We start from the raw sequence: 144,179 nt of genomic DNA on the forward strand, positions 1-144,179 counted from the left end.
CAGTCACTTATCTCAGCTGCTTTACTTCTAATAAGTCCCAGTGTGTGTGTCTGTCTGTGTGTCAGTGTGTCTGTGTGTCTGTCAGAAGGCTGCCTTCCCCTCTCAGAAGTATCTTGCTATCTCATCTACAGCCTGCTGACGAATGCCAGGCACAGCTCTCAGGAGAAGGAATTGTGAAGAAAATTATTTCTGAGCAATTTGTGAGAAAAGGCAGTTAGTGAGGATGATCTAAGGAGCAGAGGGAAGCTGTTTCAGGATGGTGGGCCTCCTCAAGCACCTTTGCATTTGTGGACAAGAGGCACCTTAAAAACAAGTCAGTCACAGGATGAGCTCAGGACAGAGTTTATGGCCACAAGATCATCCCTGTACGGAAGGAGGCGTCACAAGCTCCGGTGCTAACGCACAGAAGTGGCTACTTTAGCTACCCTAGCTTGCCCTTCTGAGCCCTTATACCACTTTATAATCCCTGCATTATCCCTCTGGTTCTCCACCTCTTGTCTGCTGGAAGGATGAGAGTAGGTTTGATACTCTAGCACTTAGAGATCCTCAAAGAACAATGTGTACATGAAAGGATTTAATGCCACGTTTGTCGTGCAGAGTTCAAGCCTTCAGAGAGACCGTGGTAGCTCTTGTCTTCTGCCACGATGCCCTCACACAAGAATAAAGGTGACTTCCCAGCACCAAGTACCCCCAGATCCCACAAGGAATTCAGAGTCACCGGTTTTTCTAGCCTTGTGACAGACAGACTGCCACGTCACTGCATGTCATCTTCTTTTTCCGGCGCACACTCAATTCGCTCTGTACTTTCCAGTTTTGCCGGGGCTGTCAGGTTCCTGTGCACACTGTCAGCTGACACTGAGTCAGTCCAGGAGGCTGGGACAAACTTTCTGAGAACGCCCACCAAAGCCTTGGCTGGCGGCGAGTCCGTGCTCATCCCGAGAAGCCATGCACCTTTCCTTCCCCAAGCTGCAAACTTTCACTGAGGACAAACACAGTGACAGGAGCTGCCTGCCCCTCTGAAGCACAGGGAAAAAAAACAAGTTCCCCTCCCCTCACCCTCCCCCAATAAAAAACCAAACCAAAACAGAAACTGACTTAACCATTTCCAAGAAAAACAGAGAAGCATTTTTCTTTTAATTCATCATTTTCATGAATGAGTTATTCATGCACTTGTAGTAATTCTTGCATTCTTAAAAACAAAACAAAACAAAACAAAACAACAAAAAAAACAACAACCAAACAAAAAAACAATACGGTGAAATCCATTGGCTCCCAACGGCACTGGGATCTGCAGGGAGGGGGCAGGGCAGCCAAGAGCTTCTGAGTAGTAAGGAAGAAGCATGATAGAACTGCACTATTCAGCACAGCAACTGCCCAAAAGACAACATAAGCATTTTACTCTCAGAGCTAAAATTATAATAATTTGCACACAATCTCAGACTGGAAACTGAAATTATTTTAACACTGTGATATAATACTCACTTGATATTTGGAGGATGCAAATTCTGGTCAGCCCTACTTTTTGCTTTGTCTCCACATACATCAGAAGTGCACTTACCAGGGGTGTCCCACTGGACATGTCCTGCTTGGCACAATTGGGTTCCTGCTTCTCTCGCTGCACCTGCCATGATCAGGCTTTCCTGCTTGGTTGACTCCTGTTTTCATTTAACAGCAACAGCTCTTCAGGAAGGAGCTGCAGCATCCACAGAAATGATCCAAGGAACAGAACACCTCACCTATGAGGACAGGCTGAGAGAGCTAGGGCTGTTCAGCCTGGAGAAGAGAAGGTTTCAGGCAAACCTGAGAGTGGCCTTTCAGTGTCTCAAGGGGAGCTATTTGAAAGAAGTAACAGACTCTTTAGCAGGGTCTGTTGTGATAGGACAAAGGGGAAATGTTTTCAAACTAAAAGAGGAGAGATTTAGATTGGAGAGCAAGAAAAAGTTTTTTACCTTAACATTGGTAAGGTACAAGAACAGGTTGCCCAGGGAGGTGGTAGATGCCCTGTCCTTGAAGACATCCAAGGTCAGGCTGAACAGAGCTGTGAGCAACCTGATCTAGCTATAGGTGTCCCTGTTCATTGCAGGGCAGTTGGACCAGATGACCTTTTAGGGTTTCTTCCAACTCAAACAATTCTATGATCTTCTTTGCCCAGTGCTCCTTCCCTCCATCTGGTGCCTTATGGATAATCATTTTTGACTTAAGGTGTTTTACAGTGCCTTTTTTGGCTTCAGATGCTTCTTCTACATGGCAGTCGTCTCCCTTCCCACCAGTACTACACACAGATATCCTTCTCCATATATGTAAAAAACCTCCAAATTCCTATGTTCCCCAGGTCTTCCAAATATACATTTGTCACTCAGAAACTTGCAGTCATCACAGTCACTCCCGCTTGGTTTGCATCCCCGCCCAGAAAGGATCCAGCAAAACTCACCAGTAGTATGAAGATGTTTCTTAACAGACCAAACAGTAACACAGCACATAAAATACACGATTCACAGTCAAAGTCCTCCTCCCATTGTCACAAAAAGCATTCTCAAGTAAAAAGGAGACAGTTTAAGATACTAAGTGTCAAGATAATGCTTGTGCGAGCCCACTCATGATCACAAGAAGAGAAATCAGAGGAATAACACTGGTGCTGGACTGGAATTAAATCAGTCAGTCAAAGGTGGAAAGAGGGATCTTTTTATCTTTCTAACTTGTTACCCACTTCCAAGATTTTTCATGACATTCAGAGGATGGGATGCCAGTGGTTAAGTGAGGTGAAGAGTCACGTGATGGAGCACAGCTGCCTCCTCCAGCTGCTCTAGGCCTGCCAGACCACTGGGGCAGAGCCCAGCACCCAGAGACCAAGGAGAACATTGCTGCTACTTTTCATTTTGCACATGCTTGATTGTCCTCATGGTGAACTGTCTCCTTATATCCAGTTTGAACCTCTTGCTTCCATTTCTGCCCCATTTCTTCCCCCAATATACCTCTGTAAAGATCCTGGCACCATTTTCTTGCTGAATTCCCTGTAAATGCTAGGGCTGCTGTTAGGTCCCCCAGAGACGTCTCTGCTACAAGCTGAATCAGACCCTGTCCTCAGTTTGGTGTCCCTCCATGGAACGCACTCAAACTTATCAATATGTTTCATGAATTTAGGAGGGAGAAGAGTGTACAAAACTGGACACAATATTCTAGATGTGGTCTGATGACCACTGAGTGTATCTCTCCTCTCCATTTACTGTTTTTTCTTTTAACACAATGCAGGATGCTATAGGCCTCCTTTGCTGTGAGCACATGTTGCTGGCTCAAGTATTCAGTAAGAAAGAAGTTTTTGCAGAAGAATAAAATATATGCCCCATCCCTGGAGGCATTCAAGGCCAGGTTGAATGAGGCTCTGGCCAACCTGATCCAGTGGATGGCAACCCTGCCCATGGAAGAGGGCTAAAACTGGATGATCTTTAATGCCTCCTCTTCCATGCTAAGCCATTCTATGATTCTATATATTTTTCTCTTGCTCCCAGTGACAAAACACAGCACTGTTTCTTAATTATAGACAGCAGTGTCTGTAATTTTGCAAGCAGTGCAGTCCTCAGCTTAACCGAAAATACTATGATTTATTTGTGTTAGGAAATTCTACATGAGTTTGTTATTAAAGCCGGGGGTAGAGAAGGACAGACATGGAACACTGTCTGCCCTGGTTTCCTCTGCATAGGCCACCTTCCTAAGTAATATTTCAGAAATAAAAATGTGGCAAGTAAGTCCCTTGTTTCTGCTCTCAGCCATTCTCAGATTCCTGGCTAGCCCATGCTTTTTATTCTTGTCTTGCATGGGAAAACAGCTCATGTGGGCATGACCTTTACTTGGTGTGGCCGTCCAACACATACAGTAGACCACCAGCTCCAACAACACAGTGACATGTTCTAAGCCTTTCAGTTTGGACATAGGAACAGTTGATTACATTCTCTCCATTTACCAGAAAGAGGGATGATCTGATTTAGCCATGCTGCTGCCCCCTCACTGGTAAACTATCCACCTCAGAAGGCTGTGTTTATTTTTATAATGTGCTCAGGACCTGACAGGATTCAACCCACTTGAAACCTAAAAGTTTAACGGTGAATATGTGGGTGGAAACAACACCCGCTAAAGTATTTCACGGTAGCAAACAGTACCTGAAATTTACTCCCTCTCCTCCTTCACACAGTGACTTCACCCACTCTCCTGTAACAAAATAGCTGCAGGGGGACATTCCCTTCACACAGATGCTTCACACTGTGATCATGACCAAACCATACACACATGCACAGAGGACTGGGGGGAACAAAGCCAGGGGTTGGGAGTCAGACAAGTCGCTGATTACTTCTAGAGTAGAAGACTCTGTGTGCAGCCTCACCGAACAGGAAGCCAAAGAACGTCAGTAGAGTTCTACTGCTGTAAAAACAATGTAAATGAGATCAGCCCCTGGCATCAGCTGCAGCAAGTGAAACGAGCCTTCTGGTGTGGCTTGCAATCACTTAAATCACACATACGTTTGTCAGTTTAAAATGTGATAATAAAAAAGAAAAGAGAGAAAAATCTCTTTCCTGATTAGAGCTGACATCTATATAAGCAGAAGTACATTTCCTCAAATGACATGATTTTATGATACGGCTAGAAGCAGAGCTATATAGAAAATTCTTGCAATTCAGCAATTGTGGAACATTTTGTCAAAACTGCAGAAAGGACAGAAAATCAGTGTGAAGTAAAAATAAGCAAGCCAACAATGATTCATGAAAATTAGCTACTATTTGTCCAATCAGTTGCCATCAGTTGCAATCAGTAGCCACTTTTGCAACAAAGCTGATGACTTTTCTTAGTGGAAATGACCCACTTTGATCTGCCCAGTGTTGCTGGTCTTATGGTAAAGTCACCAGGATTCTCTGGTAGAAAATATCTTCATTTCAGATATTACAAAATCATAGTTTTGAACTCTTTGTTGTTGGGAAATGAAAAGCGGCAGTGGCTTTCCCTGGTCATACAACTAAAAATCACTTTCAGTAAAGTGTCAGTTGATTCTTGTGAAATTGCCACATTCTTGATACACGAGATCTAGATGTACTATGGTGTATTGGTAGTAATGTAATATGAACAAGTCAAGTGGTTTTGTTCTTTTTCCTCCCATTATGTAATTTCAAAAAAATATGTAGACTAATGCAAAATTCTTGACAGTTTACAGAGAGATACAGGAATGAATGAATATGAAGTGGTTATGCAATACATGTATATCTATTTCAAGTTGGCACTTGAGGACAACATTTTGCAGGGTAGGGAGAAGGTAAGGTTGCCACTTTGGAAAGAAAAAATAAAGGAGTTGCAATGTGGGCAGTGGCTGCAGAATACCAGCCACAGCAGCAAAAGGCACTGGCATATCCACGCTGTCAAAACAAACCAGTCTGCTGGAATCTTTATCAGAACAGGACAGGGTGAGAAAGTGAGAATCTCCATCAATAACTTATAACCAGGCAGATAATAAACTCATTTTCCAGTTAGGTTCAGAACCCATGTACCGGTACTAAAATAACATAGCTGTGCTATTCACTTCACTTGATTTATTGAGGATCAGACTCTTTGCTTAAATGTGGTTGATATATGAAATAAAATATAAATGTATGGACTAGAAGGTGAATGGGACTAGATCTTTCCAAAGAAACACTAACCTCACTTGTGCTTGTTTTTGTAGCAAACTAAGTTCTAACACATTTTGCTGGCATCACTGTGGCAGGAATGTGACTTCCCTTGCACAACTCCCAGCCTCACTATCCTGCCTTCCTTGGCTGTGCCCCAAATCCGCCTGGCGTCACAATCATGGAGCCTACATGCCATGAGGCATGCTTGGACATCACCAAGCAGCTTGAGTGAAACTGACTGACACCCAGTAGGAATTATTGTTTCAGCAGTTTGGCACACGGACCAAGTAAGGAATATGCCAGATGTATACAGTTGTACAGTTCTCATCACACAGGGCATGACGGCAGGAGTGTTCGGGGATGGGCAGATGAAGGGGACTGCTGCTCTGCCACCACCCTCACAGTGACTCAGCCATCCACGTACACTCTAAACTGTGCCCATCACGATGGCCTCAAGCTTCCCTGCAGGCCTACGAACCGTAACAGTGAGGTATGCCTGGGCTTGCAGCTCTGCTGACAGCCATGGCTTGGGCCAGCAACAATGGCAGCAGGAATCAGTGCAGGGAGTATATGGCTTGGTGCTGCCACTGGTCCTAAGTGCACAGCAGGTGCACAGGGACACTTGTGACATCCTGCCCTCCCTGGTATTTGTTCTAGGTTGGTTTTCCACTATAAAGACAGAAAGCAAAGTGTGAAACTGGGTATTTGCATAGCAAATACCTGATTTCTCCACATTTCTTTAACTGGAAAGAGAATTCTTCACTTTCTTCCTAAAAAGTAGAAATACAAAGTGATGCTGATACTACTTGGCTCCAAGTGCAGAGGTTGGAGCTGCAGGTAAACATGAGGAAACATCTCCAGCTAATAAAACTAAGGAGACGCTGAAACAGCTAAGCAGGAGATAGTGAGAAGTGTTTTACAGGTAATATGGGTATATGGTAATGTGAGGAACAACGGAAGTGTCACGCATCCTGCCTCTGGGCTGGGGTCAGACATCTAGCCTCTGAGAGGCTATCTAGCCTCTGAGTACTGGGCTTCTTACCTTGTTTCTTATGACTCAATAAAAATTCCTGGTAACCTGCTACTGCAGAGTGTGCTGTAGCCTCCACTGATGCTGAAAAGTGTCAAAACCTCAGTTTTAAATATCACATGAAAGACAGTAATTATGCAGCAACACAGTTTCTCCAACATCAGGCAGAGGTAAAGGATGGGCAGTGACTCAGATAAAATAACACTGCTTCCCAAACCATTGCTTCCATTGCTGCCATGTTGCAACCTGCAGCTCCTTGAAATTTCTTTATCTCCCACCCCTCAGCAACCCCAAGGCCTTCTGCTGTGCGGTAGTACGAAGATCTAAGGCTCTGGACATCAAGAGACAGTAGATTTGGCAGGGGTCATTTCCAGCTACAAGTACTGTGTTTAATTGCAAAGGAATGCAATTCTCTGGCATGCCAACAAGCATTTTCACTTCTCTAGGCATTGGTCATTTCTCTCGACATCAACCACGTGGATAAAAGCTGTGGTTTCCTCAAGAAGGCAAGCAAAGCAAGGGTTGCTAAGGTAACTCAGATTATGTCTCTCCTTATCTAAGAAGAATTACAACTGTCACTACATGTGTGTTGTTGATCCCACCCCTGGTGCATAGTAACACAACACTACATTACACATCAGCATACTGAAGATTATGGCATGCTATGTTGTGTTCTGCCCTCAAATTGCCTGCCATTTCCTCTTCCTTGTGCACTGCTGTCATCCTCGTTGCTCAGAACTCTTGATGAGGAGAGCAGCATCAGTATTTTCATTCAACAGATGAAGAAATTGAGTCAGAGAGATGCGAAAGCAGATCCAAGAGCACAACACAGGTCTCAGGCACCAAGAGCTGGCTAGCAGGCAGAGTCCTCATGAAGATATATTGCCATATCACCATGATATAACACTGTCCCACTTTGGTGAAGGGGTTGAGCTGGGGAAATATAGCCTAGGGCTTAAGAGATGAACTACTCCTGTTGAAGCAGCAACAATCTCCTGGGGTTCTGTGCCCATCTGCTCTAGGCAGGCAGATATGCTCAGCCCTGGGTAGCTCACCCAAATGCAAAAGGCATCTTCTGGCAGAATAAGCTGCTGCCTGCTTTCCTGGTAGTAAGAGGGTAGGATGTGGAAGGAGGGCACATTCCTGGGCAGCTCTCTGCTTACTAATTCTCAGCTGTGGCACGCCCTCCTTAGGACCACTAGATGTTGTCCTATATATAAGCACAGCCTCAGGGTGGTCTCGCTAGGCCAGGCACAGACAACATTCAGCTTGGACTATAAAAGACAGCCTCACACATACACACCAAGACACTTTTCCCTCTGCAAACTGTCCCTCAAAGTCCAATGGACACCATTACAACCATTTTCTGTGCCTCCTATTGAGAGAGAGGCAGTGGTTTAGGCAAGACAGCTTGGTATCAACACTCATTTGTTTCTAGGAAAGCCATTACAGTAGTTGTAGAGCCTCATAATTCAGTTGAACTGCTTCACATCTGTTAAGATTCCTTTTTTACCATGAGGACTAGAGTACACAGCGTGTAAACAGTGGCCCACCCCTCAGTTATCACTTTTTCTGCTTTACCCTCTGATTTTATCTTCTTTCTGATTAAGGTGTAGACCAATTCGTACGTGCTTATCTTTACATGATGTGATTAACACAACTAAAAGCATGAAGAAAGTAGACATAGGGATCCTAAGTCCAAGACAGAATAGTCTGAAGACAGAACAGGTCTTCCTAAGGTATGTGAGAAGAGCAAGCAGTTAGAAAGTATCCTTGATCCAGGATTCTTGGATTAAGGATTGGATTTAAATTATATTTATTTATGCAGAAGCTTCAAGTAGTCAATCAAATATTAATTTTCTGGCTACAACTGTAATAAATGCCTTAATCTGAGAAACCATCACATTCCTGCAATGGATCTGCATTACTTTGCCTTTCAGCATTCTGTCTTTGCTTCAAAGATCTTCCAACACTTTTCTCACAAAGATGTTATCCTCAGCTGAAATCAGACCAGACAGAAAAGGTGGAATAACACCTTGAATTCTTGGGAGATTGGAACACCTTCCTCCTCCCTTTAGATTTTTGTGGGGTGCTGCACAGTTTTATCTACTATGCATTCATAATTACTGAGAGACCACAACCATCTTTTGGAAGTAACTGAGAGGCTCTATTGCCAATTGAACAGGTTTTCCCAGGGACATTCTCCCCAAAATTTTACTTGTGTGTAACTGAAATTTGCATAAGAAAGTTTGAACTCTTTTAAAGGCTTTCCCTCCCCACTTGCTAAGCAGAGAGCTAGTGGCTTCCTGTTAAGGAAACATTTAGTCTGCTCTTGTCTTTGTTAGTCAAGTCTGGCATTCCCCTTTAAAAAAAAAAAAAAAAAAAAAAAAAAAAGAGAGAAAAAAATGCTTAAAAGAAACCAAGCACTCAAGCAATGCTAAATTATCCTATACCTATGCAGAAGTTACCCAGTGTGGGTTCATCATTCCACCCACGTCTGGTGGTATAAGAAGTGGGCTGAGATAGCTGACCACTAACACCATTTCCAGATGCCATTTCTAAGAACATATTGGCTTTTACAGTTGCAGGGGCTTTTCATTTCAACACGCATCTGTCTTCAGCACAATTTTAGTCCAGAGCAGCCCAGTAAGAATGGGCCAATGGGCCTTTCCCCTGAATGCATAGCAGAAGACAAGAAGCATAACATACCAGTGACTTCAATCTTCAACTGGCTACACCAGCAAGTGAATCAAACACGTCTCTTTTGGGGTGATACTGATCATGTAACCAGAGTGAAGAAAATAGGTTGGATATCAACAGCTGTTCCTAAGCAACAACTGGTCTGTTGTGGCAACTAACAGGTATGAAAAGGATAGACGAGTTAAAGAGAAGTAACATCTGCAGCTGCAGAATTGTTGTTTGTGGAGAAAGTCAGTCACCAATGTTTTATCATGCCAGTGTGCTGTGGAAACAAAGGGGGACAACAGGAAAGGATGAAAGTGGTTTGACTTTCTTTCTTAGATCAGCATCTCTTACTTAACTATTTTAATTCTGTAAGAGCACACCTGCCAGAAGAGCACTGTTTCTTGAAGCCACATGGTAAGGAACTTTGCAGCCAAGCCCATGTCACCATGATGCAGCATCCCCAACTTGAGCTACTGTTCAACTTGAGATACTTCAGCAGCATGCAACAATAACAGATTCTCCTCACTAAGGAAATAACAGCAGGATAAATATATATATTCTTCTTCCAACTGTGGGCCAGAGGCAACCCTCACAAAGTGTCTTAACTGCTAGACAGACAAATGCCGAAGGTAGTAGCATTAGACTAAACCTGCGTTTGTTGTCCATGGAGATCAAGTGCCTCAGAGACACAGAAGTAATGCTTGCCAAGGCACACTCTTGTCTTCATGGGGCAAAATATCCAAGACGACATTTGCTTTCATTTGGCAGTGTGCATTTGAGAGATATACTCAAAACAGATTCTTCTATGGTCCTGCTTGAGTTCTTTTCAAGCCTCATCCTTCAGTTTCTTTGGGACAGCTAACGTATGGTACACATAAAATAAGACTCCCCAAAATAACCAGTAATCTCTGAAGATCTCAGTGGCAAAGGCATCTGTTTAAAAATAATTATTAATTACAGTATATTAAAAAAGAATGCTTCTATATACCTCCCTAAAATTGCTACCTTTGTGCATGCAAAATTCAGTTAAAACATAGCTTTTCAAAAATGTTTGTTACATGATTTGGTCATTCTGAGTGTTACTGAAAGTGTGTGCAGTTTTCTTATGATCCACAACTGTGGATAAGGAAGCTTACTTCCTTCTCTTTGGAGTGGGTTAACATTGTGCTGCTTTGCCCTACAGGTGTTTAAGAAACTGCGTATGTCTGTAAAGAAACTTTATATCCAGTATACACTCACACAAGTCTACTCTATCTCAGTTTACTGGATTTCAGGATGCATTTGAAATTTCCACATTCCAACAGCCCTCCACCTGACTGGAGTCAGTCAGCTTAAAAAAGTAAGCAAAGGTGAAGAGTGTCACTTTGATCACCAGACAACCACAGATTTTTGGCCAGTAACTATAAATGACTATTTATTTTTTTTTTTTACCCGAACTAGTACAATTCTTGCTTCAGATACAGCTTGTCATGAAAAAGCTAGCTCTTCTCAATGGATTTTTCATCCTTTCATGTGCTACAGAAGCACACAGCACCTTCAACCCCTTGTCAATTTATCTGCTGTAGAAGTAGATGACTCCCTGCCCTTAGCTGTACTATTATATATATATGAAGAGGGAGCTGTTTGGAAATAGCAGTATGATTTTAAAGCTTACACCACATTTTTTAAATAAATACTGAAGACCTCCATTTCCATTTCCTTTTCTACCTGTACAATCATGCTGATGAAAGGTGATTTTCTGACAACGCAGTTGTGCTGCTGAGAGTTCTGGTAATTATGATAAATACTTTTCATTAATTACCAGCTATTGAATGTAAGCAAGTTACACCGGTACTAAAAATATATTTTGTATGTATTTATTTATGAATAGATTTGTGTGTGTTTATGTGTAATGGTACTATGTATTAATACCATCACACAACCCAGTAAATTGTGTTTTGGTAACAGATCTTCTTGAACTGTATTACCGTTTCTATGTTCTCTTCAAGAACTGAACATACCAAGGCTCCCCACTTTCCTGTCCAGCTCAGGAGCTACTCACACTCATCACCTCCTCCATGCCACAGGTCCCTGTCCTGATGAACAGAGCTTGTTGCAAGCAAATCCTAATGCATCACCACAGCAAATACAGGAGAGAACCAGTCATCCAAATGAGATGCATGTGTTTGTGGGGAAAAAAATCACATGCCAAAGCCCACAACATTTTTCTACTCACAGCTGATATTAGACATTTTCACATAGTTGATCTCAGCCCCACAATTTCAGCTTTTGTTAGAATTGCATCAGAAGAGAAGGTAAGAGAAGCTCATATCTGAGTCCAAGAGAAGTCCCCATTGAACAGAGTCATGAGGCAAATAATGTATACTGAGTTTTAAATGTTACTGATGAATGTTCCACATGATGTCAAATTCATTCTGAATCTATAGACTAATAACATTTAGAACAAGTTTTACTCCAATCTTATTTTCATGCTAGAGAGGGAAACACAATTCATTCAAAGCTGTGGGAACTTTTTCAGTCAGAAATTACGTTTCTGTACCCCAAAGACTGACTGGATTACAGACCTATACTTGGTTTGGGGCTTTTATTTTTTCTCCACTGACTTTTTGATAATTAGCGACCCACACTCATGCAGAGTTTCATTTACTCCCTCTGCTGCCAACTGGCCTCACGGATTCCCGTGACTCACAGAAATTTTTAAAAAACAAACCATCAGATGTGTGCTTTTAGAAGTATCAGTTATGGTTTCATTATCAGTTATTAGAGGGGATTCCACACACCCTCAGTGCGACGGAAAGGAGCACCCCTTTGCTCTAAAGCACAAGTAAACGTCAGTGCTAGGAAATTTTCTTTCATTCCAAAGCTAGACCCCCAATCCTTGTCTCAGACTTGAAGCCGTTGTATTGACACCATAAATTCTTTCGATTACATCAGATCAGACCCATGCAAACTCCACAGGTTTTTGAAAAAAAATCATTAAGATTTCCTTCAGCTCAGGCCTGGGTTTCTCCTCTAACATGCTAAGTGTTCACAAACATCTATTCATCACAGAGCTTTCCCTAATTGTGTCAAATAGCAAGACAATGACTGGACTCCAGTAAACTGAAGAGTTGTGTTTATTTATGCAGTGTTCCTAATCCAGTGTGACTGGAAACAAATGCACATCTGGTTTGATCTTTCAGGGAAAGAGCAATATGCAGGGATCTCTGGTGTATCTCAATTCTTCAGTGCTTATTTCAAATCTGGATAGTTCTGTAAAATGTGATACCTGCCCACTTTTCCCAAATCCTGCTGTGAAACAGCTTATTAAAGCCAAGATATTAATTAAAATTACTGCAATAACAACACTATTATTCACCAACATACTATACTATATAATGAAGCAAGCCTCACTTGTCTTGTATTATAGTCAGAGAGAAACATCCACCTCACACTTGCTCGCACAAGTTTATGTTGTACACAAAAACGTTCATCTGACATTTACAAACCTAACACTCAAAGTAGGAAATCCCAGAATCTGCCACCTTTGCAAGTCAGTTTGAGTTGCTTTGTGCCTTAGAACAAAATTGTTTTACAATTTTATAATAACTTTTTCCACCCTGTGTCATCCCTGCTGCAGAGGTTGCAGCCAGTCATTTGATGAGCTGCTATTCGGTCTTTTGCCTAGCCTCACGTTTTACCCGCTATTCAAAATTGGCTTGGAGTTGCTTGGTCTGGCCTCCTTACTACAGCATCTGAGTATTTCTGCATATTAGCTAATCTTTATAAGTCCTGCAGTGTGAGGGGGTGGGACAATCAACGTTTTACGCATAGGGAACTGAAGCATAAAGTGATTAAGGTCAGAAGTTTCCATTACTTCTGTGTATTCCCTGGGACCTGAATTCTCAGTTTACTTGATACTATACTTTCTGCCTTAAAAGCACAGTATATGTTACCTCAGCTACAGCTGTGAGAACTCCACACTCCTTCACGTCAGAGCTGAAATCTCCACCCACACATGTGTAAGATGAGGAACACCCAGTCAGTCACCACCTCTAACAAGGTAGGTTTCAAAAATGTGCCTGGTACTGCACAGAAATTTTGTGGCAAGGAAGAAAAGTGTGATTTCCAGGGCAGCATACACTCACCTTCACCATAAGGCTGTGGTTAACTTCCCTGCACCTTAGGTGATGCAGCAAGAAAGAGAGAGGTCCTGAGCACACAGGGGACAATGACGTGTTCACTCTACCTCACAACCCTGAGTTCCCCAGGACAGATGTTTTAAGCACAGTGAAGGAGACAAGCATTCTCATGGATTACACCTTGTGATTTTAGTTTCTTTAACCTTTAACTCTCCACCAGCACTGAGAAGTGTGGGACAAGAAAAAAAAGAATTCCATCAGTGAACTTATATCAATCCCGCCCTCTGCTCCAGATGGCTCAGATGACTGCAGCCACCAGCCCACTGTGCAGATCTCTGTCCCTCAGGCTATTGGCCAGACTATCTGCCTTCATTAGACATGTCATCATGTCATCACCCAGCTGGCATCATGGATGATCTCTGTTGTAGGAATGGCAGAGCTCAGGGAGCTTGAACACCAGACCAGGTTCAACCACATACTGCACAGGGGTGGACATTTTTCTTCCAACTCCCTCCTTTTTCTCTTTTTTATTCCTCATTCTTCCCTATATTTCTTTCTTTTCCCTCTAATTATCTTCTCTTAAAGTTTCAGTCTCCATTCCTCAGAGTTCTGCACTGAGCTATGATCACCTTGCTTTATCAAATTCCAGCTTTTTTTTCTAGCCTTTCTGGCTTTTCATTTATGCATAATATCTATCATTTTGCCAAAGCCTACACCTTCCCTCTTCTGTTTTCTGACTCCTCACCTTAGTTTCTTCCCTGGGCTCCTCTAACCACTTCCCCACTCAGTTCCTTGCTTTACTTGATCTTTTTTTAGTCCAGTCACCTTGGGAATTTATCCCATATTTTAGCTCCTAGGAAGAGTTTATTCTTTTTCCATCACTGATTTCCCAGAACTCATTCTGTTCTAGTATCACTGATTAGTGAGTTGGTTGACTGCATCTCTTCCCTTATGCAGCTTCTCAGTTCCTGATACCCCATCTGCCACAGAAACCATTCAGTGCCCCAATTCACTTTCCTAACTCTGAAATTCAGTCTTCAACTTTGGATACTGTCAGTCACCACCAAATCTCAGCTAAGGCTCCAATAACACCAGACTCATCTCAAATCACAGACAGGTATTCCTCTCTTCTTTCAGGCTGGCTAGCAAGATGAAAGTCACTAAAAGCACAAGAGAGCTCCCTTGTCTCATCTACATTTTCTCCCAACTTGATGTGGACTAGTTGGAGCAGTCATCACAGTAGGCTCAGCCTTGCTGTACTGCTCTGAGCTGCAGCAAACCCTCTGGATTGCCCTGCACGTTGGCACCTTGTGGGTGACATGGGACCCATGAGGAGATGGCATAGTTCTGTCACACTGTGGGGAGCATACTGTTGCAGAATGGCAACTTGCTCAAGTGGTGGTTAAAGCTGGTTTGGTGGAAGATCAACGGAGAAAAAAGAAAAAGGTTTGATCCAGAGTAAAATGCAGATATTCCTGTTTCTTTTATTAACCTGAATATTTACATTTACCTGAAATCCTGGCAAAGGTTTGCCTCTGCCCTCATCTAGCTTTCTATGGCAGAGTGCCAAGCACATTCTACACACGTCATGTCCCCTTGGGGAAATCACCACTTCCACTCACGTTCACCCTGAAAGATTTTTCAGGTGCAAGTATTTGATTTGGCTTCTGATGGTTTCATTTTGACTAGACAACATTTCTTGGATAGCGGGCAAGCATGCTGTTCCCAGAAAGCAATATGGACGAGTCAAAACATGTGGTGAGCTCTACAGCACGTGGTCCAGAAACAACTCCAACCAGGAGGGAGGGAGGCTCTGTGGACTGATTCAGGCCCTGCATAACACAGAGAGCAGTTAAGGGAAAGGCAAGGCCACCTGCAACTTGTGTCACTGGAGCTAAGGGGAATTTATATGCGGTCCTTCATTACATAACCACCTGAAGCTCGATCTTAAAAAGTCTTTACGACAAGTGCAAATTGCAGTTGTCTAGCAATAGGTTCGGATGGACATTTCCTTGAGGTGCGAATAGCACATCCCTGACACATAAATCCCTATAGAATCATAAAATCACTAAGGTTGTAAAAGACTTCCAAGTTCATCCAGCCCAACTGTTCAGCTGCCACCAACATTTCCCAATAAACCATGTCCCTCAGTACAACATCTAAATGTTCTTGAACACCTCCAGGGATGGTGACACAACCACTTCCCTGGGCAGCCCATTCCAGTGTCTGACGACTCCTTTGGAGAATTTTTCCTAATACCCAATGTGAACCTCCTCTGGCATAACTTGAAGCCATTCCCTCCAGTCTTATCACTAGCTACATGGGAGAAGAGGCCAACACTCATCTTGACACAACCTCCTTTCAGGTAGTTTTAGAGAGCTATAAGGTCTCCCCTGAGCCTAAGTCTTTCTATTGCCATGTGTTTCTGCTCCAAAGAATGAGTCATGAGAGCAACTTAAGGAAGAAGTTGCTGGTTTTTCTTTTTAAAGAGGCTAAATGACATTTTTTTTCTCCCAAACTTCGCCCTACAAAAGAATGAACTACTCTTGAAGCTTTCCCTCTCTCAATTCCCTTCTCAAATTCCGTACAGAGACCAAATCAGACCCTTCATTAAAAAAAAAAAAAAAAAAAGAAGTGTTTTAGCAAACATGGAAAAAACAGGAAAATGAGTTTAAACACCAATGATATATAGAACTTTGGAAAACTATCTTGCTGAAACATATGCTTTAATTTCAGTAGATAGATGCTGCATCAGTTTTAAGTAATTATCATAACGGCTTAACCCCAAGGAGATATGCTGAGTACAGAACTCAGACAAGAAATGGGTAAATGTGTGTAGATGCCTCTACTCTGCAAAAATGTTCATGAGATGCTGAGCGTTCAATTAGGAGATTTGCCTTTGATGACAATTCACACGTTAAATTAGCTATGGGCTACAACAGCAGTGTGGGTTTTCTTACACACAGGTCAGTGGAACTAGGTAAACTGCTGCAGAGCTTTGTTAGAATCATAGGACTTCATCAGGAGGAGTCACCTTCTCTGCTTGAGATTGCTTGCATTCCAGAAAGTTTCTCCAGAATGTGAAAGCTCCCATTTTGAACTTCGAAGTAACAGTGTTGCTTTCCTTTGGCCTGCTGTAAATCCTTCCCCTTCTAGTGCCACGCGTTCTCTGAAAAAGAGAAGGTCAAAGGCAATCGTATCGTCATTAATTCCCAATTATGATATACATGTCAAGCAACCAGTGAAGGAGAACAGATCTTCCTTCTACAGTCACTAAAAGAATCCAACACAAAAGCAGAGAATGTAGAGATTACTTCCTCCCTGCATTCCTAGGGATTAAATTTAGAGAGAGAAAAGAGAGAGATCAGATAGATACTGCTCCTACAGTAGGTCACGTGCCTACACCCAGAAGAGTAAACAGTCATAGGATTACAGGGACTCTAAGCAAACATCATTCCAAGAGCCCAGCCCTGCTCTATGGGTAAGCATTACTCATGACTGCTCTTCCAGATGGAGGAATTTACAACACAGAACTGTTCAGTGCACTCTGGCTCACACAGACCAGATGCTGTGACCACGCCACAGCGTACTGAGCCAGCCAGCCAGACACTAAGATGTTATCCCTAGAAGTGATGATCTTGAAGCATTATAAGAACAGACTGAGGCTTAAAGCTCCATTTCACTTTCCATCACACTGGAGTGAAAAAAATTGCTCCCCTCCCAGGATGTGGATTCTGAATCACAGTTGTAAGCTGATCTCCGTGTTGCTAGATCTGCATGACACGCTGGAAGAGATGCTTTCCTGTTTAGTAGGAGGAGGACTGGTTAAGGGCAGCGTAGACCCTGCTCATGCTCACAGTCAGGAGCTCAAGGGGTGTGCGGTGGATTAACCTGGCAGCAGGTCAGCACCAGGCAGCCACTTGTTCACCCCTGGTGAGATGTAGTTTACTTTCCCTCCATCAGGCCTTTCTAAACACCTTGACACTTCACTGTACGTGTCGTTCACTGTTTCTCAGCAGATGGTGTGACACAAGGCAATGTCTTTGATACTCATTCTCTTTTTCTTCACTCTATAATGCAGCCATTTCTTCATAAGAATATCACAGCTGCTCCACAGCGCGCACCTAGCTTTATTAGTCAAGGAAATGACAGGATGCCATAAACACATTGAAACTGCAAGGAGAAATATATGTAGGCAGATATAATTGGCCTTATCAAAACATGTCAAGCCAGCATAGCTAGTGACCTTCACCGTGGTAACAAATTCCACAGAATATTTAATGACTACAAGTTCCTTGTGTTTCTGCCTCATGTTTTCATGAAGCTTCATGAGAATTAGCCAAGTAATTAGTGTTTCCCTTTAATCTATTTTTAAAATGAATGTGTTCAAACAATATATACAACCATAAAAAGGGAAAATTGCAGAACCCTATAATGAAGAGGCCAAGGATATCTGGATCAGCTGTGCACTAGTCTTTTTGGATTGATTGACTGCTGCTTCACATGTCAGACATGACCCAGCTAGGATAAATCTGTATTTAAATTTCAGATTGAACTTTCAGTCTTCATCTTGTCTACTGGAGGATATTCAATCTTCTGTGAAAGTACCTTGCTAGTTTTCTTACATACAACATCTGTTCTTCAATACAGAAAAGACTTGAAAGGTAAAACTTATTTTGATCACCAAGAATAGGAGTTGTTCAGCATTTCAGCAGCATTGCCATTTGAAAAGAAAAAAAAAAGGTGGAAAAGACAACATTCTGTAAATCTGGTCCACCAAATAAACACCTCCTCTAAAGAGTACGCAGTTCAAAGCACATTTACAAAGCGCATTTACAAAGCACAACATACTTTTGGACAATGAACAATTACAAGGACATGCCAGAAATAAAAAATCTACAACCCCTATGAAGCTCACTTTCCTGCATATTCTGGAGTATGTGACTCCATCTTGGAAAGGATATGAAGCAGGCCAATACACAGAGAGGTGCATTTACTTGGTGCAGGTGATTCAAGTCAGGCAGTCCCCCGCTTCAATGTTCCATGATCACAAGAATTGAAATAAAATTGCTCAGATTAGAAATGAAAAGACTGCTCTAGCATCTCCTAGATGTGATATGCTACTTCTGTCTCTACTATTCCCTACCTAGGACTACTCTTACTCAGAATCATAGAATCCTTCGAGTTGGAAGGGACATTTAAAGGTCATCTAGTCCAACTCCCCTGCAATGAACAGGGAGAGCACAGCTAGATCAGACTGCTCAAAGACTAGTCCAGCCTGGCCTTGAATGAATCCATGGAAGGGGCATCCACCAAATCTCTAGGCAATCTGTTCCAGTGTCTCACCACCTTCACTGTGAAAGATTATTTCCTTATATCCAACCTAAATCTACCCTCTTTCGGTTTGAAATCATTTCCCCATTACCCTGTCCTGTCACCACAGACCCTGCTAAAGAGTCTGTCCCCTTCTTTTCCATAGCTCTCCTTTAGATACTAAAGGCCACTATCAGGTCACCTCGCAGCCTTCAGTTCTCCAGGCTGAACAGCCCCAGCTCTTTCAGCCTGTCCTTGTAGGAGAGGTGTTCTATTCCATAGATCAGGACTCCAGCTCTGAGCACAGTACTCCAGGTGAAGCCTCACCAGCATAGAGGGGCAGGATCACCTCCCTTGACCTGCTGGCTACACATCCTTTGATGCAGCCTGTGGGATACAGTTGGCTTTCTGGGCTGCACTTTACTGGCTCACATCCAGCTTGTTATCCACCAGTAACCCCAAGTTGTTTTTCGGCTGGGTTCCTCTCCACTCAAATCAGCAGTCAACAGTAATGTATAGTAAATAGTTTTGGGACTGTTTTCTGCAGCTACAAAAATAACAGAAGCAGGGGCATGTGACATGAAAACACATTCCCTGATGCACATGCTGGAAATCTTACAAAGCTCTCTCTCCCTATACATATATAGGAATAAATGATTACATTAGTGTTACCAATAAGTGCTGTCATTGCAAAAATGGGGAGTCCCTTCTCTGTGAAATCACTATGAGTCAAAAGAAATTCCATGGAAAACAAGATAGTTCTTGAACTAAAACTTATGGTCAGAGTCACTTCACAGATATGGACTAATAACCATGTTTACAGAGTAAATTACCATTTTCCTGGTGGGAGCCAATTGCTTCCTAAAAACTAATATTCTACTGACTATTTAATTTAGTGAATGCCAGTAAATTATCATATTGGCATAACCAAACACCCTTCTTTGAAAGAGCTTTTCTTGGGGCAACTCAGGCACTGTTAGTACAGGGACAAACTGACTTTTTTTCCACTTGGAAAGCTACTTTGAATTTCTGGCCACTCATATATATAAAGCTCTTACATTATTTCCCATGTACAGAACTTGCACTGCACAGAGGAAATGCCTTTCCTATGCTTTTGAAAGTCCAGGAATTAATTCGTTTCATTGTCGCTGAAAATGGCTGTGAGCTTTAAATGTATCCAAAACTGTTAATCTCTTAAAATACAAAATACTGAAAAATATTCAATGCTTAATAGTTTTGAGGTAAAACCCCATTGAAACTATTTTGCTGGTGTTATTACAAACGGGATTAAATTTGACATCTACACTAATTATTCTAAAACAAGATTTACAATAAGATTTACAAGATCCCTCATACAATTCTTGTCTCTTTGATGAAAATAAAAGTCTTCCTGAAAGAGATGCTATACTTCTAGAAGAAATTACAAAGCTGATACAGAAAAAACACACAAAGTTCAATGGCCTCTGTTATTGAGGTCAGACTAGATAATTATGAACAAGAGATGCCCATCAGAAACAATGACTGTGTACTGTAGAAATGGATATTCCTTGTACATTTCTCTTCTTTCCTTCATGTTCCGAAGACTGGGTCAAATAAAACAATTACACAGAGAAATGACTAAGAAGTTTCATGCTCTATGATTCATGACCAAAGACTACCTTCACACAATCACTTTTTATTCACTTAGCAGTCCCTACATAATCCCACTGTTGAGAGTTGTTGAGTATAGAAAACAGTGTCTACAGTTCTCCCATGTTAGTAAGGAATGAAACAGAATCATTCACTCACATATTCAAAAAGCACACTGAAGTTAACCACAGTTTAAAAGAGCTTTATTTATTTTAAAGAATGTAAGGTTGGCTTAATAAGTGGAAACATCCAGTAAGAAAATATGTTACTGGAAATATCTAGAATAAATGAGAAAATGTTGCACTGACTTTTATTATGTAGATTTTACTTTCTGGGAGAAAACAAAAACTTCCCTAGTGACTAGATTTCACTGAGAAAAGGAGCTAACATACAGTGGCATTTTAAGGACCTCTAATATGGACAAGTCTGCTGAACTGTAGGCTGACTTATGACTGCAACTATGCGTTGAAACTGCTCAGGGAACAAAGAATGGAGGAGTAAGGGCTTTAAACTGGTGAGCAAGCATTAGCTAGCTCCATCCCCCCAGCCCTCCTCATTTACTCCCAGAGGACACAGCTCTGTTAAATGCTTACTTCACACTTAAAGTTAGAACAGATGTTTATGTGACCACAACAGAAGGGAATCTACAAGAAAGGAAAACAACAGTAGTTCCCATCAAAATACACACGAGGCATTGACTATTTATTTGTTAACCAATTGCTGACTTATAGATGCTGAACTGTCAACTGAAACAATTCAGAAATTCAGGCTTTGCTTCAGATCCCTCTGCTGTGGTGCACAAGGTAATGGCTAAAATAAGTGAGCTTGCACTACCTAAAGACAGTCACATGCTTTAAGGCATGCTGACTACTATGTTTTAGAGAGAGAAGACCATTTCTGTGCAGGACTCATTCCTTCAAAGCATTATCTATGCAATGCTTTATGCTTACAACCCTCAACCTATATCAAAGGCCATTATGATGTTAATAGTTCACATCCAAGAGACTTCGTCAGTAACTTTCTTGAAGCAGGGAACATGCTTTCTAAATATGTGTGGCATCCATGCGTCTCATTGTTAAGAGATGACAAACACAATACAACAGAAGACTCTCCTGAAGAGTTTGTAGCCAAAACAATAGTATACATAAAGCTGAGAAATAAAAACCAACATTCTTAAACTTACTGTACAAACAAGAAAACGAGGCACTAGAATAAAAAGCGACAGACCAAATTCCCAGAGAAAAACTGTGGCAAAGTGCAGGTTGGAAAATTATTAGGAACAACCCATGCAATTTCTTCACTCTTTCCTAGGCATCTTCTTAACCACTGTGAGAAACAACACTAAGCTACATGGGCCTTTGATTTGGCCTACTACAGCTGTTCTAATTTTCTTCAGTTCAGCCACAAGCCCTGTCTCAGCCTGTTTCAATATCCACTGAAAGCACTTTGCTCTCCTAGGCAAAAATATTTTTGGTCTCTGTTTATTTCTTGTTGTGGGCTTAATAGAATTCTCTGTATCATACACTGCAGAGGGTCAGTCACACTGAGTTTTGCTGCTGTCTTATACATGTACACAGCTTATTGCCTCTGCAGTTTTCACAGGCCCTGAGGCTTGATCCAGTATATATCCAGATAGATATCAGAGGAACGTAAAAAGAAAAAGAATCAAGCTGGAAAGATATTACTATCACCGCTGCAAACTTTTCCACACATCACAGAATGTCACATCACAATGCTGGAAAAACACTTCAAGATTCTACTTTGCCCAACTACATTCATGCCACGAGGCAGATGCTTCTAGCTAATAGAATGTCAAATGTTTGCCTCCACAGGTAATATACTGGAATGTGTCACCAGCCTTAATGGTACAATATTATTCTTGGTCTTTAACCTACAACTCAACAGAAGTCGCTAAAGCAAGATTTGAATGTTCAGCTTCTTTGGAATCCATTGCAGCACTGCAATACCAGCACTGCTATTTCTGATATTTTTAGCATGGAGATTAACAAGAACACACACACTCACAAAGCAGAAGAAAAGCAAAGGAAAGCTTGGTCCAGTGGCATAACTAAGAGCTGTCCCTTGCCACAAAATATACTAGAGGTCTCCCTGGGAATCTGGAGTTTTTCTTACTGTATTTAGATGAGTGTAATGGAAAATTAATAAAACCTGTTCAGCTCTTTCTAAATGGCAGAGATGAGTTTAAGTAATTTTTTTTTCTTTTCTTTAACCATCACTACTTAATTCAGTAGTTAGCACTAGTTTTCTGCCTGCTACAGGTTTAAGGGATTTTCCTCTCTGTTTCTCCTCTATACTGGCAAGACCTTCTCATCACCCCTCCACCAGGAAAAGAAGTAATGAAAGAGCTTCTGGAAGCCAGAAGTGCTGAACTCCAGCATGACCTCAAGCACTGCTATTGCAATAGTAGGGATTTCCCTTTTATGATCCTTTTATGAATCACACATCTCATAGAATTACCTGATAGTAAAAGACCTGGCTGGTTATCGAACTATTAAAGCCTGAATGGCACTATCCATAAATATTATCATAGTCATCATCCTGTGATAGAATATTATACAACTCCCATTATGACAATCTTTCCTAATGCAATTTCTAAAACATTTGGTGATGATGTTCTGAACACACTGAAGGCTTGGTATAATTTAGTAAGCATGAGTTCCTCCCTCTTGAACAATAAGAAGTAGAATAATAAAATAATATAAAGAAACAGAGCTGAATGAGACCTCTTGAGAGATTAATTCCTCTTCCCAGGTACAATACTAATAGTTGACTGATGTGCAAACAAATTACTTTAATATTCTCCTACGATGGATGTTCTGCAGCTTGTATGGATAGCCTGTTCTGGAGTTATGCTAACTTTGCCACATGTAAGCATTTCTTTTTCCCTTATATGTTACCAGAATATAGGTAGCTGCAACTTAAGCTCACTGTTTCTCACCTATCTTCGATGACAAGGGGAAGTTACCCATTCCCTATGATAGACATGTCTACATATATAGATGCATAAAAATATGTATTAAATACATGTATGTGTGTACATGAACACACTTCAAAGAAGAAAATGTCCTTCTCTCATACATATATATGTTTATATTTTGATATAATGTTTATATTCAGCGAAACGGTGGGATTAACTATGGAGTATAATTATAATACAGCTCAGAGGAGTAAATCTGAAAAATAGAATATATATTCATGCATTATTCAATAATTATCGATGAAGTTGATGTTTTTATGTGTATTGCTATATTGCCTAGGAGATCTGGTTGATAGGACTGAGCTTCGTTTTGTGCTGTGCAAACTCATCAAATGAATTCCTGCCATCCTGCTCAGACCTGCATGATAAACATTAGCCTTAGCCACATGCAATCAGCGTTTAGTTTATCAAGGTGTAGATAGTAATTGAATATTCATATATGCTCAGAGCTTAGGATAACAAAAATAAGCTGTTGTCTTTTCAGTTTTTCCTTGGATTATGTATTTCCCTCATAGGCTCACAGCTATTACCTGCAGAACTTTTTACTCACACTCATTTTCCTTTTAATATGTTGTAACAACAACCCCCCTTTCCACCCCCCAAAAAAAACAACAGAAGAGTCTAGAACCACTTACTAATCTGTTTGCTGCAGTTTTACACAAAGTAGCACATACATCAGTCCATTTTACATTTCTTACCCTAGCTCCTCATTCCCACTCCATGGTGAAACCCACCATTGCTTTAAATGCTCTCTCTAAAACTGAATGAGTGACCTGTCATCAAATCACCAGGGGAAAATGGTTTGGTTATTTATATATATATGTGTGTGTGTGTGTGTATTTATATATACGTAAATACATACATATAGCTGGTTTCTAATCAGATCACTTCAGTAATCCAGTACCTCAGCACAAATGAAGGTTACAAAGAAAAACACCCAGGAACAGGGAATGGCAAGTTCTTTTTTAAACTGACTTCACTGCTGCAGGAAACATCCACTTAGTAAACCACACCCCAGATGCAGCCCCAGTTATGTAAGTTATCATTCAGACCCAGTTCCTCAGGCACCCAGCCTTCCTGGATCTGTCAGCCCCTCAGACTATCAGTAAGTGCAGAGACTTCCTACCTCTTCTTAGGCAGGGAAAGGGTAACAGCAAACCACAGAGCCAAATGCATGGCTTTCAGAAGCGAGAAGGAGCACACTGTCACAGAGTTGCACAGATGCCACTGAGCTGATGCTAATGGAGACAAGGAAGCTCAGATGTGAGCTCTCCCCAGATCCACCTGTTCTGTGACAGGCCAGATTTCAAGGTATGGGGCAACCCCACCTTCTCATCTAGTCAGTGGGACCTATGGTACTGGCAGGCGTTCAGCATCTGTAGAAAGCCTTTTAGGACTGAAAAAAAAATATTGTTGTACTTTGTTTCTGTCTGCCTGCAGGTTACAAGCCTTGTAAGCAAGGAGCTGCCCATTTGCACTTGAGATCACATCTGTAGGTTTTAGTTAGAGGCCCTAAGTTAAGTGTTTTATTCAGACTTTTTCCATTGTACAGGCTTTAGGATGCTATTTAAAGGTGCGAATTATGTGTTTGCAGTCATTAAAGGTGGTCAGCAGTTCAAGCAGGAAGACCTCCATAGCTTCAGTCTGCAGTTCTGACCCTTGCCCTGAGCAGGACTGGATGAGAGCCTGTTAACACAGAGCTATGCGATTATGTACCGAGAGCGAAACCTTTAATTAAAGGAGAGAGAAGAAACAACTGCAGGGCAACACTGAGCCTCTCTCACTGCCGTTACAGTGCGGTGCGGTTGTAAGGGCACTGCCGCGGGCCCAGCATGGCGCCTGCCTCCCTTGCACTAGCCTCATGCCCGAGGGCCTTGCAGGCCACTCTGCTGGACCAGCAGCCTGGCCTCGCTGCCGCGTCCACAAGACAAGCTGCCCCGCTTCCAGCGGCACCCGGAGCCCGGTTGTGCGCGAAGAGAGCGCTGCGGCGCCCCCTGCCGGCCGCACGAGGATCCGGCGGTGCCGGCGCTGCTGTTGTCACATGTCGGAAAGTCCCAAGCGCTGACGGTGGAAATCCCCGCTGGGGTTTTTTTTGTTGTTGTCTTTTTTTTTTTTTTTTTTTTTTTTTTTTTCCTGTCCAGGCGCTGAAACAGAAAGGGGAAAGAAAACAAGAGGCTGAGCTCAGCCCTTCATTCCGCGGCAGAGGTAGCGGCGGCAGCAGCTCCGCATCGGAGAGGGGGGCGGCGGACGGGAACGCGGCCAGGTCAACCCGGGCCTGCTGCCGGCCGCTCGTTGATGGCGACCGAGCCCGGCTGCGTGCCCTCGCCGCGGCCCGGCTGCTGAACGGCATTCACTGGCGGATCGATCCCGTGCCCGGAGGAGCTCGGCGGTCGAGAGGTGAGCGCTGCTAGGGCGGGGAGAGGCTGCCCGACGGATTTCTGGAGGTTTTGTTATCGGTCCCGCGGCGGGCGGTGGAATTGTGCCCTCTGTTGACTGGCGGCGGGCCGGGGTTGCAGGAAGATCTTGGGGCGTCGGGCTGCGCTCAGCAGCGGCGCGTCCAGCCGGCTGGGAGGCCCGGCTGGGGCTGCTGGAGCCCGCGCCTCCGAGTGACGGAGATTGGAGGCTGCAAGACGCTTTTAGCCTCGTTGCAGGTCCGGCCGGCAGGAGTTTACCTTTGGCTTCTTCGTTTAGGGGACAGAGCTGGAGCGTGACCCTGCCACGTTTCAGAACAGAACGCAGATTTCCCCCAGTCCAGCATCTTCCATATTATATGCTGCAGAACTATATGCTGCACTTTTCCCAGCTTTTTTTTTTCCTCTTTTTTTTTCTTTTTTCTGCAAACTCAATAATTACATGCTAAAAGGTGATAGTAGCGTGGCCATGCAGAGAAGTACAGTGCAGTGAAAGCCAATACAGCTTCTAAAGTCTTAATGTGCTTTGAGTTGTTAGCTTCTGTGGCTGCTGAGCTGCTTCACTGCTCTGTTTCTCACAGTCAGGGTTGTTCTTTTTTTGCCTTGATTGATGTTCGATGTAAATGGCACAAACAGTAGTTTCCACTTCTGAAGGGGAAAATGTCCGTAGAATATTACAGAACATTGAATTCACAGTTCCAGTGAACGCTTCTGTAAACTCAGTACTTTTTGTTACCTAAAGCTGGAAATAACCACTTCAAGGGTCTGTGCCAGTAGTGATTAATCATCTGATAAGTCTTTATTTGGGTAAAAAAAACCTCATTGACTCAATCACTCTACTTACGTAACTTAGGAATTCAGTACTCTGGCCATCTCTGTGCAAAGCAGAGCTGTGGTTATTAGACAGGTTAATATGTTTATATGTCATTCCTCAATCCTATGTTTAAATGTATGGATGATTTATGTGAGCGGTGTGTATGAAAATATATTGGTTAGGGGAAGATGAGAAGCAGCTGTTAGGAAGCTTTCTCTTGTTTCTGGTCACCCTATACTTGGCGTGGCATGTATTGAGGTCTTGATATATACCTGTGATTTAGTATTTGTCCCTAAATTCATAATCCTCGCTCCTGGTGTAACCAACTGAATTCTAAATGTTAGGTATGCAAACCTTTATTTTGCTTGATAGACATTTGGCTTTGTGAGCAGAGCAGTAGTCTATGTGGACAGCATGTACTCTCTCCATATAAAAACAAAAGCTCATGGTGTTACTGCAGTGCACAGGTGGGATGTGAGAGTGTGGTCCCTGCATCTGCCTGCAGCTAGCCACAGAGTTAGCATGCCCAGAATGAGTATTTCAGACTACAGATACTTTGAGGTTATGGGATTTTTTTTTTTTGTTCTTCCTGCTGTAGCCCATCAAGCCAGAGGTACTGAAGAAAGGGATACGGGGCAGTAAACACTGCTTGTCCCACTATGGAAAAATATTGGGGTTTTTGAGCCAAGTGGAAATGCTTTTTCAGCGATGTTGACTTACCGCTGAGTAATAGTGGCACCACAGCTTGCACCCCCACACACTGCACGAGCACCTCTGCAGTGCTATTCTGCTCACAAAACAGAAGGAGCCTCGAGAAGGGTAACACAGGTCTGTCCCTGGGTGCTTGGTCTGCCAATAATACCTCCTTTACCATCTTCAGCCAATGTAAGTATAGAACAGAATCTAGCACGGCATGTGATATCCAGGCTCTTTTTATGCTATACCCAGAATCCTCATCAAGAATGCATGGGCTGCAGAAATCTGAAATGGACATTATCTGTTTTTTTGGCATGTCATCAAAACACGAGTTTGGAACATGCTGAAAGTTCAGCAAGTTCATATGGTATTACACTGTGCAATTATCAATTAGTTAAGTTTCCAAGATAGTTTTTCCTTCCCTTGATCTTGCCTTTTTCTACCCTTGCTTTCATTTGACTGCCTTTTTTTGTACAATGACGTAATCTCCTTAGTGATGAATGAACTCCCTTCAGTAGTTCAATAAATGATCACAATAAATGGGTGGGATAAGCTCTTCAGTTGTTATCTTTGAGTAATGCAGAGAGGCTGACAGAGGTGAAGTTTAAAAATAATGGTCTGTATAAGTCTCAGTGGATGGCATCCACTCTATGTACTTTACAGTCAAAACAGCAACTAGAATTCCACATATAGAAGTGTGTTCTTAATCTCTGCAAAACTGATAGCGCTGCAGAGCAAGGGCAATTAACAAGTCAGTAAGAGAATACTTTTCGTTTCAGATTTTGTCTAGGAACATGGCTGGCCAACACATCCTTCCTCGGGCTTTGTATCAGAGCAACATGCTGAAGGCTGTGAAGATTAGAGAGAGGACACCTGAAGATCTGGTCAGACCTCCCAGTGGAATAATTCACCACTTCAGGACTATGCACAGATACACTATAGAAATGTTCAGAATGTGCCAGTTTTGCCCTCAATTCCGGGAAATGCTTCAGAAGGCCCTGACTGACCAAGCCACTCAGACTTCACTGGAGCGCCAGAGGAAGCTGAACTGGTGCATGGAGGTCAGGAGACTTGTGCCTTTGAAAACAAATGGTAAGCTGTGAACAGGTCTTTGCACTCACTTTAAAATAGGTAATACGGATCTGTTTTATCTTAGTTGTGTAAGCTTAAATTCTGTCCGGGTGGCATGCTGTCTGGAGTCTATAGCAATCACCCGCCCATCTCGTGGCATGATGAGTGGCCTGAAAAATTCTCAGGTATTTTCATAACATCAGTAACTTGTGGCATGTCACAGGAAAAATAGCATGTGAGAGCACTGTTCCGTCATTGTTTCATGGACCTGACTCTTGATATGTCAGCTCTTCTATTAGAAGCAGTGATCAGCCCTTAACGCTGGGCAGGTGGAGGTTTGGGATGCTTTGAGCAGCAGGGATTTGTTCCTTGTATACAGGCCAGATGGTAGCACCCTTGTGGAGCTCTGCCAAGCTGACCTCGCTTGCAGCAGGCTGAGCTCTACACACAGCCAGCTCCCTGGTGCTCAGCTACTTAGCAGGGTCTGCGAGATTCTGCCTTTCCTTAGGGCTTGACAGGCATTCTTCCACGTGCCTCGGGCAGCAAAAATTAATGGCCTTTTCTCTCAAAGGTTGGTGCTGGCTATATGACTTCTCTTTAGGGTTACTTTATGCTTATTGTATCAGATGCTATAAATGAAATAGAGGTAGTACAAATATTTCTTTGTAGGGTACAAGAAGCCATATAATCACGCAGGAAAATTTAGCACATGACTGTGAGAATTGCTAGGATTTCACGTTCAATGCAGGAAAGATTTGGTAACAGTTATGAGTTATGATCATGCAGCTGCAAACTCAGACTCAGGATTCTCTGCTGTATAGAGAGCCCCAAACTGGGAACGTAGACTGGGAGAGTGATGAATCCAAGAACATGGGAAATAGAGATTTTTTGTTCAGGGAGCAGGTGACACTGGTTGTAAAAACACTGGATGTGGTGGGCCTTCAGCCTAGTTCAAGTCCCAGCATCGTGCTCTTTGAGTGTTTATTTTCTGATCTGTTTATGTACACATAGTCCTTGTCTTTCTAAACCTTTTCTTCTAAGTCTTTTCTTCCCTGTCTGATTGTACACAGCCGTGCTTCACAAAAGCCATAAAGACAGAACCACCATGTAGATGCAACTGCTCTGACCTTGAAGAGCCCAGTCCAGAGGTACACATCTGTCACTGTAACAGAAGCACTGAACTTTTGGTGGACTTTATGGGCTGCATCTGCATTTGGCTGCAGTTGAGCGCCCTTAAAGGCTGCATAATCTTGAAGTTCCAGGAGGACTGGGAATTCAGCTAGGACAGCCAGTGCTTGGCAACTCCCAGGAGGGTGGCATTGCTCCATATGTAGAGCCTTCAAAGTTTTGCTCCTCTTGGATATGCTCTAACAGATCTTCCATGAAAATGGTCAATGTACATAGGTTTTGTCCGCAGCGAAGTGCATAGGTTTTGGAATCCCACATCAGATAGTAGTAGGAGTTCTGCAGGGTTCAATAACTGACTGGGCAGGCAGCTGCTGCTGCTTACAGGTTATTCCATGAATGGGGTCCCTTGTGTCAGGTCCTTGTGTCAGGAATGTACACCGGTGTTACAAACTTGTGGACTGGCATTCCATCTAGTGAGTAGGTGTTCCAGTATATAGGATGCTGAAATATTGGGGCTGGCTTAGGAATGGCAAAGTCAAGAGGTTGATTTGTATTCCCTCCCATACCTCACGCAGCCAGTGCTGTGCACATGGTGTGGGTTCGGTGCTGTAAGGTCGCTGAGGGCATGGAAAGGAGGGAGGAGTGGCTCTGAGAGCCTGCGGTTTATGCAAAGTAGTCACAGCTTTGCACGAGGGGGAAGGTAAACTGGGCTGAAAGAGTGATCCCTGAAAAACAGGACGGAAGCCTGGAGAATCCCTGTGCTAGCCTGTAAAATAATGTTATTCAAGTGAGTGGGGAAAAAAATGTGAGCTTTTTTTTTTTTTTCTCCACGTGGCGTGAAGAATATTTTAAAAGCATGCAACTGCACAACGTGGAGATGTGGGAGGAATGCATTACTGCCTTCAGTCACCGATGGGTTTTTCTAAGAAAAATCTGTGTTCTTTCTTTCTGACAGTTTTGATTGTTCAAAACAAAGAAAGCGATTCTCCTGTAGAATCTTTTAACGTCTATTTTTACCTCACACGTACGTGAGCTTATGGCATAAGAAAAACCCCAACTTTCGAATCGCTACACGTTTATTTGCGGACGTGTGCAGGGAGAATAGGAGGAAAGGCGGTAGGTGGCACAAAAATGGAAACTGCTTTTTTAAAAACAACACACACCAAAAATTCCATCATCTATTGGCTGCGGCGATTTCACTTGTATAATGAATAGGCATTCATTCCAATTCACGCAGCCACACCCCCGGGAAAGTCCGAAGGAGGCTTTGCTGTTCAGCTGTGCGGGCAGCAGAACAAAAAGTACGGCTGTTGCTCAACTGCTAGTCAAATAGCGCTGGGGAATTCCAAGTGCTGTGTAAGGAATTTGGTGTGGTGCTTCTCAATAAAGAACTGAAAGTCAGCTCTGAAAGAAAAGAAAAAAAAAAAAAAAAAAATCTTATCTTTGCTCTAGATTTTGCAAAGGGAAAATTTTGCTGGGATTAATATCTCATCTCTCTTGTTCAGAAGGAAACCCAGACAGTTTTTCTATATTATATGTTGCTCCCTGAATTCTTCAGCTCAAACAGGCAGGCTGCAGACTTTAGGTAAGCTATGCAAGATGTCATTCAGAAACAAGAAGCCAGTGTAAGGAACCTGGTGTGCAAGGAATCCATAACAGTTTATAAAATGTGAAGTACCTCTCAAGTGATTGCTTTGGTGTTTGTTGTAGATTTTTCTCTGACATATCAGAAAAAATAGCAGAAGTGTTCATCCAGTGGCTTACTTGAGCTAGTTATGCATAATGCATGGTTTCAAGTGTGTGTGAGTGGTAGTAGTCTTTTTTTTAACTCCAATATGAGAAAAAAATCTTGCAGTTCTATGGTAGCTAATGTACTCTATTCCAAGGAAATCACTGTGGTTTCTTAACTTTTGATCAAACTGCTTCCCCCTGTATTAAACACCAGACCTAATTTTGCATCTGGGGCCATGACATGACCAGGCTGGATGTGGCTCTGGGCAACCTGGTCTGGTGGTTGGTGACCCTGCACGTAGCAGGGGGGTGGAAACCAGATGATCACTGTGGTCCTTTTCAACCCAGGCCATTCTATGACCATAATGATTCTTGGTATTTCCCTTTCAAAAGGCTATTGAAGAGGATGGGTAGGAGCAGAATTTGAACTCCAGCCATAGGCATGGTTTGTCACACCTTTCAATTTAGTTAATTAACCAATCTGATTCTCAGTTCCTCCCCTCTGAAACTGCAGAACACTGCTTTTCTTCCTACGTGTAGGAAGGACTCTTTCAGTTGAAGGGATTGTCTGAATGGAAAACAAATCACTGTTTTTCATTTAGCTAATGTTAATTTTGTGTTTTAGGAAAGCAAAGCTTAAACATTCAGCAGTGCAGTATACAGCTGTCAGTACTGAGAGGAAGGCAAGAGGTGTTCCTACAGTTACTTCATATAAATCTCATACTGTCTCTCAGTCTTTGTAATTCCTCCACCAAGCAAGGCCTATCACTGCAGCCCTTGTCAGAGGAAGTGAAGCTTGCTGTTACTATAGGATATTCTTAGTGTTTTCCATTACCTCAACCCTACACCATTGAGTGAATACATTAGTGTGAGCGTTGGTGAAGGAGATTTACACATTCTGTTGTACTTTTAAAGTGACTCAATTATGTTTTAAAGCTATTTCAACTATGTTTGACCTTTGCAGTCAACCCAAAATTCAGTTTGTGGTATCAGTCCAAGTTAAATAAATAGCAAGTTTCCCGCCACTGCTGAGTGGCAGCTTACTGAGCAGTGAAGGGACAACCAGAGGAAAGGAAACAACTTGCTTTATTCTCCTGAGCAGAGCATTCTTAGCTGTGATCTGCTTGAGAAAAGCCTTCTGACAGAGCCTTAGAGAGAAGTGCACATGGAATATGTGTATTTGCTGCGTATTGCCACATCTCACGTGTTGGTGAGGTTGTATTTAAATAGCCGTTTAAAAACAATGTTGGTTTTTTTTGTGCAGGTGATGGAAATTGCCTCATGCACGCTGCATCGCAGTACATGTGGGGTATTGAAGATGTTGACCTCGTCTTAAGGAAAACGTTGTTTAGTGCACTCAGGGAGACTGACACACAGAACTTCAAGCTGCGCTGGCAGCGGGAGGCTATTAAATCCCAGGAGTTTGTGCAAACAGGACTCCACTTCGACACCCGGGTAAGGAGGCCTGGGAGATCATGCTGGTTCCTGAATGCTTGTTTGTGTTGCCTTGTTGATTTTCTTTCATTTTTGGCCTCACGTATTCCGCTGTTAGTTGAAGAACAGAAATATTGTTCTTTTGGAGAAAATGGGAAAACGTAAATTTTTTGAGTGCTGCAGTTGGTTCCTGACCCCTGTGTCTTTGGACTGGTTTTGAACTGATGGATGTTTTTTTTCTCAGAACTGGGAGGAGGAGTGGGAGTACCTCATTGAAATGACCTCCCCGGAAACATCTGGGGCTCGAAACAGACTTCCTTATAATGCACTGGAAGAAATCCACATCTTTGTTCTTGCTAATATCCTCAGAAGACCAATCGTTGTCCTTGCAGGTGAGTTGTCCAGCATGTCATCCCTCATTAAGGATTGCATTAGTCTGTGCTTTATTAGTAATCTGAGCTTGCTAATTGCCGTTTTCAGGTAGGCATCTTTCAGAACTGGCTGTATTTCTGATGTACCCCAGATGTTTTCTTCTCTTTGCCAATTGCATCAACTTAACAGATTTTCTCCTTTATGTAGATAAAGTTGTGAGAAGTTTAGAATCAGGCTCCAGTTTTGCTCCTCTGAACGTTGGTGGTGTTTACCTGCCACTCCTTTGGCCAGCTGAAGAATGCTACAGATATCCAATTGTGCTCGGCTATGACAATATGCATTTTACACCACTTGTGACCCTGAAGGACAGTGGGCCAGGTATTTTTTAAGTACATTATCTAATATTTGCATAGGGCCTTCAATTTTGTTACGCTGCTAAAGAATTTAAAATACAACCTGGTTTATATTTGCTTTTTGAAAGTTAAAATTGATGTAGAAGATTCCTTTGGAATACATCGTTAAAATTTAAACAGAAACAGCTGTCTGTAAATCTGAATAGAAACTAAAGATTGTCTTCAAAATGCCAGCTGAAAAGGGAGCACAGCTCACCTGCATCAAGGCTTGGACAAGACAAATGGTGGCCTCTGCTTTGCAGTGCTCTGGCCTCCTTTTTATGCCCCTCCATGAAAAGCTTTGAAGGACATTGTCTCACACTGCTGCCTAGCAGGTGTGATGAGATGTTTTGAAGATGGCAAAGTATGTATTTCTTCTGAATGGGTAACAGTTCTCTAGGTTCAGGTTAGGGCGTCATTCCATGAAAATATGCAGTGAAGTAAGATCTATGATACTTCCAACAGTGAGAAGACAATTATGCTATGGGGACATTAGAATTGCAGTGGGATGAGGTTTGATCTGTAGTCTGGAGGCTTGTCTGCCTCCTCTCTCATTTGTACTCTTTAGAAACCAATTGGTCTTGCCAGCCATTCTCTTGTCTCCCCGAAGTTCAGTAGCAGTGTTGTATCTCATACTCTCATCTGATAAAATATCTATGCTAAACCTTTATGTTTCCATACAGAAATCCGGGCTGTCCCTCTGGTCACCAGTGAACGAGGCAGATTTGAGGATTTGAATGTGCACTTTCTGACAGATGCAGAGGAGAGGGAGAAGGAGCAGCTGCTGAAAGACTACTTGATAGTCATAGAAATTCCAGTGCAAGGCTGGGATCATGGCACAACTCATTTAATTAATGCTGCAAAGTGAGTGTCATTTCTGTTTCTACAGTTGTTTAAGGTAGTGGTAGGATCCGGCCTTGTGTGCTTTTCATCTTTCCTACTTTGGCAGTATATTCCTATATATTTGGCAGTATATATCCTCTGTAATAAAAAATACTGGCATTTCTGTTGATACAGTTCTAAGTAGTATTGAGCTCTAACCACATTCAAAGGCAAAAATGTTTTCAGACTTAGCAGCTTGAGTCTAATATTTTAGAAAAGTAAAACCAATGGATTACTTTCTTACTTTCTATTGACTTTTAGATTGCTTAGGAAAGTGGCTGGAAAGCAGTTAAAACCAGGAACTGGTTACACAGAACTCTTGCACTTTATGGAAGGGAAAACTGCCTGAAGTGTACGTGGTGTAGTTCTGTCTATGCTGGGGAAAATATTTGGCAATCTTTTCGAAGCATAGATGCCTTGAAAGGCTGTGTTCCTGCGGTAGTGCAGCAGGCAGGAAGCTGTGGCCAGTGAAGGAGCTGGCATCTGCCCTCGTGCCCCTGGCAGTCAGTAACATGTTGAGCAACTGACTGCAACCGCCAGCTTCTTGCATGTGGGGATCTCTGGCAGTGGTGTCTGCCTGCCCCTTTATGACTGTCATTACTTCCATTGCAGCCTGCAGAGATATCTCTGTGCTGTCGAGTTGTTCTGCTTTGGTCGCCTAATACCCAAAGGATAAATGCAGTAGTAACCAAGCTTCTCCTGCTGCCCCAATAGGTTCTTGAGTAATGCTAGCAACACTAGCTCCTCATCCTCCAAACTACTGCATAGTAAAGCTGCAATGTGGGATTTTCCTTGCTGTCAGGGTTTGGGTAGGGATTCTGCTAGGAGTACTAGCGGTGCACATACTGAACTGACACCTAGTTTGTTTGAAGAATTTGACTAGTAGCTACAGACCCCAGAGGGCAAAAACAGGAGCAGGTTTCATAATGAAGTTTATCATGAAGTACTGTGTCTAGAGTATGGAAGATCTATTCTTAGCATGGGCTGAAGAAGAGGACACTCTAGTTTCAATTCTACTAAGCACTGGTCTTCAGACAAATTTAGAATTTGGGGGATTTTCTTTTTATTTCTGAAAGATTATCCGATTATTCTTCCCGCAAACAGCTTTCAGAGACAGAAAAGCCTCACCTTGAAAATCCTTTCAAGAATACTTCCGTTTAGCACTGTGTGAGACCATTTCTTTAGATGTGAAAGTCTCTATTTGACATCACTGAACACCTGCTTTTCAAATTATTTCCATTTACAGAAACAGTTTAACATCCTGGATCTTCTAGCTGAGTAATATGGATGTATATTAAATCTCAATTTCCTCCCCATGTGGCTTATATTTGCCTCCACCCCTACTATCTGGCCTTTTCAATCATATTTTTTTTTTTGTGTATGTGTATATTATTTATTTGTTTGTTTGTTTTGTCTGTCAGGTTGGATGAAGGCAACCTGCCCAAAGAAATAAATCTTGTGGAAGATTACTTTCAACTGGTGCAGCATGAGTACAAGAAATGGCAGGAGCATGGTGAACCTGCCAGAAAAGAGGCCTGCTCCAGGAACAGACAGGAACTGTCTTTTTCCCAGCTCTCCCTCTTACAGGTGAAATGTGAAACTCCAAACTGCCCTTTCTATATGTCTGTGAACACCCAGCCCTACTGCCACGAGTGCTATGAGCGGAAGTCACAAGGAAGCAAAGGAAGAAAGCAGGTCTCTGAAGCAGCACCTGAGAAACTGAAGGCAGCTGGGTCGGGCTGTGGTAAAGCTTGTGAACCTGGGGGGTGGATGTCTGAGGAGGCTGTAACAGGGCCTCGCTCTGCACCCCCAACTGCTCCCAGCCTTTTCCTCTATAGTGAAACCACTGCCATGAAATGCCGGACTCCAGACTGCCCCTTCACCTTAAACGTGCAACACAACGGACTTTGTGAACGCTGCTACAATGCCAGACAGCTTGCTCCTTGTAATAATTTAGATGACCAGAGATGTTTGGACTATGCCACGTGTAAAGTCTGCCTTCAGAAGGCCAATAGGACATTTAATGGCATATGCAGCACTTGTTTCAAAAGGACTACAGAGCGCTCCTCGAATGGCAGCCCTGGTTTTGTACCCACGTGCCATCAGAGATCTACATCTGACCCATCCCAGATCCCACAGAGCCTCCTTCAGCATTCCTGCCAGCAAGCTCCCAACAACAATTGTGATGAGCTGCCGTTGGCTGCACTGCCTCATGCCCCACACACTTTGGAAGAGAAGAAGGGAAGTAAGCTCTGCAGGAAGCCTGGCTGCAAGTTTTTTGGAACAGCTCAGAATGAGGGCTTTTGCACGCTGTGCTTCTTTGAATACAGGGAAAACCATGGTAAGTGAAGATGTGAGATTTGTCAGATGTGGTGCAGGTGGTGAAACTGAAGTTTTGCACATGCTGTGCTCTAGAAGATCAAGAGGTGACAAACACTGTGTAGCAAAAGCAGCAGTGTGAGGAAAATGTGCTTTATTGGCTATTACTATCCCAAAAGAGAGGCGTGAAATAACAGTGTGGGATATGTGAAATCTTGTAAAACTTTCCATTGGCTTCCATGAAAGAAAAGCTTGGTCAATCAAGAACCATTTTTGATGCCTTGCAACCATACATGTTTTGATATAAATCTTCTCGGATTAAATATCATCATAACTAGACCAGTTGTAGGAACTGGTGAGGGAAGTGATGTTGTATTGAAAACCAATTGTATTTGGAAGGCTTTTGAAAAACTTGGCATGAATTTGAAGATCTATATCCATTCTGGATTTAACAGATATAAACTGGAGTAATGACTGAAATCTCCTCGATAAACAGAGCAAGCAGAATTTGTCTGTAGTTAATGTGCAAATATAATGTGTAGATAATCCAAACTAAGTATTTTATAGTAACATAGGAGTATATTGTTATAATGGACCTTGAAATGTTTCTTGATAGTCCACATATATGCTTAAAATTAAGCCCTAAAATAGTCTGTAAATAAATCATGTTGTGAAATCTTCAACTTCTATGCTGCTGCTGTTACACAGGCAGGTGCCGTTGGGTACAGAAGGTGGAAGGCACATGAGATAAGTAGTATTTTCCTCTCACAAAACAGTTTTGTTGCTGACAGGCATGTCAGCGCTACACTTTCCATGTACTTTTGCATTAAGGACCTATTATGCTAGCTTGCAAAAGCTTATTTTTGAATGTTCACAAGGAAAACTTATGACTGTGGAATATATGATTGCCTCATTAGATTAAGAAGTATAGGGTGCATTAACCTATTAAGCTCTGTGTTACTGTACTTCCACTACCCCACGTGACTGAAATGAAGGAGGACAGAGGGGAAGAGTTGAGATCTATCACAGATGACATTCTAAAACCAATGGTGATTTTCCTTGTCTTTAGTGAGATCCAGTTTCCATGCTGTGAGCAGGTTCTTCTTGAATCAGCTGTTTGATGTAAAGATCAATCTATAGTAGCCCTTTGTTTATGTAAACTGAAGGAATGTGCTTTGACTGAGAGGTATCAGGGTTGTCCAAATTCAGTGTTTGGGGCAAGCCAATTTTTTGCTTTTTTTCTTTGCAAATTGAGGAGCTTCTTGTAGTCGCTTTGGGCCGTAGAATCTGTTGGGCTCATTGACATTTCCCCTGTCCTTTCTTTGCATTACAGACAGTGCTTCACTACGCCATCAGAGGAGATCTCAGAGGAATTCCTCAGCAGCTGGTCAACAGGGGAGCTCAGCTGCCGCTTTCCACAATATGTCTTGCCAGCAGCAGAACTGTGGCACCCTGGGTAGCACCATGCTGGAGGGCTACTGCCAGAACTGTTTCATTAAAGCCCAGAGCCAGCGATTTCAGGAAGCCAGAAGGACAGAAGAACAGCTAGTGAGACAGCCTGAAGTAAGTATGAACTTTGAAAACGTTCCTTTTGTTTAGCATGTTTTTCCCTTGTGAGGGTGACTCAGAGCGTGTAATAGGATGCAGCAACATGAGAATTTTCTAAGTGTCATGGGAAGACTAGTGTAAGGTATCTCATGATTTCCGCTTGCTACAACTGAGCAGTACTTCTGATGGTCATTCGCAATTTAGGATTATTGTGGCTGTCAGTTCTTAGTTTTACCCACCTGGAATTTGACCAGCAATTTCAGTGGAAGCAGCTGTACCCACAGTTTGCTTTGTTTGCTGTTTGTACAAGGATTTTCATTCAGCCCTTGAGAGCTATGTAATTGCATCAAGAGGTTTAGTCTGCTTCATGTTCTTTTTTTCATTGAGCACACTACAGATTTTCTTTTCTAGGCTTTTTTACTTGGTTTGTTTTGGTTTTAGAATTGAGAATTACCAAAGATACAAAACTGTTTTTCTAGGAGGTGACAAAACTTATGCTATTCTTTGGTAAGGCCTGAATTGTCTCTTGGTATTTTACTCCTCAGAAGAAGTATGTGTCGTCTTAGGATCTGGAAAGCCCAATAGCTTCAGTTTGAATTTTCTACTTTGCAAAGCAGTCTCCCAAAGCCCTTGCAATTTTTGCAGTGGTGTTTGTTGTTTGTGATTGCTAACAACCCCCCAGTGGTCCCGTATACAATACATTAGCACAGGTGAAAGTAAATGAAATGCCACTTGTGCTACCAGCATGACAACTGACAGCATTTTTAATGTGTTTCAAGAGAACAGGACAGCACAGAGATCTACAGCGAGCAGCACTGACTAGCCAGAAGAGACAGTGTGCTGTGGCTTCGTGTCGAAACAACCTGGCCTGCAGAAGCAGTGAGCTGTGCCAGCAGTGCCAGCGCGTTGGCCAGCTTGTGCAGCTGGGGGGTCCCAGGGAGCCAGCCACAGATGAGCCTCCGAAGCAACGCTGTCGAGCCCCTGCTTGCGACCACTATGGTAATAACAAGTGCAATGGTTATTGCAATGAATGCTACCAGTTCAAACAGATCTACGGCTAGCAGAGAGGAAGAGTTGGTAAAGAAGAAGAAAGCGATACCAGCTCCTTCCTAAACTGAAATGGTGCTATGTCCAAAACACTTACCAGTCCTGGGAGCAGGGGCTAGGGGGGAAATGTAACCTGTCTGCCCATGTTCCTGTTTATTCCCAAGAATGGGAATAAGTATGTACTTCCTCTAAACACTGCATACAAGAACTGCTAAGGAGGGCCAGTTGCTTTCTGCACAAAGCTGTCTTTCATGAATAAGCTCCTGTCATGCTGTATTTAATTCTTGGACTTTTCAATTGGAAGTTTGAAGCATTTCATTCCAAAGAGCTTCCTGATTCTGCCTCTTTCTCAGTACCTCCCCAGCACCCATACAAGGAGGACTCACAGCTCATCTCGTCGGTGTGGGAAATCTGTATTGATGTATGCTGGTCAGAGGCGAGTCTTTGCTGAGAGAGATCCCCCAGGACAGACTGGTGTAACTTGCAGTCAAAACAGAGTGAGGTTGTCTGAAGAAACTTGCTTTGGTTTGCTCACTTCTTGCTTCTGTTTTTGTGGAACTCAGCAAGGCTGGAGCTTGTGCGGGCGTTTGGTATGGTATCAGTGAGTGGTTCTGGGATTGCAGAGCCCTTGGCAAACTGCAATCTTAAACAAGACAAGTAGTGGTCAGCATTTAGATCCTTTCCCAAAATCAAAGACAGCTGGAAAGATAAAGTGATGACAGAAATAACTTTTACACATTTGTGATGGAAAGTCAGAATCCTGCAGTTCCCCTCACATGTGGAAGGAATTGTCTCCAGTAGAAGAAAAAACAGACACAAAAGCTGTTCATCTTAGGCATCTTCAAATTTTGAAGCCAAAGCAACTTTCTTCTCTGTCACTGTCAGAAATACACATGCTGCTGTTCACACCCCCACTCCCTATTTCTCTCTCACTTTTTTCTGTTATCCTTAATGTGATTCTGACATTGTGCCTAACAGCTTGGAGCAATGGGGTGCCTTAGGATCGAGACTTTACTTCTGGAGTTCACACATTTACTTCTCAATCTGCAGTAATTCAGCAAATTTACCTTTACTGTTGTGCCTGATACCCTCTTATCTCCTTTCATACCTTTTAAGTTTTCAGTATCTATTTTGCTGCTGCTGTTTTGGGGGTGATACCTTTTCTAATTTCCTTATCAAGCTTAGAATCTTTTTTTCTAGATATTAAAAAAAAAAGAAGCAAAAAATTAAAATAACTCAACTTGTTTCTGTTAAATTTTATATATTTTTAATGTTAATGTGAACATATGTTTATTAAAATATTTATATTATTTCAAACAATGCAACTTGAAATTTGCACATCTAGGATTTTTTTTACGTATATTTACTCTTGTGTTGAAATTTGCAAACTTAAATGTATGATTGAAAAACATTCTCAGATATAAAGAAATAAATTATTGAAGGATTGAATTTGGTATTTTATATTGATGGAAGGGAGCACAGTTGAGCACGTCACCTACTGCAAAAGGATTTCTATCTAGGATGACCAATGAGCATGTCACTGATGTCCTCTGTTTCAGGTTGTGTAGCCAAGTATTTTCAGAAGGCAGTAGCTTGTGAATCTCTGCAGTCTCTCGGTACCTCGTTGTCCTCTTAGGAAGAGCTCTTGGTACTTTGTGGGACACCATGCAGTCTGTGTGTATCAGGACTTAGCTTGTGTGTGTACTCAGTCTTCTGTTTCTAGAGCTGAGTGCAGCCGAGCAAGGATGGGGCAGGACCAGGCTGCAGGGGAAGCTAAGCCAGGCAGACTTAACTTTTCTTTCTTCATTCATCCTCCAGTTACCCCAAGGATTCCCAGCTGGCTTGAGTGCCACTCTGGGAGGTGGTGATGGTCATGAGAGCTCCCCATATGTGCAGGAGCAAAGGCTCAGGCTGGCCCTGCTATCTCCTCTCTCTGGGAGAAGCAGGGAAGGCCTTCAGTTTTTTGGTCTTGGCATCTGACTTGCTCAGAAGCTCCTGATAAGCAAGTTGCTAATTGTTTAGATGAAAAATACCTGAAAGGGTTATTTTCTTGTCATTGCAAGTTCATCCAAACCCAGCCAGGCTTCCAGGGGCTTTCTGAGCTGTAACACTCCCTCAGCAGAGCCTGAGGATGCTTGCAATATTGGTGCTCCAATATTTCAGGCCTCTGCCTAAACAGGCAGTACTGCATCCCACCCTGAATTCTAGATGCTGCCCACAGTCTGAAGGGAAAAGTAGAAGAGGCTGCAAGCCTCCCTGTGTGCTCTGACAGAGGAATCTCTCCTAAGAGGTGATCCTGCCCACCCTGTCTCCTAGTGGGCTGCTCTCTGCCCTCATCGACCTTTCATTCTTCATTCAGGAGCATGCTTTAGCACATGCTTCAGTACCTTCCTACTTGAAACCACACAGGGGCTATATTCTCAGGTACGTTTGTGATAGCTCAGCTAGTGTTTGTAATTCTCATAGCTCTCTCACATTCCTGAGTTCCTGCCAATCTTCCTCATACATAGTTTAGCTCACCTCCCTTTGGATGGTGTGCCACATCCTTTCAAAGCAGACAGCCTGAAGTCTGTCTGCTCCCTCAAGGCAGAGCCTCTCAGGCCGACCAACCCAATCCCTACAGTGTGTTCCTATTCTTCAGATTCTGACAGGGGAGCTGGAAAGGGGGAGGTTGTTTAGCTCTGCTTGCCACTGACTGCAGCCTCTGCACAGAAGGGTTTCACCTGAAATCACAGAATCCCCTTGATTTTCTGCTGCTTTCCAGGCCTGTTTGTCATAACTTTGAAGTCACGTGTGGCTCATCTCGTTCTGAAGCTCATATGTAAATGAGTGCCCAGCCTGTCTCTTGTGACTGACTCGTGTGGGAACTTTAAAGATATTAGTGCCTTTTTTTTTTTTTTTTTTTTTTAATACTTCGGTATTTCCCTAATGCCCTGAGGGGATTTTGACCCTCTCGTGCTTTCTGTTGTCTGCACAGCTCCTCAAGTATTTTTTTCCTTCCTGTTCTGTAAGAGGGAACTTTCATTTGGATTCTCCCTTTTTGAGACCACTTAGAGAAAGAAGCCCCTTTGCTGAGACACCAGTGTTTCCTAGATTCTTTTTTGGGTGGAAATTCCTTATGACATGGTACAGGAATGGAATGTTTTTGCAGGCTGTGCTTACATGTTCATTAATAAAATGAATCCCTAAATAAAGGAGTACTTGTAGATAGTAATTCTTCCTGACTGAGAAGATAGATGATCTAAATGTTATCTGTTAGGCAAAACATGGGCCTTTGGAGCAGGAGTAATGCACAGTGACACAGCCAGTGGCCTGTGATCTGAAGAGTGACAGGCCAGCTGAAGCCATGTTCTGGCCACAGATCTACATTAACATGTTCCAAACTTCCCATGGGGAATGGCCCTGGGCTAGGCACCCGGGCAGTTCACAAGGACACAAACCAGTGAGCTGAAGTGGTCTTAGGACTCAGCACCTATAGCTTGGGTCAGCACCCCTAAGATACCTCAATGCTGTGGTTGTAAATTAGAAGTGCATGCTTAAAGCAAATTCTTGGGAATTGCTGTCATTTCTTCTGGGAGAAAGAAACCGCAGCTGCTCAACAGAATTGATATCCATCTCTTTTTTTCCTATAGCAGTAGTTCCCAAGGTTTTTGGATTATGGATCAGCGTGTCACTGGTACGTTTTCAGTGTCTAAAATAAAGCATTGGTAACAATTTCTTTGGCTCACACATTGCTCAGTGTTGCAAATGCAGCTACACAGCTCTTCAGCTAAGTCTCAGTAACGTCATCTGGAGCTGTAGTTTGGCAACTTTTTGCGCCAAAAACCAGTTTTAACATCCGTATCTGGGATGGCCCATACACTGACAATGGTAGGAATAGGAGAAAAGGCAGTTCAGCAATTTGGATACACACATTAAAAAGATCCCAGTGAGACTCAAGCTCTCTGGATACATTTAGGAATCTTTCTCACCCAGGATTGGGTGAGAAAGCTCTAACCTTCTCTTCCATACAGGTGCAACAGGGACTTTCAAGTGGCTATGTGAAGGAGGTCTACTTTACTGAAAGAAGTAAAAATGCTTGCTTGTTTAATCCTTGTAAAATAAGTGGCTTAGCATAGTGATATGGTGCAAGTTTTGCATGGGGGGAAGAGCAGTTATGTAATTTTATCCAGCATACTTGAATAGGACACAATAGTATAATATGCAAAACACCGAAAAAGAAAACCACAATGCTGAGCAGTTAAGATTTCAGCTTAAAATAAATGTGAAATAAGAAAGAACACTTTTCAGTTGCATGTATTTAATGAGCAGTACAGCAAACTTGTTCCTGGTGGGAGCAAATTCAGTGTGCTCACATGAGCTTGGTCAGTAATCTCTGTGCTGCTGCTGTCTCCCATATTGGTGATAAACACTGGTAATACCAACGCTCGCCTTGTTCAGAAGAGTTGGAAGCACAGGAAGAAAGAGAAAATGCTCAGAAGAGACTTAACTGAGCTGCCACTGTGTTAATTCCCCTTGCCTTGGTCAGCTGTGGTTATTTTGGAGAAGCCCACCATAGTCTTCCCAAGGAGTAGTGAAGCTGAGCTGGTCAGTCCCCTGCAGTCCCCTTATGCCCTCTGCCACTTCCCTCTGCCAGTGAGCTGCTGCTATAGGCAACCTGATGAGCACAGTGCAGCAGCATCTCGAGTTACCAAGACAGTCATTAAAAAAATTAAAAAATCCTTCATGTACATATATTAGAACGTCTTTAATGTTGGTCAAACAGAAACCTGAAATAAGAGCAGGTAATTTTGCTTGGGAGTTTTATGATGACATCTTTTTGTACTGATGCTAATTTTCAAAAAACTCCCTGTGTCTAATAATGAAAGACAGCCTACGGCGTGCTATGCAGACTGCCCCCTCCTCCGGCCTCACTAAACTGAGCACTGTGTACGTAATCTCTCCCCCTCCCACTACCCTTGATCTCTGACAGCAATGATTCTTTCTGTTATTTATTCGTGTTTTTCCTCCCCACACTTTTTTTTTTTTTGTCAGTGCCTGGTACAAATACGTGATGTTGGGCAGGAAGTAAGATTTCCCCTGGTGAATTACCATGGGGGAAACTTAGGTTTTATCCTCTGCTTATGGCTTTGTTTCAAGGGATTCTTATGATCTAATACAACTGCATATGGTGAGTTCATCCAATTCCCACCCCATTCTTTTTTTCAGAGCCGCTGCTCAGTGGCACGTCACAGGAAGGGGTCAAAATTCCCTTCTCATTTACAATGTAAAGCCCAGCTGGTGAGCTGGGGCTCTGCTCCGAGCATGGCAGCCCTGTTCCTCGCTTTGAAACAAGCACCTCTGCCACTGGCTGCTCTCAGGTACTGTGGGACAAGGCCAGGCCGTAGCATGAAGCACTGTACAGCCTGAGAACACATGGCCAGAATTCCCACTTACTAAAATGAATGACTGAAGCAATCATCTCATTTCCTCTTGTCTGATATTCGTGACACAAGAGGGTGCGCCAAAGTGATGGCTGGTAAACATTTTGCTGTGAGATCTGTTAACATTTATACTGTATATGTCAACCCTTGATAATTTGATGGACTTCAGCAACTTTACTCTAGATTTTCTGTAGGATAATTAGGATGGGAATTTGGCCAAGTATCTTACACAAACAGTCTCTTACTTCCGTTTATGTGTTCTGGAGTGAAAAAAGAGGCATTCAGTTGCTGCTGTTGGAACCCACATGCCACAAAGACATCCCGAAGTAAGCAGACCTGGCTGTTAAGTCCTCTTGTAAATAATGACACACCTTGCACTAGCTGCTCGTTACAATGTAATGGTAATTAGGCATCTCATCTTTTTCTGTGGTCCTTAGTGCACAGTCACTTAAAAAGCAAGAAAAGTAGCCTGACTGAGGTTCCAATAGGATAGCTTGTAGCTTACTTACCCTCTAATTTATAGCCTGCAATGAAGATAAAACATTTTTACTTGAGGGAACAGATCACATCATTTTTCAATTACATATTATTGATACACAGCCAGCAAAAAAGATGATGTTGCATGCTGTTTCACAATCACGTGCATGTCTAGACCAGCCTACATCTACTGCCTAAAAGAAAAAAAAATCATCATTTCCAGAGACTTTTTTTTTCTTTTTTTTTTTTTTAAAAAAGGGGAAGTTTGGGGATGGTAATAAAGCCATGAATGCTGACCCTCAGCAGAGCAGATCTGTTTGAAGGCTGGTGCTGGGGCAGGTGCTTGGATCCTCCAGTACTTGCCATTGCTCCTGTGCATGAGTCATATCAGTCGTGTGCACCACTAAAGTTCACAATGCATTACTCAGAGCAGGCACATAGCTTGGGCTCTGCCAAACTCGAGGCTACATGAATGTCAAATTTAACATGTTCATCACCAGAATTTTCTTTCTCTCGCTCTTTCTTTTGGGTGCTCAGCAGGGAAGACTTACTAAAGCAGAGTTTCATATTGTTGGGATTTCATTATGTAACTCACTGACTTTCAGTTTGCTTTGCTGTTACTTCAGACATGTGAGCTTTGCTTTTCTCTCCTGCACTGGGCCTAAGTCAGACATCCACTCTGGGCTACATGAGTTCAGTCCTCCTCGAGGCTTTTGTTTTCCTTGTGTCCTCACGTTGTAAGGTCACTACAGTGTTAAGTTACCTCACGTGTACTTTGATCCAGGCTGGTTTTCCTCTACCAGAATAGCAATCCACCAGCAGCTGTGACCAAGGACAAGTTGATCTGCGTTGTACAGAGCTTCATGATACTTTCCACCACAGCTACACATGCACTTACAGAAGCGCCTACACATGCTGTAGGTTTCCAGCTTCAGCTCCCCAGAGTGCATGTGGTGGTCTCCCTTTGTTTCCTGGTGAATTCTGTCTTGCTGTCTCTCACTGCCACACCAGTCAGGGTGCTCCTGGGGTCAGTTTTTGGGGAGGATGTATTCCTCCAATCTGTCACTTTGGAGAAGGTGAGAGAGTGTGAAGTGCAGCTTGCTGGAAACATCCAGCCCCAAACACTCCTACTTGGGTTTGCCTTCTTCATCTTGTAGACGGCTTCTTCTGTAAAAATGCAGAACTTTGGCTGAGCTCTGCTTTGGGTTGACCTTCCATATTTCAGTTTATACCTCTTTGAGCTGACAATGCTTCCTATTTGGAAATAACTTTGAATTAAACTCATCAAATTCAGCTGCAAATAGAGATAGGCTTTATCTCTCTTTTTTTTTCTTCCCCACAATGAAGTTTCAGCTTCTACTAATAACATCTATCGTACAGCTGCCAAAACAATGTTTGCTCTTCAACTCTTTTTATTAGCATGCATTTTTTGTTATGTTTCAGGGTGTAACTAAACATTATCACTGCTAGGGAAAGCGTATCTAAACCATATTGATTATGACTTATTTTTGCTCAGTTAAAAAGGAACGAGATACTTGAAAGTACATGCTAATTTGTAAAAATTGTACAAACCTGTTTAAATACTGCAATAGGGGAAATATCATCAATATATAGTATGAATCCAGCAAAGCCTGTAATAAGTGGAAAATAATTGCAGGACATCAGAGAGGACAGCAAAAACAGGAGATGATAACTTCACAGGCATGTGGAACCAGTAAGTGTTTAATCTATAAACTTTCTTGTTTTCAGCTGAGTGAAGCAGAGACAAGTAGACACAAGAAAAAGTACAAACAAGTTCTTTATTCTGCAACTCCGTTTGAGCACTCTAAAGATAGCATCAAGGACTGCATGGAAATCCCCTGGATACACTTTGTAATTTTTTCCGGTGAATCTCGGGATAGCAAATATGAAAGGCAAGGGTAAGTGGATGACCACGGCTGGTGTAGGCTGCACTTTGGTGTTCTGCTTTTGCAGTGCAGACACCCAGGGTGGAATTAATCTCAGCTGTCTTTCCTTCACTTGACTATAAGGGGCACACAGATGACTAGCTCAGATGTAGATGTTTACTCTGCAAAGGTGACACTGGAGTAGATGAATCCCACACACCATTTCTAAGTTGATGTTTCTTCTTGAAGAAAGCTATAAAATTAGGGCAATATGCAGATTATCTTTTACTTTGTAACTCACTAACTGATCAGATTTTGATGCTGAACAAGCCATGAAAATGCTTATAACTTATAGCAACTAGTGCCTCCCAAAATCAATGAAATTCCTTGTGTCTCTGAGGCACTTAACCATCCATGAATATATATTTGTTTTGCAAGAAATTAAAGGAGTAACACATAACTCCTCTCAATAGTTATGACATTTAACTGATTAATGATTACAATATGCAATGGCACCACAGAATCAAGGATCATACAATCACAGAATGGCCAGGGTTGAAAGGGACCTCAAGGCTCATGAATCTCCAACCCCACCCAATCCTGGGGTGAAATGTCTGGTACTTAAATAATTATACTTACTGTTTCTATCTGTATTGATGATGTGCTTGCTTCCCTCCAACAGTGTAATTTTGGGACCAATTGAGGCTCAACTTTAGAAAATTTTTCATTTTTCTGAAGTTAAGTTGTTGTGTTTTCTTCCAGGTATTCTTTGGACTTACAAGAACCAGGATGAAACTTGCCCAGATGGAGCATGTGGAGCAAGATACATGTCCCTGCATTAAACAGTTACCTACCATTTCCACAGTTTCTTTGAGTGTTGAAGAAATGTATTTGAATTCCCAAAAAATTCCCAGCTCAGGCCCTGTGTGTTTCCAATGTAGAAAACCAGTGTAAGTGCAGTAATATGAAGGCAGGACTGTTTGGACGGAGTGTTAACTGCAAGACACTTGGTACTGTTACCAAGGACAATGTCTGCTCCACTTGCATTAATAGTACATTCAAAGAAACAGGCTTTTCCTTTGCTGTATTTGCATCATAGAACCACCTGTCTCTATCATCAGTTCTCCTCCTAACAGAGCAAAATGGTGTCAAACTACAAGCTGGAGCACTGGGCATAGTTCTACACATTACTTCTGGTTGGTTCAACTTCTCTGAATCATAGAGATGTATGCAAGAGTTTGTATCCAGCTTATGCAATGATAAGGGTTATGAATGGGGGGATATAATTGACCATTTATTTACTCTGAGGTTTTCAAAGTTATCAAGGGAGATGAAAATAAACCACTGTGGTGTGAACAAGGAAGCAAAGTGAGAAGTTCATCTCCTCTCTAGTTGGCTGTTACCTATTACTGTGATGATTTATTGCCACAATCAAAGAAGAAACACCCTCCTTGCAGTGGAAAAATGTTCCTAATAAAGATAAAATTGTAATCTCAGTGAGAATTGGGAAGTACCAGTAAAAGCTTAGAATTACTACCATGGAAAAAAGATCTCAGCAATGAGAAATACAGGGGAAAAACCACTTCTCCTAGCTTGTTTATACATCCACAAACTGCATAATTCTTTTTTACCTCTGCAACAAACAAACTCATGCTAAGCTATTTGCCCGTTGTGCCCTCCTACCCTCTTTGTTGTTTTCAGGTTATAATTCTCCTGTATTAAAATGTGTTTGTTCCAGCGGGTCTAGACTGCTAATCCATCTACTTTATACTGTTTTACAGACTCTTCTGTCTCCTTAACTTTTACCATTCTATTAGTCTTTCCCACAGAAGAAGAAGTTGAATTAGATCAAATCTGGCACAGATCTCTGCAGAAAATAAGTAGAGAAGCCATGTGCTGAAGATTACTTACTGCCAACCTACTTATAAGTTTTCCATTTCAAAGTGCACACTGTTTTTTGCAGCGAGAGTTTCTGTATTTTTCTGACACAACATTGTATGTTATTGAAGCAAGTACCTCACAGAAGTCTACATTATTCCTTTTACAAATCATACTAGAAACTGATGTCAGAAAAGCATGGTTTTTATTAATTAACGTGGAATCACAGGAGCAATTGTCCTTTAAGTAACTTTTGCAAGATTTGCGGGTGTAAGTTGGATTCAGGAAAAGTGATGTTATTTACTTATATCATGTAAGAACAGCACTTCCCATTACACTTATAGGTAAAACAAATTAAAAAAAAAAACAAAAAAAAAAAACCAGGAAGTTTACAGAACACTTTTTACCTTTGCATTATTTAGAATTGTTTACCTCCCGAGGAGATGCTTACTACTTCTGAGTTGAATTTGATGATAAAAATTCTTTATTGCCTTTAGTTTTGCTAACCTTTGATTTTCCCTCAACATGATTGCAGGTTGAACAAGCGAAGAAGTCCAAAATATTGCTAAGTTCCTCCTATAAATGTCCATGTGCTGTTTTTATAAAATGAAATTATATTGAAAAGATCAATCATTTTACACAGGTCAAAACTGACCTATAGTGGTATCACACAGTGTAAAAGTTCACCAATAACATTAACCTTTATTAGTCCCTGTATACCCATCTAAACCCCATGAAACATAAACGAAGTGAAGCCCTTAGAAAAGTTTCATACCAGGCAAATTTTTTTACCTATCCTCTGTCCCAAACGTGCAAACTACCACATCTTCTGCCATCCTGCACTAGACTTCGGGGAGTTTCAATCCCTGTATGTGGGTGAGAAGTGGTCACACTATAAGAAACAACTCAGATGTCAAATGAACTAATGGATGACACATAGTGTGTACTAGCTTACAGTTCAACCTTCAGGTTTTGGCAATATGTGGTAATGCAGAAAGTTCTCTCCTCCTACATGTCTGCACAATTCATCCAGCTCCACTGCCATATTCCTGCTGCTGAGTTGTTCCCACACAGCAGAGAAAAGGTTCCTTTTCTTTCAGCCTGGAAAATGTGATGGCTTTTATTTGTAGTTCCACTCAATTGTTGTGTTGTACCAAGGCTAAACAAACTACAAACATGATTAAAAGCAATTTATATATTATTCTTTTCCTGTGTTAAATAGGAGAAAATGATGTGTTATGGATTTCCTCCACCAGGACACTGAAAACTTTCAGCAGGAAAGCATTAATTTAAGAAATAGTAATTCATGTATTTGCACTGAGGTTTACCTAGGAGCATAAGCAAAAGAGCGAGGCCTTTCTGCCTCCACTCCCATGTGGATAAAGCACAGGATAGTGCATCCCTAAAGTAGAAACAAAAACTCCTATGTTTACACACATTCTCTCTATTAACTTTTTGTGTAGTGGATATTTCTTTGGTCCTGCTCAGTGCTGGGGTTGCGTCAGATCTGTGGTTGGAAACAACCCAAGGGAAGCCTTTTTTCAAGAGCAATGTCCATTTATCTAATTTCCACGTCCCTCTCATCTCCAATGACTCTGTGTTGGGGCTCTCAGGACTGAGGACACCTCAGGGCCATTTGTCACCAGAATATTTTTATCTAGTAGGTCTGAACAGTAACTTTTGTCTCTTCATTCTTCTATTGGTCTCACGTGGCAAGGTTTTGTTAGCAGGGGGGCTGCAGGGGTGGTCTCTGTGAAGAGAGCTCAGCAGATGCCCATAGCAGACAAGAGCCTGTTCAAGCTGGCTCCAAAGAGGCCCACTGCTGGTTTGGGCATTTGCAAAAAAAGAGGTTTGTATTTGTGACTACATGAGATTAACGTGTCGTCTCTTTAAACAAAATTAATTGCCAAGAAGAACCACACAAGCTGACAAAAACAGTGATCAAAATGAAGAGAGAAAGCAGAGGGGTTTTGCTGACTTTTTATTAAAGGGACGCAGCTTCTGCCCATTTGTAAAGTTACCAAAACAACATATGATTTTTTCAATATCATTGTATGTTATGTCAAAATCTTAACATAGAATTGTTGCCTGGCACAATACAATGTTACTGAAAGCATAGGTAAAAACAACGGGCAGCATATACTTACATTCTACCTTGCTTTCCTCTACAAAAAACAGGTTGCTTAAACAAAGCAAGTAGTGAGAGGAAAATGAGATCTTGCTTGCAGCTATGTTTATTTTGTCACCAGAATTAAGTTTATCAGGTTAAGTTAATCACTGAAACTAAAAGGCATCATCTCATTGAAAATGGTGAGAAACAGGAAAAGTCATACCACACCCAGAAACCATGCTGGCATTGTCACAGAATAACCTGACTTTCCTCAACAAGTGACAGGTGATTTTTTCCAATCTACAGATGGTTATTTTTGTCCTCCCACTTCTGGTTTGATCAAAACCCACGCATCTAAATAAAAGATCTTAATAATAAATCCACATTTAAATACTCACCCAGGCTGAATGAGTCTGGTCGCTGTGCCAACAGGCAGTACAGGGGCTCTTTCTCTGTTTGTCTTCCTTCACTCTCCCAGGGATGCTGTGGTGTACCACTGAGCCACCTAGCAGCACCTCCACTTCTTCTTCTTGGACCATGCCCATACTCTGCTATCCAGGGGAATGTGACCACAAAAACAGATTTGATGTCATTTGTTCAATACCCGTGTGAAAGAAATCAAGGATGATTTTGACAAATGTCTCCTAGTTGTCCTTGGCCTCGTAATTATACAGACTCCTCCTCCCCAGTGACATGAGGGAAACAAACCACTTGTGCTGACTTATCTGCACAGATTTAATGTGGCTTATCATTGCAAGACTGACTTAAACAGATCATACAGATGTTTTGCTAAACAAAGTGGTTTATTCAGACTTAGATAACTTTTTTTTTATACTTCTTTTCTTTTGTTTGTCCTAGGTACAGCATTTCCACAGACATGTTTCAAGAATAAATTCTACTAACTTGTAGATTGTATCTCTCCTCTCTAAACCATCACTACTGTAAAATCTAAGTTGGAAGCATGGTGTGATTCATGCAACCTCTTCCTTTCCCACGTGAAAATATTTCTTGCTCCTCCGACACTTTAGGAGTCTCTCACACGTTCATATACACGAGGATCAAACGTTTATACATAAATCTCAATTGTTCTTTATTTCAGTTCAGCTTGAGTTGACTCAGATGTAGCTTACATTTCCAACCACATCTCTCCAAGCGATGTGAAAATATTCTCATATTTCTCCAAAGTGTCACAGGGTACTTCCATCCATTTCTTAAGCAAAAACATCAGACAGGAAGCAAGCCTGTGGCTGGAGTCAGCATACCATGCACATCCGTCTGATATCCTCAAAAGGCACCTTCTGTTCCCACCACTCTACCATCTTCCACGGGGTGACAGATCTCCACAGTTTCCCTGTACGCATGGTCTCCTATCTGTTTTGGTGTCCTGATATCTTCATCTCTGTGCTTTCCAGTGTCAGAGGCTCATTGCTGCCTGTCCATGCCGGGAAGGTGTTGTGAGTACTGTGGACCTCGAGTTATTAGTTTGTGGTTGCACAGCCGCCGTCTCACAGTGAGAGTGCTGTGACACTGCCAGCTGTGAAAAGTTTCCCTGTGGGCAGATTCCCCTTCCCAGTTCCTCTTTTAGCCACTTTTTGCCTCCTCCTCTCTCACCGCAGCCTCCTGGCTGCTTGGCCAGCAGCCTGCTGCCTGCTGTCATCTCTGGTGCAAACAATCACCACAATTGATTTGAGAAACTTGCAGGACTTCACAGCTCCCAAGGAATGAGCCTAAATGTTCGAAAATATCTAACAGGGACAGACTTTTTTTGTGCCATGTCTTTTTTTTTTTTTCAATTTTAGTAATTTGCTAAGGTGCTCAGTGTAAGTATATTTAAACACAGTTTACAGCAACAGCAGCATTTTGTCTTCAACTGACCACCATTCTGTAGTCAAAGACCAGGTGAAAGACCAAGGATGAAATGTTGCAGATGCCCATGTTTCTGTTTATGTGCTGATGGGGACAAGTCACTGTTAGTTGGAAAAGAGGTGACACGGTTGTGGCTGCTTGCCTGTGTTCTCTTGTATTGTTTCTCTGCCTCTAAGAAAGAGTGACACCAAGAGGGAAGAAGTTCTTGATTTTTTCTAGGAGGTTTTTCAGGGCCACCTGTTGCAGAATTAAGAAATGTTTCCACCAAGAGATTAGCAGCCTACACAGCTGCAAGTAGCTTTAATCCACTTTGTGCTCGGGAGCACACACAGGCACTGGTCTTTGTGCTGAGCTATTTTCACTTATTGCTGCATCTGTTTTCAGTGGAAAGTGCTGAAGACCTGCTTGTCCTCTGGGAAGAGCCAAGGGAGGCTGCAGAAACAGCTGTTCTGCATAAGCTGCACCCATCCCCTGCCTCACACAGTCAGACCCTCAGCTGGGCAAGGCAGGTCTGGCATATGAGCTGTCTACGTTTTGGAGAATGTGATGTGGGCGTACAGCCATATCTTATCTCCTGCCAGTCAGAACAAGCTGCCCTGCTGCCACCCTGGCACAAGATTAAGTTTGCTTTGTAACTCACTAAAGAACACTACCAAATGGCCAATGAAAAAAGGTACTCAGGTTTTCCAGAGAAACTACCCAGTCATCTGTAGTCCTCCACAGACTTCTTTGATACCTGACTTTGCTGAGGAGGCACCTCCACAGAGGTATGCATGTGCCCTTTCTCTCCCTCTACCTTGAACAGATGGCAGTTTGCCCCTACACTGTCCCACAGAGTTGTCAGCCCGTGAGGATTCTTCAAGACTTGCAGTGTTTTGCTTAGGTGAGCAAGGTTTAAAATGGCACAAGAGCCTGGGAAAATTGTTCCCTCAAGAACCACTTCCTGCCGTTACACTACACTGTTTTTGTTTTCAGCCTGAGGTGTCACATAGGTACCATGTGTATATGTTGCCTCCCTCTTCAGTAATTTTCTCTGTTTTATAAAAGGAGATCCAGGTGAATCCAGTGTCTGTTGAAGGTGGAGAAAAGGCACAAGCTTCAGTAGCTGACTCTGCATTATACAAATACTCCAAGAAGGACTAAAGCATAGAGTACTCTTTGGACCTTTGGGAGAGATTTGACCTATGTTTCTTTCTACAAGTGAAAAAGAGAGATAATGTAACTAGAATGAACCAGATAAACAACTCGTACTTTCCTGAGTGCTGACTGCCTCCAGTTCTGCCTTGGCAGCGCACAGTTCTAAACCCATTGCTGTGAAGGCTGAGTTACTAGCACAGCAGAGAAGAGTCTGTGTACTTAAGTGTACTCATGAATTGATTAAAATAGCAAAATGAGAAGATCAGAGAAGAACCCCTTCTCAAGCTTCATGCAAATTAGAGTGTTGTTACTGAAACTGACGTGAGCAGCCATTAAAATTCTTACCACTTTTGGGAGTATCACGAGTCAGGCAGGATGCTGCTCATCAATATCCTGCAGTTCTCCCTTAAAGGAAGGCCCCAGAAAATTCCACTGCTATCTGCTGTATTTCTGCCACTTCCCTGAGGGAGGTGTCACCTCTACCTGCTTGTGGAACACCATATAGATTTACATGGGTTTGCATGTCTGCCAGAGGAGCACAGGGGTGCCCTGTGCCAGCAGCTTGAAATCTCTTGTTACCACCCCTGCAGATTTGAGTGTGGGAGGTATGTCAGCATATGGGTTAACACCAGAAGCCTTCCAAGAGAGCTTCCTGGCAGCTCTTCACTTCGAAACTTTACTGATGCTGGGATTGCTGGTGAAAAAAAAAACAAAAAACAACACACAAACCAGTACCAAAGATAGAAAACTCTTGAAGCTAAAAATACAGAGTAACCATGGGTATTGTGTGCGGTTGAATGAGGGGAAGTACTTGACCTTGTGCCCTGGGTTCCAGATGAGCAGTCCTGAGCCTGTTGAATCATTGTCTGACAGCTGGCTTTTTCATCTGTTTTAATCAGTGACGTTATGTGCCACATCTTTAAAAAAAAAAAACATACATAATTTCATACAAGAATTTGCCTATGGCAATTTGTGCCAGTTGCTAAAGGTACACACAACAGTCTGTATCCATGAGCAGCAAGGTACATTTTGTGTAGCACATTGAATGTGTACGACTTATATCCATGTAGACAGGAAGGAGGTGAACAAAATATGCACTATGTGAAGAGAGGACTCAAGGACATTGGAGTTCAATTGCAACAACTTACTATTCATAGAATCATAGAATCACAGAATGTGTTGGAAGGGACTGCAAAGATCATCTAGTTCCAACCTCCCTGCCATGGGCAGAGTTGCCAACAACTAGACTGGACTGCCAAGGAACGCATCCAGCCTGGCCATCCCTCCAGGGATGGGGTATCTACAACCCCTCTGGGCAGCCTGAGCCAGTGCCTCATCAACCTCTGAGTGAAGAATTTCTCCCTTACATCTAACCTAAACCTCTCTCTTTCAGATTAAGTCTGTTCCCCCTGGTCCTACCACTATCTACTTGCATAAAAAGTCGAACCCTTTCCTGCTTGTAAGCTTTTTTCAAGTATTGAAATATTGCAATTAGGTTTCCCTGGAGCCTTCTCTTCTCCAAGATGAACAATCCCAACTCCCTCAACCTTTCATTATAGGAGGAGTGCTCCAGCCCTCTGATCATCTTTATGGTCATCCTTTAGACCTGCCCCAACACCTCCACATACTCAGATTGTCTATGAATCTTTTCTGGAGTCTTGTATCTGAATAAGAGAATTTTGTGGGTTATGTGGGAATTCCAGACAGATTAATTCTGTTCTTGAGCCTCCCACAAATTTCCCACATATCTTATACAAAACATCTGACCTATCAACGCCTCGGTTTGTTGGAGTTTTTTTGTTTGTTGTTTTTATTTTCTTTTGTTTTTAAATAGTGTTCATATTGACACTGCTTTGTATAAGACTTTTGTGTACTAGACCAGGTGTCTGAGACGTCACATAGAAGCACATTTATCTAATGATGTCGCTGGTGCGATGAGCAAAAGACACCCTTATCCTTTGAAGGTAAGATGTTTCTGTAAGAGAAAATGGTGGTCAGAGCTAGGGAGGTGATCAGCAAGCTCTAAAGAGAGGTTCATAATCACAGCTCTCTTTCTATTTGTCATCAGAACAAGCAGTTTCATCGAGTACTGACTAAAGAGGGATGCAAGATTACCTTGGACTCTTAAGAAATCCCTCATTTCCCTATTTGAGAAAGCTGCAATCACGTGTTTTCTCTGAATTTGTATGAGTCCTGGTCATGTTATTAGAAAATACATACAGAATTGAGACTTACTGGCAATCGATGTAAGTGCTCAAAAAGTTAGTAAATAAATCACTGTACGGCATAAGAAAAGTCTCTGGAGTACGCTTGCGTAATTCTTTCTTTCATGGGAAATTTATACCGATTTCTATCACTATGACATTAAGCCGAACAACAACAAAAAAGAGTTTTGCACAAGTATTTATGAAGCCTTATAAATAAATGTACAGTCACCAGTTTCACGTGACTTACCGTGGAAGAACAGCCATACATTTACTGAAAGACTAAGACAAAGGTATAAATTTGATTAAATTACTTCAGCCTCAGCTAAAAAACTCAGGTTTCCTCATCTGACTCCAATAGTTTCGTTTTGAATGTATTATACAACATACAATAATATAAAATATACAATAATCAACATTCATATCTCACTGCTGGAGTAGCGAAAAGCTGTAGATAAATGCTTAGACACTGTGTGAGAATTTGCTACAAGATTTTGAAGACAGATGTCATGGTCGACAAGGTGCACCAATTCTCCCACTGAGGGCCAGTTATTTTGGTGGCTAGTGTGCAGCCTGGCTGCCACTCTCCGTCACTGCTTTTTTCTTAATCCATGGCAGCACATAACAGATTTTCTACAGGTAATCAGAAACCCAATCTGATTGGGCAGAGAGGTTTTTTGGTACCACAGTACTGTTTCAGAATGCACCAGTGCTTAACCTGTCACTCTAACTAGTATTTACATTTAATTGCATTAGGTAAAGAAGAACCTGTGTAAAAGTTTGTATCAGATATGGACACAGAAGTAAGAATTTTATATTGTTGGGTTCTGATAATAATGCTTAGTAACTGGGGTGCAGTAATACTTCAGAACTGCCTTGTACTTCTCCTCTTTTCAAATTCAGCCACAATTTTCACATTCTAAATGCGCAATGAACTTTAAAATACTTTATATTTACAATAATAACAATAACAACAAAATCATCTAGTCTATTTAGAAACAAGCTGCTCTACAGAAAAACAATAACAAAACAAAAAAATCACATCAATGAAAAAAAAAAAAAGGCCTTAAAACAAGTGATTTAATGGCCTATCCAAGAATTAGATATCTCCAAGAAAAAAACAGGTGGAAAAAACTTGCTCAAGAAAATAACAGATTTTCCTTTACCTGTTTGTAGAGGCAAGTTTCCCATTTCTAGAGTCGTGACGAAAATGCATTAAAAAAGGTAGTCACATCCAGACTGATTAAAAAAACAAACATTTAACAGAACATTCTGAACTAAAAAAGCAGTGCTGTCAAAGCAGTATTTCACAATATCACATCAGTTTTGCCAAAATAGGATTTTAGATAAAAAGGAGAGGAGAAATTCCTGACATTATCAGATGATCTGTTGCAAGTCCAAGTTAGGCCAATTGCAGGTCTGATTTCTTTTGCCAAATTCCTATTGTTTGCCTAGTGTTCTTTGGTGACAATTCAAACATTCAGGTTTCAACAATTTCAGTATTCTTTATGAAAGCAGTTCTTAGCCCCTTTAAATGATTTTCAGTCTCCTTTCTTGAAGTTTTTTTTAAAAAGTTTTGATTTCTAAGTGGTAAAAGAAACAAAACAGTATTTACAATGTTTTTTAATAGATAAATATTTTATGTAGGTCACTCCAAAAGTAACACTTCCTTTTTATTTCCATGGGAATCACAACAGTTTTCAGAAAATGCTAGATGGCAACACCTTGCACAGCCAAGTAGCATGCATGAGATTTTATTTTCATCCTGTTGCTCTGGGACATGGTGTCACTATTGTGCTTGGACTGCAGTACAGATGAGTGAGACCATCATAACTTATGGCCCTATTCTTAACAGTGTGATCCTTACCCAACAGTCACCTCCTTTACTCTGGGATGCATGTGCTTCACATTTGCTCAAAGTGGTATGGACACATTGCCAAGTCATGGGAAACCATTTAAGTAACTCACCTACAGGTAACTTGCATGTGTTGTAGGCATAAGATTTCATTTTTATTGTGGGTTTTTTTTTTTTTTTACTTCCTATTTGCACAGTTCACTGGATTCAGTGCATCATTTCAAGTTTCACTGTAGACATTTTAGGTTACTAAGGTCCTGGTTCAGAAAGTACCTAGAATTGATGGGCTGACAGGATAAGTAACATTCAAAAGCATTTCATAGGCTTGCTAAGTACAGACAATGTAAATGAACTGAAGTCAGACTTTCTAGGTTGTAGTGACCACAAATATTCTGTTTCTGACTTTTACTGTAGTCTCAGCTGACCACAGTGATACCTTTTTTGTTGGCAGAAAATATTTCTCCTTTTATTTGAGAACAAGAGTTTGCTGTGATTTTCTAGGCATGAGTTACTGGATTTTCTACACAGAAGAAGAGATATTACTTCACTGTAATATGCAGAAGCACCAAAAAACTATCACTGCCTTGATTTGATAGTAAGACAAGGCCACAACCAGGCTTGGGAAATAAGTGTTCCAAGATACAGCAACACTAAGGTGCAAAGGGAAATGTTATCCCATTTCCAAATTCCCTTCTGTCATCTTTGAAAAGACTATTCTATCATGCTAACCACACAGTATAACTACTGCCCACATCATCAGAGATACACCATGTCTCAGAAAGCCCACCAGCTGCCTTTTCTGTTGTGGTGGTGTACAAAACTCAGGAACATGGAGCAGAGAAACAGCTCAACATAGAGACCTTACTGTACAGATAGAAACACCTATTAGCAAATAGAGATGCAACCTTGCCATTTTATCACTTGGACTATGAATCCATAGCTGGATATAGCAAGAGATATAAATCAGACACACCTTGAAATGTGGCTAACAAAGATCAACATGGGATTACTAAGTGAAATAAAATAATTTTTTGTTTGCCCATGTCCACAGAAGTACAATAAACAAATATACAGACAACCAGCCTTCCTTCAGGAAACAAGCCTGCTTTTTGCATTCTTAAGCCATGCAAAATTTTTCTTGGTCACTATTTGCTGAAACACACACACAGAGGGAATCTCATTTCCTCTGTGGCACTTCACTGTTACTGACTGTACAGTAGGCCCTCACTAAGAGATGTCCAGCAGCTCTCTTCCCTGTTAGACATGCTGGATGAGCTCCTCATCAGCTCAGGACTACCATCAGCAAGTGTGATTGGCACAGCAGTTGTGGCAAACCACCCCAATGGCCCAGACTGTACCTCCCACAAGGAGCGCCACAGCTAGCTCCTGCTGGCATGATGCTTGGAGCTCCTGATCTGTGTACCATGGCCTTGCCAAATTTCACACAAACCTAGTTCTTCCAGTCTACAGCTTCCAGATATTCTTTTAGAGATGCTGAAGAGAGGTCAAAAGTGTCCAGGATGCTCCCAGGGCTGCAGAAACTCTGGGCATTGAGAGAACATTCGGGTGCTTTTTCCCAGCACAGCCAAAAACAGGCCCTTCCCAAATATTCATTGAAAGAAAACTCAAAGTTAGGTATATAGAGTAAATATTTCATTTCTGTGATTTCTAGAGACTGAGAAAGAGGGAGAAAAGAGTGGGAAGCATCAGAGAAAACATCAAATTCAGAGAAAGGAAGAGAAGGTGCTCATCAGTATATCAGATCTACACTGGAGCAGAGAGATATTCCTGAAATATTGCACCCCATGGAGAGCCCACGTCAGAACAGATTTTCCTGATAGAAACAGCAGCCTGTGGGTAAACTCACGCTAGAGCAGAGGAAAAGTGTGAGGAGGAAGAAAGAGCAGAGAGTACTCCCTGCATTGACCATGCTCCCCACCTGCCCTGTACCACTTGGAGGGAGTAGAAGGGTCTGGAGTGAAGGAATAGAGCTGAACCTGGGAAAGGAGGGAGGAAATGCATTCTTTTAATGTTTGCCATTTTGTTTCTTACTGCTCAAATCTATTTTAACTGGCAATACATTAAATTGATTTTCCCTAAGTTGAGTCAGTTTTGCCTGCCATAGTAACTGGTAAGCAACCTCCCTGTCTTTACCTTGGCCCACAAGCTTTCTTATCCTATTGTGTTTATTTGTCATCCCAGGGAAATGAGAAGGTAGAAAAGAGGGAGGAGGAGGTGGTGAAGGTCTCTGAGTGGACATGTAGCAGTTAGCCAAAGTTAACTCAGAACTGTCCTCTTTTGGTATCCATGGATTTCTCTTTTGGTGGAAGGGGTAGAGAGATGCTACTTTTGCTCCAAGCCAAACAGCATGTCTGGACACAGCCACAGGCTGACCAGTATGTATGCTGCAACTGGGAATCACAGCATCATCTCAAATAAGCCAAGAATGCCTCACTGTAGTCCAGCAGGGAACGCCTCGTTGAACACCCCAGCCTTCATTATAAGTAAGGGTTTGGTACAAGAGGTCAGATGAAGATTTACTAGCTCAGGTTCAGTGCTGACCCAGCCATCCTGTTCAGCACAGTTTTGTGAAGAGCAGTTGCATAGAACTCTGCCCTTTGCTGCACCCCACAGCCCTCATCATCCGCAGTACCCCAAATACTAATACACAGAATAATCAAGATTGCTGATATAGACAATAATCCTGTCTCAATAGGTTTTCCTGACTTATTATCCTGTCCACATGAATTTCTTCATGAAACAATCGATAGATAGGTCAAAATAACAATGTATTTTTATGGATTTCAGCAGCCTAAGAGTGCATCAGCGGCCTTTTGTTACTAAATACAGCCATCTAGTGGTTCCTTCTTGTTTCTTGCTTACAATTTTTGAAAACGTACAGTGCTGTTCTTTACTGTTGGTGAGTAAAAGAGAGAGAGGATGCACAAACAAGAAAATTCCTTTCCTCTTCGTCCAGTGCATGAATATTAGTCTTATGTTTGACATGAAGAGGCCACTTGGCCATCTCAGCTTTTGGTTGTGGCTAAAGAGCAAGCATAGTGAGGCATGGATGCTGAACTCCCAACAACACCAAATACCTAATTCCTGTTAGAAATGGCAGCAGTTACCTTGCTCCTCATATTAATCCAGTGTTCATGCGCTTATGTGCCTACAGGAATTCCATACCCAAACCACCTCCTGGTGTATTTTTGGCAACTTTTTCTTCAGAAATCTATTTACATATGGGATTATTTCCCAAATAATATGTTTTTCTTCTTACTTTCTAAAAAACCTATTTTAGCATTTTTTTCTCTGGGTCAGAGAAAAGCTGATTCAAGTTGAAACAAAAATGAAGAGCACACATATTTAAGGTTTTATTTAAAAATTGATTCATGTATCTGAAGGTTAGCGTTTCTCAGAAAAAGAATCATCCAGCTTGGGAGAAAAGCTCACTCTCCCAATGGCTGGAAGCTGAGAGGCACCCAGCAACATAGCAGTGCATCTACCCTGCATCTACCTTCATTATGAGGCGGCACTGCTGGCACATGCCTGCCTGGCACTGCCTGCACACCTCTGACTGCCACCAGAGAGCAGGTGTGGGATGGCCTGATGTACCCCACAGCTTAGGAGCTGCCTCAACAAAGGCTGAAAGCAGCACTTAACTCCAGCCTGGGGCGCACAAGGCTGAGCTCACCACCTCAGTGCCTTTCTGTGCCAGGTTGGTTGGCTGGCTGTATGCCCTCCGACCTGGGAGCTCCAAGGCATTACCTTTCCAGTAAACATGGCCATCAGAACTAAGGGTGGCTGAGAAACTCTCCTAAAGCAAGTGAGTCCTTGCATGGAACAAAGTAATTCAGTTGGCTTTGAGGAACAACCAATTTTACCCTGTTAGGGAATTGGCTGGAGTACCATGGGTTTAGTCAAGATAACTTTCATGTAGTGTAAGCCCTCATGATCTCCGTCATATGTTTCTTAAGGTAAAAGAACTAATCTAGTTTTTGTTGTTGTTGTTTTGTGGGTTTTTTTGTTGTTGTTTTTTTGCCAAAATCCAGTTTGATGTCTAACTAGAAGTTACTCTGCAGGATCAAGCTGCTGCTAATGCAATAAATGCTTTCCAAGCAGCTATGCACAGCTGAGTGTGATGGAAATCAGCTCCTTTTTTAGGAACAAGGGAGTGAAATTATGGTACAAAGAGGCGATATGGGGTTTCTTTGACAAAAAGCTATTCAAATGACAAAGCTATTTGTCATCATTTGACAAAAAAAATGGCACCCTTCTTTAAGTCCCTTTCCAAGAGATGTGCCAGTACAAAGTGGCCCTATTATGGAGTTGTGGTATAACTCCAGAGACTGCAGTGGAGCGTGCCTTTCAGAATACAGGAGTAATCAAAAAGTATTTCAGGGCAGAATTGCAACGTTCTGTAATAATCCCTTTGATCTTGCCCTCCTTCCCCTGTGTGGGCTGAGGCCACGCGCTATAAATGCAGCTTCAACAATAGAAGACAGAAACTAATCTCAAGTTGCTCAGACACTCTATCTTTCCCTCCATGCACAAACGTGCCTAACCAATTTGAGGAGACAGCAGCTTCCATCAAGTACCTAATCATGGGTAATTCCCTCGGTGCAAAACAGCTTACAGTTGGAGAGTTTTACACAATTTATGATTTTCCATGCATGCTGGGATGCAGGAAGGGCAGATTGGCAGGCGCTGTCTGGCTGAAACCACCCAGTTTGGGTGGAGCAGGCTTCATGCAGCTCCAACTGACAGTTTCACTCTGTCACCAGGCCAGTGGAAGAAAATTAAACTGCCTGGAGTTGTTACAATTAGGCATCAATCTCTGCCTCAGTGCTGATTAACTCCTTAATGTCACCCTGCACACCAAGCTAGTTATTACTCAGCTGTTATCACGAATCTCCAGCAGATTACTGCCCCTCCTGCAAGCGTGCAAGCAACGATTACTTTTCCCAAATCCATAGGTTTCATTGTGGACTTAACAGACAAAAATGGGACCATCTCCTTATCCCTGGGCTCTCCCGCCAGCAAAGCTTGCACGATGCTGCTGAGGACAGGAGCAGCAGCTGGAGAAAATGCCTGCTGCAAGAGAGAGGGAGCATTCAAAGACAGCATCTGAGTGTGATGGAAACTCCTATGGTGGACCTTAAAGCGCTTTACAGAAAAAAGGTACTGTCAAAGTACCGATGACAATCCATGTTTCCTTTGTGTCTTCAGCAGGCCTCAGCAACAAATAATCAAAACGCAGTTGTAATGCAGTAGCTGGACTGGAGCCAGAATGTATCTGTACAAGCTAGAATTATTTGACTGTATATGATTAATGTTGGTCTTGCATTGGTTTGCAAGGAATCACATTGGCGACTACTTTATCCCTAACTCAGAGGACATGAACTGTAAAGAATTTTTCCCCATTATTCTAATATCTATAATCTCTTAATGTTTCAGTATATTTATGCCTGCATTTTCCCCATGAATAGAATATTCTCCTCCTTGCTTCAATATTGGGCTTTCAGATAAAGATCTTGAACAGACACAGGGAATGAAACCGTTCTCTGTCAAAATGAAACACAAGTTCAGAACAAGCTCCTGCTCAGCTGCTGGCTGCTCCTGAATATTTCTAAGTGCCACAGCTGCCTTGAACTTTGACAAATACCAGCAAGCTGAGTAATCACAAGTCTATGGGTTCAGTTGCATCCCATAAAAACATGGCTATAGTTCATTCTCTTCCCTCAGATTTTTAATCTTATGATTTTGCTTCTCACTGGGCTGTGGAGGTAACATGTTTTTTGTGATAGAGAAGGAAGAAGACATGGGGAACTAAACTACAGCCTCCTCTATCACATACCTGTGTTTATATCATGGTTCTTAAAAGTGTATCTAGTACTGTAGGAAAAGGCAGAATCTCAGGACTCAACTCAGGTAATGTGTGCTAAGCTCTCAGCTCACAGCAATGATCCCTAGGTCTCTTGCTTTGCTCTTTTACTTACCTTTTCCTTTGTAGTCTCATACATCGTAAAGGAACACACAAGTGCCAGCAGGCAGAGAGAGCAGTGGGGGATCCAGGGGTTGAGCTCTCCAGGCAGCAGGGCTGATTGCAGATGGCTTCCCACCTTGGGAGCCATCATCTCTCCCTCCCGCAGAATTAATAAATGTAAGAGAGCTACCAGCTTCCTAAATGTCAGTATGACCACCACTTGTATCTGTGTTAATGGACATGCTAATATATAGGACCCAGGTGGAGAAAAATGCATTTCTCAGCCCCAAAGAATATCTAATGCTACAACAAAGGTAGTTTTTTAAGAACTGTTCTTGCCTTCAAACACTTCATACCTTGTATCCTTAAAAGTATAGCTGTCCTTTACAGATCTATCAAAGCAATTTCCCAAATTTCCCAAAGTGAAAAACAATCAAAACAATGATCTTTCTTTTGATCCTCTGAAGCCCAGGCTACTTGGCTGACTGTACCTCTCTTCTCGTAGCTTTCTCAGACAGAATATCTATTCCAGGACATGAGACTTCTTTCTCAGTACATTGCTGAGGATTTATGATGGTGCAGTGCTGCAGTCAGAGTGCAGCAGGCACTGAGCAATGGGCACAGGGCACACCTCAACTGTGCTGGGGGCAGAACTGCATCAACAGGTACTGCAAGTGACGCAAACAACTCTGCCAGTACTTTGTCAGCCTTCTCCTGGTTACCTGGTTAGTGTTTTTGGAGTAGGCTTCCTTTTCAACTAATCCTAATTTTTTATTTCTATTAATTCACTTTAGTGACACAGAATTATATCAGCCACTTATCCTCCTCCAGCAATTAGCGTCCTTTAGTTGCTCCTATTGAGCATGACACCCTACCAGCACCCATTGGACCCTGATCATTAGCAGCACCAGTTCAGTCACGTCACTGTGTGTTTGTTCCCCTACAGCGCACTCTACTTGTACACTTCCATGTAGCAGCTTCTGCATCAGCAGGTTTGGAAAATGGAACGTTCTCTTCTCTTGTCTGCTAAATAAAAGCAGGTTGCTGAGCGGCTCTGTAGCTTTCCTCCCCAAGATTTTAACAGCTCCAAAAAAGCAGCAGCATCACTGCAGTGTGACTCCGAGGAGGGAAATGGTGATGACACTCATTGCACATACATGCAGATCTTGTAAAATTAGTGGACACATGCCCGTCAACTAGTAACTGATCATAGACAGGACTTGGACAGTCCATTAAATGCTTCCTCTTTAACAACTTGAAACCAGAACTGAGAAATTGAGCTCTGGTTTCAATCTGAGTAGAGATGAGCAGAGAAAATTACTATACATTTTGCTGTCCAAAATGTCAGCTCTGTACCTGTGGCTTGCTTCTGCACGAATCAGCTGAGCTTTTGCTGTGAGCTTGAGTGTTGACAGTGTAAGACTTCGTAGAGATGTATTACTCACATTATCTCTGAGAGATTTTAGCTCTCTGGGAACTTTCAGCCTCCTTGCTTACCTTGTTCACATTTAAAAACCCTGAACCTGCAGCTGGGGCACAGGAGCAGAGAAGCTGGTACTACTGCTACAACATACTCTCCATCTCTTCCTATATAGGGTAAGAAGTGAATTTTTTTACACACAAGGAATCAAACCTACCTTATACACCTATGAAATCTCAACTATTTACTAGACTTACTCCTTAAGTTCAAAGTCATAATACCAAAGAGTTTTCTAGAAAGGAACTAGAACCTATTTTAGACATATATCCATCGGAAACAGATGAAACTCCTAAGACCATCACACTATCTATACTGTCATTGACAGCTTTTCCTCCTAATGCCTTCTTAGCCATGATGTTCAATGAGCTCTGCCTACTGAGGAAGCCAACTAAGGGCACATGCTTATAGTTCACCAGATAATCCATGCCAGGGAATAAAACCTCCTTGCAACGAAAACCTGCTTATCAGAAAAAATTTAGTATCTAGAAATGAAATAAACAGAAGTTGCCCTAGCTTCTAATAATACAGAAAGTTAAGGTTGCTTCCTAAGTCAAACACCTGAGAAAAGTATAACTGAAAAAAATAAACCAGCCAACAGATCAAAAGCTAAGTTGTGGACAGTAACAGGGTTTTACACACTTACTGATCAATTTTGAAACTTATTATAGACTTACATAACAAATTATTATTTGTCCTATGTAGTAAATAACGTCTTACTTGCAAAATGCTTTTAGAAGTGTGAAGATATTCCTCCTAGCCACGGACAAAGATTTGCACTGCTGCAGTTGTTCAATAAGCAAGTAGAGGTATAAAGAAAATGAATGAAACGCCCAAGGCAGATTATCAGCAGATCAAGGTTTACTTTAGAAGCTACTATCCTGAGGGTCTTATTCAGTCCGACAAAGCAGGATGCCTTTTTTAGAACAGTTTGAAATGGGTAAAATCCTTCAGATGTATTTAAGAGAGACATTGCAGGTTCTAACACTTTTCTACTTGGGAGATAAACTTGCCTGCTACTGGAGCATTAATAAACAAGTCCATTATGCTTTGTGATTAAAAAATAAAAATAAACCCATCTACAACTAATGTTTACTTGAATTTGATTAGGATTAGGGTTAGAATTTAGTTAAATTATGGGAGATTTACTCCATATGATAAGATCAGTTCCTCTCTGGGAAGGGAAGATGTTAATGAACCTATTAACACATTAGTTTATTGGGGCAGAAAAGCATATATGAACCCACCATTTGAACTATCTTCCATAAAATTGAGTCATATGGGTTGTTCCATTCATTTTCACAAGGCACATTCTTACAAGAAGCTGCAGGGATTACAACTGTAAAAAACTTTGCCTGCTGAGATGCAGTAATTAGCATTACTGTACTTCCTGACTGCCCGTTTGGCTTTCTTGGCCCAGCTGGTGGGGGGAAGCAAACCTTTACTGTTCTTGCTTTATTTCACAGACCTTCTATGCCTGAGACTTGCTGGAACTCATGAGGGATCTCTGGTGTGCTACCCACTGTGCAAGAGTCATCTTTCCTACCTCTTAGTCCCCTTTCCCAAAGGGTCACACACAGCTTGCTCCAGGAGGGGAAATCTTTGGCTTGTGTGCGCTTCCCTAGGTCAGGATATCTCACAGAGGTGCTCAGTCATGACAGCAAAGTACTGGGTAATATGGGCCCATATCTGTATGGGAGTTCAGATTCAAGCTTGCCAAATTTCTGAAGTACAAAAAATAGGGACTTGGTGGAAAAAAGTCTGAAATAATCCAACTGACTGTGCCTGGAACAAGTTTGGGAAAAATAACACACATTATTCTGCAGGTATGTCAGTGGAGGGATGAGATATGGCAGGAGACAATGACAAAAAATGAAGGGGAGTAGTAAGAAATGAAATCAGAAGAGTATCCTTCACTGCAGGTCTGAATACCAAGACTACCATGGCTATTGCTAGGTCTGGGAAAGCAAGAGCTCTCACTGTGTCTTGTTTTCACAAGACAAGGTTGACCAATGTTGATAAATGAGAAAACTTGAAAACCAGACAGCCTCTAGTGCGAACAAAAATACTTGTGACTTAAGAAAGTTCTATTTAGAACAGGGATTCCTAGATGTTTATGCTGAAGCTCAGTCAAATTTAAACTATGTCTGAAAAGAAACAGAAGGAATTGGCTGTTCAAGATACAGCCCTTTTCCTTGGGGAAAGGAACAAACTTTTAGTCTGTTACTTCAATATTCCCACACGCATACTCCCTGATACTGACGTTCGCCTTCCAAGTCACCTAAACCTACACAAAATGTATTGCTGTTTGCATAGCCTCTGGTTAGTAAAACTGTAGCTTTACACACCTACTCACACAAGAACTGTGTTTCATGGTTTGTTTTGCTTGTTTATTTACCAACCTTAGCAAACAGCATAGTTGATACAGCCTAGTCATTCATTATTACCTTTTTTACTAGAAGAAAATGCTAGCCATGGGACATAAAATTCTCATTAATCTGTTCAAAGTTAAAAGAAAACTTTGTTGGGCAAGTCCATTCCTTAAGTCTGCTTCTATTTTTGAATCTCAAAGGTGCTGGTTCTGTCAGAAGCAAGCACTAAAATCCATTATCTCTCCTAAGGTGCTATCTTAATGCTGTTCATTTCTGTATTCACACTCATACAAGCATTAAGACCTTGCTTTTATATAGTACAAGACAGAGTAATCTTTGGGGGGAAAAGTCAGAGTCAATATAATTTGTTTTATGGTCATAAGGATGGCAACATTGCTCAACTGCCTGGCACCTCCGGCAGTGAAGGCAGGGTTTACTCTTGTGCATCCTGCAATTTGTCACACATTTCAGTCCCCGAGTGGGACAGTGACAACATTAGTGTTTTCCTTGCTCTGTACTGGCTTTGTTAGGTTTCTCTGTTGAGGGCTTTCTCCGAGCTGAGGTCTGCTGAACCTGGACCAACACCCTCATGATTCATCATCCCCTCCGTGCAATAGTAATGTGTTGCTCAGCTACCAGAACAAACTGACATCTGCAGAAACAGCACCCAGGCACCTGAGCCAACTGCTGCCACACCATAAACTGGGAGGAGAATCACAATGCCAGTACTGCTAATACAATGATTGCAGTTATCCCCCTGCCCTTGGCAGAGTGTAGTAACCCCTATAATGAATGGAGGGGAAGTGCCATCATTGCAGGTGACAGGGTGGTAGACTTTGTAGTCTCTAATGTACAAATTTAAATCTGAAACTAGGCCTGCCAAAACGGCAAGAAAAAAATAGTGATGTTGTTTTCTGTTAGGACACATATGACTCCCTAATAGTTTGCAGGCTTTTCTGAATCATCAAAGTTAGTGAAAATATTCTGAGTATCTTGAATGTGCACCTACTGAAGTTATGTTGTACTACCACAATTGCTCTTTCTCTAGGGCATGGGAAAGTACACAAAGAACAGCATTGCTTCATCTGCTTCAATCACAGTGGCGGCTGACGTGAGCAAATTGGGGTTTGGGGACACTGAGGAGTAAGAGGAAGGAAAACAGCTTCTTCATTTCTTTCCAGATAAGGGTGGTGGTGTTGCATTGGGTGTTGTCTTTGAGGAGTGGCTGCATTGGCATCCTGAAGAACAACAGGCTCAGATTATTTGCCAGTTTTAGCAATCAGTTATAGCTAAATGCAAAAACATCTGCAGACTCAATGTACCTTTCAAATATTCACCTTCCCAACAACTCTACAAGACTTTATTTTACATGGAAACAGATGCACTGAGAAGATGAGACGCTCTGAAAGATTACAGTGCTCCATACCAGTAATCTCTGGATTACTGGCCACGCTTGTAGGAAAAACTGAGGATTCCATTCAAGAAAATCACAGTTAAGCTCAACCCCATTTCCTCCTAACACTTCATACACAAGAAACTATTAAAAGGTGGAGACCTTCCTGAAGCAAAATCTATCACTGAAGTACTTTTCGTACATACAGGTCACTAAAATGTTGCTCTGCTCTACTCTCAAATGCATTGCAAACTGTGGCAGTAACAAGATGTAACTGAAAAAAGGGAGCAATCCATTCCAGAACATAGAATACTGGTATTTCACATCAGGGTTAGCAGTCATTTCCAGCATCCTTAAGCTGCTTTCTTTCTGAACCTTCATCCTTTACAGATGCTTCCACAATGGCCACCTCCTCCTCCTCACCATTCACTACTTCCTTAATTCACTTACCGACCTGGGCATTCACAATCACTCAGAATTTCTTGAAAAAAGTAATACCTAATTTGTTTTATCTTTTGCGTGAGAATTCATGGTCTTCGTTCCCTAGCATACCTAGCAAAAGCTTTCTTTGCACTATGGAAGAATGAACTATCCTGAATTTCTGCCATCTAAAGATTTCAAGAATAATCAGGTAGGAGTAGACAAAAATACATGTTAACATTAACTTGCTGAAGTGGAATGAAGAATCTTGTTTTGAGCGTGTTATTTGTTGTTTTCCCTACTTTCTCTTTGACTGCTTGAGGGCTGAAAGATTTGCAGTTATGGAGCCGTTGGCCATTCCATCTGATCTTTGGTCCAGGGGAGCTTGGAAAAGCTCTAAAACCAACAGCTATAAAGCCAAAAACTGTTGAAGGAACAGAAAGCTTGGTGTCTTTTATGTGAAACGTGGCTGCTTGTTTATGCTGCAGTAGAACCTCTTACTACATCAGTAATATTTCAGGTTAAATCATTTGCTAATTACATAATAAATAGCCTTCCCTTTGCTTGTAATTCAACTTGTACTACACAAGGAGCAAAGGAAATGTCACTGATGACACTCAGGACTGAAGCAGAAGCCAATACTTTACAGTGTATTATCCTCAGTAATAGCAACCGCATTGGTCATAAGTAGTAAATGGTTGTGGTGCAACTTCTCCCACACAAAAGATTGTCTCCAGTCCAGCAGAGCTTCCCTTGCAGTTTTGTACCAAGAATTTTCCTCAGGTAGGCCTAAGGAGGTCATAGAATCATAGAGTACAGGTTTGTTGGGAGTTGAAAGAGACCCAAAGGGATCGCCATGTCCAACCCCTGGCTCCACACAGCACCACCCAAAATCCAAACCCCATATCTGAGAGCACTGTTCAAATGCTTCTCGAACTCTGGTAGCTTGGGGCAGTGCTCACCACCCTCTAGCAAAGCACCTTTTCCTAACACCCAACCTATCCCTCCCCTGACAGTTCCATGCCATTCCCTCGAGCCCTGTTGCTGTCACAGAGAGCAGAGCTCAGCGCTGCCCCTCCGCTCTCTGTGAGGAGCTGCAGCCACCATGAGGGCTCCACTCAACTCCTCTGCTCTGGGCTGAACAAATCAAGGAACCTCAGCTGCTCTTCACATGTCCACCAAACCCCTGACCACCCTCATAGCTCTCCTTTGGATGTTCTCTAATATTTTTGTGTCCTCCTTATACTGTGGCACCCAAACAACACCCAGTGCTGAAGGTGAGGTCACACAGTGCAGAGCAGAGCGGGAGCACAACTGGAATGTCAATTTGAGTGTGGCTTCACACAAAGCCTATCCAAATAGGCTGTAGCCCCAGTTTTGGTTGAAAGGCTTTATTAAATAGAATTGACTCATAAAAATTGTATTGACTTAGTTTTTTATAACTGCTTGTTTCCAGTGTGAGAGCTTTCCTAATGAAAATTTTTCACAATTCCTATTTCAGTGGTGAATCCAGTCAAAAACAAACAAGGAAACTGCTCAGTGTAGAAACGGAAACAGGCAATGAAATGATTCAATGTAAGCCCATAAATCTCTAATTATATAAATTATATTTGTTGCTAATAATACATTTTGCTGGTGACAAATGCTAGAACAAGGACTATTGAAGTTAAAAGGAAACTATTACGCAGATGAAGGGAGAAACATCCTTTTAATATCATATTTGCATGCGTTTAATTCTTATTATGAAGATGGGTAAAGTTGTTGCTTTGAATTAACTCCATGTGGTTATGGTCTTTCCTTAATTTATGCCCACATGAAAAGAGTGGACCTCTGCAGAGTAAGGTCCTGTTGTTATGAAACCCTTCTCATTCCATGAACAAATGAGCAGCAGAGAGCTTCAGGGGAGGCATCTCTTGATAGACCAGTAGCATTTCCTTTACAGCTGCAACAGGCTGACCAAAAAACACAACACAGCACGGAAACCTTACCCATTCAGATTTGTTAAAAAGAGCACTTCTGGCAGTTACCTATACCTTTCTCATTAAAGTGGGTGACATCAACCTCCATCATGAAAGCAATGTCATGATTTCATTCTTGCTGCTTGGCCTTCAGAGCAGGTGAGCTGGTGATTTAAAGTTGTAAGAAAATATTTGCTGGCAAACATTCAGAGGTGAAAATGACCAAAAAATAAAAATCGAAATTTCACATTTTTAATTTGAAATGGTAGATAAACTATTATTATACTATTATATGTAAATAACATGTGTAAATATTTTTGAATTATTTGTGTTCCACTACCATGCTGTTGCCATGTGTTAACCTGCTCCTTCCATTCCCACCACATTAACCATTCCCCTCTGGCCATTTTCCCCCATGGCTCTAACCATACCATCAGTGTGACTACAAGAGTCAATGAATTAAGACACACAGCTGAGAAACTGTGACTGGTGGTGACATAAAGTCATTTTTCCAGACTGTTGCCTGCTACTGACCCATGGGTAATGGTCCTTCCTGGCTTCCTTACCCTATTTGCAGGATGTTTGCAATCACCGTTTGTTTGGAAGGACACAACTGTTAATTGGAAATTAGAACAGGAGGGCGGAGGCTCCTCAAACATAATTACAAAGCACTGTGCAATGTCCCAGCACTGCCATGGGAAAGCAGCTTGTAACTTTAATTTCAGTGCTGCGATGGTACTCTGCCAGCTGTCTCACTGCCCTCAAGCAATCACAGAGGAGTTGCTCCCATATGAGTGGAAGATGGCTGCACAGCCTGTGCCTCATGCAGCCTCACCAATGAGGCTTGGCGTGGCCCAGCCCTAGCCTGAGGCACATTTTCTGCCCAAGAACAGATACTGGATGTCTCACTGCCAGCATCTCAGCCCAGCTTTTTCTGCTGACTCAGCTTTACAGAGCTGTGCTGTGTATTTCTTCATCTATTGCGACAGGAGACATAAACTGGCTGCCCCATATCTGAAACAGAGGCTTTCTTTTGTTACCTTGATTAACTGTTTCATGCTAAGCTTAACTTTTGAATTAATAGATATTATAAATGCCTGGTATTTGCACTTACATGTTACTTTCCCAAAGCCAGATGGGAACTGGTATTTGAAGGGTATCAATTTATATTTATTTTTTGTAAGAGCTGGATTATAGCACTGTCTATGATAGCAGTGAAGTGAGGAGGAAGCACGATGATGAAGTTCTGTAAGAAGGATACCAGCACTTCCTTTTTTAGGATAGTTCTTGCACATTCGTTTTTTCATTAACCTGCTAATTTTTATCAATAACTCACTGTACATCTTCATTTTATTAATACAGATTAAGTGAGGCTTGATAAGTATTATATTTATAGGTGTAAATACCTGCAGAAGTACAGTGAGGCTTAAATTAAGCTTTCAGTGGCAAAAGTGTATGGCAGCAGCACTATAATTATTTGGCATTTATCTGCAGTTCCTCCCTGCCTTCAAAACTCTTTTCACAGGCTGTCAACAAGTCTTAGTGTTTGTATTTGGGTTGGCATTGACTCTCAAAACCAGGCGAGTGAGTGAGGAGGAGCTGTGTGCAAGCCCAGTCATATGTAATTTTGCTCAGTCTTCTGTGATCTCTCATCAGATAACCTTCAAAGCCCTGCCTTTCCCTATATTTCACTCAATTATCAGTATTGGCTGAAAGCAAGAGTTTGCACAGATTGCATTAGTTGTACTATTGTTTCTAGTAGCAAAACAGCTCCTGTATTCACAACAGCAGAACCAGGGTGAGGGAAAAAGACTGCTCACTGAAAACAAATCAGATTTCAGTTTGACTTTAAAGTCTTGGATTCATTGCTTGTGAATATTTTCATCTACCATAGACAGAAATAAAATAGTTGAAATGTTGTACCTGCATACTTTCGAAATAAAGATAAAATATTTCATTTCAAAATTTTATTATTCTGGACTCTGAAAACTATGTGCTGACAAAAGGAAACAAAACAAAACAAAAAACTGTTTTGGGCTGAACTCACAAAAGTAGCCAAGAAAAAAAAGAAAGAAAATTGTCCAAAGAAGCAATAATTTAGGTTAATTTAGCATGAAATTTCTTGATTTTGTACATGTGGTTTAGTGGGAAATATTGGTAATAGATGGACAGTTGGACTGGATGATCATGAAAGTCATTTCCAACTTTGGCGAGTCTATGATTCTATGACAAACTAAAAAATAAAAATTTAAAAAAGTTGTGGAACTGTTTTGATAACACTGAGTTTGCTAAATATCAGTTCCCTTTTCCAAAGTTAATCCACAGTATCTGGAGCACTCTTAACGCTTCAGAAGGAAGTAGATTTCACAAAACAGGCATAGTACATGATCTGTATGTGATCTGTAATATTCCATGCAAAATAACTTACCCAGGAGGGGACAGCCCACAATGCCACCTGAAGCAATCTTTACCCTTTGGAGATGTTTTGGTTTGATTGCCTTGTGTTATTTATACTTCCACTGCAATCTTTGAGTTTACTGCCAGGATGAAGTGGAAATGCACATGGAGAAACTCTCCTTCTTTCTTTGAACCACTGGAGGACTCATTCCTGCATGCACCATTGTTCCCCAGTGCCTCAGGGATTTGAGATGTAAAAGCAGATCGTGTCATTTCAAGTCCACCACTGCAAAAAGTGTTCTGGCAAGCAGTTCATCTGTCCTTATTTGTCTTGACTGCAAAGATGGAGACTTAAAGAAGTTTGTTTTCACCTCATTTTTCAAGTTTTCTTTCTGCAAAGCTACCTCATGCTAGCATAGATGCTGTTTAACCATGCACTGCCAGAAATGAGCAAAGCTCCCCTCCAACCTGTTCAGTGATGAGGGCTGCTCCTTAAAAGGCTGCTGCATGGCCACTTCTCAAAACTTGTGCCCTAGACTGGGCAAGGGAAAGAAGGAACTCAAGGGATTGCCCAGGGGACTTCTCTAAATTATCCAGAGTGGCGCTCATGACAAGAGAGGCAGAAGTCATGACAGGATTTGCTGATTCTGTGAAAATATTTTCGTCTTTGGCTAACCACCATCCACAAGTCATCAAGTCTCCAACATCTGTCTACCAACCACACAACCCTCTCAGCTGAGACTACACATTGATGTGAGGGTGCAGGCTGCAAGGGTAATTTGGTTGCTTATGTCTCCAAACTACTCTACAGTCAGGACTGCAAATACACTTGAGGATACCATTTTCACACTAAACTGGGTTTTTCTCTTGAACCTTGATCCTTGCCATTGTAAGAGTTCAGTCTAAAATGGCTGGGAAAATATCCCTTTCTTCTAATTTGCCTAATGTCAAGCAAGATTTTATTACTTCAAACCCTTATTTTTTAAGCAGAAATAAGAAGGGTTTAAGGGATAAAACCTGGTTGCATTAATACTTCATATAGGCTTCAGATATGAGTGTGAAAAGCACAGATGTGCTTGCCAGGACTGGGTGTGGTAAAATAGACAGCTTACCAAGGAGTAGGAAAGCTTTAGAGAAGTGAGGTGAGAAGATTTCTGTGTAGGAGAAAAAAAAAAAGAACGAAAAACTGAAAATATCAGTGAAAGTCCAAGCATGTTTTGCATACCTCACATTGGGATCAACTTTAGAAAAGCTGGTGATACAAAATATGGGTATATGTGGCAAACTTCACGTAATAATTCTCCTTAACTAATTCCTTCATAAGAAATTGGGTGTTGGGCATGCAATCCAAGTCAAGAACTGATAACTGAATGAATTTTCTTCCACTGGTTTTCCACTATTCTCTGGAAAAATCCTTCAAGCAACCTGCCACTCTCTCTGCTTGAACTGCATCTGAAGAGTCAAGGGCAATTTAGAGTGATTTATGATGGGCCCTCCATGGATGTCTAACGTAAGTTCAGTATGACAGACTCATTAGAGTAGCCTTTTGCAAAACTGTTTTTACAGAAAAACAGATGGCTTAGGCAAACAGCAGCACAAGGATGTGTTATAAAGCTGATCAGGAGAGGACATTTTGATCCAACCTCTTATCTTAAACAGTAAAGCTGTTTTGAAAGTTGTTCCTGCAAGTTCTTCTCATACCCAGAAGTTACGCAAAGAATTCTGGGATCCATCCACATTTTCATTCTGATTATATGAAAAAGAAAATTGAAAAGTTTTTCTACACCATAGGCAGAAAATCTGTTGAGCTAATCAGTGTGTATAGAAAGCACACAGGCCTTAATCTTTAAGTCACTTAAGGAACCACCTATGGAAGGATCAAGCAGAAATATCTGCAATCCTAAGGTTATCCATCCATTTTCCTAGGTTTGGGCACTAAAGAACTTTGGAGATAAAATTTAGGCCTAGCTGTTACAACACAGCTGCACCTGAATAGCAATTTTTCCTCAAAACCAAAATTTCTGACAATAGCAGTAATTTAACAGCTGAGAAAATAGTAAGGAAAGATCTGTGTGACTTCCTCCTTCTAACTCCCTTATTAACTATGTAGCAGTCTTTTGATTCAGTTGTCTTATTTTACCTCCCAATACAACCCAGAAGAAACTATGGTCATTCTATTCAGTATCTCTCCAGCAAGATAGTTTGATTACTGCTTCCTGCCACAGCATACAAATGGATCAGTTACCTCCTAGCCACGAGCTCTATTGTTCCATTCTTTTATTGAAAATACTCATCTTCAGAGCACAGAGAAGTTCACTGACTATTAAAACATGCAAGAAAGTATTCCAAGAAATTAAATTATAAGAAGTAATAATTGTTGTAGAGCTAAAATCCGCCAATAAAGAAGGTTCCTCTTTTTACCGTGAACATGTGTATCTAAAAAATGTTACTCAATTATGATCCAGATTTTGCAAGATTTGCACATATTGAATTGTCATTTTTCCTAGGAACCATCCTGCTTTCTGTAACTCCAGTAACTTCCCTTGCACGGACTGGTGTTGCACTCCAGAAGTGAACACAGCTGCTGAAATCAATGGAGCTGCCCACAGAGACATTCATTTATTCCAAGCACATGTAGGAAAAAGTGTTTGCTCTTCAAGAATGAAATGTCAGCCTCAAGAAAATCAATAATGGATTTGCAAGTGATGTCAACAGGGTCAAAATATCACTCATAGCATTAGTTCATACAACAAAATATGCACAACTTTAATACAGTCGCAAACTAGATTACATTTTAATTATTGATTAGGCAGGCTACATTTTAAGACCAATGGCAGGTGCCTGACAAATGCATAATGAAAGATGGAAATATCTGCAAAAGGAATCACAAAGACCAAGACACCGACATGCCACACATGCTCTGGAAGAAACACCGTAAATTAAATGGAATATACTAACTTACCTTTAGAAAGATTTCGTTAATTCTTCTGCTTCAGTTTGTACCTGGGAAGCTGCTTGACAATCTGCTTGTTTTCAGCACCATTTTGCCTTTCTCTTCTATTAGTAATATAGTTGAATTAAATGAAATGCATTTGTTGGAAGTTGCTTCCCCAACAGTTAATTTGACAGGAGGAGCAGCAAGGCCTTTGGCAGTGATGTCTTTCCTTCTGTTGCTGTAGCAGAGCTCATGATCTCAAAAGACAAATCTTGCAGTCATCTTTTCTTACTTGGTATCTCTTCAGCACTGTGATTGGGCACAAAGAAGTTCTAAGTCTTTCATTTTACTTATTTTAGTAGTTAGGCACCTTTTTTTTTTTTTCCTACAGGTGAGACATTAATTAAGAACCCTAAGAAATGGAACCAGAACATCAGGGGTTCCTTTTCTTTCTCTTATTTCTCCTTGGTTTCAAAATCCAGAATCGCATGTTGACTTTGTTCAAAATCATTCACCACTTTGCTTAGTTAATAATTTAGTTGACCTGGGTGAAGGTTAATTTAACAATTTAGTTGATAATTTAGCTAGATGATCACTTATCCAGTTTACAGTTTCTTGATAATCTAGTTTAGCCACCCCCTTGGCTTCTGGATTCAGCACCTTTTTCTGTTGAAATGGAATGCATTTTGCATTCTGCTTGCACCGTGCTCCCCCAAGTATCTGGTTCCACCATTGTGGCAGGGGCACTTTGGACAGGGTACTATATAATCTTGTCTACATTCCCTTTTCCCATGAAAGACTGGAGTTTCGAGGTCCTTTTTAAACCAGGCTATTCTACGATTCTATTCAGTCACTGAAAACAAACTGTTTTAAATACAAGCACTTGAGCTCTACAACCTGTAGTGCTTCTGCATGTTGGATATCCAACTGCCCCCCTCCTTTGTCTTGAATAAAGTCCTTCTCTATTTGGACATTGGGTTCTGTAGAGGGAACTGAGCTGGGCTCCCTCTGGCTGTGCTGGGGTTGGCAAAGCCATATCAGCCCTCCTGAAAGTGGCAGTGGAGAATGGATGCTGGGGCTGCATCCCACAGAGCCATCATCACCAGCCCTGATACTGCTTTGCTGCCTTTAGGGAGGAGGAGTGGAAGGAGGAGATGATGAAGCTGCTGAGAGCAGCAAAGGAGAGAAGGGAGGAGGGGACATGATCTGTCACTAAGATTTTCTTTGCCTTTTAATTATGCTCTGCTCTTACAACAAGGTTGGAGTCATACTCCTAAACCTTGTTTTGTGCATCTTTCTCCACCTCCAGATATTGGGTCAACATTCAGCTAATGGGAAAGAAACTATAAATACAGTCAGTGATTGCTCAAGTTCACCTTTGCTTCCTCAAGGGACTGACACATCCAAAAGCACTGAGCAGGACCACAGGACACAGCCTTCTTATTTGCTGAACATGAGAACATTGTCTCCCACACTAAAACAAGCTGTAATACACTGCAGTACAGAACCACACATATAGTTACTTGTCTCCATGTAGACCATCAATTCAACAGAGCAAAATCACTATTCTCATATGAATATGAATGAGGCCCCAGGATACAGTCAACTGAAGAGCAGAACAAGATGTCTTAATGTAAGATCTTTAAATTACTCTCCCCTATCAAATCCAGCCAGTACACACAGATGCTCCAATATGGTGCCTTTGAAGAGAATACTCTGGGAGACTCCATGCTTTCTTCTTCTTGGCAGACAACAAAATCTAAGACTCAGTTTTGAAACAATACATAGATACCATCATTTATTAGGTATAATAAGCATAATGGAAAGAGTTAAGATTTTCTTTTCCTGGACAGGTAACATTACATAAAGAATTGGAAGACATTTATACAAACTGTTATCCCAACTGTGTTTATTTTATTTTATTTTTTATACAGCTAGGAAATATCTTCTTAATGTATTTGCAAGCTTTTTTCTAGCCTATCCCTGTCACAAAGGCACTCCATATGAACCTGATACATCTCTCATATTTATTGATCTAAGTCAGGAGTCACCCCATAAAATTAAATGGAGTTAATTGCATTTAAAAAAAAAAAAAAAAAAAAAAAGAGGATGAATAAAATATATTAAAAAAAAAAAAAAGAAAAAAGAAGATAAAAGCCTGTGTCTTTATTAATTTTAGCTACTTAGAGGCTTTACTGAAAAAAAAATTCTCTCATTCTTTGCAGTGAAGAACATTTGGCAGGACACTTTCCAAAGTACAGTTACAAAATTGCACATGTATTACAAGATAATAATTCTATCTAGTTAAAGATTTCAGTAGGAGTTCTCTTTACAGAAAGCAAGACATTGAGTATTATAAAGCTAGGGTTAGCAATACAGAAGCCAGCAGTTTATTGAGTATACCTCATTGCTTTCAATATACCCAGGCTTGCAGCGCTGTTGAATATAAGATACTGAAAGGTATCTTATATGTGACGGTCTTACTATTACTTGGTATTTACACACATTACAGTATACAATCTCTACTTTTAGAACAGTTATAAACTTCAAATTAATGAAAAGGGCCTTTTGGCAAAAGTTTGATACCTCGAATCACAGTGCTCCAGGCCCACACCTCAGGTGTGCCAGGCTGCTGAGTGGCTTATACCTCTGCATAATTCATTCCTGACTCTTTTATCCTGAATAAAACATCTGGAACAGTAAAACAGAGCTTCCTAAAGCCATAGATTTTGATACAGCTGATCAAAGGGGCAGAGGGCCATGAAAAAAATTTGAACAAGGAGCCTCTTCAAATCAGATCTGTAGGTTGTAGAAATGTCTGGAAATCCCCTTTCTTTTGCCTGCTCTGTGCTGGCACCAACAACAGAATGCCAGAATTTTGGAGGGTGCTTGGATTACTGGTGGTCTTAGCTTACTGATGCTAACATTCAGAAATAAATACTTACATTCCAAATGGATGGGTGAAAATCAGGATGCTAGCTTTGGTAGTGGGGGTCTCTCTTGACCTGTAGCCCTACAGTTTAAGTGAATGAATGCAAAACTGGATGGAAAGTCATGGAGTGCTGGCTAACTAATTTGCTGCACTGACAGTCAGTAGATTAAGGCATTTGGTTTCTTGAAAAATCTTCAGGTTAGAGAAAATTGAAACATAAAAAATGGGATTTCTGTGAGCTAATTTTCTTCAGAAAGACGGTATGTGTTGTTTTCTTTACTGATAGTTTCTTTTCTGAATTTAATTGGAAATGTAAAAGCATATAAGATTTGATGGAATCCATATGCACCCACATTCATGGGAATGAATGAGGAAACACAAGGATTTTTTAATTTTTATAATTAATCTTCTAAGCAATCCACATCAGATACGAAAGTTCAGAAAAATAGTAAATAACTTTATTGTAAAATGCCAGTACTGTTTTTCTGTATGTATTTTAAAAGTTTCCAACCTTTTCTACTCCATCTGATGATACTATTCTGGAAAATGTAGATGGTCAGTCAGATATCTCTTGAATACAGATATATTTTTCCTGGTGTTTACGGGGAAGAGTAAAAATATGTGGGCTTCACATTACCCAAGATTTGATCTTCATAGTTAGGAAGGCAGCAGAAGAAGAATCCCAAGCATATTTCCATAATGGCAGTGGTCCAGCCAAAGCCGTAGGCCCAGCTGAACATATTGATTCCTGTCATTTCAATTTCACTGGAGAACTTCACTGGATAAATGACCAGGCCCATGATGGAGAACACAGCTGAAGAAACAGGAGGGAAAAAGTGGATTAAGCTTACACCAATCACACTGCTCACCTCCATAATAGTTGCAGCTAAATCCACCCATGTTTTGGAGGATTTGGAAATTGATCCACTGCCACGGCTGATTTTATGTTATTTTTCATTGAGAGTTCAAATGCATACTGACAGAGAACTGAGCATAGAAGCAGATAAGGAAAATACCAGTTCTAGTGTATCTGCATGAGCTAAACTTTGCTTCATGTATTGTCTTACCGGCAACAAAAAGCAAGCCTCCAATCCCTCTTATGAAGTTGAACCGAAGTGTATCAATGGCAAATGCTATGATGGCCAGAGCAAAACAGATGACAAGGAGAATGAAGCCAACAAGGTATGTGGCAGCTGCAGCTCTTCCCCAAGCTGAAACCAGAAGGAAAGCATATTAGAATGAAAAAAAAAGATGTGTTTTTCTCTGGCTTATAATGAAATGCTAATTTTAAACAAACACAAAAAGGAACTCCCAAGAGGAAAAGCATGGAAACTTTCTTTCCTCTTGGAGATGAACATTTTAGACCCAACAGAAATCATTCATAAAGCACAAAGTCTATAACTACACCATCTTTGACCAGTCCTACAGAAAGAAATGGGGCTTGTATATACGCTTCCTATTAAGGTTTAGCCATTAAGAATTGAGCAAAAACTGACTGTAGAGATTAAATAGTGGACACTCCAAGAATAAATATCATTACCTCAGCAGATGCCGTAAAACCAGCAGCATTCTGCATGAGCCAGGAGAGTTAGACCATCCCGGAAATTAATTATGTTCTTCCTTAAAAAATAAATACAAGCACTATCACTCTGGCACGCAAATCTAAAAGTATGGCAATACACCGTAAATATCAAGATTCAGAAATTTCTGCCTTTCTATCCTTCATGTAACTCTGAGAACCTAAGGATTTTGAGTCTGTTTTGTAGAAAACTTCAACCTCTCCTTTTGTTCCAACATTAGAACTGTTCTATTTTGAAAAACCTGTTCAGGATAGAAATAACTTCATTTTCAACTTATATATATTTATGTTACAACATGCCAGAGCTAAGCACAGGCTCTGGAATAACAACTGAAAAAAATACTATTTATTCAATATTTTACATCTTGAGGGGTGACGACTGCTCAAAAAGATCCAAGTGCCTCTTAATTGTACCAAGCCTACTTTGACACTTCTAAAATTGTGTATGTAAATAGAATAAGCAGTTAAATTCTGCTGGGCATTTATGGACTTCACCCCTCACCTGCACTATGTGTTTGCAAGGTATTTGCTTCTAATCAAATGCATATAACATTAAGGCTGTAAAATTACCACAGCCCAAACAAACCTGGTGATTGTTATAACTCAAATGTGGTGCTCATTGTTCACTAAAGATTAGTTATGAAACCAAGGTCCTTGAAATTTCTAGTATTCAAAAACCTACTAAGCTGACTGCTTCAATCAGAAAACTGAACTGAATGTGCCAAACACTGCCAGTTCACATTCTCAATACATACTCCATCAGTGCTGTTCATACTTCTGACATTAGAAGTACTGATCAGCAGCTTGACCAGCACCATTAGGCTGACAATAAAACAATAGTTTCGATTTATTCAACTTTCTAAAGCACCTATCTTCTTTGAATCACAGAATATATCATGTTGGAAGGGACCCACAGGGACCATTGAGTCCAACCCACAATCACTCAGAATTTCTTGAAAAAAGTAATACCTAATTTGTTTTATCTTTTGCGTGAGAATTCATGGTCTTCGTTCCCTAGCATACCTAGCAAAAGCTTTCTTTGCACTATGGAAGAATGAGCTATCCTGAATTTCTGCCATCTAAAGTTTTCAAGAATAATCAGGTAGGTGTAGACAAAAATACATGTTAACGTTAACTTGTTGAAGTGGAATGAAGAATCTTGTTCTGAGCGTGTTATTTGTTGTTTTCCCTACTTTCTCTTTGACTGCTTGAGGGCTGAAAGATTTGCAGTTATGGAGCCGTTGGCCATTCCGTCTGATCTTTGGTCCAGGGGAGCTTGGAAAAGCTTTAAAACCAACAGCTATAAAGCCAAAAACTGTTGAAGGAACAGAAAGCTTGGTGTCTTTTATGTGAAACATGGCTGCTTGTTTATGCTGCAATAGAACCTCTTACTACATCAGTAATATTTCAGGTTAAATCATTTGCTAATTACATAATAAATAGCCTTCCCTTTGCTTGTAATTCAACTTGTACTACACAAGGAGCAAAGGAAATGTCACTGATGACACTCAGGACTGAAGCAGAAGCCAATACTTTACAGTGTATTATCCTCAGTAATAGCAACCGCATTGGTCACAAGTAGTAAATGGTTGTGGTGCAACTTCTCCCACACAAAAGATTGTCTCCAGTCCAGCAGAGCTTCCCTTGCAGTCTTGTATCAAGAATTTTCCTCAGGTAGGCCTAAGGAGGTCATAGAATCATAGAGTACAGGTTTGTTGGGAGTTGAAAGAGACCCAAAGGGATCGCCATGTCCAACCCCTGGCTCCACACAGCACCACCCAAAATCCAAACCCCATATCTGAGAGCACTGTTCAAATGCTTCTTGAACTCTGGTAGCCTGGGGCCCTGACCACTGCCCTGGGCAGCCTGTTCCATGCCCACCACCCTCTAGCGAAGAACCTTTTCCTAACACCCTGGCCATCCCCTGACACAGCTCCAGCAAGACAGGGGACCTTGGCTGCACTTCACATCATATCCTGCAGACCTTTCACTTTCTTCATAGCCCTCCTTTGGATGCTCTCTAATATTTTTACGTCTTTCATGTATGGTGGCACCAAAGCCTGCATCCAGTGCTGGAGGTGAGGTCAGACAGCATAGATCTGAGTGGGACAGACTTACCTCACCTGGCTGGTAGTGTTGAAGCCACCCCAGCCCTTTTGGTCAAAGAATTTCCATCTTTACTTTTGTTTCCACTGACCCATCAAAACCAATCTATCTTTCTGTTGACTTCTTGACATTCTTTTCTGCTCTATGACTTCTGCTCCCTTCTAGCCACTGCACTACATTTTCTGTTTTATGTTATGTCTCTTTTCTTCCTTATGCCAAAGGGTTTCCATTTGCTTTGGAAGACATGTCAACTGTATTATTCTTCTTGTACACAGGCAGCTGCCTGAGAAAAAATGAAGAGATAGCAAAGCTGTGACTGTATCTTAGTACCTAGCTTGGTGTTTTAGCTCGAACTCTTTTCTTGGGGAGTTTAGAGAAGGCACAGAGGTATAGCACACAGCTTGGAAAAGCAAGGTCTAGCTTGGAAGAGGAGCACCTCAGCTGACCTACCAAAGCCTTGCTTGAGGAGCTGCTGACAGTTACCATCCAGCAGCTGGCAGCATTCACCAGGCTAAGGGCTCAGAGGGGACCTGATGGCCACAGCAAAGTGTGGTGGTACCATGCCCATGCTGTCATCTCACTCCTCCTTTAGCCTTGCTCAGGTGTTTTTCCTGAAGTAGTATTACAAGTGCTGTGACTTTATGCAAGCAGATTGGGTGTATGCCCAGCCTGCAGGGCACTGGATGTATCACAAGAAGAGACTTGCTCTCTACAGGATGCCTACATCTTTAGGACTCACTGCTTAATCATGTAACAGCCAATTTCATGACATTTTTAAAAAGAAAAAAAAATGTAACTCAGAGTTGGAAGAAAACCAGTATACAGCTCCTGTAAGGCAATAGGCTTCCATAGGAGAGCCACTGTAATGAGATGTTGTTGTTGTTTTTTGAGGAACCCGACTTTGTCTGGTCTTTTTAAGCAGTACTTTTTAGTAGTCTGAGACCACAGTATGCAAACACCTTACTTCCCTGAGGTAAAAGGTAGCAAAACTTTATGTGGGTACAATTGCAACTATTTTTGTTTCTGAAGTATTTATTTTTCCTTGTGTCAGACAGAACTAGAGTACCTTAGTGTCTTTACCAATATAACTAGTAATTACAGTTCCTCAGAAATGCCAGAATTAGAAGAATTTCATTGATCAGAAAAAACTGATGGAGAATGTGCAATTCCAGCCATTACAACCACAAAATATCTTCTGCATCTCCTGAGCAATCTCAAAGCCTGAGCTCAAGAATAGAATCCTTGTGATGCTGAGCAGCAGCACCCTCCCCAAGGTTTCTCCACGGGCTGCAAAATACTTTGTTCAGAACAAGCATTTTTATTAGGAATCACTTTTGAATGCTTTTAGGAAATGATTTAATTGCAACCAAACAGCTAAGCTGGTCCCAAATATTGTCTTATTTTTCTATATATTTTTCTTTAACATAAAGCAAAAGTTAAAGCATAAGTAATTTTTATAACTGCAAATCTTTTTTTCATGAAAATAAGAAATCCAGATCATAGAATTATCATGGATGCAATGTCAACTTAACAAACACATGACTCTAGAGGGAGAGCAGTTGAAAGCTGAAAGACCCCTGTCATAAAGTCAGAAATAGAGACAGAAGGAACAGCAGGTTAAATGACATCAAGCTAGATCAGTGAACATATTCAGGAACTTGTGGGAACTGTTTTCTTATGTCCTCCAACTGGAAGTGATGATTTAGCAGTTTAATAGTTAAAATGTGTTAGTTAGAAAAGAAATGTGTATTTATGCAAGAGTCCTGGAAAACCTTAAGGATACTGCAACACTTGCATTTTCATCCTACTTCACCCTTTTTGCCTCCTCTGTCAGCTGAAAAAAATGCAAATGAACACTGTGAGAGAGTTTGTGGGAGGTAATACAGCATCCTTTCTTCAGCTCCTTTTAGCTGGCAATTTTCTGAGCAATTCTGTCTTACAGTAAAGGCCTTACAACAAGACCATGCAATCTAACAGGCAAAACAGCCACCCATTTTCATGCCCATCTAAAGCAGAGGAAAAAGTGTTTCTGTGTACAGTGTCTTGTGCATGAGTCAGTAATGACTTCTGAAAGTCCAAACAACCCACCATGAATGCAACCATATGTGACTACTGCAAAACGAAAATAAGTGCCCTCCATCTAATACTCATTGCTGTGTGAGGAGAATCTCAGCTAATTTAGAGAACAGAAGGAGTCCACCCATGCCCAAGCAGATCTTGCTGTAGCTTATGAGCAAGATAATTAGCTGAGACTGTTTAATAATAACACAGCTTTATTACAGTGCTATCAAAGCTAAGTTAGTTCAGAAGTAGCATGACTTCCTCTTTTATCCTTCCATCTAAACATATTTTGAATATCCTCTTGTTGACTGCAACCATATGGAAGCTGGTTGACTATGAGAAATCCAAGACTAAGAGTGTCTCCAATTTCCTGTCTTCCTGATTTCACACTCGTGCATTTTCCCAAAGTGCAAACACTGCTCATGGTTTACACATAAGGAAGCAAACTTCCTTGCTCAGCAGTAAGCCAAGTCAAAACTTAGGACCACTAACTCTGCTGTTCTTAGCTTGCCATGTGTTTTGTGCTCCCAGCAGTGCCTTAAAAATAACATGTGAAGCCTACTTCTCTCATGATAACAACAAATTTCTCTAATTTCACTGTATGTGCCATGTATACTCAAGGATGTGAGAAAACATTTACGATGTTGTTCTCATGTCTTTCTTGATGTGGTACCCCCAAGTGACACAAACTACTGAGAGTCTCTGAGTTCATATTTTCTGAAAGGAACCTCGAAACTTCAGGAGTACTTCTAGTCAAATCAGTAAGAATATGTTTATTCAAATTTTCCTCCTAGCTTGAATCTAAATACACAGATAGCATTAGAAAGAAAATCAGTTTGTTGTCAGCTTGCAGAGATGAACAAATTACTGATACATTCTTGCCAGCTGATCATGTTATCACATCAGCCTCTGCAGTGAATTGTGCAGCAATTTTAGGGATGACAGTTTGAATGCAAAGGAGAGAAAAAAGCAAGATTGCCTTGAAAACAACAACATTTACTTTGTTATCCCTCACAGGATCAGGGGAGAGAAACACAAATCCTACTGTTCTAGCTCCAGTCTTACATAGCAATTCTTACAAGAACTAAAATCTGCCATGCCGGTGATTCATCTCTATGTTGTACGTAATGAGAATGTTTCTAGACTGAGTTTGTAGAGCTCAACCTGTTTTATGACTGTCTGATTAAAGGGAAAGAGCATTATTTTGAAAACAAAGCTGAACTCACTCGGATTTCTCAACCTGACGTTTTTCATCAGGGTGTGGCGAACTCTGGACTCCTTGATTTGTTTCCATTGAAATGATAAATTAAACTGAAAGCATTCTCCTAGTTTATACCTCCTTTTCTTCCATCTGACCCGTCAAAGTCATTAATCCAGTTTATCAGCAGAAGGCTTAAGAGCTGTTATTGTATATATAAGCCACTGCCATACAGGACTCCAAGTTAAGTGGCATAGTCAGAATTTCCTTTTAAAACTGCAGGCACAAAATCGTGTCTTCTGATAGTTGTAATCAGGTAACCTGTAATAATCAAACTGTAAGAAAATTTGATGCTCTCTTTGAAAGCGTTCTGCAAGCATATGCTGATAACATGAGTTGATTATGAAATACTAGACTGTGTGTGTTTGTGTGTACAGCTAAAACCCAATCAAAAAGTTTTGAAAGTAGCTTCTCATAAATAAACAATATATGCAGACTGAAAGCTACTGACTGAATATAACTTAAAATAAAAGATATAAAAACGAAGAAAATAACATATTAGCCAAGGATAATTTACAAACAGAATAAAATGGAGAAAAAAAAAATCAAAGGCATGATTGGATGTGTATTATTCTCTGAGTTTCTATCCTCTGGTGATCTTCATTGCATCTGAACTGTTCTTAAACAACTGATTTTTGTGTATCTTTCCCTTGGCAGGCCAGTACTGGTTGTTCTTCTCTGTTCTTTTGTGTGTGTGTGTTAAGCCTGAAGTAGAATACAAAATATGCAGTTCTTTTTGATACCCTTTTTAGTGACTCTGCTCTTTCCCTCAGCATTACTTCAGAATTTATTGGCAGTCAATACGGATTTCTCATTTAATAACAGAATATTATCTTATGATATGCAAGCCATTTTTATGTGAGGGGGAACCATGTAAACCTTTGAGCTTGCCGTTACCTGAGAGTCAACCACTGTGGCAGAGAATGACCTACTTAGATTAATACTGCATAATTCCATTGCTAAAGTTTTTCAGTGGTTAGTAGCAGGTCCCATCATACAAACGGGAAAGAATCAGGTCTTCCAATTATCATATAATAACATCTTTAAACGAAAACAGTAAGGTAAAGAACCTTCATGCACAGACCACATATCAGTAAAACACAATATATATTAGCAGAAGGCAGTATCTTAACTATAGCTTAGGGCTAAGGTAACATTTCAGTTCAGCTTGGTGAACTTTAACTCATATAAAGCAAATAACTATTAACTTCCAACCACCGACTTCAGCAATGAACATATAGAGGCAAGACCTGAGTTCAAGGCTTTATGTACTTCTGAAAACCTCTTCTCTTACTGAGGAAAGCAATCCAGTTTAGGAGCTATCCTGACTTGGATTTTGAGGTGGGGAGTAGTTAGGCTTGAAGGAGTGGCTCAAATTCATCTCCTCATAAGCCCAGACATGTACAAGCTTGACTTCGATGCTGGCTTCTGCAAATCCTGTATTAATGAGGGCTTCTCCTCAGTGCTTACTTAGCGCTAGGGAGGCAGAAGAAGCAGAAGGTGTAGCACTGTCATCAAAGGAATCACCGAGTGAGTAAGTTAGCTATTAAATTAATATGCACATAGTGTCTCAAAATTAAAGGTTAGACCAGGAGAGAGTCAGGGAATACCCCTAGCTCACATTATCTTCAGAAGCAGTTGCATATGCTACAAATATTTTGGGATCTCAGTTTAATTTTATACTGTTTAATACTACAATGGGTTTCCTCTTACTTTTCCTACTTCTTTTAAACTAAAATAGGATGACTTAAACTTGAATGTGTATATGGGGGTGGGCAAGGTCAAATAAATGATACAGGCAGGGTATTGATAAATCAGTACATATGCATAGTAGCAAGATAAATCTGCTTCCTAACTACTCTTGAGCTATAATACGGTTAAAAGATATGTGAGTTAAACATAATAAATTTCTGTGACAACATAGGCTATGAACTAGAACTTGGAATTGAAAAAGCAGGGCAGAAGCTTTCCAAAAAGCTCCTTTTAAGTTTGATTGTCCCAGGGCTTTTTGAGGCTGAAAAACATTGAATTTATATCTCATTTCTATATGCACCAAGTATTGTTCTTCTTACGCTTAACCCCCATTTTTCATTGGACATGGTCAGAGACATCTGACAAAGACACGGACATCCTCACTCCACAATTTTTGACTGATGAGAGAGATCTTGTATTAGCGCTTAACAAAGAAGAAATGTGGCATTAAAACATTTTCTGACTGAACAAGTTCAAAGTTGCTTAGAACAGTACAAGCTGTCAGTGAGAAATGAAAATGTAAAAATAACAGTATTTAGAGAGGTTTGTTTCTTTTCCTGAGTAATTGCTTAAGTAATCTGGCTCTTTAATCCTACAGTAGAATTCATATTCAGCCTTGCAGCTCTTATCACCATTCAGACTACCGAGAGTACTTTAGCTTTGTTATATCAGATTACCTCAATAAGCTAAAGGAAGATATGTGCTGAAGAGAAATAAGAATATAGCCACAATTTTCAGCAGAGATTGTTTCTCTGAGTGAGTGAATGGCATGCATTCAATGACTTCAATCCTGACTACTCAAAACACTGAGGATTTTTGCAAAGTCCTCAACAGCAGCAGTTCAGCTCCTCATGGGGAGATAAGAACTCTCCACACAACTGATATTTTCCTACCCAATTTAACTGTAATTGTTAAAGTGCAGGCTGGATGATAAACAGTGGGATGCCATCTGCAATTGCGTTCTGTAGAGTTAATTGCTGAAGAGTATAAGTACTATTTAAAATGAGTCTGATTAAATGAATTTGCCACTAAATATATAAAAGAACAAACCCTAAAATTACAAGGGAAAGCATATTTGCAATTGCAGTCATGCTAATTAAATGCTCTGGGGTTGATTCCCTTCTTTATACCTCTACAGTAACAATGGAGTCTCTCCTACAAACTGAGGAAAAATCAAACATTTTCTTTTGTTCTTCTGTCAGAGTCCCTTAAATACATTGCTGTTTAACACATTTAATTCAGGTTGTGTTTTCTAGTGTTCTAAGTTTTGAATAACTATTCAATATTATGAGTTGTTAAGTAACCAATCTTGTCATCGACTTTTTCACTGGTTAGTCCAAAGTAATTTGTAGGAGATTGGTGACTTAGGAAGTGATGTGCTACCCTTCACACTGTCAGTAAAATTACTCACTATCAGTGTATATAAATACAAGTGTTTCACACTCATGTGAAGTAGGAACAGCAAAAATTTTTGTTTTCATTTTCCCCTGTACCAAAAGGGTGAAGAATTTACCCTGTAAATCAGATAATGCACAGAGAATATAGCTAGCTGCAGCTCTCTCATGGTCTTTTTTGGACTGATCAGAAACCTCCCCAGCCTTTGTTTCCCATATTTAGGGGCACATTGACAAATCTATCAGAATATCACTATCATCTAGAAGAGTTTAAGCGCAGAACTTTGGTTTCAGGGAAGGTTTGCAACAATGGCCCTTTGACTTGAGACAGGCCCTGCTTCAAAGCACAATTATATGCTTGCTTCACTCCTTTTCTACGTGCATACACCCCTGTATGCCAAGCAACAATCGGGACAGCCAGCTTCTCCTCTCAGATCCTGTTAGGGTGGGCTGTGTCTCAGTCCAGCTCTCTGGAAATGTCTCTGTACCGTTCTCCTCAGGGTACCTGCCTGAGCCTGAGCCAAGCAAGGGCTTCCCTGTGCCTGGCTGTCAGCCCTGCTAGGCACGTGGGAGAAAGCAAAATAATTTTATGTAGGCAGTGCAACAGCAGGGAAACTTCTGTCTGGTCTGTCCTGTGCCCTAGGTGTGATGAGTCACTGGCTGAAGAAGGTAATTTCCCAGAAGATGTGGGGCCAGGCCATATACCTCACCGCTGTATCATTAGCTAGGGGGAGGTGGCAAGTCATTTCCACTCATGCATGCTGCCTCTGGAATACTAAATGGAGTTTCAGTGTGACAAAAGCTTCTCTGGATCCAAGAGGTTGATAAGGCAAAACAGACAAGAAAATCTACTTATCAGTATGGTCCTTGTGAAATTATAGAATATTTATTTCTTTGAGTGAAAAAAGGGAATGCCTTTTGCAACATTCCCTATCTTCACTTACACTGTAGACATAATCATCTGTTGCCATATTTGAACGAATGTTTATCTATTATTGTACTATGCTAGACATCTGATCTTGCAGTATTGCACTAACGTTCATTGTCCAAAATAATATTGGAGTGAGATAGAACATTGTTAATCACTATCTAGGAAAACAAGGCGAAGAAATGTGTCCTCTCCAGATGGGAAAATCATTCAACCTTCTCCTACTCTCCACAGGCAATAAACTCCAAACATTGTACGAAAAGGTTGGGTTTGGATACTATAATGCGAAAATGATTGATGATCGGGATTTCATTTGTCACGCAAAAATGCTTTTTCCTAACATTTTTCCAAGACTTCTATTTGCACCATCCAAATGAGTCAACTACTTTAGAGGCCTGAGCTTGCAGTTACTTTGAGGGCAGGATCTGCACACACAAGGGCTGCAGGGACAAGTAAAACGTGAGATGAGACAAATACCGCTAAGTTTTTCATCTTATTGTGCATCATACTGAGATTAATAAAATCAGTTATTCCTCCCAACCAAGAACACACATGTTTAAACATCTTCAGAGCCTGCAGTGGAATAAATTACACATTGAAAAACGGTCTCAGGTCTGAGACACACCTTGTACAAGAGAGGGATGTAGCCAAAAAATCAAGGAAAACAAAGGAGTGCCATGGCAGCTTCATGAAGGGATTTAACTTCTGCACTTTGCAAGCTCAGCCATGTCCCAAATACTTACATTTCATATTATGCCTGTTACCAATCCACAAAGTCTTTGTAACAGTCTAGTGCACAGAAGCTTAATGCACCAATGAAGCAGTTACTCTAGCTTTCCAAAAAAGCACCACTGTGTAGGCCTCTTGTCTTCCCTGTGACATTCTGAATTCTGTCAGCTTGAACAATTCAGGAGATTCCAGATGTTCCTGATGGTGCCACTGAAGTGACAATGAAACATTCAGCTTCCTTTCCTTCAAACATGACCAACCTCAAGAATATTCAATATTACTTTTTTTTGGTCTAAGGTAAGCAGCAGAGATGCAGGGGTATTATAGACATTGTAGGTGGAAAAATTGATCTGAATTTGCACACTATATTGAACGATTTGCAAGACCTTTATGATTAGATCTAATTTTAATGAGATGAAGATGTCTGTGGTGGATTAAGATATCTTACTATCCAAGCCATGTTGGGCATATTCACTAACAGTCGCTGTTGTAGACATGCGTATTATGTATGTCAGTGAAACTAGCCCCACAGTAAGACTGAATGTCAGAACCTACCCAGATCTGGAAGCTGAAAATAAAGCCCAGAGGAAAGCAAACAGGAACTGTGAGATAGAGGGAGGGATGAAAGTATTAATCTCTAGAAAATGTAAAATACTCTTGTCCTTGCTATTTACATCATGTCTTTTGTCTCCATGCTCAGGAAGGCGTGTAATTACACTTTGTTTATCAAGCATGGTGTTTAGCTTGGCACAAAAGAAAGATAAATATCTACAGAACATGACACTGAATGCTTGTTTTCTGTGACCTTGTGGATAAATGGAACCTATTAGAAACTTATGTTCTAGCAGCAGGGCATACAAAATCAGTCTTAATGCAAAACAAGTGAGATGTATGCTTACAAAGTGTACTTCCAAGCGAGATGCTGTTACATGGTCTGGCCTTTTGAGTGGAATCCAAGATGAGCACCAGGCACTTGCATGCTACATGAGCAATGACAGGGCTCTCAGAAGAGATATCCCAACACCACACCTACTGAGCAAGGACAGAATGATAGCAAGTACAGTGGGCAGAACTGGATCTGAACACTCCCCACCTCTGGAGATAAGCAGCCTGAAGGAAATCTGCCTAGAAAGCACCTCCATCTGCTCAGGGCCCAAAGTTGAGACCAGTCCTCGGAGACATGCAACTGGCTACATTTGCTTTTCAATTAAAAAAAAAAAAAAGAGAAAAGAAACTGCAATCCCTCCTTACTCTTCTGTGTTTCATAAAGGTATCCTGAAGTAGCAAAGAAAATGGTGTTTCCAGATGCTACCACACCTGCTAACACACCTGTGTGAGAAGGGAAGGACATGGGTCCTCTCCAGCCTGAGGGCTCAGCCCAGATCTTCTTGTATGAGGTGCTGGTTCTCAGACAATGGGTAGGAAAATCACATAACCAGAAGGATAAAACACAAGGACAACAGCTCTGCAGTACAGTGCCGCAGCACCATGCTTGGATTAGGACAGAGTACGGACCCGCATTTGCAGGGCTGGAAAAGACCACGACAGTGACTTTTCACCATGGTAGGCAAGTTAACAGTCCTCCCACCACTCTGGGGTAACCACACCTGCAACGGCCTAGATTTACATTGGAAGGTCATCATCTTGAAAAGAAAAATTCACTGTCACTTGGTCGACATACATTATTTTTATTTTTATTTTTTACATCAAGCCTTACCTATTGTCCCATTGGCTAAACAACTATCTCAGCCATGTTCTTCTTCTCCACTTGGGATTTTTTTTCCAGGGAGATTTTGAGCATCTGCCTGGGCTTTCTGGGTCTTTAATGAGATAAAGTGGCAGGTGCATGCCCATTGAGAGTGTGCTGCAACCATGCAGCATACAAACAGCATTTCTATTGATTTATTATTATTATTGATTGTCAGATGACTCCTCAGAGCATGTGCTGGAGCATATTCTGGAGAAATGTATGTCCTAAGTCCAGCATGTTAGAAAAATGGGACTTACTGAGGTTGTCATTTGTGGCAACTCCATAGGTGGTGGGATAGTCCAAAATGAGAAGGGTGAGCTACCTGGCTTGTCCTTAGATGCTTCCCAGTGGGAAACTGCATACAGCTGCAGAATCTAAACATGTAAGAATGAGGCAGAATAAGGAAGGAAGTGAAATGCCAAACAACCATGTAGGACCTGGAAACATCTGTATTATCAAGAGAAGCATGGTGAAACTTCTGAAAATTTTCTGCCTAGCTAAAACGGGCATTCGTGACACAGACAGTGCCAGCTGGACAGCAGGACGAGGACTCATCCTTTGGTGATACTAAGTAAGAAACATCAGGCCTTTCTCCCTCCCTCCCCCCCACAGTTCACAGTATGAACACATATTTGGAGCTGGGCATCACCATCTCCTGCTCTCCAACCAACAAACTGCCTTAATCCCAGCCAAACAGCTGACACAGAAGCACTGAGAGCAGGACTGGGCAAGAAGCTTGATGGAGCCAGTTTTATCCTGGAGCCCTATATTCACATAAGCCCGCTACAGTTAAATCTTTACAGCTCAATTTTGGGCACAGGAGGTAAAATTTGAACATAGACGATACATTTTTAGAACAATTTTAAAAAGCTGTAATAAATAGCCTCTGAGACTGCATCTACAAGTGGTTTTACATTAATTTTCAGCCAAAGCAGCTGAGATTCTGAGCTTTAGAGAAAATGTTCTCCCTTAAAGTTTGAATTAGTACCAGCATAAATCATAAGCTCAAGTGTTTCTCCTGGCTCAGGCTAACAGTCAATAACTTATTTTAGACTGTGACACGTACCAGATATACAGAAAACAACTAAGAAACAGATCATAATTAGAATGATCCTTCTCTTGGCTTAGTCTCCCAGACACAGTGGTTTAAAACTTTTCAGTTTGTGTCATCCTGTTTAATAGCACAGTTAGCCAAAGTTCAGTGCAAGTATAAATCTTTTCTTCTCTCAAAGCTTTCTTTCATAATCATGGAAAGGTTCATTCACACGACCCACCTACTAGAGCAACATTCTACAGGCTGACACTCCCTGGGGACATCTTTGTACCATACATTTTTACCTCCCAACTTCTTCCTGACACTCAAGATTGTCTTCCCCCACAACTTGCTGCCTGGACATTTGTTCAGCAGTAGTTAAGTTGTGGAAAGTTGTGATTAGTGAGGAAAGGTTATTGGCTTCTTCTAAAAGAGGAATAAAGTCTTAAATGCCATAGCAGTTCCTGCACTCATACACTACCATGTGTGTTTATTGTACTATGCAAACCACGATCTAAAGCACCCAGGTTTCTTTCTGCACAGAGGTGAGGACACACTGTCTTTGTTCTGTTTCTCAAAAGCATTGGTGTATTTCAGCACCGGTTCCCATCTCCCACAGCTTCTTAAACAAGGTCAGATATTAGGAGAAATGTTTGGGAGAGCTTAGGGGAGATGTGCTTGGAAAGGCGACCCACTGCTTCAGAGACCTCCCCGCCGCCCTTGCCAATGCTTACCATAACCCATGAGAGACTCGCAGTTCCATTCCCCACCCTGCGAAGGCCTGCTGCAACTCTCCCATAGCGACGCTTGGTGCACATAGGGCAAGGTCTGTGACTCCAGCCAGCCCCTGCCCGCCAGTGCAATGATGCCAAAGATAACGCCAATGCCCAGGAGCAGGGGTAGGATCCATCTGCAGCGAGTGTAGTCAAGGCCGTACTTCACCATCTTGCTGGAAGAGCACGGAGAGCTGACTCTGTTACTGACCCAGCCGCACCAAGTAAAGGGTACTTCTGCAAAACGCCCCGAGTAGGAGCACCCGTACCTGCCAGCCGCCGTGAAGCTGTCTGAAAAAAAGCTTTTTAATCAGGACAGACACGAGAGGGAGGGAGGTAGGCAGCTCCACCTAAATTCAAATGAGTAAGAGCCACTGCAGAGCAATAACCAGTTGGGCCAGGGGAGGCTGCAAGGCTGGGTTTGTCTGTGGGATCCGCTCTGCTCTGCTGACTCGGTAACAAAGCGGGTGCTGCTCACCCTCGGCGTTTAACACTTTCCTTCCTGTCTCTCCCTAGCAGAAGGAGTATCTCATAGCTGAGCTCCTGAATCAGGGCAGCTGAATGCAGGAACCTAGCCAACTGTTTGCATTGGAGGGCAGTGGCTTCTTCTGGAACTTGCCATATACAGGTTGAAAGCTGCTTTTCTTGGTTTCTATTTAAAAATGAATGATAGCTATCTTTGACAATCAATTAAAAAAAATCCTGTGGCTTCTATTAAACAGAAACAAGAAAGAGCTTGTAAGTGTCCTCTCTATCCTTTATGGACATAGCTGCAGGAGGGAAAACACCATGGGAATTAATCATTCAGAATATAGTACAGTAAGGGTATAGCCATTGTGGGAGAATGAATCTGAGGCTTTGGTTTGACTGTGCCTTGGGAAGTCTGCACGTGGATCCATCCATGCACATGATGCTCAGGGCCTGCCTGAGCCTGCCTGCGATGTGCTGGAAGTGCAACACAGAGATGAACCACAGCCTCCCTGCGACCTGCTCCAGGTTTGTCTGTCAGGCAGCTCACAAGCAATACAGCCCACAGAGCTCTCCCTTTGAACTAATATGTGCCTCAGCCCGGTATTTTGGTTGCCCGTACATCTGAAAGCAGCTGCACCACTTGCAGATTGAAGCTGTTTTCTGTGAAACATGGTGAAGCACAGAGAATGCAAAGTGTCCTTTGCTCCCCTTGTGGATTTTGTCAGCCAGGTCTGCATCCAAGCCCAGACCTGATGTACTCATGAAGATTTCTAATTATACTGCAACTTTCTTGATGAAATGTGACATCAATGCTAAATCACAAATTTCACATCATTTTGCTGAATTAATATTAATAAATTAGTAATGAACTAATATGAAGTAAATTCATAACTTACACTGAATTAATGCACTGTACAAGAGGGCGCACAAAAAGGTCTTGAGCTTGCATAGACCCAAACTGCAACATCCACACCAGTGAACTGCAGCACAGTGAAGAAGCATTAGCTCCATCATGAGAGCAATTTGAATGTGTCAGTGTGACACCATGTCTTATCTACAAGCAGAGATATCTGATTAGCCTGGTGGTAGATCAGCAGTGGTGCAGCTACTTTGCCCCTCTTTCTCCAACTGGCGCAGATCTGGCTAGCTGAGGCCTTCTGGCACTGGCTTCCTGCAGTAAAGTCATAGACCGTGTTTTGGAGGTTGTGAGGAGTCTGTAAAGGGGGTTTGACAGGTCTCTGTTAGAGCAGGAGATGTCTCTACAGACTTGACATTTGAATTTAAGTGTCACTTAAAGCAAAAGCCAACTATCATGACATCTCAGCTGCTGTTTTGGGAAAGAAAGAAAGGACAATCTCAAGAAAAATGAAATTTTTTTTATAATGCACACTTTAGGAAGCCCTTGAGGGCTGTGTTTTTACAAGCCACAAATTCAGTTATCTTTAATCTGAACATAATGCTTAAAAGGTTAATTATCAGTTCTAACATGCTACAATACATCTGTTTTTGTGCACAGAATTTTTATATATACGTTAAAACAGCTACTATTTGAAGCTCAGCCATAGTGCAACATGCTGGTACCTGCAACCTGTCCACATCTGTTTAAACATTCCTTCTGTTACCACGGCTGAAGTAAAAACAGTCGCAAAATCTCCAAAAGAGACAACAAAGATTTGGATTTGGATGATAGGTGGTTTCTGAATGATGACTTCAAAAGCACTCATGCATGTGGCAGTAGACTGCTGAGCTGTCTGTATCTTGTCTCTTGTCAAGTCTCAATCTTTCAAGAATAGCATCAGTTTTCTATAAACTTGGCCTTTTTTTCTCAGATAAAGCAACACTGCAAAATAAAACGATTTTCCCTTATTTATTGTGTGCTCAGCCATCTTTTAGGTAGCTGTTTATGACTGAAGGATTTGTCATCACTTTGTCATAACGCACCTTTGTATGAAGGCATATTGTCAGAAAAGTTAGCATTTGCAGGATGATACCACAAAACACATTAATCATATTATTATGAAAGAAAGATGAGCAGCATTCAGTCTCAGAGGGTGTTCCCATGCCCTGCCCATCTTTGTCATCCTTACGTATCTTAAAATGACAAGCAATGCTCACGTTCAGTACAAGAGTAATTTGTGACATGTGGGACAAATGAGATTAAGATGTATTCAAAGCTGGCAAAATGACGTATCACATGTAATTCTGATATTCCTGTGGCAAACAGGGAAAAACGATTGAAAACTTCTGTTGCACAGTCTGTGATTTGAAGTGATGGCTTGCCCACAACAGCCTTTGTGTTTTGCAGTGTATAAGCTCTGTGAAACCACATGGTTCTTCTGTTTTTCGATTGCCTGTAGATAGTCCCTCAGAGAAAACACCAGCATCATCTATTGAAAATAAAGATGTACTAGCAATGAGAAAGTTGTTAGAGTATAGGGTACCTTCTGCACCTCAAAATATTCTTAACAAATTCTCACTGCTATTGAAGTAATCAAGTAAGAAGTAAGATATTGGTAATACAAACAATTTAAAGACACTAAAGCTAAAAATAACAGTATGTCCCTTTCAGGTATGACACGGATGATTTTCTTTGTTAGAGGAGAAGCCAACAAAGGATTGAGAGAACATTTCCATCCATGTTTCATATAACGTTATCTATATCTATGACTGTGGAATGACATGGACTTATCAGCCGTGGGACATGTTCATGACTTTTGCAGCAAGAGCATTTTCATTTGGTGGCATCCATACTTCCTATGAACAACTCTCCAGACCTGTTTCTTTCAAAAGCTTGATGAAATTATTTTATGAGGCATTCCCTCATGTGCTGTCTTATATCTGACAAGTTACCCTGAGCAACTGAAAAAGATTTTCTGCATGAACTATTATAAATCATATGGCAATTGTTGTTATTGTTATTGATCCATTCACAACCCTGGGTCCTTCTTTTCTGATAACGTCAATCAGTTGTTACTCTTCAGAGCCAAACACATCTTCCCTTACAAGCACAGTTATTCTTATAAAATCAACTCACAGAGTGATGTAACTTGGCAAAATAATGCTTAGGCTAAAGCATTCCTTGTGGTCTTCTTTGTGCATCACCTCTACACCAAAGCAATAGACACAGGCTCTTTTCTCAGTATTACTTATACTTCATCCATGATAAGGACAATCAGAAAAGTACCTTTAGATATGAAAGTGTTCACAGGATAATCCAAAGCAATTTTTCTTTTCATTTTTAGAAGAATACTGAAAACTGTATTTTGAACAGGACTAAACTTTACTTCATTGTAAAATAAGAACACCTACTTTAAAAGTTGAAGACAGCTGAAATCTTGTTGTTTTGAAGGTGCTGCCTGAAGGCTAGCACTAGTACGCAGAACTCAAACCGAAACAAGCAGAGCACTGGGGAAATGATTGAACCCCTAGCAAAGAGAGGTTCAGATCTATTCTCAACTGCCCTTCTTGGGGAAAAGCTGCTAGTTGCTCCTCTCAGATGCTTCCAGGTTTTCACCTCACTAAGCCAAGCCCCTGGTTTTAGGTTTTTCCCATATGCTGGGGATTTCAAAGGACGCTCCTGCAGCAGCTGGACGCAGGGGTTCTGAGGTGACATGGGGGGGTGGCCTTGCAATGGCCAGTACTGGATCTTGCTGCCACACAGCTAGGAAAGCCCCCTCTCACTCCCACAGCAGCACAGGAAAGCTCTTCTTGAGACCTCCTCTGCTTGCTGGCCCTGAGCTTGGAGACAAATCTGCATGAATTTTCTGAAGACCTTTAGCAAGAGCCATCTAGAACTGACATGCTGTCTGACCTCCCAAGCCTGTCCCACATGATGCTTGCTAGGCCTCCCTCAACAAGACAAATGTACAATTCTGTAACAGACTTTTTCTTCTCTGAGCAAAGTTATACACACAAAAACACTATGGTAATAGGAGTTTTTAACAGCAGATTTGTGAACGTAAGGCTGCACCCATGTTTGTTATTTTTGTTGGTAATTTACAAATGTAAAATCTCTTTGTCTGAGCATGCCTTTTGTTCTCAGTTTTTGTTAAATAACTTGCTTTCTTTAGGGAGGGCTTTGTGCTGGAATAAATCATCTCAGCCCAGAGCAGAGGCCTCATGGTGACCTGCTTGCATGGAGTGGAGGGACAGTGCTGAGCTCTGCTCTCTGCTGGCAGTAACAGGGCCCGAGGGAATGGCATGGAGCTGTGTCAGGGGAGGGTCACGCTGGATGTTAGGAAAAAGTTCTTCACCAGAAGGTGATGAGCATGGCACAGGCTCCCCAGGGCAGTGGTTTTGGACAGTGATCTCAGATATAGGGTTTAAATCTTGGGTAGTGCTATGTAAAGCCAGGGGTTGGAAGTGGTCCTTAAAGGTCCCGTCCAACATGGGATATTGTGTGATTCTGAGTCTTCATCCATAGTTACTTCCTACCAATGCTCTGCAGAGGTTAGATGAGCATGGCTTTCCTCCCACACCACCAGTTGTAATCAATGATGTCATGTAAAACAACCACACACCTACAGTCAGGTCCTAAAGATTTATAACCATGTGTGGAGATCTGCAGATTCTTAGTGTGGCTGTCAGGAGTCAGCTCTTTTACATTAATAATTTTACTTAAGTGATTGCTTTGGGGGACCACAGCTTCCCTGTGGCATACCAGGACAAACTAAATAGCTGTCCCAACATAGTAGATCATAACTGTAACTCCTTACAGATCATACAGGTCAGCTGCCTTAGAAGAGAAGTAAAACCAGCCTCATACAGGTAATTCCCAGGCGCCACTCCCTTGCTACTTACATTTCTCTGACAAAGAAATGGCTTCATCTACTGTGCCTTATGGGTCAATAGGGAACAGCACCAGCTATTTCTGTAAGTACTCAGCTCCACAGATAAGACATGCATACCAAACATACTTTGAAGAGTTTCAGCTGTGAATTTCCACTTTGAAATTTTTAGTCAAAAGTGGGGTTTCACTGAAAACAAAATGTTACCTAGAAATGACTTTCATTTTCAAGTACTTGATATGGAGTGTCCTTGGGAAGCAGGCTGAAAAGAAAACTCCAGTCTGCTATCAGCATTTTCATATTTGCACGCTGTCTTTGCTTGTTATAGTTATTTTAACCCGCATGTTCAGCTGCTGCAGGCATGAACAGGCTCAAGCTCTTGGGTTCACAGTTTCCCATGTGAGATCTCATCTTGAACCTGTCTGAGCTCTCTCAGCTGTCTGTGTCTCCGGGAACTCTGATTTCCAATGTACACACCCAATGCTCTGCAATTTTCAATACTTACAAGACATTTCCATATTCTCAAAGAGTGTTATGGAAAATGGTATGCGTTGGCCTCATTGCCATAAATAAATAAAAGGCAACAGTCATACCAATCCTTCTGGTAAATATTATCCAATCCTGAAAAGACATACCCATGAGAAATATTGTCCATGGAGAAGTTAACATTCATTATTTATGTCAGATAATGCATATTTCTTATCATACTTTATCATTTATTTATATTATTTGCATTTATATTATTTATATTATAGAGCCCTAGACACTCCTGCATTTTTTCCACTACAATGTTTATTACAAATTCAGCCTTATGAAATTTAGCTATTGAAAAATCATTGTAAAAAAAGAATCTTTTGATTATTTTGACAATTCCTAAGACATTTAAATATAATTGTATACAAGAAAAATTTGAAGGCATTGTTTTTTTCCCTGAAATTTCTGGATGTGGAGCTCCATAGCCAGAAGCACCTAGGCCCACAGCTTTGGATACCAGCAAATTGCATGCAAGTGCTGCTTACTGCACTGCTGCAGACCTGCACAGGGAATGTATTGCTGCACATGCATAGCTGAGTCCATGTGTCCTTGGTCCATCAAATCTACACAAGTGACTGCTGCACCTGTGCTGTGATGCTGGCACATCCCACGTGAACTGAACCCAGATTTTATTATACCCGCACACATACTTGTTATAGGAATCTCAGCCAGAAATCCCTGCCTTTGGGAACCATATTTGATTGTGCTTTGTTCTGGTTGTATCAGCTTACAGTTTCACTTCAAAATCTACACCGACTCACCCACTGGCACTGAAAATCCCGTATTTTCAGATTACCATTCCTTACTGCCAGCAACCTCTACTGCTCTGTGCTGTGGCACCAATACTCAGCTCTTTTGCCTGTGAACATTCTAAAGCATGGTGGTTTCCACTGATGTACATCTGTGCTTGGTTCATCATTAATTTATAAATGCATCATGTTCTCAGCAACTCTTTTTAATTCTTTTTTTTTTCCTTCACCCCCCACCCCCGCCGTTTTTTTTTTTTTTTTTTTTTTTTTTTGTGAGAAGTAAATGCCAGGTGAATATTTCTCAAGAATTCCATCTCATCAAGTAATTGCCTAAAAGATAGCTCACCTGTTATATCAACTGAAAACACTAAATCTCAGTGAGGTGTGGCAGGTGTTTCCCATATCGATGAGATTTAATTGTTCCCATCAACTCACTGAGTTGAGTTGACCTTCTCTTGCAGCCAATCACATGAACTGTTGACTGTTCTTCACTCCCCTGAGTACAGCTGTGTGTGTGTTGGGCTGGAAGGACAGACTGCAGCCTGAGAGTTAGTGTTTGGGTGTGTGTGTTTTTTGTTATTATTTTTTTTTTCCCCCACTTTTATAGACTACAGACTAGTAGGTAAGCAAGGGTAAAAGTCTTCTTTGTGTTAAATAATGGGTACAGTATAAGCTAGTTTTTTTACTCTATTTGGAATAATTTGAAGTAGGAAAGCAAGTATTTTGTCAAATTGGGTCTGTAAAACTAAGAGATGTTATAGATTGGAGATGGGAAGTAGCTAGAATCCAAAGTGGGTAGATGTGCTTTAAAGTTAAGATATATAAGGAAAAGAGCAGCTAAAGTACTGGGAGGATGGTGAACCTGGTTTTCTAGAGATGAGAAGCCCCAGGCTGATTTGATGAACTAGTGGCCAGCACTGGGTTTGCAATCTGTATAAAGACAGAGGGAAAGTTCTTTGTGCTCAGTATGTGTAGTATAGGGCTACTTATGGGCCATGCATAATGTGAGGTTAGAAATGAGAAGGTTTTTAGTCACAAGAGAGATGCAGCTTTCCACTAAATATGCTATGTGAGTATTTAATCTTTGTCCTCCTGCTGACTGTGCTAGATCAATGTACAAAATTATTTGTCAGTTTTGGTTACAAAGGACAAGCTGACCACGTGTGATTTTTATCTTGTTCCCTTTTGCACCATAACATGCTTAAACATTTGGTGTTCCTCCTGAAGCTTTTGGCTTAGCCAAGAGTTCTCTATGCCAGGTATGTCTGATGAAAGCACATATGCATTTTGCAGAGCGTACTCAAGCTTATTTGACTGGAAAATGTTATTGTTGCCTCCTAGATAGATACTGTCTTTCAAAGCCAAGGGTTCATATGTTTTGTAGTTCACACTAAGAGAGAAAAAGAATGGCTGTTTTCTTGAGTTCATGAGATGAATTCATGAAATAGAAACAACACTGAGTTTTTACACCTATATATTAAAAGTTTTAATTAAGCCACAACAGTTGAAAGGAATGTCACATACATTAGTATCACTTTAGTTACATCTAAATTGCACAACGTGCTGCTTATGCTTCCACCCACTATATTCAGAACCAAGTTTATTTTACACTTGTGCTTTTTTTTTTTTTAATGCTTTAAAAAAAAAAAAATGCAAAAGGCTGAGATTATGCTAAGCCCTATTCCCATATAATTGTTCTTCTCATTAGGGCGTCCATTTCCTTATGTCATTTTCTCCTCAGCTTCAGCTGTGCGAGGACTTTCCAGGCCTGAGATTCTCTTCAGTGTTTTGGATTTACTGGAAAGGTGCTATTATTATTATTTGTAACACAGATATCTATCCAGTATACCCCCCCTGTATTTACAGAAAGAGCAGGGGGAGGGGAGGTTGGAGGAAACAAAAAAGACACATTTCTTACAGGTTCTCTTGTTCAGCAGGAATTGCAAACACTGTTGATTCTATGTGCCGTGCATGACTGAGCATTTAACATAGTTCTAAAGCCTGGAGGTATTTATGCTCCATGAAATTATAAAATACAGGCCTGCAGGGGACCTTAAGACATACACACATACAAAATGCAGAGTTATGGAATCAGAAAAGTGTTATGAAGTGGAATATTAAACAAAGTATAATACCAAGACATACAGAGCATAGAAAAAGCTTAGTTCTAAACAACTTAGTTTTACAGGATTAGTTTACATTTACAGGATATTTAGTACTTCATAAGTTCTATTTTGTATGTGTGTATGAATACATATACCCATACATTCTCTCTGAAGTACTGGGGTTACAATAAGGGGAAAGCAGCCCTGTAACATTGCATTTACCTTTCTCCGCACTTACAGCCTTCTCAGAAACATATCTCTGCCCCCACAGCTGGCAGAGGAACTGCTGCCTTCCCCAGCCTAGGAAAGCCCTGACAGATCTCAATTAATTATGCCACAAGCTGCTGCCAGTCCATGGCAGATGCAGCCATGGCTCTGTCTCACTGGAAAATTTACTTGGAGTCACTGGCTCCAAAAAGACAAGCTGGGAGTGCAGCAGGTTACTCCCCAAAACGTGTCTGTATAAAGTTTTCAGACAGATATTGCTTGCAGCCTGCTTTTCTATTTATATCAGTTATCTCTAGCGACTCGCAAAGCATTCCCAGGTTTACAAGTCCCCAGGCCCCTCAGTCAATTTTAGAAACTTCTGGAGGTTTTCAACAGCACGTGCTAAGATTTCCTTCCAAGCCATGTCTGATAATTAAAATTGCAGTTTTAAAAGGGCAGGCATAAAGAACAGTATATGTTTCTACTGAAAAGTGTTTTTTAAACAAGAATCTCCCAAGTACCACGTAATAATGCACACAGTTTAACATCTGAAGATTTATTTGTTCTCTCTGTGACAATGTATATTTAATTACATATGTCTTTGTAGCATGTCTTGCAGTGGCCACAAAAACTCCAGTATGTTAGCCACAGTTATACACACTGGCTCCATTTAACTGCAACAGATGGTGGAAAAAATAAATTTTATTTTCCCCTCAGTTCATACATTTAATAGTCAACAATAGTCCAGTAACAGGAACAAGAAGTGATTCTTAGGCAGCATATGACTGTAAAAGACTCAGCAAAGTTCCTTCCTTTGGACCGATTTTTGGCAGAAGAAAAAGCTTTCTTTGGAAGGATTTTATTTTTTCCTAATTCTATGTAAAGCCATTTTGTCACAGGTGAAAAAAATAAAATAACTTGCAGGTCCCCCCTGTGGGTTGTTTAAAATCTCTCCTCCTTTCCAGCTTGCAAAGCTACATCTTTATTTGTAAGGATATATTTGAATAAAATAAGGATGACTCAGTTGGGAGGGAAAGGAGTAAGTAAACCACCAGAACAGAACTGACATGAGAATATGTAAATAATACTTTAGGTAAAAGTTATTTGCTTACAGATGCCAATGGTTTTTAATTTTTTTTTTTTAACCAGTGCTTGTAAGAAATATACTGAAAAAATAAGGTAAGGTTTTGAGTTGGTTTTTTTTTCAGTCTCTCATAATTGCACCAACATTTGCAGCAAAGGTGTTCTTCTATTGCTTTGACGGTTGATTGCTGTTGGATTTAACTTTTCAATTTAAGTATGGTGCTCTATCTGGGGAGGAGTAGTAGTATGTCGGCTTGATGTTTCCCAGGACTTCATCTTCCCAGTTGGGGAGGCAGCAGAAGAAGAAAGCACAACCTATCACAACAACAGTGCTGGCCCAACCGAAACCGTAGGCCCAGCTGAACATATTAGCTCCCATCAGTGGAATTTCTTCTGTGAATTTCACTGGATAGATGACCAGCCCTATGATTTGGAATGCAGCTAAAGAAAGAAAGCAAAGAATGCCAAGAGTAAATGACAGTGAATGCTGCTGTTACGTTCCCCACTAAAAAAAGATATATTGAGATAACTGCATTGCCCATTCACATACGTAAGAATTAGCTCCAGTCCCATTCTTGCAGCAGTGCATGATTCCTGGTCTGGGCAGGTCCCCAGCTGCCTAGTGGCAGCTGCAGCTGGCACTGCTGCCTCACTGAGGTACTCACGTGTGCCCAGAACAGCCCTATCCCACAGCCAGGTGTCTGTCCTGATGGGGCAGTCACCTCCTGCTTCTACCATACCCACAGCTCCTCCCTCCCTTGGGAAAATGGAAGGCCTGGGGCTGCTGGCTTTGAAGCCTTAATATGTGACTTGCAGGGTCAAAGTTGTTGGCTGCCCCCATGCACTGTTTTTGGGAACTCGTTGATTACACTCAGGGCACAGGTTAAATATCTCATTTTCCATGAAAATGAGTCATAAACCAAAGACAGATTATTTCACAAGGAAGGCTCCATCTAGCATGTTTTTCTGCTCATGCCTGTTTTACATCTAATGCAACCTTATCTTTGCACCCAGCCTTACCAACAACAAAAAGCAAGCCTCCAATTCCTCGCACAAAGTTGAAGCGAAGTATTTCAATTGAGAATGCGATGACTGCAAGGGCGAAACAGATGACCAGGATCACAAAGCCAACGAGGTATGTAGCAGCTGCTGCTCTCCCCCATCCTTGAAAAGAAAAGAAGAAAGGTGTCACAGGCAGCAGTGCACTCAGCTGTAGGTCACTGCAGGTCTTCTGTTCCTTTTAGTCATTCTTTGTTGAAATGCTTTACTGTAAAATGCATACTTTATGCCAAAGCAACATTGAATGTCTCCAAAGTGCACAGCTGCAGAGAGACATGATCATCAGAGAAGCAGCATTGAACACTCTGCCTGCTAATTTGTCCTGCTGAAAAGAGAGACATAGCATAGCATGGTAGTGGCAATAACACCTCCAAACTCAGTATGTGTGGGAGATCTATAGATCTCTGAGCAGAAAGTACACACAACCTGTCAGAATGTGCTTTATCATCATCACTCCATTTTGACATGCAAATTTAGAAAACCACTTCCATGCACAGGAAAGTATGAGAGCAGACGAGGGTACAACAGTAGAGAGAATTGCTGGGAAATAATAATGTTGTCACCATACAGCTTCCTGTCTGCTTGCTTATGACAAGAACTCTGTATGTGAATTAACATTAGCATGACCAAAAACAGACATGGAGTAGTCGAGCTGAGACACGACAACAAGGAGAATGCTCTTGAAGATAAATATCTATTCACAGCCAAAACGACTTAGTAATAGGTAAAATATCATGGGTGGAGAGGTAGTGCAGTCAGAGGTACAGTGAAAGAGTCCTCTGAATCATTACTTTGAGATTTGGTGGGGCTGAGCACTATACAGAGTCCTTGGGAAACAGCCAGAGATTTAAATTTCGCAGTGATGCAGGCTTGTGAAAGGTTCCCACTGTGGCAGAGCTCATTTTCTTTAAAAATGTGCCAGGAGTTTGAGTGTGAATGCCAAAATACACAGGTGTTTCCTGCCCTAGAGGCAGGACACCTGCCCACAGGGGTAATCATATCCACCTCAGTCCTTGGGTTCCACTGAGCTGTCACCACAGCTCCCTTTCCAAGTCCACATAACATAGGTTCTGACTTCCACACATTCAGACATAGGTAGGGTCAGATCCTGAAATCCCTTTAACATAGGAATAAAGGGAACAGTGAGATTTAGGCCAGAGTATTTTACAAAAAAATCTCCCTTTCGTCAGAGCTGTCTGTTCCGGTATGACTGAAATGGTTCTGGAGAAACATTGTTTTTCACATGACCTCTGTAATTTAAGTCATTTCCCTGTAAAAGATTAAATAAAAAAAAAAAAGAGAGAACTTTTTCCTGAAGAGCTGAAGTCCTTCGCCTCAGCCCAATCCAATTAGCCCACTTGATCTGCTGTTACATAAAAAAAAAATAGTAATTTAAGGCAGAGAATACAGTAAAACTATCACAGATACCTCTATTCCATACAGCAATTTCCTATTTGAAAGCAAAGCATTATTTTACAGCTGTTTTCATGAGACCAGTCTGATTTTTTTCTCTTGCCCCCCATTCAAAAATCAGAAGTGAAACACAGCTGCTCCCTACCAGAGAGTTTTCAGCCTCAAGCCCTCAGCCGCCACCTCCTCCTGAATGAAGTCAAGCTGGAATGGAAAGGGTAAACAAAAGGCTTTTCTTGGAGCTACTTAAGACAGTAAAATCTTTTCAAACCAGTTCTTGCCAGCCTCCTGCAGCCAGTCCTGCGTGTTTTGTCTCCCTTCCCCAGGAGAGTGCCGCAGGGGGAGGAGGGAGGGAGGACACCCCACTGGCCTTTGGAGATGACAGTGGTGTCAGTGGTCCTGTAACAGCTTTTCCTTCAAAATATTATCTGACATGCCTAATGCAGGTACTGGGTATCATCTCCACAAAGGATTTATTTAGGGATAAGGAATGTAAAGGAATATTTAGCCACTACGCACAGCCAGCTCAGGAAAAGTAAACTAAAACTAGGAATGCTATTTATTGATATCTCCTCTAATAGGAGAAAAACAGTAACAAGGGCAACCAGGAATTCTTAGTTATCAAAGTGCTTTCCCCTACAGATGCACTATGTATGCTGGCACAGTGCAGAGAGCCAGGCTTGGCATCTGTCTCATGCAGGTTCGATTGCAAACCCAAAACTGCCAACATCCAAGTTGGATGCCTTGATGTTTGCTGCAGCACAAACAGGACTGCAAGGGATACAGGCTGCAAAGCCCCCGGTGCTATCTCTGATCTTTCCAGGCTCTGTGTGCTTAGTTTACAAGTATAACAAGCTTTGGGATACATCAGCCTTGGCCTCACTCACAGTGACTTATTTGCTTGTCTCTGGCAGTATGAAAGTGATAACCCACATAGCTACAGGAGATATCTGGTCAGGAACATTATTCTCACACCCAGCTTTTTTCAGATCTTCAGGAACAGAGCAGCAGTGAGTACCATCATTGGAACATGTACAGTAGTTTTTGTGCTCACATGCAACAAAATTCAGTGCTGGCAAGCACATACCTTTCCCCCTCCCACTGGGTTATCTGCTCCTGCAGCACTTATCAGCACTGATAATACTGATAAGGCCTGATAAGATGAGCCTTTGGTGCTGGCCCCTGTGACGGACTGATCTGCTCAGGGCATGACAAGATAACAGCTGCAGAACAGCCAGCCCACCACATTAGCATTGAAGGGAATTCCAGGAAGAGCAGGAACATGTGGCTATATACAGTGGAAGGGAAATCTCAAAAACGTTAACCCCATCATCCCCATGCTGGTTAAGATAGGCTTTCTGGCTCTGCGTCCTCCAAAAAGCTGCTGAGCCTCTGCTTCAGTTCTTCACCTGTGGCACCCAACTTTCAGGGGCAGAGGTAGATATTGTGTCTCTGCCTTAATTGCGGGAGAGATCTGCTGACAGTCTGAGAAGGTCAGATCAGCCCCAACATTTGGATGGCTTGTGCTCAGAGAACTTTGTAACCACAAGAGAGATAGCCAGAATTTATATATGCCATAGAAATAAAAAAATCTCTGGTTCCTTTATTTAATACAATTTCTAACTCAAAACAGGTATAAATATGACATCTGTTTATGAAATCAAACAACAATACAAACAAAGTGATTTGGGGCTGTATAAATAGAGAGTCAGAAGAATGGGAGATCAGTAATGCAAGCAGTTTGAGGTATTTCTGTTACCCAGGTAACTACTCAAAGAAGAGTTCTTTGCATCCAAGCAGCAGTGAAGTATTTAAAGAACTTTTTTTTGGGGGGGGGAGGGGGTTGGGAAGAAGAAAAAAAGCCTATACGAGAGCTATAGTTGATGGAAAAGATTCAGAGTTTTATTATACAGCTTAATTAATAACGACTATGCAAAAGAACTAAGCTGCAAATGTTAGCATGCAAATAACTAGGATGGTTCAGGACTACTTGAAGTTAATGGTGAGCATCATTAATAGGATGAAATTAAAAAGAAAACATAATGACATACAAACACGAAGTCTCAGTTTTAGCTGTACTTCCTGATTTTATTTGGCTCAGCGTCAGTTGGGAAGAAATGGGAGCTCTACAGGACATTTACATTGAGATTTCCCTGCAGAAATGAATAAAAGGACTGAGAAAATAGTCTAGCAGGAAGATAAAGCACTGCAGGATATGAAGTAACAAACCCTTCTCATCTTGGTTCACTTATTTACCAAATTGGAAGCTGGTTCATCAGCTTGTGGATAACTGGAATCTTCAGGTAGAAGTTTTTACTATGACATGCTTAGTTGAGACAGTTTTACGTTTTAGTTGTAACAGTTTTCTGTATATAAATGATAGTAGCGATTTTTCTTTGGTGTTGAAAGCTCATAACATGGAAAGTCCAGAAAATATGTCTTTGTTGACAAAACAAAGGAGTAGCGGACTGCCAGCAAGAGAGCACTGCCAGCAATATTTTCTTGCTTTCATAACATTCAAATTTCCATGACGCCATAACCAGTGAGGGAAAAGTATGTGCACGCCCATCACAAGCCCAGGGCAGCCCAGAACTGAGGGACTGTCTGAAGAGCCTGCTAGGAATTAACACTAGGTATCCCAGCTCTCCCTTGGTTTTAGCAGTCTGGAAATACCAATTGCTATACTACCAAAATGCTAAATGAAAATCTGGTTGCAGCCCTTTGACTGAAAGTCAGGAGAGGGAAAATCCTGTTTGTTTCCAGCCTTCATTGCCTTGCTGCTGCTTGCAGTAAAGGTGTGCCTGCTTGCTGGCAGGAGACAAGCCTGTCCTGCTGCTGGGGAGTTTCAAGACACATCTGCTGGGTGTAGCTAGCCATGCCGACTGCTGCTTCTCTGTTAGTGTCTTCTGAGTGCCTTCACCCTGCTCATTTGTTTGCTAGGACACATTCTGCCACCATAAATCAGACTAAGCTGTGCTTGAACAGAGGCGAGGGCATGGTGAATGTACCTGTAATGTTCCTCCTTTATTTACCCGGCCCCTTGGTGAAGGCGGCACATGCACACAGTTCCACTAACGACCTGTGGTATCGAAGTCCAGTTCTTTGAGCCATGGGCACAGTGGCACAGCAGCAAGGAAACATGATTCATAGAGGCAGAGTCCCACCTCTTTTTTTTTTTTTTTTTTTTTTTTTCCGGCACTTACTGAGGATGCAGATGAATGCCTCCATTTTTCTAAGTCAGCTATTGTGTACTTAATGAATACCAACCAGCTGTTAGGAATGTAAGAAGGAGTTAACCACTTTTACTGCACAAGTACACACCCATCCCTCACTGTGAGGACTCAAACAAAAGTCACTGGGAGCAGATATTGAGGTCTTGGAAGATGCTGTCGCCCACTAACACTGTCCCTAAACATATAGGGTCATCACTGTTTGGACAAAGGTAATCGCCCTCCCCATGCAACCATGCTGCAAACAATCTTCCTCATATCTGATGGCTTACTGATATGTTTCAAACACAGTCACCAGTTTTATACTGCACTGGGCCAAACAAAGTCATTTTGAGTCATACATTATGAAGTATGGCAGCTCTGTGTTGCAACATGTTAATAAATACACAGATACTGACAGGCAGGTACTTGCCAGGTGCAAACCAGTAGAGATATCAAATCAAAATCCATTCTTCACCTCCCTACTGAAGGATATTCTACTCTTATTTTTCCCTTTTTATTTTTTCTATCTTATGGGAACTCTAAAATGTTCACTAAGAAGCAATTCAGTGTAGGAGACATTCTTATTTGCAAAACTTTGTTAGTCTGTTCCTGCCCCTCTTTCCTATTTAAAGTAAGTGATCAAACTGCTTCTTCTCTCCCTCTCCCAGCATATATGCCACAGCTCAATTAAGAAGATGTCTAATGCGGCTTTCTACTAATGGGGACCACTCTGAAATTTTGTTTTCATCTGGAGGAACAAGATGGTTAGTCTGGAGTAGTTATCATATGCAAAACACAAGTTGTGCACCTCAATTAATTTACTTTCCTGCAGCAGTGCTGTGAAGGCCTGCTAGGCATTCCTTCCTTTGCAAATGCCCTCACCTACTTGGAGTCTAATTGCATTAGCATAGAAAAATGGAAACAAATCAAACCCAAACTCATATTTAACATCCTGTCTCTGGATGCAAATAGACATTAAGCAGACAGTGGCCCTGATTTCCTCAAAGCGAGAGAAGAGGCAAAGCCAAGTTAATCAGTCTAAGCCAAGGATTTGAATGAGCCTTGCTTAAGGTTAAATAAGCAGTCAGGGATACCATTCTCCTTTGACAGAACGGTTGAAAACTTCATAAAGTCACTCTTGCCCTAGAAGACACAAGGCTGAAACAAGGCACACACCCTTCATCACTCATAGATGAGAGGCAGGGACACTGCAGGAGAAAGCAGACCTCAGCAGCTCTACTGCACAGACACTTCATGCAAAGCAGATTTTACCCACTCTCCTGTGCTAGTATTTTGGCTCTGGGTAGTGGGACAACGAGATTTCTGCCACTTAGAGTAAGGCCTACAGCAACCACCAGGCTGGTAAATGATAGCGATGCTTTTGCAAAACATTCCAGATTTCACTGAGTTGCAATGGCAAGCACAGTGCTGGGAGGAAGCCTCCCTGCCGCCCATGTAGAGGCTGGAACCGTCCCTTCCAGCTTCCAGATGTGGTCCCCAAAGTACCCTCATCCAGGACTATAGGGCGTGTCTGTTTGTCCCGAAACATTCTGTCTGTGAGAAAAGCAGATGCAAAACAGACCACAGCTAGAAAAGAAGATAAAAACAGAATGTCCCTGAGAAAGACAAACTGGGACTATGTGGTAAGAAAATTACACTGGTAATGCCAGATATAAAGAAGTGAAGTAAGATAAAGCCAAGGCACAGTTACTCCCTGATTTATGACTTAGTGCAATAGGGAGATATATACAGGAAGCTGCATGTTTTCCATTTGCAAATCCAAGCTGCAGGTCGGGAGGCATTCTTTAGCCAGGCAGGGTTAAGGGTCCCCTTCCCCTAGCAAGGGGGCAGCTTTGCTGTTGCCCAGGTGCAGGGAAGCCCAGTGCGAACTCTCCTGCAGTGGGTCAGCGAGAGAGCTGCGTGCTGTAGTGTGAGGCTGCCTGCTCTGCAACACACAGAGAACTGCTGAAAGCAGACTTGTGGCCAATTGGCTCTCTTACTTCAGTTATAAAAGAAAATAAAAAGCAAGCCTTGTTCCTTACTCCTGATAGGAAAGATGCCTAAAGCAGTCTGAGGTCCTGTCTTTTTGTTCATTAAGGCCCTGAAATAGCACTGGTTCTGTCTTGGAAAGCCCCATCCCAGGCAGCAGCTACACCACCACAGAAGGGCTGACAGCCTTCGCTTTGCCAGTGCGTGCTGGACAAATGTTTCCAGCCTTATCTCCCCTGAGCTGCAGCCACCAGAGGACAGGGTCCCGGAGGGACAGGCGGGCTCCCCGCTTACCATAGTCCATGAGAGATTCACAGTTCCAGTTGAGGTCCTGCTCGCCCCGCGTGCAGCTCTCCCACAGAGACGCTTGGTGCACGTAGGGCTCCGACTCAGACTCCAGCCAGCCCCGGCCTGCCAGTGCGATGATACCCATGATGATGGCCAGGCCCAGCAGCAGGGGCAGGAGCCAACGGCACCGCCAGCAAGCGAGGCTGCACGCCACCATCCTGCCGGGCTGTTGGGGCACCTGTGAGCCCGAGCTGCTCGGGGAGGGAAGGGTGGGTGCCGCAAGGACGCTCCTCCAAGCAGAGTCTGGCTGGCTGGCTGTCGGAACTGAGCTTTAAAGCACGCTGGGAGGAGGGAGTCCCACCCACATTCCTGGGAGTGAGCGTGGCAGCGGCAACCTGTGGGGCTGGCGGAATGGAGAGTGCGGGGCTGGGTCCTGCTCCTCACCCTGACCCTACTCCATCTGTGCCAAGTAAATGTCCAGTTATGTTCCTGTCCCACACTTTAACCCCTTACTAGCTGCTATCCTCCCACGTCAAACTCCACTTCTTGGTCATGGTCATGGTGTAGCCCTGTGCCCTTGTTTGTGACAGCTCTGTCACAGGGAAAAAGCCACAACAGCCATGAAACCCCCAAACTGCCTGGATGGACACCTCTAACATCAGGGTGTATCACCATGCCTAATCCAAACGTTTCTGTCCTAAAATAAGCAGTGCTGTGTGTTGGCTAGGGGCATCCTCACAACTCTGCCTGTCAGGTCTTCAGTACACATGAGCCTTCTATTAACTTTCATTTGGTTACATGACTCTGCATGATACCCCTACATTAAACCCACAGATGCTCTCAAGTCTATCTGACTTTCTCCCCACCTTTGCAGATGTTCTGTCAGCAACTGTAGAAAACCACAGCAAAAACTTCTGGCCCTCACTGTGCTTCACAAGCCCTGCCATTTCTCCTGGTATTTGGCTCATATTTCTCCTCTCCGTTCACCAGATAAAGAAAGATCATCATTGCCTAAACTCAATAACACTAATTATGGCAGCCACTTTAGGCACTAAACACTTATATGTTGTTTCATGATTGAAATAGTCAATTCCTTGCCCAATTTTTGGACAATTTTAATGCAAATGAGAAGAAGAAAGAAAGGTGTTATTTGAGGATGGGAATATGACATTATTCACAAGGAAACTGCATCATGGCATGAAGGTTAGCATTAAACAAATGTGTGGTTTTGAAATGCTTGATGGCTATTGTGCTCTGTCATTCAACCAGGCTGTGCCAGACACAGTACAGGGGTGGTACTCAGGACCTCTATACTCATTCCCCATTCTGTATCTGGAAATGTACCCCAAAGGTGAGCAAAATTAAGGTTTCCCCATTATATGACACGAAGGCTCACCGAATATCACAGTCACAGGAGAAACACTTCTCCACATTAAGATCGGCACACATCCCATTGTGTTATCCCCATGTTATCCCATTGTCTAGCATTAGTGCCTACTCTATTCATATAGGCAGATGTGCTGATCACATGGGATGCATGCATATTGGGCCTATAACACACACATTTGGTCAAGTTTTAAGAGCAGCTTCAAGGTTTCAACAAAGAGGTTAGTAGGGCAGCAAATGTTTGAGGTCTGAAGGGCTGAAAGCAATTACTGGGTAAGGCGAATTACATGGGATTCAAGGAGGATGTGGGGCTATAAGTTCATACTGGACTGCACCAAATGGGATTTTGTCACAGCCATGTGGAATGTGTTCAAGCTGACTGATGTCATAGAATCACAGAATATTCTGTGTTGGAAGGGACTCATGAGGATCACTGAGTCCAACCCCTGGCTCCGTACAGAACTACCCAACAATGAAACCCTATGTCCAAGAGTGCTGTTTAAATGCTCCTTGAACTCTGACAGATTGGGCCTTTGCCCACTGCCCTGGGCAGCCTGTTGCATGCCCACTGCTCTCTGGTGAAGAACATTTTCCTAACACTCAGCCTGATCCTCCTCTGATGCAGCTCCGTTCTGTTCTAGGGAGGAGGTACAGTGAAATTCATTTGAGTGTTGTGATACCAAAAACAGAACTACAAGATGGTATAAAGAAGTTGCAAAAATCTCAGACAAGTTACCTCAAACCAGGTGAAGTTTCACCAGGCCTCTCAGCTTTCTCCTCAAAGTTCCCACCAGAAAAATCTATGAAGAAGGTATGTGTATCTGGATATGATGTGTTCTTATGTGCTTGTTTGAGAGAAAAAATAGGATGGTGTGAAGTTTTTGTTCTGTCAGTGAAGTTCAAAGTACATTATTTGCATTAAAAAGCAGCTTCAAAAGATTATTTATATATATTTTGTATAGTGTGTAAATGAAAAGCTATAGCTATGGATTATAGTAATAATTAGTGGAAACTGCAGAAAAGCATTTTAAAGTTGATGATTTTAAGATAATCCATTTCTGAATAGTATGGAGGGACTAGTTACCATGGTCTCAAGGGCTTTTGCCTATCAAGCTCATATTGGCTGACAAAATAATGAAGGGCTAATTTTAAAATCTAATCTGTCTTTAAGTCACCTATCTGGAAGATTTAATGGCCTTTTGATTCTGGCATACTGAGATTGCAATACATATATATATGCCTATACATATGTATGTACACATATCTCTGCCTTTTGCTTATCCTCAGTGGGCACATTCCCAGCCTCATCCAGTAAAGAATGGAGATTCTCCTTAGTCCTCCTCTTATATGATGATATATTTGTAAAAGAATTTCTTGTTCCTTTTTACCCTAATGGCCAGGTTGAGCCTGAGCTTTATGAGAAGCGGCTGAAGGAGCTGAGATTGTTCGGTCTGGAGAAGAGGAGGCTCAGGGCAGACATTATTGCTCTCTATAACTTCCTGAAGGGAGGTTGTAGTGAGCTGAGGGTCGGCCTCTTCTCCCGTGTAACTAATGATAGAACTAGAGGGAATGGCTTCAAGCTGCGCCAGGGGAAATTCAGGCTGGACATTAGGAAATACTACTTCTCTGAAAGAGTGTTGAAGCACTGGAATGGGTTGCCCAGGGAGGTGGTGGAGTCACCAACCCTGGAGGCGTTCAAGGAACGTTTTGACGTTGTGTTGAGGGACACGGTTTAGTGAGTACTATTGGTGATGGGTGGATGGTTGGACTGATGATCTTGTGGGTCTTTTCCAACCTTGGTGATTCTGTGATTCTGTGATACTGTGATTCTGTGGTATCTGTGCACATGTATATGTTTGTGTGTATAGTTTTTGTTTCTAACTCCTCTCCCACCGTTCAGTTCCTGGCACCCTTCTTCTGTGATACCAATTTGAATTGTTACCAGTTTTTTTTTTATCATTTTTGAATCCTTGATTACCACAACTTGGTCCTTTTCACATCCTATCAGATCATCGACACCACACTGCAGCCAAAATAGTTTTCTTCATTCATTCCATTCCCTTCATTCATTCATTCCATTCCATTCATTTCATTCATTTCCATGCCCACCATTAAGATTTCATTCCAAATTGATAATTTTTGCTTGAACTACTAGATTGCATGTTTGATATGTCAATATGTAATTTTTGCAAAGAGGAGAGGGAAGAATTAAGTTTTTTGGCTGTAGAGAGAACTTCGTGTGCTCAGTGCTGAGAGACATTTTTCCAGCAGCTCATTGCCAGCACTGAAGTCACCTCAGAAGTAGGTACAGAAGCTGTTTGCTTTAGCAGAAAACATAGGAGCTGTTGTCTATTGCTGGAAGAGAAGTGAGGTTAAATTTCATCAATTTTGCGAGAAATATAGCAAGGACACACAGCTCAGAAAATTGCTCACTTTGTTAGAAGGTCAGACATTAGAGAGTTTCCCCAGTTCAGAAAGGCACATATAGCTGGTTGCTGTTTATTAATTGCATTAATGGATTTCCTAAAACAGGGCATACCCTGCAGTGATATCCAGAGAGGCAAGAAGCCCACTGGGGTGCTGGGGCAGTATGACCCCACGGTATCATGCCATACCAAGCCCACCAAATCCCTCCTTTGGCGTCAACAGTCCTCATGGCATGCCCAGCACTACCTGGTGACTGCATGAGGAGGCAGATGAGTCCCCTCTTAGTTGTAAACATGGGGCTTTGTCAATGGAGATCCAAGGATGTCCTCCTATTTACCTCATTGTGCTTCACATCTTGCCTGCTAGTGGCACTACCCTCTACACACCAGCAATGCATGCAGTTAAGCACAGCATTACATTTGCAGAGCGGGAATACCTTAAGGTGAAAATTCCCCTTAGAATTCCTTGCATTTCTGGGTACTATTGATGGAAATGTCATTCCCTATGAGGAGGCTGTATACCAACATGCTACAAAGATGACATGCAAGAAAAAGAAAAAAAACGACTGGGAAATCCATCTGAAGTAAAAAGATAACACACCGAAGACTTCCTTTCATGTGACCAAGGACCTAAAGCACAGAGAAGTCATCTGCATTCAGTTCCAACGTTACTTTGATTTAATAGTGAGAAAAGCTAGAAAACCAATAAACCAGTGCCTCCTGCAAGCAAAATAGGCAGCTCCAGCAGCATATGTAGTTTCTGTCACCTCCAGCTTGTGTAGCCAGCACAAACACAGGGACCAGATGGTAGTAGTCTTGGGGCTGCAAAAATACGTGCATGAAAAGCACGTAGTGCTATGATCGTGAGGAAAAGATGCCCAGTATTTAATTACATGAAAACCCAATTGGAAAACCCAACTGAAGGTTTGCTTTACTACATTACTGGAAACGCCTGATTCTATCTGGGCATTTTGGATCATGCTCCTCTGTCAAATGGATGTTACTTTCAGCTGTGAACATAGTTACTGTGGTTATTATGAAAATCTAAACCTCTGCTTCAAATTCTTCTTTTACCACAGGAAAAAAGGAACTGTATACCTCTTTCACCACCACTATCCTTACTTTTAGTTTTTTATTATGCCAATAATTAGATCAGTTAATAATCTTTTGGGCTCAACAGCTGTATTTTTCTCTTCAATATAACAAGGGATGTGCTTCTCCTGCAGACGGTGTTGTGCATAGAGTAAATCATTTACCACTGCCAGCAATTACTCACCAAGATATCAGAGAGAGCAAGGCAGTGCTGAGTGAAGGTCAGCCATCAGCTCCAGCCCAAATGGGCACAGCAGGATTCTCACAGATACAGCTTTGCAGAGAGTAAGGGTAGGAACCTGCAGGCTGATTCCCAAGGGTGTGTTTGGGGGACATAGTGAGCAACAGAGAGCGAAGATCACAGCTCAGCCCCCATGCTGGAGGCCATGGGGCAGGACAGGGTTCTCCTTGGGATCCCCTCAGGGCTGGAGCTCTTCTCCTTTTCCCATTTTACCTGAAGACATTTTTTTTCTGTCCTGTTTACATATTGTTTAAAGCATCTAGGAAAAAATCAATGTTCGCAGACTGAACACCTGTTGTAAATCCAATTATTTTTTAATTCATGGGTGTTGTCCTTCTGCAGCGTCTTATGCTCGCTCTCCTCAGTGTTCAAGTGCCCTAATTCTGCTTAATCTTTCTTCAGGCATCATGGTAGTAAGATCTCTATTTAGACACTAACGAGCATCACCAAAACAAGGTAGTCACTCAAGCCATAAAACAGAATTGGGATGGAAGGTGGTGCAACCCCCATCGAACACTCCAGCAGTTTCCAAATCAAATTTCTGCTTCCTTATCTGTGCTAAGACTTTGCCATTATCTGAATTTAAAAGCAATCTATTTTTTTCCTGACGAGGTTTTGTCGGGAGCTCTTAGTTGAATTCAGCTTATGTCAGAAACTCATCAACCCCTGGATGTGCTCTTTGCAATTGATGTGCTGCTGAGACTGCTTTAAGAGCCGTGCAAAAATACCAGGTTGGATGATCAACACAAGAGCATCAGCACAGCCTAAGAGGCTAACTAATTCTTTCTCATTCCAGCGTATCCTTGTATAAGTACAAAGAGGGTGAAGAGCTCTCCTTCTGCACACAATGTGCCTACGGTGGCTGTGAAGAGAGGCATTAAGGTGCGTGTGAGGGCACTGACTCAGCTACTGAAGTTTTCTGCATTTGAGTTGTGCAGAAGCCTCTGTTCTATCTTGGAAGTGAATGAAAATGAAATGAAATTCTGCCCCTAATGAAGGAAATGACAGAATCCCTAATGGGAGAGATTTTAACTTAGAGCTCTTTAGATGCCTCAAAATCACTTAGATCATGATTGTGCCATATCCATGGTATGACCATGCATGATGCTAAACGGTAGTAACGGAGTCCGCAGTATTGCCCAACTGACCCTGAAACTGCTGCTCCAGAGATGGGAGCTTGGTGCAGCGTGTAAATCTTATTTTCTCAAATTGAGAATATTTCTTTTTGATCCCCCTCTTGCCCCCCTCAAAGAAAACCTAAGGCATGGTACTGTATTCTTATGTGTGAGAGTTTGTAGGTTTTCGTGGATTGTAGTTTGTGTGTATTTGTTTGCTTATTTTTCCATTTTCTAGTTATTCACAGAGATCCAGGGAAGAGTTACTAATTCTTAGAGAGCAGCATGATCGTATTTGTTCTAAATTATGTGTTCACTCCAGATAAGTTAGAGAAACTGTATTTTGGAAAACCTAGAAATGGAAATACTGTAGCTTGGCATGATCTATGGAGATACTGTCCACTTCATGTGCCATTCTGAGAACTCTCCTCAGATGCGTTTAAACGAGACCCGAGGCTCCTGCTGCGGTTCCAGCACTCTGATAGAAGAGGTGATGTACCCACTGATGGTTGCACTTCTCGAAGCCTGGAGGAGCCAGCGTTCCTGCCTCCGACTCCAGGCGGCTTTCACCCCATGGAGCAGCGTCCCGGGGACGGCTGCTACCAGCAGGGGGCAGGAAACACCTCAGAAACTGGGGACAATTACAGAAGCTTTCTTTTGTGCTATATTTGCATTTCCTTGCTTCAATCCATATTTCCTGTCTCGGTTCCACTTTCCCCTCTGTAAAGCCACCCACATCTCAAATCTGCTCACAACATTACAGAAGATTGTCAGCTTTTTGCTCTTTTTGGCTCTTTTTAAATGATGTTTTTGTTCCCAGCAGTGGCACCAGGGAGGAGCTTTTGGGATACATTCAGTCTCCACGTGCATATGCAGAATCAGACAGGGTGCATTTTGCTGCACAGCTCTACATTAAAGACCCTGATTAGCTTTTATAAATGACTCATGCAATGGCTCAGTCCACTGAAGCCTGATTTCCAAGTGACAATCTGGTCTTTAAGTACATGCTCAAATGAGGGATCACAAAACCAAATTAATAGTGCATGTGAACGTGATCCTGAATTTACTCAGTGTGCATGAACATCAGGAGACTGAGTCATTATTTGAGGAGCAAGTCAGGGGGTCTGTCTCTCACACATCCTCTCCCAAGCCTTGTTACAACAGGAGCTGCTTCTGTGTTCCTCTCTGGCATTGACCCATTTTGCTGTTCTATTATGCAAAACAGTGGTTATAAATAATGCTGTTTTCTCTCCCACACCACTGGACAGACAGAGAAATCTCTATTTGTTCTGCTGCCAAATCTTCTTCGATTCATCTTGGCCGCACTTCCAGGATCATCTTTCCCTCGCAGAAACAGCACTGTGCCTCTGATTTTAAAAGTTTCTTTCTTGAGCATCTTGCTGTGATAGAAACAGAAATAGCTGAATGCAGGTGAACAAAAAGGGACTTTGCAGAAGATAGTATCTGTAAATTACCAAAAACTTAGATGAAAAACAAATTTTAAATTACACAGATATGCAGTTGGAACAACCACGTGCAAGCAAGAGTAACAGTTCTCAGAAAGAGAAGTCTGGGAGATGGAAAACAAGGAGAAAAGGGAAACACTGTGCTCAGGAGGAAAGTTTCTGTCTTGGTAAGGTTGTGTTTCATTAGATCATAGAGTGGGACACTGTCTGCATATTACTCTCAAGTGTTGGCGAGCATATTCTGTAAACACTTTCGCTCTTTCAAGTGGTAAACACTGAGCTGGAAGCAACAGATTTGAGTTGAAAAGAGTGTAGATGAGGGATTTAGTTTAAACGCTGTCACCAATAATAAGTAAGCACTGACGATGTATGCTTATAAAGGAAGAGAGGAATGGTAGACAGGGGAAAAATACTCTCATCTTTCTGTTCCTCTCTTTCTAGTTTATACATCATATGGTAGTTAGCAATTAAATTGAAATATAACCTGCAGTGCAGTTTGATCAGTTGGAAAAGTGAGACCACGAGAGATTTCAAGTGATCACACAATAACAGATGGAGTAATAAAACCTGGGACAATAAAGGATATTTGTGGAACAAATGAAAGATCAACTTCCCTTCTGTTACAGAAGCAAGAAAACAGGCAAGTGTTAAAAAACAATCTAAAAGGCAAATTGATGAGAAGAGGAACATATGGCCAAGATGTAAAGTGTTAAATACACACAGAGGAAAATGTACACTTTCAAACCATCATAGCAGAATGCTTGTTTCTAGTTTTTGCATGCTTTTCCTTGCCCCCATTTTTGAAGAAACAGTTCCTTGGATCTCTGTAGTACAAAGTATGATGGAACTAGGACCAAAACATAGGTTCATCAAAAGCTTAGAGGAAAGCAAAACAGGCAGAGGAAAAAGGCTTTATCACAGCTGATCTGAATAAAAATGCTACAAGATCTTTTTTTCTCCACGCATGCTGCTGTAAAGAGAGTGGTGCCATGTACAGAAAGTTAATGCAATCAGAAACTGGAGGGGAATCAGCTCTGTTTTGGGCTCCGGTGCTATAATTTCCAGTGGCACCCAAACAATGACATCCAGTGAATTCCATCATTCACATGGCTGGGAAAAAATAAAAAAGAAACAATAATCATGAGAAGCATCGATGAACTTCTCAAATACTGGCAACTCTTTCAGCTACCCAGAGTCTGATTTCAGTAAGAACACCAGGCACTCCTCTCACACTCTGAGCCAAGCTCTTAGCTAGCCAGGCCCCACTGAGCTCAGTGGGACTGCTCTTCGTGTTAGACCTGTGAGTTATCTGCCAGCTGCAGGGACTGCGGAGTGTGGTGGAGCATCCATGTAACAAGCTCAGTAGCACAGATGGATGAAAGTTCTCTGGGCCTCAGATTTGGATTTCACCTTGTGCAGTTCTTTGCAACATCCAAAGTAGAATTGAACAGTATTAAGGTGAAAATCCTACATTTAACAATAATAACATATTTTCTATATTCCTGTGTCTGTTTTAAATAAGTACCTATTTCTCTTTATGCTTTATTTCTGCTTTCTTCTGTCAGTATGGAAAAGACAAAAATAAGAAAAGGAAATGGAGATCTCCCTCCTTACAGCCTCATCTGAATAAATCACAGCGAATCTTGTCATTCCTGGTGGTGTGAGACTGACAACATGAAGACAACAACAGCGTGATTGTGCTTATCACCTGGGCAATGCTGCAAAGCACTATAATCTGCATTCCTGGCAGAAACTTTTTCTGGGTTATGACTCATGCTGAGCCCTGCTTTTCCACTCCAGTGCAACCTGCTCTGACAAACAAGAGATTTACAGGTAAATAAATAAATAGCCAGCTCTCATCATCAACCAGAATTTAATATAGAGATTCAAGTACATCTGTTGTGTGCAGATACACCTGGATCCTGAATCCAACACCACACCTGTGCAATGACCTGGAGCCTTGTCCCCCTCCTGCTCTGAAGACCTAGGCAGAATTCTTTTTTAGATCTTCTCATTTACATTCACCTGTCTGTAGTTAGCAAGGAATGGAGGTTTCTGGGGAAGGGTAGGTGGAGAGTTGAGGGGAAGAAATGAAAAGACCAGGTGATGCAAGCAGTAGGGTAACGCAAAGACAAGTCTGGGCAGTAGGTGAGAGCTTGCAAACAGTAGCTCTATCAGTGCACTCTGATTAAGATCTTTCTTATGTTAAAGATAGTGTTTGGAGTTTGTAAGGGTTTCACATTTGAGGGATGGCATATCTGCCTCCCAGCACAGTTAAAAGTAACCAAATGGAAAGTACGAGAGTGGGTGGAAGTGTATCCAGGTGAGGTGAAACTGCTCTTCACCTTACCACAGTAGCAAAGCAGAGCCTGCAGAGCTGTCAGCAGCTGAATGCTTGGTAGTGGAGCAAGTGGTCCAATACCATCTGGGTAACTTGGGCAAAGAGAATTAATACAGGGGGCATCCTACAGCTGTGAATAATGCACAGGTGCCCACTTTGTCTGCGCTGCATATTGTCTTTTGGGCAGTTCAGTGAAGGAGCGAAATTTTGACATGATCCTAAAATCCTGACTACCAGAAAGTCAGAACTGCCTTTATAAGGCTCACGGGAAAAGGTCCTCAGTGTCTGCTTCAGAGAACTAGGCACACTAATCACTACATGAATGTTCCAGTATGACACGTTAGGATGCAAACAGCTTGACAACCAAGTGACTTAATCCTTTATGAAGATATTTTTATCGGGAACCCATTAAAAAGCTGCCATAAATTCATCCCTTTGGCTGAACTGATGTATTAGCACCTCAGAACATAGCAACAGCATTCCATTTTCTTGAGCATTAGGCTTTTGTGCTCATCTTTTTGAAACACTTGACAGTTTCCCCCCAGTCACTTCATGTTTGTTTTTGTTTTTTGTCTTTTGTTAGTGGAAAAAGTTGTGTATGTGTGCTAATACTACAGAAGTGAAGGTCTTCCCTCAAGCTGGTTTATTCGGAGGACACTAGTAACATTTGGGATTGGATTACATACTAGCAAGTAGGACAATGGCACTGCCATAATGAACCCGAGGCTAATTTATAGGCTTTGCAGCTGTGAATGTATTAGCATGCAAATCATGAGCAGCCTCCACCTGTAAATAAAAGAACTTACCTTCACAAAGAGATGGCTGTCCCCAAAGTATAATAAGTATTATAAATTATAGATGGGTCAGATTTCGGCTTCCTTTGTATTCTTGTACATATTTCTCTAAAGGAGAATTTAGTAACACAGTGCACAGCACAGGCAGTTACAATGTTTTCTGCCCAGTTATTACCTTTTGACACTCCTTCATTTATAAGGAAAAGAGCCATTCTGATTTGCCAGTAGCTTTGAATAATATATTATTACATGCTAGTACTCTGAAAAGCTAGGATAGCTGTGGCTCAGGAGATCTCTGCCCACAGCTTTGCCAAAGACACAGCACTTCTCAAACTGTGTGTGGCTTTAGGCGAGTAATTTAGTAATTTAGTAATAAAGCAATCTATTCCTTAATTTCTTTAGAGAAGAAATAAACAAAACTGAACTTCGCTTAACCTGTGTTCTCTCTTTAAATAGTGTTTGGGGCAAAACTGTTTACTGTCTGTGTATAAAGGATTGTGTATGTTGGTACACTGGGCACTTCTGGTAGCAGAAATAACAAATCTCCATCGTCCCTAGGCATTAGTTACATTTTTGTAAGACATTTAGAAATTACCTCAGATCCCAAAGGAATAGGAATCTAAGGCGTTTGTTTGTGGGTTTGTGTGTGTGTATGTGCTCTTCAGAGGTCTGGGAGTTTTTTGAAACTTAATGAGAAGAACTTAATGAGGCAGCACTTACATCATTGGCTCTGGCAAGTCCCAAACGCATGCAGTGCTGATGTCTGTATGACAGCTTCCTGCCACTCCACACTTCTCAAACACATTTTTAATGATAAAAGAGCAAAAGCAGCAAAATTGAGGGACTCCTACAAGAGTTCTCAGAACACGTTACCTGGTGGATGAGAGAATCCCAACATAGCACTTTCCTAGGGGAGAAGCTCTATAGGGAACTCAAAGAGAACTGTTATTTCCTGCTGCTCCTTTCTGCCTACAGTCACAATTTCTTGAGGTTCATTCCAGCTGAGGAAAATTCCTCCTAAAAGTGAAATGAACTTCTGACAGAAGTCTCACTGACAGCTTTGTTTATTTTATGGACATGTTACACCAAGCTGAGCCCCTGACATCTGCTCAGTCCCCAATCATAAATGCATTAAAAAAAAAAAAAAAAAAAAAAAAACCAAAACCCAACAACCAACCCCAAACTAAATCAGAAGTGCAACCAGGAAATAAAGTGATTTATCTGCCTGTACATGCTCCCCTGACAATGCAACTTGCACTGAAGATGGTTGTTCTTGTGATTCAGAAACAAATCATAAGAAAAACAGTTCACACATGACACAGTAAATTTCCTTCTGGGCTGGAGTTTTCTTGAAGCAAACCTCCACAAGACTGTGCAACTGCACATATATGACATTATGTGAGATTTATGTAAAGACTGTCCTTAAATATCTTGCATGCAGCTTTTATGCAAAAAATATCTTTTATGTTGTTTGCAGCTCAGGAAGTAAGGCACAATGGAGCGTGAATTATTTAAGGGATAATGCCCATGGTAGAGGAATGTATGAGGTGATAAATGTTTTTCATACGTAACTGAATTCCACAGCAAGGCTGTGAGATATCTGAGGAGCACAGAAGGCATTCACTGAAAATATTGCCCAGTGCCAGGTTCAACAAGAAGAAAGTTAAACAAACAGAAATGTGGCTCTCTGGTCTTGTGAGGATTTGAGAAACCGTTGCAACTACTTTTCTAGAGAATTATCATCAGAAAGCACTGAGTGCTGAGGTGAATAGATGAAGGGGGAAAGTAATTGGGAGTGGAAAATAACTGATGAGACACATGCAGGTGATGCACCATCCTTAGGAAGCATACATCTTGCAATTTGAGACAAATCCTCATCTAGACTTGCAGCTTTGTTACATGGTATTTTTGCTTCTTTCTAAACATAAAGGACATGAACCATCTATGCAACATAACCTGAATCACTATAATGCCTATATAAGGGCTTTCCCTCGCTAAATGAAATTATAATATAATGTCTCGCATTCACGTGTGGAATGCAAATTACTGTAGAATTCGTTTCATTGCTAACTTAATGGGCAAAGATATTAATGAAAAGATTAACAAGCAGTATGTCCATTCCTTGAATTTCTCTTCAAGTTAATTAAGTTAATAAAATATAATTAGCATATTTTATTTTCTCTTTGGATTATGAGACTAGAGACTTTAAATTGTGGCACATATATACTGCAGTATAAAGCAGGATAGACCTAGATCTTCTGTTGTTGTAACTCTATTGGATTGTCTTCTGTGACTTTAAATACCCTGTGTCATATCATAGCATCTGAGAAATTGATTCCTTATGGTACATTTCAGAGATGTGCATTGAATTTCCTTCTCAGAAGTGCATTTTGATCAATTATGAGACACATACAGAAAATATACAGCCTTGCAAATACAGACACCAGCTATCCTCTGTGTAAAGCAGCAGTCTTTGGGAATGAAGGCAGAGAGTACAGGAATTGCTGTTGCCCTCCCAAGAGAGTACATGAACTGAAGCATCCAGCAGCTGCATGTGTGAAATATGTGAAGTATGTTAACTCATGTTGCTGGGGAAGACTGTGATAACTACTGGACTTACTTCCACTGCTGAAGAGAAACCCTGTAATGGTTGTTGGCTTTTGTCTTGATTCATTGGTCAACGCATTGCACAAGGCTGAACCAAAACAAGTTCATGTTGAATATTAGGAAAAAATTCATCTCAGAAGGAGTGGTAATGCATTGGAATGGGCTACCAAGGAAGGTGGTAGAATCACTGTCCCTGGAGGTGTTTGAGAAACATGTAGATATGGCAATGAGGGACGTGGTTAGTGGGCACGGTAGGGATGAACTGACAGTTGGACTAGGTGAGCTTAGAGGTCATTTCCAATCTTAAGGCTTCTATGATTCTGTGGTTCTATGAAATGGAACCTAGGAACTTAATTAAAAGAGATAGAAAGGATTATTTATATTTCATATATGCTGCATTTGTGTATCTGTAAACAACATGACTAAATCCTTTTATTCTGATATCTGCTTTGTTGTCTGTAATGAGACAACAATGTTCTGCTCTTCTAAACTATAAAGACCAGCTTTTCCTTGTTGTGGGCAACCGTAGGACTAATTTGTTCTTGAATGAAGAAATCATCGAAGTTAGGCACTTGGTATTTGTTATCATTCTACAAACAGGTCATAAATGCACCAGTAAGTGAAATGAATGATATTGTTGTGGCTGTGTGAAACAAAGATTGTGTTTGTAAAACATATGCATGTCTCCAGTTGGCTGGTGTTCAGATGGGACAGTCTGAAGTTTACCTGGCAGCTGCCACAGTCATGATCTCATTTTCATTAGCTTTGCCGAACACTAAGTGGGGCTGAAGTCTCCCATCTGGATAGGAGTGGGGGTGACTGCTCAGATTAGTTTCACTAGACAAAAGAAAGAAGGTGTTTTGTCAATGTCAACACAATGTGATAATCTTTCTGTGAGAAGATGTGCTGCCACTGTTAGTTGGCATGAAGAATTAAAATAAAATTTACATGCAGCTTGTGCATTAGAGTTATGCTTCTCGCTGCATGTTTGAAAACTTGTCCAAATCTTGCCAAATTTTGTAGTATCTGTCTATGCATGTTTTTGTCAGCTGAAACTCTGGATAGTCTTTTTATGTTTACATACAGTGTAAGGGACTAAATACAAATTTCCTTGTATTTGTAAGCCTGTACAACTGTGGGCTGTTATGAGTATGTGATGAGCTGAGAGCAGTCAGATTTTATTCTCTTGTACCTAATGGTGTCCAGGTCAAGACCCAAGACATAAATTGTCCCAAAAGGAGATTACTGAAGAAACATGCAATTCTACCCAAGTTAATCTAACCTAATTCAGAGTAGAACTGTGCCAGTTACTGGAATATGTCATCTAACTTTAAGGATCTATGAAGGTATAGAATTTTTTTTCCCTGCAAAAAGACAGAAGGGCTGTCTGGGATTAGGCACTGGCAAGGGGCAAGGCAGAGTAGTGTTTATACAGGGTGAACTTTGTTGTGGAGAGAAGCATGGGAAAAGAAGGCAATGAGGATAGCTGAAAGCATCTGCACATAGAGAGGAGGAAGAAGCCATAGCAAAAGTGAGAAAAAAGAACAAAGAGGCTGAAAATGTGTGGAGGTATGAAACTGGATGAATATCTGGACTTCATCATGATGCACAAGATGTGCCTCCATGTCAACGGATTACTAGCAGGACGGAGGGATTTCACAAAATCCACGCCTCTGGAAAAAGGGAACAGAGGACCTCACAATAATTAAAAACAGCCACAACAATCTAAGGAGAAACAAAATCATTTGATAAATATAGTATCAGAATGCAAGATAACACACCATAATACAATATAATTAGAATTGAAGCTAATAAATCAAATATAATGAGACAGAAAATGTCCGAAAGGTGGATAGGCCTCACCACAACACTGAGGTGAGATGTGCAGTCCGGTTGAGCAGTAGGGAGATGAAGAATAGCTGATGAAGAAGAGCGCATGAGGTGACCTTGCCAGGAGTTGTATCTCCTCTCTGACGGCAAAGCCCCCTGAGGAATGTAGTTCTTCTTCTCTTCTGGACAGGTACCCGGAATTTGAGCATTAACAGTTAAACTCCCAGTGCACTCACTACATGATGTTATGATATGGAATACTGACAACCAAAAATCATAAAACCATGGCACTCAATGTTTTTTCAATAATTGTACTTTTGGATCTATATTCTAACTAAATACTAATACTAGAGCATGAAGTATTTGGACAGAATTGCAAAGAGATGAAAAAGAAAAGAGGGCAGACTCATCATTAGCTTTTGTTTAACTAGCTGTCTGGAAATCATAGTGTTATTAATTGAGAACATCACGAACTCAAACTAGAACTTAAATATTATTGTACATAACCGTACATTCATTGGTTTTCAAGTTTTAGACAGGAGAATTTCCATGTTACAATCTAATGTCTTCTCTTAAAAAATGCCATACACACAAAATTATTCTGAGGAATTAAACACTGAAAAGGCAAAAAGATGCCTTATCCTCAATCAAAAGTGCAGTCCTCCTCTGTCCAATGTCTGACTTCTTTGTCTTTCCTATCTCCCTATTCCCAGTTGTCCAGGAGACAAAAAGGGCAATCAGTGTGGCTACTGTGCAGCAAGTTCTTACAGATCAAATGACAGAGAACATATTACAAAAGCAAATAGCTAAGTCAGAAAAGGTCCTGTTTTTTCATATCAGCAAGACTTTAAATCGGACAGTTATTCTGGCTGCAATTGTGGCAGTAACCTGAGGTACAAGAGTTACATAGGTCAAATCATGTAACACTGCAATCAGTGAGACTTACAGCAGTAATGAAGCCAGGCTTCTGCTGTGTACAAATATGTTTAAGATCAAGCCAATTAAATAAATTCTGACTGTATCCCTTTAAGTGTTCTTTAAAGAGCCATCATTCTAATAACGTCCCAGTCATCTGTTTTTATGTCTGGTTACCCTCAAGTACAACACAGATAGGAAAAAATCTAATTTTACTTGTATAAACTGAAGCATCTGTAGCCTTGTTTATTAGACCCCTATTTCCTCAAGTTCTTTTCTTTTATATCTTGAGTGTAGCTGAACTGTATGCTACAGAAATTGCAGCACAGAAGTCTGCAATGACATTCTTTGAAATCCCCTTTCAAACGACATGTTAGTAAACACTGTCTTTCTGCTACATTTTCCATTTAAATTAAGACCAATTTTCAAAAGCTTGTAAAAATGAACATTTGGATATCAGTAGTCTCCCTCAACCCTAAAAGGCTGTGTGCTTATGTGCCTGTTGTTGTAATAAGAGATCTTGTCAATAGCCACTTAACATTGGATTTTCAGATCATGACTTCAAGGCAATTACTGTCTATTCTAGGGAAACTGGAAGCTGATTTCTATATTGCCTCAATTACAATTCCAGAAAGGATATGCCAATAGTGATCAGAGCATTGACTTCATATTGGTTAATAGAAGTAATGAAATATAAAAGGGCATATAAAACTGGCAGAGCACAGAGGGTCGTTGTTGGTGGTGCAGAGTCCGGTTGGAGGCCTGTAACTAGCGGTGTTCCTCAGGGGTCTGTGCTGGGTCCGGTCTTGTTCAACATCTTCATCAATGACCTTGATGAGGGGATAATGGCCACCCTCAGCAAGTTTGCCGATGATACGAAGTTGGGAGGATTGGCTGACACGCCTGAAGGCTGTGTTGCCATTCAGCAAGACCTGGATAGGCTGGAGAGCTGGGCAGAAAAAAAACGGATGAGGTTTAACAAAAGCAAGTGTAGAGTCTTGCATCTGGGGAGGAATAATTCCATGCACCAGTACAGGTTGGGGGATGACCTGCTGGAGGGGAGCTCTGCGGAAAGGGACCTGGGTGTCCTGGTGGACGACAGGTTGGCCATGAGCCAGCAGTGTGCCCTTGTGGCCAAAAAGGCCAATGGCTTACTGGGGTGCATTAAAAAGAGAGTGGCCAGCAGGTCAAAGGAGGTGATCCTCCCCCTCTACTCTGCCCTGGTAAGACCTCATCTGGAGTACTGCGTCCAGTTCTGGGCTCCCCAGTACAAAAAAGACAGGGATCTCTTGGAAAGAGTCCAGCGGAGGGCCACAAAGATGGTGAAGGGCCTGGAGCATCTCCCCTATGAGGAAAGGCTGAGTGAACTGGGTCTGTTCAGCCTTGAGAAAAGGAGACTGAGAGGGGACCTGATCCAGGTCTATAAATATCTAAGGTGTGGGGGGGCAGAATGGCGAGGCCGGACTCTTTTCAGTGGTGAGTGGAGACAGGACAAGGTGAAATGGCCAGAAACTGCAGCATAGGAAGTTCCGCACAAATGTGCGCAAGAACTTCTTTACAGTGAGGTGACGGAGCACTGGAACAGGCTGCCCAGGGAGGTGGTGGAGTCTCCTTCTCTGGAGATGTTCAAGACCTGCCTGGATGCCTACCTGTGCTACCTGGTGTAGGGAACCTGCTTTGGCAGGGGGGTTGGACTCGATGATCTCAGGAGGTCCCTTCCAACCCCTACAATTCTGTGATTCTGTGATTCTGTGATCACTCAGTGTGCAAGATCATGGGTCAGTTTACAGCAGCCTTCTCTCCTGAATGTCCTAAGAAGAACCTCCAAGCCAGTCACTATACTACAGGTCTACTTAGAGATCAACCTTTCTGCTAATATGCAGATTTAAATGTCAAATTCAAGAATTCAGTCCTGAGCCCAGTCACATGGCAGAAAGAAATGTATAAGCAATTGATAGTCTTCTGATGGATGAGTGTGAAGAAGAGAAGGAGCTGGGGGTGTTGGTTGATGCTCGGCTGAACATGAGCTGACAGTGTGCCCAGGTGGCCAAGAGGGCCAATGGCATCCTGGCCTGCATTAGAAATAGTGTGGCCAGCAGGAGCAGGGAGGTGATCATCCTCCTCTACTCAGCTCTGGTGAGGCCGCACCTCGAGTACTGTGTTCAGTTTTGGGCTCCTCACTACAGGAAAGATGTTGAGGTCCTGGAGCGTGTCCAGAGAAGGGCAACGAAACTGGTGAGGGGTCTGGAGCACAAGTCTTATGAGGAGCGGCTGAGGGAGCTGGGAATGTTCAGTCTGGAGAAGAGGAGGCTCAGGGGAGACCTCATTGCACTCTACAACTTCCTGAAGGGAGGTTGTGGTGAAGAGGGATTTGGCCTCTTCTCCCAGGCAACAAGCAGGACACGGGGCAATGGCCACAAGTTGTATCAGAGGAGGTTTAGATTGGACATAAGGAAGAACTTTTTCTCTCAGAGAGTGGTCAGGCACTGGAATGGCTGCCCAGAGAGGTGGTGGAGTCGCCGTCCCTGGCAGTGTTCAAGAGGCATCTGGATGACGTGCTGCGTGATATGGTTTAGTGCTTGTGGTGGCAATGGTGATGAGGAGACAGTTGGACTAGACGATCTTATAGGTTGTTTCCAACCTTGTGATTCTATGATTCTATGATTCTATGATTCTATGATTCTATGCATGTTGGAAGTATTGAACATACTTTACTATATGGGTTATAACAGATCATTTGGAAGAGATTTTGGAGCCCAAGGTTTACTTACCTTGAGATAACTTTCTGTGAAGAAAGAAAGTATACTAAATAGGAACTAAACTATGTTCAGGATCTAATCTACTCTTTTAAATCAGAACATTTTTGCTTTTAAATCTGCTAAGTTGGTCTTTAAAACTGGGCAAATAAGCACTGTTAAATAACAGAGCCAAACCACATCTCCGAGCTTTCTGGGGTTAGCAAAGAGAAATAATGAACAAAATTATCACATTTAATCTTTATATGTGAATAATAGATGAATGCATAAAAAGAAGACTGATTTAACCTTTATCACTGCTGCACTGTAAAACTGGTGACATTCCACTGAAACCAGGGGATTCGTTTCAAACCAATCTGTCTGTAGCAGAACAGAATCAGTAAATCAACTCTATCAAATAAATTTCTATTTGATCTATCTCTTTGTACTTCTGTTGACTTGTTTCTAAATGTAACAAACATGGGGATCTGTCTCAGAGGAGCCATGTATTAAAATTAAAAATAGTGACATGAGAATCTACTTATCTATTTTTCAAAATTGCATTAGATGGAATCCTAACACAAATTGAGTTTTTCTGGGAATATTTCTAGTACTTCAACACATTTATTTACATGTTTAACACCTAGCAGAATATGTAAATAACAACCCATTTCCGTCCTGATAGAGAGATATACTTAGGTCTCACTGACCTTTCTCGACTATGTTTCACAAGCATCTGGCAGATATAGATGCTATGAAGTCCTTTTTTCCTTGGAGTGAGAGAGATCTTTCTCAATCAAAGGCCTCAAATGTATACGACCCTAAATATGTTTAATGCATTTCTAATTTTGAATGACCTAAATTTCATACAGCATCATGACAAATTATCAATTCATTGTCCTTCTAGACACAGCTTCAGACAGTGTTTTTTTTAACATTTTGAATATACTAAATATATGATGGTCAGATGGTACAATCCTTGCTTTTACAGTCAACCAAAGAATGAACTGTTGTTGCCATCTAGAATAGAAGCATAGAATATCCCAAGGTGGAAGGGACCTATAAGTATCACTGACTCCCATTTTTATTTCTCTTTCCATAGATTAAGACTATGGGAACCTCTGGATTAAAGCAAGAATAGTGGGACACAGCAAATTCTCTGAAATGTATCTTTATGGCCACTTTTCTGGAACTTTTGTGATATTAAGGTTAACTCTATAGTTGCTTCTAATTTCCTTTCTTCTTGAAGCCTTTTAGTTTTCTTCCCCTTTTTCAGCAGAGCCTGACAAAGAAACAGCTTTAGCTCAAATCTCCATGCTACCTTTTCCCCATGTATTTACTCTTTTCTCCAAGCTTTTTCAGGGTTGAACAGAACTGGATATGGTACAGAGAAGGGCAATTAGTATTACCAAAGATGATATATGAAATAATTAACAATAGTCTCCTGTGGACCGGAAAGAAAACAGCTGAGAAAGTATATGATCAATGCATAAGGAATAATAAATGGCATGGAAAAAGTGAATAAGGAATGCTAATGCAGTATTTTTCATAGTACAAAAGTTTGGCAGCATTAGCAGAAAAAAAGGAAAAAGCTAAAACTGTACAAAAATATTTCTTTTATTTGTGTGCCACTCATCTACAGAACTGGCTGCCAAAAAAATGACTGTGAAGGTCAAAAGGTTCAAAAAGATTAGACACATTCACAAAGAAAAATCCGCCAGGTACTGCTGAATACATAAAGATAAAACCCCATCTCAGAAACTGCTTAGTCTGCAAACGAACAGAAACTGTGGGAGTTTACTGGAGGAAGGGGCAGTCTTTCCATCCTCTCCAAGAATACACAACAAATCTGTCACAAATAAGTCTGTGGCTAGTAAGGATATTGATCTGACCCAGAATGGCTGTTTTGCATTTCTGATACCTTGTTGATTGCCTTTGTAATTCTATGGGGAGATGAGAAGATTATGGTAGATTGAAGGCAGTTAGGAGGATTTTTGCTTTTCATTTGTCTTTGCAGAATGTACATCAACCGGGCCAGAGTCTTGTCTCACATTTCCATCTTGATATGGGTTTCACTTTAATTTTGCTTCGCGTGTTCTTTACAGAGTAAACAGTGTATGGTTATACTGAACAGGCATTGCTGAATATACGCTAGCTTTGTTCACAGCTCCCAATCCCTGCTCTCGGCAGCACCTTTTGTCACTGCACTTTACAGTGCTTTGCCTTTACTCTGCAAGGTCATGTTGTGGAGGGTGCAGGAAGCAGCACCTGCTCAGGAACAACTTGATTGAGTGTTCAGCCTCTAGTAACTCTGTGTAATCAAGCAAAAAATGATAGATGCCATCCTGTCATCAGTGACATAGTTACAATCACTACAAGCAAAACTAAAAGCAAATCCTTGCAATGGCTTTGTTTGTCAAGGTCTTGCTGCCTTTCAGGAGAAGTAAGGAAGGGTACCTTCAGCTGATGTCAGCTGTCTGATATCTAGCTGGTGCTAGCTAGCCCATGTTGCAGCTACACCAATTTTACTGATTATTTTGAGCAATATGTTCAGCAAAAGTAAAGCAACATGTACAGAGAGCTCCCAGAAGAAAACTGAGCCCAAGGATTTTTACAAGTCCAATCAGTGGGGAAGAGAGTAAGGCAGGAACTCTAGAAAAGTAATTTTGAGACATTTGGGTCTACATCTTTTCAAAGCCATGGAACTAGATGTTTTTTCATGTCATTGGAGGGCATTTCTTTATATTTTCTAATCAGACTGGATTTTTAAGGGACACAGCCCCCCTCATTGGCCCACGCTGCCTGATGTCTATAGAGTGCAATGAGATCCTGACCAACGTTGTTGACCCTGACATTGTTAAAAAGGCTAAAGAACAGGTAGCATGTGAATAATAATGACTAAATATATGATCATTTCACAGTCTAACAAACCTTTCTTCCTGCTTTTCAACTGTATATTCTATTCATTTTTAGAATCTCAAACACTACAGTGATCAATCAGGTGCATGCATGGACAATATGGACATATGCTATAGAGATTTAAACCAGCACCACATATCCTTCCTTGGCTACTGGAAGCAGCAGAGCTGTAGTAGCATCAAGACAAGCATACGCTGTTCCATAATTCTGCTGACAAGTCTAATGGAGTTGTACTAATATGATTTTAGTGCTTTGAATATATTGAGTAGGTTGGTTTTGTTCACACACTTCTAAGCTTTTTCTTCATTAATAAAAGGACATCTGCATTTTAACAGCACCTCATTCTTTTAATAGAGATCCAGTCACCTGGGCTCACTGGGTGCTATGTAGGGCATGCAGAGGTCCAGGCTGGATGCGGCTCTGGGCAGCCTGGTCTACTGGCTGGTGACCCTACGACCCAGGGGGGTTGAAAGTAGGTGATCATTGTGGTCCTTTTTACCCCAGGCCATTCTATGATTCTATGATAACCTGCACTCACATATTGCAGTAGATCAGCAGCATCACCAAATGAGTGTTAGTAATATATAATCACAGCATCCTGCAGTTATGAGATCTGCATAGATTCTTCTGGTTTCCAACTGGACAATGCTAGAACTGTGCAAGGAGTCAAAGAAAACTCTGTAGCTTCTACTGCAGAAAGTTGTTGGCCATGGCAAAGGAGGACTTAAAGCTATAAGTGACCATACTTTTCTATTCTCCCTACTCTGTAGCTAGACTTACATATCTTGTGACATTCCAAACCACCTTCCTTGGAGAGGAGCCCAAAGCAAATAAATGTGACACCCTGTCTACACAAAATGCATTCAGTAAAAGAGTTTTAGCAGGACATGGTTACTCAGTATTTATGCGTTTACTGTAGATAAGAGACAAGGACTGATGAACTGCTGTTCATGGCGATGGCAAACCTTACATGAACAGTGTCAACAAACAGACTCATGGTATTCTGAAATGATTTTGCTTGAGAAGAGTCATCATGGCTTACTTGTTTTTTCCATCTGCATAATCTTATAGATATATCTTAAGATGCTCTAAACAGCACCTTCAGTCCTCTCACTCTTTTGACAGCTGTGAAGAAAAGTGCTTAGGAGCAGCATTGATAGAATAAGGGGAAATGACTTCAAGCTTAAAGAGGGTAGATTTAGGTTAGATGTAAGGATAAAGTCTTTTACAGTGAGGGTGGTAATGCACTGGAACAGATTGCTGAGAGATGTGGCCCTGTCTCTGGAGACTTTCAAGGTGAGGCTGGATCAAGCCTGGGCAAGCTAATTTTGCTGTCTATGTCCCTGTTCACTGCAGGGGAGTTGGACTAGATGACCTTTAAATGTCCCTTCCAACTCTAAGGATTCTATGATTTTAAGTGCAAGTCTTGATTCTAGAATTCAAAAATAACTTAATCATCTGCTTCCTGAAAATAAGCAATTAGTTATTTACAATGAATGGACACATACATATTTATTAGAGTTCTATGGGTCTCAGTGATCTCTGGCATATCTTATCTACATCAAAAATACCTCAAACACTACCACAGTCTTTTTTTTTTTTTTTTTTTTTTTTTTTTTTTTTGCCTCCTAGGAAAAAAAAACAAAAGATCTAAAAAGGTAGAAAAGATAGAAATTGACTCCCATGCTTATTCCATTAAGTGCATCACAGAATAAAGAAGACAGACATGTAAGCAGGAAATAATTCATTCCCACTTCAGCTGGATCCTTGACTTAGAGCACCACGGTACATAACAGCCCTGGTCACTAGCTATTGCCAGTAGCTACTGCAGGTTGCTCATTCCAAGGAAGGTGGTGGAGCATGGCCAGAGATAAGAAACTCTGGAAAACAACTTCCAGTTGCTTAAAGGCTAGTTTGCACCCTGGAATCTGAAATGTAGTTGTTTTTCTATCAAAGCATGTTTTTTTAATCCTTAGGTGCTTTAATTCTAGATGTTCCCTGTCCACCTACAGACCTTGCTGGCATCATTTTTTATCCTTTTCTTCAGACATAAGTTTTACAGTCTGGATTTAAAATGCAACTACGGATTATTCATTCATTATACTTCCTGACACAAGTGGGATCAGCCCTTGTAAGAATTTGGATAACGGACAGCCTTTGAAAGCTCAGTCCCCTATGGGAAGCGCTATGGCTGATTCACCACGTGCCAATATTCTGTCTGCTGATTTACAATTGGTACTCTTCCAATTAGTGGTAGGAGACAACCACTAACACAGCCAGCTGCTGCACGGGCTGCCTCTCTGATCTGTTTCTTTTCTTATCTTGTTTGTCCTCTTGCGCCTTTTGAGGGAGTTTATTCTCCAACAAGACAAAGGCAATAAAACAGTCAATTAACGTGATGTAGTCACAGAAGGGGCGAGTTGCATTTCCTAGAGGTACGGCAGGGAACAAGAGACTGAAAAAGTGTTTCGCTGGCCAGAAAGCATTCAGGGGCACAAGGAGGCAGATCTGAGCTAACAGTGCAAGGGTTGGTCGGCTGGCTGGGGACAGGAAAGTGCACGCTTAGGGCACAGGTGAAGGCAAGCAGACCGTGCTGCCTGCCCCTCCGCATACCCCAGATGGGAAAAGCAGTGCAGATCCTGCTGGGCACGCGGCCATTTATTTCATTTCAGAGGTCGATATGCCCTGAGCACACGCCGCTAGGCGGGTCTGGCTGCCTCACTCCGTGGCTCTGCGCCCTCGGCTGCCTCCCGGGGCAGGGCCGACGGCAAGACCCGCGTTTCAGCTCTGCAAAGCCGACGCGGAGCCGCAGGCAGGCTGCGGGCACACCTGCCTCCTGCGGGCAGGGGCCGCCGGTCGTCATGGCGACCGGCCGGGCTGCAGCCTCCCCGGCCCCGTTGCGCTGCCCAGCCGTGGGCAGCTGCCGCTACCTCTCCCCCCGCGGTGCCGGAGGAACACCCCGCTTCACCGCGAGCAGCGAGGCCGCAGCCGCCGGGCTCTGACTGCGGCGGGCGGGGCCAGGCGCGGCCCCAGCCCGGCTGCGCCACAGGAGCCTGCCCGGGGTGGGAGGAGGAGGGACTCCGCCGCGGCAACAACTGACGTGTCCCCGCCATGGAGCTCGGCGTGATTCATCAGCGACGGCAGGCAGGCTGCGGGGTGCCGCGCACCGTCCCCGCATAGGCACGGCCGCTTCGGGGACAGCTCCAGTGCCGCATCGCGCTGCTTTTCCGTCTCCTCTATCGTTGCCTGCACCTGTGCCCCCGCGGCGACGCGACGGGAAGGCAAGATGGAAGAAATCCTACGGAAGCTGCAGAAGGAGGCGTCGGGGAGCAAACACAGGGCCATCAAGGAGAGCTGCACCTGGGCCATCGGTAAGGGCGGGGGGCGCGGGGCGCTGGGGGCTCAGGTGGGCGCAGCGGAGGTGAGGGGCGGGTTCTGTGCCGCCGACGGCAGCGAGACCTCGGCAAAACTTGCTCTGCCACCGGCGGGACCGGAGCGCCTCCAACGGCTCGAGGGTCCGGGCGGCTCGGTGCTGTGGTACCGGTTCAGCCATCCGAGGAACAGCCATGTGCCCCTCCGCCCCGCTCTCGGTGTTGGCTTCGAGGGTCTTCCGAGGGAAATACGGGTGTCAGTGGCAACCAGATCCCTTCTGTGTGGGGCTGTGTTATCTCAACCGCTTCCCTCCTCCCCATTTCATAAATCACGGTAAACGGACACTCTAGTGCAGTTTTTTCTGCTAACTTAAGTTCGGGTTTCTATTTCCAAAGCTGGATTATTATTATTATATATGTATTTTTTCTGGATTCCATGAGCTCTGTGATCCTTGCTGTATAATGCAGTGCGTAGTTGCTAAAATGTGTTCTTTTATGTGAATATGAGGTTAGGTAAATTTCAGTGTTTGTTGGCTGTGATTTGAGGTTCTTTTGGCAGTAACTGCTTGGAGTTCTGGTCAATGTGACCCGAAACAAGATATATCAAGACAACTGTGCACCTAGCTTTGCTTTAGGTTTTGAAAGATGGCAATCTTTATTTTTAACGGTACACTGTTACAGCAGAGTCCATACCTGTTGCTGTCTCATTACTGGCCTTTCACTTTAGTATTCTGTGTGATTCATGAATTGATGCTGTGCTTGTGCAGCAGCCATGCTGATATCCTCTGTATTGTTCCAGTTTTGTGATGCTGAAATGCTTGCATGTAAGAGGGAATTTACTGAGGAAAGGCTATTATTTCATAGAATCGGAGAATCACAGAGTTGTTGGTGCCTTCTCATTGATACCCAGTGTGCTGTTAGGGCCATGTCAATCTATGGAGAATTGGAGCACTTGTGACAGATATTCTGTCAGCTGGAGTAGCTGTAATCTTTGGGGATCACTGCTTCAGATATTCTATTACTAATGTGGAACTCAGTTTATTTTATCTTGCTGTTTCCTTTTGTTATACAGAAACCTTGGATTCTCCTGACGCTGCTATCAAGATACCTCCTTATCAGCTAAGGTAAGAATATGCAATGTTGACATTGGTAGAACTGTGAGCATTTGTTAAATTAAAGTAAAAATTCAACAACAACAACAAAAAAATGAGGTAGATAGGAAGAGGCTGAATCTGTGTTTTCATTAGTTCATATATATACACATCTCTAAGTTTACCCTAATGAATAATTTGTTGATATACCCTTGGCCTTCATACATGAATAAAATATAAGAAAAATTGTAATAATGGGAAGAAGTATGTATAGCTGTGTCTTTTCACTTAGAAAATAGGGCTGTCTTATGGTCTGATACAGTTTGCTTTCAGTATGGTGATGTTTCTCAATTCTCTTTGTGTCTATATTTTCTTTTAAATCTAGATCTGTTCCTCTTTATTGAAAAATAAATATTCTAGAAATATAATAGTATAGCTAGGACACTGTCTAGGAACTTAAATAAAACAGTTCCTATGCCTGCTTCCTCTAGCCTGCTGAATTATCTTGAGTCTCATCCTTTTTTTCTTATCTTCACTTGGCCACACCTCACAATGGAGGTGCTGTTTAAGATCTCTTTTTAGAAATCAATGCTGTGAAGGAAGTAAAGAGGCAAAATTATTTGCTACCATAGAATGACTTGGATTGGAAGGGACCTTAAAGATCATCCAGTTCCAACCACCTTGTCATAGGCAGGTTTACCACCCATTAGACGAGGCTGCCCAGGACTCCATCCAGCCTGACCCTGAACACCTCCAAGGATAAAACATCCACAGCTGTCCCTTCCAACAGAACCACTAGGAAGCATCAGATGAGAATGTTGAAAACCTTAGGGTACATACTATGTCATGTAGCTTATAATTAAGATGTGAAATGTTTCCTTATTAGGAAACATTATGAAAGCTTAAAAAGTTAGCATTAGTTCAAAGAGCCTCTCAACAGATGCATGGAAGAAGTCAGTTGAAACCTTTGATAATGCAGAAGTATCCTTTCTTATTCAGAAGTATTTGGCAATACATAATTGAGCTTATAAGAGAGTATGTAGAAGTGCTGCTATGAAGTTATCCTGTCCTGGATATCTTTCTGGACAGCAACCACTAATAACTGCAGGCAAAGATGACCTTTTTTTTCTCAAACCACAATGATAATACTCTCCTGGGACTATTTTTATTGCTTAATTTCTCTCCACTCATGTTGGTATAGCTTTGCACAAGGAAATTATGGAATTGGAGAGCTCATTTTTCTAGACCAGTCACCAAACAGGGAAGAAATAAGGGCAGTATTTTTGCTACTCTTGGATGCCTGTCAGCTGCAGTCTATAAGTGTCCATAGGTGGCCTCCTGTCAATAAGGAATGGATATAGCACAGATCTGACACAACCAAATCCGGATACATGCACGTCCAACACAGTTAGATGAATAATTCCCAGGAGATCCATTAGATTGTTTACTGTGCAGTGTGGTTGGAGAAAATTTAGCTTTTTTCCAATTTGACAGTCTCTGTCTTTTATAAAGGGTATGGTCTCTTTATTTTAAGTACTGTTTTCATTCCGTATGATTTAGCTGGCTGTTAGCTCATTTTTCACTTGCCTAATGCTTCTTTACAGGTATGCCTATTTTCTTCTTTCAATGTTTTTGTTGTTGTATTTGTTTAGTTTTGCTGTAGAATCTTTGTTGCTTTTTGTTTTGTTTTGTTTTTAATAAAGCTAGTATCTTGACAAGTGTCAGTGTGGAGGCAGTGTGTGGGTTTTTTGTTGCTGTGTATCATTTTTTAAGAAATGAAAGGTATGTTAGAAAATTGGAATAACAGCTTTGGTAACAGGATCTTCAGTATGGCACTGCTGCACAACCTGAGACCATCCCTGAGAAATACTAATTTCACCAGCACTCTGATCTTACTCTTCTATTCTCTGCTAACAAATTTCTATTAGGCTCCAGGTGATCATCTTGGGCTGGAGTTTCCTTTGTGATGTACCAATGAAACTGTGATAAGAGCTCATTTTTGCTAGTTATTTGTTAAAGAACAGCATAGTGACAAGTTGATTCCTAACACTGTAAAAAGATAGCCTTGAAAATGAGGCAATGACCAGAAATACAACTAAGACTGATGCATCATGGAGAGATCCTGTCTGTACTTCTTTTTTTCATCTTAAACAGCAGTGGATTGCATCATCTGCTTTAACACATATCAGCCTTTGGCTGCTTATCCACTTTGAATCTTCTGTTCACCCTTTCTACTATAACACTACTGGATGTAGCAGCAAAGAGGCTGGGATGTAGTCTGGAATATTCTGTAATATTAGAGTTGGTGGGGAAAATGGTATGCATTTTCACTCCAAGTGGCCCTAGTCCGTAATTTGGATCTGAAATCCTTGGTTGCAACATACTGACAGTGCTAAGGGCAGATTGGAAAATAGTTCAGGAGAAAAATATATATTTTTTGAGTTCTATTCCAAGAACAACAGATAAATGAGTATTTTGAGTACCCTCTGTGCAGAGGGAATGTTTAAGCTTGTTTAGTAGGAGATTTTTGAGTCACTAGAATATACTGAATACAAGAAAAATACATCAGTACTTCCCTCTGTTATATTTTGGCAAGTTCACAATTTAGAGCGTATCTATACTGTAGGAGAATGTGGGATAGAGATTCGTCAGCTGTCATGCCCAGTTGAGGTAGATACTGGCTCAGTTCCAGAAACAGCAAATCTAGCAAGTGCCCGGGTCAGTGTTGTTTCTCTTCCTTTACAACACAGTATTTGGCTTCTGCTGGTGTTAGTGCTTTTAAATGGAGAGGCTGTGCCGTTACTTAAATCCTTGTTTTTCTGTTGCAACTCAGCAATGATTTCTGCTCATAAGGAGGAGAGGGTATAAACTGTTACTCTTTCCATGCATCCCCCTCCCACCCCCTTTTTTTTTTTTCCTTAAGATATAAAAGGTACGTAGGGCAGGCTGTGCAATACTGTTTCCTGAAGTGCAGGTAGGTAGCTGGCTCAGCTGTAACATTTGTATCAGAGCTGTTCCCAGCACCAGCAGTTTAGACAGCAGGTAATCTGCTGTGTTTGGGAGCACCTGGGGTGCTTTTTCTCCAAGGAAGTGCAATGATTGGGCGTTCTGTCTGGAATGTCATTCTTTAATTACTTTAATAGAGATCTATTGGGCATATTTTCAGACAGCTAAATGAGACTATTTTGCTGTTCAGCTTCCTTTGGTGTTAATTGAACTTATGAACTCAGTTGATGACCTTGAATATTAATTCTGCGAGGGGCATGATTTAAGTGATTCATTTCTTAAAGAGATTCAAATCTCCAACAAATATAGTCTTCCCCTCTGAGTCCTGCCAGATCTGCCTTGAGGTAGAAATACGCATGTGTTTTTCAGCACTTCAACTTGTGATCAGAGCGTTGAACAAAATGTTAAAGATTAGAGAGAAAAATGGGATGAAAATGAGCTCGTCAGTTCAAGACTTTGCCATTGATGCCTACTAAATTTTAGTCATGCAACCCTACCCTGGACTGAATAGAATCGTAGAATAGAATGAGTACCATAGAATGGCCTGGATTGAAAAGAGCCACAGTGATCATCTAGTTCCAACCCCCCTGCTACGTGCAGGGTTGCCAGCCACCAGACCAGGCTGCCCAGAGCCACATCCAGCCTGGCCTTGAATGCTTCCAGGGATGGCACATCCACAGCCTCCTTTGGCAAATGGTGGTGTTTATGTCTCTGATGAACAGGTGTTGTGAAAATTAAATATGTACTAAATGCTTGAGGAGACTGCATGAATGACTTATAAATAATGAATTAGATAAAAGGAGTTGATCACGTGGATGTTAGCTTAAGAGAGAGCTTAATGCTGTCTGCCAACCAACAATTATTTGCTCCTCAGTTGGCCCACATTCGTTTCATTGTTTTTTAACTGACAAGTTCTGTCCTAAGGCCAACCACCTACACTGAGCTAGCCTCTCTTCTTGGCCAATTCCTGGCAAGGTTCTACATTGCAGTTTTAGTATTTAGTTTATAGTGTTTGGTGAAAGGTAACTCTACAGACACGAGAAAATGAGCCTTCAAGAAGAACTAATGAAAGCAGATTAATATTCATGAAATTGAGATGGAAATTGACTTCCAACCAAAATAATGGCCAAATGCATAGTGTGCCTGTTAGCTGGTTGTAGTAGAAGCATTGCCAGAAAGCTGAGTTTGATCCTGGAGGAGTGTGATTGAGTGCAGAAATGCATAGGCAAGACTCTTGATAGTATTGGTTACTGTCTGTGCCAGCTCAGACTTTTCCCTGTCGATGTTAAAGTAATGGTCGTGAGACATGATGAGTGAAGCATTTTTGCACTGTAAGTAACGTAGCTTGCATTTCTTCTTCAAAGAAGATGCAGAAAAGTCTTCCAAATGCTTACTTTTCCCTTCAGTGTATTGATTGCAGGAAATAATTAAATAAAATGAAGGTACAGGCTCAGGCCTTCAGGATGCCTATTTTGTGTGCCTAATCAGGGAGATACAGACTGTGGCTTTCACAGGTGTTGAGTGTTCATAAGCCTGTTTCTGTTGGAAGCTGCTCTTACATTTATTTCTGGAAAAGCTTGTATCCCTCTGGTATTTCACATCTATCTCTCAA

At 41.6% G+C, this 144,179-nt stretch overlaps 4 protein-coding genes across 5 annotated transcripts in view; 2 read left to right on the forward strand and 2 right to left on the reverse strand.

The window, feature by feature from the left end:
• Positions 1 to 25,556: 25,556 nt before the first annotated feature.
• TNFAIP3 (TNF alpha induced protein 3) lies at positions 25,557 to 49,215 on the forward strand. 2 transcript variants are annotated; one of them, XR_006182152.1, is made up of 11 exons: positions 25,557 to 25,821; positions 28,125 to 28,437; positions 32,540 to 32,730; positions 32,954 to 33,101; positions 33,289 to 33,459; positions 34,157 to 34,337; positions 35,777 to 36,696; positions 38,008 to 38,237; positions 39,002 to 39,221; positions 46,919 to 47,088; positions 47,818 to 49,215. XR_006182152.1 is itself a non-coding variant. In XM_042890516.1 (9 exons), exons 2-9 carry the CDS (start codon positions 28,140 to 28,142, stop codon positions 39,281 to 39,283), a joined length of 2,421 nt encoding a protein of 806 aa, XP_042746450.1. In that variant the 5' UTR covers positions 25,557 to 25,821; positions 28,125 to 28,139; the 3' UTR covers positions 39,284 to 40,513. The 2 variants fall into 2 exon arrangements, 1 of the variants encoding a protein (XP_042746450.1); XM_042890516.1 differs by lacking the exons at positions 46,919 to 47,088; positions 47,818 to 49,215 and having other exon boundaries at positions 39,002 to 40,513.
• Positions 49,216 to 80,574: 31,359 nt separating this feature from the next.
• LOC122174875 (p53 apoptosis effector related to PMP-22-like) lies at positions 80,575 to 95,544 on the reverse strand. Its single transcript, XM_042862208.1, has 3 exons — positions 95,300 to 95,544; positions 81,043 to 81,186; positions 80,575 to 80,789 (listed from the first exon to the last, which is right to left on the reverse strand). The coding sequence occupies exons 1-3, from the start codon at positions 95,508 to 95,510 to the stop codon at positions 80,575 to 80,577; spliced, it is 570 nt and encodes a 189-aa protein (XP_042718142.1). The 5' UTR covers positions 95,511 to 95,544.
• A 7,792-nt stretch (positions 95,545 to 103,336) lies between these two features.
• On the reverse strand, positions 103,337 to 113,543 carry LOC122192835 (p53 apoptosis effector related to PMP-22-like). The gene is made up of 3 exons (XM_042893504.1): positions 113,239 to 113,543; positions 106,295 to 106,438; positions 103,337 to 105,715 (listed from the first exon to the last, which is right to left on the reverse strand). Exons 1-3 carry the CDS (start codon positions 113,447 to 113,449, stop codon positions 105,480 to 105,482), a joined length of 591 nt encoding a protein of 196 aa, XP_042749438.1. The 5' UTR covers positions 113,450 to 113,543; the 3' UTR covers positions 103,337 to 105,479.
• Positions 113,544 to 138,217: 24,674 nt separating this feature from the next.
• Positions 138,218 to 144,179, forward strand: part of ARFGEF3 (ARFGEF family member 3) — an 86,374-nt gene continuing 80,412 nt past the window's right edge. The window contains exons 1-2 of the mRNA XM_042884831.1: positions 138,218 to 138,470; positions 139,543 to 139,594. Of these exons, the coding sequence (XP_042740765.1) occupies positions 138,386 to 138,470; positions 139,543 to 139,594 (137 nt within the window). The 5' untranslated portion in view covers positions 138,218 to 138,385. The remainder of the gene's footprint in view (positions 138,471 to 139,542; positions 139,595 to 144,179) is intronic.

The sequence above is a fragment of the Lagopus leucura genome, unplaced genomic scaffold (genome assembly GCF_019238085.1).
Source record: "Lagopus leucura isolate 7727_CA_CO unplaced genomic scaffold, USGS_WTPT01 Super-Scaffold_73, whole genome shotgun sequence".
Classification (NCBI taxonomy): domain Eukaryota; kingdom Metazoa; phylum Chordata; class Aves; order Galliformes; family Phasianidae; genus Lagopus; species Lagopus leucura.

Coding starts and splice junctions, on each gene's coding strand:
- TNFAIP3 (XM_042890516.1), top strand. CDS start 28,140: ATGGCTGGCCAACACATCCTTCCTCGGGCTTTGTATCAGAGCAACATG. Junction 32,731..32,953: donor GACTCCACTTCGACACCCGG/GTAAGGAGGCCT, acceptor TTTTTTTCTCAG/AACTGGGAGGAGGAGTGGGA. Junction 36,697..38,007: donor TGAATACAGGGAAAACCATG/GTAAGTGAAGAT, acceptor TTTGCATTACAG/ACAGTGCTTCACTACGCCAT.
- LOC122174875 (XM_042862208.1), bottom strand. CDS start 95,510: ATGGTGAAGTACGGCCTTGACTACACTCGCTGCAGATGGATCCTACCC. Junction 81,187..95,299: donor CGAGTCTCTCATGGGTTATG/GTAAGCATTGGC, acceptor TTCTGGTTTCAG/CTTGGGGAAGAGCTGCAGCT. Junction 80,790..81,042: donor AGGCTTGCTTTTTGTTGCCG/GTAAGACAATAC, acceptor CTGTTTCTTCAG/CTGTGTTCTCCATCATGGGC.
- LOC122192835 (XM_042893504.1), bottom strand. CDS start 113,449: ATGGTGGCGTGCAGCCTCGCTTGCTGGCGGTGCCGTTGGCTCCTGCCC. Junction 106,439..113,238: donor TGAATCTCTCATGGACTATG/GTAAGCGGGGAG, acceptor TTTCTTTTCAAG/GATGGGGGAGAGCAGCAGCT. Junction 105,716..106,294: donor AGGCTTGCTTTTTGTTGTTG/GTAAGGCTGGGT, acceptor TTCTTTCTTTAG/CTGCATTCCAAATCATAGGG.